The sequence below is a fragment of the Callithrix jacchus genome, chromosome 2, assembly GCF_049354715.1.
Source record: "Callithrix jacchus isolate 240 chromosome 2, calJac240_pri, whole genome shotgun sequence".
NCBI classification, from domain to species: domain Eukaryota; kingdom Metazoa; phylum Chordata; class Mammalia; order Primates; family Cebidae; genus Callithrix; species Callithrix jacchus.
The window spans coordinates 138584002-138726678 of NC_133503.1; the positions used below are offsets into that span (position 1 = coordinate 138584002).

The 142677-nt window shown below is 41.5% G+C and overlaps 1 protein-coding gene across 4 annotated transcripts; it reads left to right on the plus strand.

Moving 5' to 3' along the window:
• The first annotated feature begins 51602 nt into the window (after positions 1-51602).
• On the plus strand, positions 51603-121212 carry ZNF366 (zinc finger protein 366). Of its 4 annotated transcripts, XM_078365366.1 has the most exons (7): positions 51603-51728; positions 63660-63839; positions 99096-99276; positions 99464-100441; positions 104139-104330; positions 113099-113273; positions 116909-121212. In XM_078365366.1, the coding sequence occupies exons 4-7, from the start codon at positions 99491-99493 to the stop codon at positions 117439-117441; spliced, it is 1851 nt and encodes a 616-aa protein (XP_078221492.1). In that variant the 5' UTR covers positions 51603-51728; positions 63660-63839; positions 99096-99276; positions 99464-99490; the 3' UTR covers positions 117442-121212. The 4 variants fall into 4 exon arrangements, with proteins under 4 accessions (XP_078221492.1, XP_008990202.2, XP_078221491.1 ...); XM_008991954.5 differs by having other exon boundaries at positions 99096-100441; XM_078365365.1 differs by lacking the exon at positions 63660-63839.
• Positions 121213-142677: the final 21465 nt, after the last annotated feature.

Here is a 142677-nt window from a genome sequence, read left to right on the forward strand (position 1 = left end):
CAGAAAAATTTCCAAAACTTAAGAAAGATATACATATCCAGGTACAGAAAGGTCAAAGAACACTAAACCAATTTTACCCAAATAAGATTAACCCAGGGCATATAATAATCAAAATTTCAAAGGTCAAGGACAAATAGAAAATCCTAAAAGCAGCATCAGAAAACAGGTAAATAGCATATAAAACAAAGTGCCAATTCATCTGGCAGCAGACTTCTCAACAGAAGCTATACAGCCCAAGAGGAAATTCTGAAAGAAAAAAAAAAACCTGTCATTTAAGAATACTGTATTCAGCAAAGTTATCCTTAAAATGTAAAGGAGAGATAGTTTTTCTCAAACAAAAACAGAGAATTCATTACCAGACCCATCTTATGAGAAGTGCTAAGGAAGTTCTTTAATCTGAAAGAAAAAAAAACACTAATATTAAAAAGAAAACCTCAAACATTTGAAAATATAAAACCTACTGGTAAAATTAAGTACATGGACAAACCCAGAATAGTCTAATACTTTAATTTTGGTCTATAATACACTCATAACAGTAGTATGAAGTCCCCTGTCAATCTTTCAAAAACAATAATACCTACAGAAATACATTAAGAGACAGGTAACGTAAGAATATATAAATTGAGGATGGGTGCAGTGGTTTATAATTGTAATCCCAGCACTTTGGGAGGCTGAGATAGGAGGATTGTTTGAGGCCAGGTGCTTGAGACCAGCCTGGGCACCAAAATGAAAACACATCTCTATAAAAATTAAAAATTTGCCAGGCATTCTGGTGCACACCTGTGGTCCTAGCTACTCTGGAAACTGAGGCAGGAGGATCACTTGAGTTGTCTTGATTTACACATATATATCTGTTCTTTTCTTTGTGATCTAAGACCAGTTGTCCTCTCTTTAAAATAACTTATTTCTATATGATGTTTTTTGTAAGCCTCATAATAACTACAATGCAAAAACCTATAATAGATTCACTAAAATTAAAAAGCAATAAATAAAAACACACACACAGAGGCAATTACTTAACCATAAAGGACGACAGTAAGAAAGGAAGAAAGGAGTTACAAAACAACCAGAAAACAAGCAAAAAATGGGATAAGTCCTTACTTATTAATAACACTGAATGTAAGTGAGCTCAATTATCCCATTAAAAGGCATAGAATGGATGAGGAAGCAAGACCCAACCATATGCTGCCTACAAGAAACCCACTTCACCTGTAAAGAAATACATAAACTGAAAGGGGTGGAAAATGATATTCTATGCAACTGGAAACAAAAAAAAAGCAAGAGTACTTACATTGGGTAAAAAGAAAACCCTACAAATTAATGACTGTAAAAAGAGACAAAGGAGGTCATTATATGATGATAAAGAGGTCAGTTCACCAAGAGGATCTATCAATTATAACTATTTATGTGAGGGAATGTATTCTCTCCTTGGGTCCACAAGGGGGCGTGGTTTCAAAAGCAGGAACTTCCCAGCATCATACCTCCACTCACATCTACATCCAGGAGCTTAGAAGTCTTTGTTTAACTTTTGCACGTGCAGGAAGATAGATCAATCACTCCAGCAGAAGTTTAAAGGAACCCGTTTCATAGGACAGAAAACTTGAATAGGGCAGGAATATCTCCCAGGTTAAAAGTCCCCTTCTCCCACATCTGGGTGGACTCCATTTCTGGACCCCCTTCCATGACATCATGGGAGTTGCTCTCTATCTATTTCTTTCTCCTTTTTTCTCTCTCTCTCTCTGCCTAAATAAATCTCTTTCTGCAAAACTCTTTGGGGTCCGATATTTACTTACAAGCCCACCGTGCTTGGCAGGTTTCTCTCCCTCATTCTTGGGTGAGTGAGGGACCAAGAGTCTGAAAGAACACATCCTATCTGGGAGCTGAGGCTCCCTGGTGACCTAGAACCTGGTCTCATATGCACCCAACACTGGAGCTTCTAAGCATATAAAACAAATATAAATAGAACTAAAGATATTATTGTATTGGAGATAGACACCAATACTATTATTGTATTGGAGTATATGGAGTATACTTCATATGCTATTATTGTATTGGAGTCTATCTCCAATACTCTTGGTGGAAGACTTTTACACCTCACTCTCAGTAATGGACAGATCATCAAGACAGAAAGTCTATAAAGAAACATCAGAGTTGAACCATACACTAGACCAAATAGGCCTGACATTTACTGAACATTTCACCCAACTGTTGTGGAATACACACTCTTCTCATCAGCACTGAGAACATTCTCCAGAATAGAACATACATTAGGCTACAAAACAAATCTCAACAAATTCCAAAAGGTAGAAATCATATGAAGTATCTTTTCTGACCACAATGGAAATTACAAATCAATAACAAGAGGAACCTTGAAAAATTCAGAAACACATAGAAATTAAACAACATCCTCCTGGACAACGAATGAGTCAATACGGAAATTAAATAATTTCTCAAAGCAAATAAAAACAGAAATACAACATACCATAATCTATGATACAACAATAACAGTACTTTGAAGGAAGTTTATAGCAATAAATGCTTATATTGGTTAAGTAGAAAGACTTCAAATAAATCATCTAATTATGCACCTTAAGGAACTATAAAAGCAAAAACAAACCAAACCCCAAATTACTAGAAGAAAAAAAATAATAAAGATGTGAACAGAAATAAATGAAATTAAGACCCCAAAAAACAAATACAGAAGAAAAATGAAATGAAAGTTGTTGTTTGGACAATATATAGAAAGCTGACAAACCTTTGGTTAGACTTTGGTTTGCAAGAAAAAAAAGAGAAGACCCAAATGAATAACATCAGAAATGAAAAAGAGGACATAGTAATGGAGAACACAGAAATACAAGGAATCACTACAAACTATCATGAGCACTATATACTAATGAGACTGGGTTCTGGGTCACTGGAGAGGCTTATCTCCTCGATAGGATGTGTTCTTCCAGGCTCTTGGCCCCTCACTCACCCAAGAATGGGGAGAAGACCCTCCTGGGTGTGGTGGGCTTGTAAGTAAATATTGGACCCCAAAGAGTTTTGCAGAAAGTGATTTATTTAGGCAGAGAGAGAGAGAGAGAGAGAAAAAAAGGAGAAAGAAATAGAGCAGCTCCCATGATGTCATGGAAGGGGGTCCAGAAATGGAGTCCACCCATATGTGGGAGAAGGGGACTTTAACCTGGGAGATATTCCCACCCTATTCAAGTTTTCTGTCCTATAAAAGGAGTTCCTTCAAACTTCTGCTGGAGTGACTGATCTTTCTATCTTTCCACACGGTTGAAAGTTAAACAAAGACCTTCAAGCTCGCGGATGGAGATGTGGGTGGAGTTATGGTGCTGGGAAGTTCTTGCCTTTGAAACCATACCCCCTTGTGGACCTGAGGAGAGCATGCATTCCCTCAGTCCCTGCTCTGAACAGGTAAGTCCAACTGCTGTTGGGACACTGGCATTGATTGCTTTTTTTTTTAAAGAAAGAAAAGAAAAGAAAGAGGAAAAAAAGGAGTGAAGGAGAGGAAGAGGAAGAAAAAGAGGGAGAGAGAACAGGAATATTGCTTTATTCTCAAAATGGGTATTAATAATGGCCAATCAATATTTTGTGTATTTAAAGTGGAGAATGTATATTTTGTGTATTTAAAATGGAGAGCTCTATAAATATTTATTAAGTTTACTTGTTCCAGATCTGAGTTCAAGTCCTGGTTGTCCTCATCAATTTTCTGTCTCATTGAGTTTAAGTCTCTTTATAGGTCTTAGGTATCTGGGTGTTAGGATCATTAGATCTTATTGTTGCATTGATCCTTTAACCACTATATCTTTGTTGCTTTGAAATCTATTTTATCAGATGCAAGAATTGCAACTCCTGCTTTTTATTTATTTATTTATTTTTGCTCTCCATTTGGTTGGTAAGTCTTTCTCCATCCCTTTGTTTTGAGTCTTTGCGTATCTTTGGATGTGAAATAGGTGTGGATGCAGCATACCGTTAGGTTTTGGCTGTATCTTTTGATTGGGAGATTTAGTCGACTTAAATTTAGGGTTACTGCCATTTGATGTTACTGGCTATTTTATCCATTCATTTATATAAATTATTCTTTATGTTGATGCTCTTTACTTTTTGGTATATTTTTAGAAAGGCTAATACTGGTTGTTCCTTTCTATGTGTAATGCTTCTTTCAGAAGCTTTTGCAAAGCAGGCCTGGTGGTAATAAAATCTCTGAGTACTTGCTTGTTCATAAAAGATTTTATTTTTCCTTCAATTGTGAAACTTAGTTTGGCAGGATATGAAATTCTGAGCTGAAAGTTCTTTTCTTTAAGGATGTTGAATATTGGCCCCCACTCTCTTCTGGCTTGTAGAGTTTCTGCGGAGAGATCTGCTGTAAGTCTAATAGGCTTCCCTTTGTGGGTAACCTGACCTTTCTCTCTGGTTGCCCTTAGTATTTTCTCCTTCATTTCAACCCTGGTGAATCTGACGATTATGTGCCTTGGGGGTTGCTCTTCTTGAGGAATATCTTTGTGGTGTTCTCTGTATTACCAGGGGTTGAATATTGTCCTGCTTTGCTAGATTGGGAAAGTTTTCCTGAATAATATCCTGAAGAGTATTTTCCAGCTTGGAATCATTCTCTCCGTCACATTCAGGTACACCGATCAAACGTAAATTAGGTCTTTTCACATAGTCCCACATTTCTTGGAGAGTTTGCTCATTTCCTTTTATCCTTTTTTCTCTATTCTTGTCTTCTCGTTTTATTTCATTAAGTTGGTCTTCGACCTCTGATATCCTTTCTTCTGCTTGATCAATTCGGCTATTCAAACTTATGCCTATTTCGCTAAGTTTTTGTGTTGTGTTTTTCAACTCCGTTAGTTCATTTATATTTCTCTCTATATTGTCTATTCTTTTTAGCATTTTGTCAAACCTTTTTTCAAAGTTCTTAGTTTCTTTACATTGGGTTAGAACAAGTTCTTTTAACTCCCAGAAGGTTCTTATCATCCACCTTCTGAAGCCTACTTCTGTTAATGGCACACAGTCCTTCTCCATCAGGGCTTGTTCCGTTGCTGATGAGGAACTGTAATCCCCTGTAGAGGAAGAAGGGTTCTGATTTTGGGTATTCTGAGCCTTTTTAGGCTGGTTTCTTCCCTTTGTTATAAATTTATCCATCTGTCCTCTTTACAATTACCGCCTTTCTAGTTGGGTTTCTGAGTGGATGCCCAGTTTATTGATTCCCAGCACTGGAATCCGAGCAACCCACTGCGCCAGCCAAAGCAGCAGTGATAAGACTGATGGTGCTCTTCTGCCCGGGAATCTCCAGTCTGGCTTCCTTCTTGAGTCCGTAATAAGCAGCTCTGCCTTCCCGGAGCTCCAAACATCAGTCAGAAGGGGAACCAGTCCCGTTTACTCTGCACGAAGAGCTGCCGTGCCGAGGCACCAGCAAAACCACTGCACTGGCCACAGGAGTTGCACTGGCGACCCGTGGGGCTCCTCCACTGGGAATCTTCTGGTCCGTGAGTGATGAAAATTCGTCTGAAAGTGTGGCATCCTCTTGTTCTCTGCGCTTTCCCTGGGAGCTACAATCCCGAGCTGTTAGCAATCAGCCATCTTGGATCCTCTCGTCGATTGCTTTTTAACTACTTCCTGCTGAATTGGGGCATAGAAGGGGCCCTGCAGTTGAGGTTTCCCCAGAGGGGAGTCTTTCAGGGGTGCAGGTTGATCCTGAGGTGCATGATAGAGCTCATGAGCCAAGGACATCCGGGGTTCCCATGGCAGGTTATTTGTGGCCTTATGGTTCTAGAAGAAATGAAGGTGACAAAAAGGTTAAAGATGAAAAGCCCAGAGGCCAACAGACATAGAACAGTTATCAACAGGCCTAGGAGAGGATAGAGCCAGAACGGCCACTTGTTAAGCTCCACAGTACTATTTCGTGAAGGTTTTTAGCCCTGTGTTCCATTGATTCCTGAGTTCTTTAACTTTGTTTAAAACAACACTTAACTGGTTTACAAAGTAGCAGCATTTCTTTCTAGAGAGAGGCTCCTCTCTCTCTGTTGTTAGCAGATTTAGGGCCGTTTTACCTTGAAGAGCTACCGCAGCAAATGAGTTAAGCTGTTTTGCAGAGTGAGCTGCCTTTGCAGAGAGAATTACCAAACTTTTTGTGTTATTAATTAACTCCTGAGATAGCTTATAGTAACTGAATAGAGGTAGTAACTTTTCTAATGCCAGCACCAAGTGTTCCTATTTTTTGACACCCCCCCACACCTTATGAAAGGAATAATTGGAGTTTGAGAGTTAGCAAAGTTAAGAGTTATAGTCCTGTTAATGCCAGGATGTAAATTACACTCATGAGTAGTTACTTTCCTGGGGATCTTGTTGAAGAGCAGCTGTAGATCTTCTAAGGGCTCCCAGGTATATGAAGGGTCATCTTGAACTTCAGGCTGCGGAGTGGAGCATCTATGACTTTCCTCAGGAGGTGTCCAAGGCTTCGGCCGGGTGTGATTAATCCATGAGTCAGTCCCCACTACCTTAACTGCCACTGGGGTAGACAGAATAACTGAAAACAGTCCTTCCCAAGATAGGCCTAGAGAGGGAGAGTCTGAGGAGAGAGACTTAACAAGCACCAAGTCTCCAGGGCAGAGCAGCTCTTTCCCTGTTTCCCTAGGGTGTCCTTCAGGTAAAGTTTTAAGAGCCTGCTGTTACTTAGCCAAGGAGGTTATACCTTTTATTAGATCTGCTGTTTCCTTGTTTAATACAAGATCGTTAGTAAGGAAGGGCTGTCCATAAAGCATTTCCTAGGGGCTGAGAGAAATATCAGGAGGCTGCTTGTCCTAGGACTCCTCAGACTTAGAGGACAACTGTTCAGGACAGAAGAGTAATACTGAGAAGGCCATGCCAGTGTCCAGGAGGAGATTAACTTCCTGGCCCTCTATGGTCAGCTTTACCTGGGCTCTGTGAGGGTGATGACACGTGCTGCACTTGCCCGGCACTCTCAGTGCTGCAGTTGGGTCATCTGGTCAGACACCTCAGGCCCTGAGAACCTTCGTCCCCTGGGACAGTGTGCTTTCCAGTGGTCCCCTTGGCACAGTGGACAAGGACGAGCAGGTGGTTCATTCCTTTGGGGACAATTTCTCAGAAAATGTCCCTTCAAGAGATCAAGACCATTCTGGTCAACATGGTGAAACCCCATATCTACTAAAAATAGAAAAATTCCTGGGCATGGTGGCACGTGCCTGTAGTCCCAGCTACTCGGGAGGCTGAGGCAGGAGAATTGCTTGAACCCAGGAGATGGAGGTTGCGGTGAGCTGAGATTGTGCCATTGCACACCAGCCTGGGAAACAAGAGCGAAACTCCGTTGAGAAAGAAAGAAAGAAAGAAAGAAAGAAAGAAAGAAAGAAAGAAAGAAAGAAAGAAAGAAAGAAAGAAAGAAAGAGAAAGAAAGGAAGGAAGGAAGGAAGGAAGGAAGGAAGGAAGGAAGGAAGGAAGGAAGGAAGGAAGGGAGGGAAAGAGAGAGAGAAAGAAGGAAGGAAGGAAGATAGGAGCGAAAGGAAGAAAGAAAGAAAGAAAGAAAGAAAGAAAGAAAGAAAGAAAGAAAGAAAGAAAGAAAGAAAGAAAGGAAGGAAGGAAGGAAGGAAAGAAAAGGAGGGAAAGAAAGAAAGAAAATGTCCCTTCAGACCACACTGGTAACACGCTCTGCCAGACTGGCCTCTAACCTGAGCCTTTCCCTCATTTGAGCCCCTGGGGTCTGCTTGCCTGAGGGCCATGACTAGGACTGTGGCTTTTCTCTGTTATCTCCTGTTCCTTTCAGCCTGTTCCTCCTGCTCTCTATTATAAAACACTGAATCAGTAATGATTCTAGACTCGGTTCTGGCCCCAAGGCCAGCTTCTGGAGCTTCCTCCTAATATCTGCTGCTGACTGTGTAATAAACTTGTCCTTTAGTATTAACTGCCCCTTGATGGAGTCTGGTGACAGGGAAGTATAATTTCTTAGGGCCTCCTGCAATCACTCAAGGAAAGCTGTTGGGTTTTCTTCCTTTTTCTGAGTTATGGTGGATAACATTGCATAGTTCATGGGCTTCTTCCCAGTTCACCTTAATCCCTCAAGTATGCAGGTAGAGAAATGCCTGTGGCTCCAGTCTCCCTGTTCTGAATCAGGATCCCAGTGAGGGTCCATGCCAGGGACTGCTGGTCTACCTGCAGGAAATCTATCCTTTTCTTCTGGTGTCATTAAGTCATACACTTGACTAAAGTACCAGGTGTCCCCAGACTCTTGAGCCGCTGCTAGAGCATCCTCTCTCTCATTGCTGGTTAGGGTTTTATTAAGCAATAGCATGGTATCTTTCCATTCTAATTTGAAGGGATGACTCAGGCCCTGCAGAACATCTATGTACTTGTCTAGGTCATCTGAAAACTTTCCTGAGTCCACCTTAATTTGCTTTAAGTCAGAAAGTGAGGAGGGGGTGTGCACCTTGGTCAGACCAAATTCTCCTCCCACTGCCTGTAGGGGGCAGAGTTTGGGCATCCTAGTAGACTGAGATGCCCTGGCTTGGCCCTCCCTGGCTCCTGTTGGGATATAGGGGCTGAGGAGACCTGGTTGGCACTGGTGGAGGTAGAAGCCACAGAGTGTCCCAAATGTGGAGGCTGTCCTGAGGAGGGCTGAACAGGGTATGGGGAACAGGCTGACAGAGCTGAGGCTTACTCCTCCGAGAAAAGAAAAGTTGCACATAGGGGTCCTCAAACCATTTACCCTCACTTTTACAAGACAGGTCTAATTGTAGAATAGTGTCATAATTTATACTTCCCATAGGAGGCCACGTTTTTCCACTCAGCAGGGGTATTTCAGCCACGCTGTTTGGCAGAGAAAAGTGATCTGCTTTTTCTTCAAAGACACTGTGTCAAATTGGTCCCAATTCCCCAGGATACATTTTAATGGCAACTTTATTTTGGGAAGAGTAGCACCCATCTGAAATTGAACACAGGGGGTGCCCACATCCCCAGTTATTAACTGCAATCGCCAGTTCTGAGGCATCCCTCAGATAGGGCACTGGATCTGGGGCATCTCCAGTCAATTCCTCATAATTCCCATATGCCCAAGGTGTGTGATCATCTTTGGGCCTCCCATGTGCTGGGCTTAATGATGCTACCAGCGCCATGGGGACTCACGCTCACTGTCTTCATGCTTTCAGTGACCACCATAAAGATATATGGACAGCTAGGATGGGTGGTTCATACCAACATGTCCCTGAACCAGGCCAGTGAGGCTTGGGAGATGGGTATTAATATTCCCTGGCAAAAGTCCAATTTACACAGGCCTGATTATAAAACTGCCCTAGGAGGGTAAATTTCTAGGGAGCAGCCTCAGAGCACACAATTCAAAGAAGGTGGGACATGTGGCTGAGGCAGGAACAATGCCCTCAGGACTCAGGCCTCCTCCCCCACCTCATTTTTCATTATAGGAAAATGCTAGGACCCGGTTTGACTATGATCTTTTAGATGGAGAAGTTCTGCCTTAGGGAGAGCCAATCCCAAGCAAGACAGATCGTATATTATTAGATCCTGGCACAATTTAGTTGCATTGGGAAATGTACAGGAGACACAAAACCCAAGGTCCCATAGCCATCACCTTCTGGATTCCCCAAAATGTTCCAATTCAAACCTGACCCCATTAGAGATTTGAACTGGCAACCTCACAGCTGGTAGCCCTATGCCTTAACCACCATTCCAATAGGCCATTCCTTCTTAAAAGTAGGCCAGGGAGCTCCATTAAGCCTTCCCTGAATGAAAATGCTGTGCCCAGTGGCACCATGGGGAGGGGGAAGCCCAGCCACTCCTGGACACCAGGACCATGTGTGTGTTGGGACCCTTCCCTGCACTGCTGCCTCTGACCCGGGGAAGCCGGAGCGGCTTACCTGGCTGTGCCCCAGGCTGCTGCACTCCTTGGTGGACTTGGGGGTTCATGCACTTTTAAAATTCGGCCTTCGGGGCCGTGCTCCCACAGTCCCACGCAGGCCCCAGTTCTGGACTGAGCTGTGGTCCCAAGGTCTCAATTCCTGGCTATTGTACCCACAGAGCTGGGTCCACAAGCTGCAGAGCCTGTCTGCAGAGCCTGTCTGCATGCCGGCGACTGCGGCCGCAGTGTGCACCCAGTAACTTGGCCCAGATATACAGCAGAGGGATAGAGAGGGAGCAAAGAGCAGGCAGAGAGCAAGAGAGGGGGGAGAAAGCCGGGTGCAGTGCGCTCTTTAATCTGAGGATTCCTGCAGACACCTTCAAAACCCCCATGGTCCCACACATGTCCGGCTGGCTCTGTGCCCTGCACTTTCTCCTTAAATCGATAGGACAGACTAGCAAGTAAGAGGCATCTGATTTACTCACCATTCCAACGTTTTCACCTCCTGACTGGCTCTGCAAAGATGAGATGGGGAGGCTCATCTCCCTGATAGGATGTGTTCTTCCAGGCTCTTGATCCCTCACTCACCCAAGAATGGGGGAGAGGAACTTACCAGTCACGGTGGGCTTGTAAGTAAATATTGGACCCCAAAGAGTTTTGCAGAGAGTAATTTATTTAGGCAGAGAGAGAGAGGAAAAAAAGGAGAAAGAAATATAGAGAGAGCAGCTCCCACCATGTCGTGGAAGGGGATCCAGAAATGGAGTCCACCCAGATGTGGGAGAAGGGGACTTTTAACCTGGGAGATATTCCTGCCCTATTCAAGTTTTCTGTCCTATGAAAGGAGTTCCTTTAAATTTCCTATGAAGTAATTGATCTTTCTATCTTCCTGCAAGTGCAAGAGTTAAACAAAGACCTCTAAGATACCAGATGGAGATGTGGGTAGAGGTATGGCTCTGGGAAGTTCTTGCCTTTGAAACCACGCCCCCTTGTGGACCCCAGGAGAAAATACATTCCCTCACTAACAAATTGGAAAACCTAGAAAAAAAATGGAAAAATTCCTGAACATATACAGCCTACCAAGATTGAAACATGAACAAATGGAAAACCTCAAAAAATAAATAATAGGTAATGAGATCCAAGCCATAATTAAAAGTCTTCCATCAAAGAAAAGTCTAGGACCAGATAGCTTCACTGCTGAATTCTACCAAACATTTAAGAACCCATGTCAATCTACTCAAACTCTTCAAAAAAATTGATAAAGAAGAAATGCTTTCAAACTCACCCTACAAGGCCAGAATTACTCTGATGCCAAAACCTGACAGGGACACACACAGAAAAAGAAAACTACAGGCCAATATCATTGATGAACTTATATGCAAACATTCTCAACAAAATACTATCAAACTGAATTTAAGCACACATTAAAAATATCACTCACCATGACCAAGTGGGATTCATCCCAGGAATGCAAGGATAGTTCAATATAAGCAAATTAATAAACATGATACATCACGTTAACAGAACCAAGAACAAAAACCATATGAGTACTTCAATAGATGCCAGAAAATATTTGATAAAATGCAACATTCTTTTATTAAAAGCCCTCATCAAATTGAATATAGAACAAAATACTCAACAATAACATAACAAAATAATAAATAATAAAGGCCATATATGACAGACCCACAGCTAACATTGTACAGAAAGGGGAAAAATTGAAGGCCTTTCCTTCCTTTAAAATCTGGAACAAGACAAGGGTGCCCACTTTCACCTCTTTTATTCAATGTAATACTGTAAGTCCTGGCCAGAGGAATTAAGTGAGAGAAAGAAATAAAGGGCATCCAAATCAGAATGAAGAAGTCAAATTAGCCTTGTTTGCAGATTACATGATATTATACTTAGAAAAACCTACAGACTCCACAAAAACTGTTAGAATTGATAAATGAATTCAGTAAAGTTTCAGGGTACAAAATCAACATTCAAAAATTGGTAGCATTTAGTGACAGCAAGTAATCTGAAAAAGAAATCAAGAAAGCAACCCCATTTACAATAAGAGAATACAAAATACCTAGAAATCAATATAACAAAGAAGTGAAAGATCTATACAAGAAAATCTATAAAACAGCATTGAAAGAAACTAAAGAGGATACGAAATAATAGAAAGATACTCCATGCTCATAAATTAAAAGAATTTCAAATATTGTTAAAATGACAACAGTACCCAAGGCAGTTTACAGATTCAATGCAATCCCTATCAAAATACCAACGACATTCTTCAGAGAGATAGAAAAACATTTCTAAAATTTATGTAGAACCGCAAAAGACCCCAAATAGCCGAAATAGTTCTGAGCAAAAAGAACAAAGCTGGAGGCATCACACTCTCTGACTTAGTAACCAAATCAGAATGGTACTGGCATAAAAACAGACACATAGACCAAGGAACATAACAGAGAACCCAAATATAAATACATACATTTACAGCCAACTCATCTTCAACAAAGGCACCAAGAACATATAATGAGGAAAAGATAGTCTCTTCAATAAACAGTGCTGGGAAAACAGGATAACTATATGCAAAAGAATGAAACTAGGCCCCTACTCTCACTATATATAAAAATCAAATCAAAACGATTTAAAGACTTAAGCATAAGACCTGAAACTAGTCTGAAAGTACTAGAAGAAAACATTGGGAAAATGCTCCAGTACATTGGTCTGGACAAATATTTTCTTGTGCAAGACCTCAAAACCACAGACAGCCAAAGCAAAAATAGACAAATGGGATTATATCAAGCTATAAAGCTCCTGCACAATAAACGAAACAATCAAAAGAGTGACATGACAACCCACGGAGTATGAGAAAATATTGGCAAACTGTTCATCTGACAAGAGATTAAAAACCAGTGTATATAAGGGATACAAACAACTCAATAGCAAAAAATATATAATTCCATTTAAAAATGGGCAAAAGATCTGAATAGACATTTCTATTTCTCAAAAGAAGATATACAAATGGCCAAGAGGTATAGGAAAAAATGCTCAATATCACTAATCATTGGAAAAATGCAAAGTAAGATTACAATGAGATATCATCTCACTCCAGTTAAAAGGGCTATTATCAAAAAGACATGCAATAATGGATGCTGGTGAGGATGCACCCTGTGCACTGTTGGTGGGAAAGTAAATCAGTACAACCACTATGGAGAACAGTATGAAGGGTCCTCAAAAAACTAAAAATGGAATCACCATGTAATCCAGCAATTTCACTACTTGGTATATACGCAAAGGAAAGGAAATCAATGTATTAAAAAGACATCTACTTTCCCATGTATATTGTAGAATTATTCACAATAGCCAAAATATAGAATCAACCTAAGAATTCGTAAGTGGACTAATGGATAATGAAAATGTGGTGTATATATATATATATCATTATGAAATATCATTATGAAAAATAATATTCATATATATGAAAAATAATATTCATATATATATGAATATTATTCACCCATGAAAAAGAATGAAATCATATCATCTGCAGCAACATGGATAGAACTGGATGCCATTACGTTAAGTAAAAAATAAGCCAAGTGCAGAAAGACAAATATAATTCTTGCTCTTACATGGGAGCTAAAAAAGTGAATCTCATGAAGATAGAGAGTAGATTGGTGGTTACCAGAGGCTGGGAAGAGTAGGCACGGGGGAGAGATAAAGGGAAGTTGATTAACAGGTACAAATATATGTTTGATAGAATATATAAGATCTAGTTTTAGATAGATCAGTAGCATGAGCATACTTTACAATATTATTTTTAAAAGACACTTCTATAAAGCAATACAGTATCTATTGTGTATTTCAAAATAGCTAGAAGAGAAGAACTCAAATGATTCTAGCTTGAAGAAAAGGCAAATATTTAAGGTGATGGATATTCCAAGTACACTGATATCATCTTTGCAAACTATGTGAATGTATTAAATTATCACATGTACCCCAAAATAATGTATATTTATTATGCATCAATAAACATGTTTCAATTTAAAAAATTAATAGAGATGATTATGATTGGTATTTTTATGTATATATGTTACACTTCAATCACTTTTTTTTTACCCAGGCTGGAGTGCAATAGTGCAATCTCTGCCCACGGCAACCTCCGCCTCCTGGGTTCAGGCAATTCTCCTGCCTCAGCCTCCTGAGTAGCTGGGATTACAGGCACGCACCACCGTGCCCAGCTAATTTTTTGTATTTTTAGTAGAGACGGGGTTTCACCATGTTGACCAGGATGGTTTCGATCTCTTGACCTTGTGATCCACCCGCCTTGGCCTCCCAAAGTGCTGGAATTATAGGCTTGAGCCACCGCGCCCGGCCAATAACATTTTTTTTTAAATAACGAAATCTTACCGCATTCTGATGTTAAGTTAGTCCTGGGTTGAAAGGACCATCCTATTGGTCTGGATAACTGTACGTGAAGAAGGAATAAAGACACCTCAGAGGTAGAAAGCCATTTTGAATAGTTTAGGATTCTGCAGTGCCCATTCAGAGTTCTGCTAGTGCTGCTTCTACCTCATCAATCACAGGCTGTGGTCCTCCTCCATCTCCCCACCTCATCACTATTGCTGTCAGACTTCTGGCTCTTATTCAAGCTGTGAAATGGCACACAATTGGAAACTTACTTACTGGGTCTGAACCAAGGCCATATCCCATTCCTGCTCGTACATCTCAGTTGGCTTAGCACAAACTTCCATTCCCTTCACTTTCAGTTAGGATCCAGATAAGCCAAGGCAGAGCTGGAGCTCCAGTGGCCTGATTAGAAATCTTTCCTGCCAAGCTTAATGGGAGGGTTGGGAGTTTCAGCTCCTGACACCCAGTGGGTGGTTTCACAAGTTTTAGAGGGTGACTGTTCAGGTGATTGGCAGCATAGGGAAAACAAGAAAAGCCTTTTCTGTAAATTTCACAGGCAGGGATGCAAGGCCATGTGAGCATGGAGCAGCTTGGCACAAGGCAGCCTTCAGAGTCCCCTGGCTGGCTGCAGGGAAGATGTCAGATCCAGATTGGATACTGACCCATTCAGTCAAAGCCATGCAGCCTGAAATGGCACATGTCCCTGCGGGTCAGCTGGCCTGGAGAAAACAACACAGCCTCAATGTGACAGTCCCCACATTCTGCAGACTTAAAAGGGAAATCCTTTGGATTCTGCCTGGACTCCTGGGGCTCAGCCCGGGCCTTGCCCTGGGGCTGCAAAGAAGAATAAAAATATGGGAAGGACTGTGTTGCTGTGTTAGATTCTTCAAGTGATCAGAGGCAGTTTTGTGCCTGCGAGGAGTTGGTAGCCTGACCATCTTGCTCCTTGGATCCCGCCTTTCCTCTGCTGCTGATGCCCTTGACACCTCACCCCCTCCCTATTGCTCCTCCTCACCCCACCTCACTCCCACGGAAATCTGATTTTTTATTGTGAATTTCAGCTGCTTGCTTATTTCACCTCCCTTACTCAAAGCTTTGCACCAGTGCTGCTCCCCCTTTAAAAGACGCTGTTCCTAGGCCTTCCCGCTCCTTTCTCTCATGCCCCTTCCCTGGCTTTCTCAGATTTTCATTTTCATTTCTGTTCCCATCTCTACAAAGCCAGGATGCAGAAGAAGGCCAGCAGACAGCAAAGAGCCCAAGAGCCGGGATCAGGAGACAGAAACGTGTTGGCATGTGGCTCTGGGCAAACTGTAGAGACTGTCTCTGGTCATCCGTGTTCCCCACTGTTGGTGAGGCTGGGTCACTCAGGCCAGAACTCCAGTGCCGTGGGCTGTGCCAGTGTTGGTGCTGTGGAGAATGTGAAGAATGGGACTCTGCCCTGGCTTGGGCACACCTACTGAGTAACAAAATCTTTGCTCCTCCCTCGCTTTCTCTCTCTTTCTCTAACACACACACACACACACACACACACACACCCCTCGAGGCTGAATCAGACTGTTTCTTAGCCTTGACCCCCTTTAGCGGCTCCTTGCTGTCAGGTGTAACTCCACACCCCATTTTATTTTTTAAAATTTTATGAAATGAAGACATTAATTCAAAGCTGATTTTTCTTTTGCTGCTACAAATGTCCACGTAATTGCTGGATCCTCACAGTGGTGAAGGTGGTCTGCTGTCCTTACCTCAAGGCAGACAAAGGGAATGGCAGTTAGATCCGGAGAGACGCGATAAGACAAAATGAATCAGAGATGTAGAAAGTGGAGTCTGGCAGAACTAGAAATAGAACTGCACTAGGGAAGAGAATTGGGTTGCATTTGGATTTGTGCAGAATCCACTTGAACTGCTTCCTATTTCTATGCTCAATGGGATGGTATTTTTCTGATTAGCCAAACTCAGATTCTGCCTATATTTGCACCCAGAATGATGTGAATATGTCTCAATGACCCTCCAACATCAATTAATTAGGATAAATATTTCTCACTTTCAGAGCAATTTACACAGAGATGGGATTTTGTTTCAAAGTAGAAGGGCAAATGTAAATTGGGATATCTGTGTGAATACTCAAAATCCAAGGCAAAGAGAATCTCGAGTTTACTGTGGACTGAGGACTGCAATATGACCTAAGGATTAACTTTCTGTCAGAATATAAAACATTTTGCTTTCTATTAAGAAGAAGAAGAAAATAAATATATCTTAATGTCTGCTATGTGCTGGGCACTTTATATATTAATTCATTTGATTATGACCATAACTCTCCAAGGAGATATTTAATTCCCTTTTCACAAATGAGGAAACTTGAAAAGGATACAGAACAGCTCTAAAGCCAAGGCCAGAATTGTAACCCACATGCTGAAGCCACTATTCCACATGACCTCATCAAACTGCAGCTCTGCCGTCTCCTTGCACCACATTTAATTTCATTTTGTTACGGGTACTGTGCTAGTACTATGGCTATTATAAAAGAATAAGATGATCCCTCCCTGTGAAAGCTTACTCATTTGAGAGAAATTAGAACCACAAAAAAGCATTAGAGCATACTTGGTATATAACTGAGAGGGAGGAGGATCTTGAATTATGAGTGAATCAGATTCAACTAAGTACAAATAGATGGATGTCAGATGAGGTCCAATTAGGGAATCCACCCCAGAACACATGAAGAGGTTTTATGGAAGGAGTGGCAATTGTTCCTGAAAGATAAAGTTGGCAAAGTGAGAAAGGAAAGATGGGCTGGCTGTCTTGGAGTGAGAAATTCAACCCTTTGCAGTGGTTGACCCTAATACATTCATTTCCATGGTAGTTGGTAATAAAGAGATTTAAATTCTATCTGAATTTGATAAGAAACTATTGTTGTAATTTATCCTTTATTTTTCTGTTTCTTGTTTTCTTTTTCTACGTCCTTTTAAAATTCTGCCTTTCATATGGAGGGTCGGTCTCTCTTTCTTTATTGCTTTTTGTTTTGAGATGGAGTTTCACTCTTGTTACCCAGGCTGGAGTGCAATGGCGCAATCTCAGCTCACCGCAACCTCCACCTCCTGGGTTCAGGCAATTCTCCTGCCTCAGCCTCCTGAGTAGCTGGGATTATAGGCATGCGCCACCATGCCCAGCTAATTTTTTGTATTTTTAGTAGAGACGGGGTTTCACCATGTTGACCAGGATGGTCTCGATCTCTTGACCTCGTGATCCACCCACCTCGGCCTCCCAAAGTGCTGGGATTACAGGCTTGAGCCACCCCACCCGGCCTCTTTCTTGTTTTTTTTTTTTTTTTTTTTTTTTGCTTATGCAAAACTAAGCAAAGAGGGGCTATCCATAGAGAAAGCTTGTCTTCCATCTGTTTGGAATTGCCTATTTAATCCCTTGAAGCCTCAACTGCATTCTCCTAGAGCTGTGTTCCATGAAATTTGTGCCAATAATTGACAGGAGTGTAAATGTCCTGGTTACTTCACCTCTCAGGAAACATGACTCTGTGGCAGGTGTTTTATCCAGGATCCCAGAGCTTCCTCAGTGGAAATTCCCTTCAGTTGCCACAGTCATAGCTGTCTTGATCATGCACTTCTACTCATCTTCCCTGTCTCACTTTCTTGTCCCACTTGCCCACTTCTTACCAGTATTCCTTTTACCTCCCAAATAAACTACTATCATTCTAACTCTTGCCTCTGATTCTGCTTCTGGGAGTGCCCAACTAAGACACACATATAAATAGTTCTATAGTCAGAGGATGAAAAACTAAGAGAAGGCTGGGCGAGGTGGCTTATGCCTGTAATCTCAGCACTTTGGGAGGCCAAGGCAGGAGGACCAGGAGGTCAGGAGATCGAGACCATCCTGGCCAACATGGTGAAACCCCATCTCTAGTAAAAATATAAAAGTCAGCTGAGCATGGTGGCACCTGCCTGTAATCCCAGCTACTTGGGAACTCGGGAGGCTGAGGCAGGAGAATCACTTGAACCAGAAAGTCAGAGAATGTAGTGGGCAGAGATTGCACCACTGCATTCCAGCCTGGTTACAGGGAGAGACTCTATTTCCAAAAAAAAGAAAAAGAAAGGGAAATAGTATATATTTATTAGTAAATTATATTTTCCATATGTGGCATCAGCTGCAATATTTGTACTGAATATGGGCATTGGTATAATAAACTAAAAATCTCAAAGATTAAAAATAATTTTCCCAGTTGATTTTTTAAAATGCTTTGGTATTTTCATTTGCTTATGAAAATAGCTGGTGGCTTAGTAATTTTCAGGATTTCAAACAAAATAATGAAGCCACTAATTAAAAGATTCTTCTTCAACTGCCTACCTTGTTCCTATAAACTATTCTATGTTAGAGAGGTTTTATTTTGTCCATTGATGTTAAGCACCAGCTTAAAATGCATGTCTGCTCTAGTTTTTCTTCATATTATTCCTGGTTCTAGAAAAATTATTTCATTCCATCTCTTTTCTCCTTGGTGCTTGACTGGATATGAATAATGGATGTAAGCAATAATTCAAGATAGATAATTTTCCAGTCTACCTGCTTAATTACAAATATTTGCCCACAGAATTCCAAACAAGGCTTGCTGTGGAAAATGCATTTTATGTTTTTGAAAAAAAGTTGCATCTTTATCTGCTAAGGATATGGATGCTTTCATAGGAAGCTGAAATGTCCAAGTTTGCAGGAAGGCTGTGATGAAGCATTGGAGACCAGGAAGACACTGGTCTCAATTCACATCTCATGTTCCCAGACACGTGTAAGATTCTCATATGACCACAAATTTCTTCTGCTGACATACTTCAGTTTTAAGTAACTGAATTTCTATGTGGACCATGTCAAAGCCTTATTTCCTTCATATTAGTTTTTTTCTGTCTTGTCTCTCTAGTTTCTGAAACTTCATCTAGTTCTCTTTCTCTTTGTTATTTCCTTCAGACTTTTCTAAAAACAGTTGTACTCAAGAGAATTTCATTAACCCCAGAATATACTTCCCAAGGGAATCTTCTAGGCTATGCTCAGCTGTAAATTGCACTCCAATTGATTCTTGGGTAATCTAGTTTTTCCTTCAGCTAGGCTGTAAGCCTTTGAAGGCAGAATTGAAACATCTTTTTGTATTTACCATAAAACAGCACCGAACATATAGTAAGAATCAATAAATACTGACTAGTTGGTTCACTCTTGCACTCTATGACAGTAAATACAGTATCTGCAGGTCCTTCAAACTTAATTGAGAATTTAAACTAGAAAATCGCACATAGAATGGCACCTCCACCATGGCTATCTTGCTTATCCAAACAATTTTGCAGCAGTTTAAGGCTGTATAGCTTACAAAGAACTTTTAAATGTTATGTTTATTTCATCCTCACGATAGACATTTGAGGTAGAAAAGGCAGGGATTAGATCTCCATTTCACAGTTGAGAAACCAAGGGTGAGGGATTTACACATGGTTATGAGGCTGGGATGTTGTGGGACTGCAACTAGAGCCCTCAGCTTTTCAAATCAATTTATTCCATAAAGATCTTACTGCCTATAGTGCTGTGTATTAAACTGGCACTGGGCTCATAGGAAATTTACCATATATCCCTGAGCATTGTATTCACCCAATTTTATGACCAGCCTTAAAGATGTCCTGTAAAGTGCTTTTGCTTAATGCATAAGAGCTTAGGTACTGTGGTCAGCCTGTCCGAGCTTTGCCACTTAATCTCTGTAAGCTTCAATTTGCTCAGCTCTAAAGTGGAGATGATAAGTATACTTACCTCCTGAGCTATTTGTTAAGATTGGGCCAGACTAGATAGCAAGGATTTAGCATAGTGCCTCTGTAAATATTAGCAATGATCCCATTACTCCTTTGTAATCTTTGGACCTTTTTAATCCCTGCCTTGTAAATCATAGTCATTGTTTTGAAACTTCATTGTTTTAACTCTTATATTTTTAAGCTTACTTGCAGTCTAGTCTACATTTAATAAAAGGTTCCCACTAGCAACATCTCAGAGTTTTAGTTGCTTTATATCCTTACCAATACATGGTATTTGCAGTCCCTCATTTTTCCCATTTTAGTGGGCATATAGTCGTAGCTAATTGTGGTTTTAATTTGCATTTTCCTGATGATCAGTGATACTGAGCATCTTTTCATGTGCTTATTTGCCATTCATGTGTCTATTTTTGTGAAGTGACTGCTCAAATCTGCCTAATTTAAATTAATTATCGGACTTCTTATTGAGTTATCAAAGTTCTTTACTCTGATTCTTCCTCAAATATGTGTATTGTATCTGTCAGGGTTCTCTACAGGGACAGAACTAAGGGAATATATATATATACATATATATACACACACGTAAAGGAGTAATGGGATCATTGCTAATATTTATAGAGGCACTATGCTAAATTCTTGCTATATAGTCTGGCCCAGTCTTAACAAAGAGCCTAGGAAGTAAGTATACTTACCATCTCTGTTTTAGAGCTGAGCAAACTGGTGGGTATATTTTTATTATTACTATATATATAAAAGGGAGTTTATTAAATATTAACTCACACAATCACTAGGTCCCATGGTAGGCCATCTGCAGGCTGAGGGGCAAGGAGAGCCAGTCTGAGTTCCAAACCTGAAGAACTTGGAGTCCATGTTTGAGGGCAGGAAGCATCCAGCACGGGAGAAAGGTGTAGGCTGGGAGGCTAGACCAGTCTCTCTTTTCACATTTTTCTGCCTGCTTTATATCCTAGCTGTGCTGGCAACTGATTAGATTGTGCTCACCCAGATTAAGGATAGGTTTGCCTTTCCCAGCCTACTGACTCAAATGTTAATCTCCTTTTTTTTCTTTTTTTGCACATTCTTTTTTTTTTTGAGACGGAGTTTCGCTCTTCTTACCCAGGCTGCAGTGCAATGGCACGATCTCAGCTCACCGCAACCTCTGCCTCCTGGGTTCAGGCAATTCTCCTGCCTCAGCCTCCTGAGTAGCTGGGATTACAGGCACGCGCCACCATGCCCAGCTATTTTCAGTAGAGACAGGGTTTCACCGTTTTGACCAGGATGGTCTCGATCTCTTGACCTCGCGATCCACCTGCCTCGGCCTCCCAAATTGCTGGGATTACAGGCTTGAGCCACCGCGCCCGGCCTCTTTGCACATTCTAAGAAATCTTTGCCAACTGCAAGGTTGCAAGTACTTACTCTTGTGTTTTGTCCTAGTTTTATAGGGTAACTTATTACATTTAAATGTGTGATCTATTTCGAGTTAATTTTTTTCTGTTACTTGAGGTAAGGGTTGAGGTTCATTTTTTTGTCTAGCAATATCCAATTATTTCAACACCATTTGTTGGAAAGATTAGCCTTTCCTCATTGAATTGTCATGGCATCTTTTTAAAAAAACTCTGTTTACCATTGATGTGTGAGTCTATTTCTGGTCTCTCTGTTAATCTAAATGCCTGTTGTTCGGCTGATACCAGACTCTCGATTTCTTTAGCTTTATAGTAAGTCTTGAAGTAAGGCAGTGTAAATCCTTCAACTGTGTTCTTCTGTTTCAAAATTGTTTTGGTTCATCTAGGTACTTTGCATTCCCATAGAAATGTATAATTAGCTCATGAATTTCTTACTTCGCACACACTAAAAAGCCTGCTGGGAGTTTGATTGAAATTGCATTGAATCTATACATCAATTTGGGGAGAATTCACATCTTCACATATTGAATCTTCTAATTCGGGTATGGCGTATCATTCCATTTATTTAGGTCTTTTAAATTTTTTCTTAGCAGTATTTTGTAGACTTCTATATACAGGCATTGTACATATTCTGTTAAATTTATCTCAGTGTTTCATGATTTTAGAAGCTATTATAGTATTCCATGTTTTCAGAGGCCATTGTAAATTGAATATTAAAATTTTATTATTCAATTATTCATTGTGATATATGTAAATACAAATAATTTTGTACTTGTATCATGTAAACTTGTTAAATTCACTTAATTTGTAGATTTCTTAGGATTTTCTATGTATACAGCTATCTTTTCTGCAAATGCATTTTTATATATGTATTAGTTTATTTTTTATTGTTGAATATTATTCAATTTTATAAATATACCCCAATTTTTAAACCACTCACTTGTCAATTGACATTTGGGTCAATTTTGAGGCATTACAAATACAGCTACTATGAGCATTTTAAACAACTTTGTGTGTGGACATGGGCTTTAATTTCTCTTTGGTAAATATCAAGGAATAGAATGGCTGGATCAGATTACAGGTGTACATTTACCTTGGTAAATTTACCAAAATATTTTCTGCAATGGTCGTGCTATTTTACATTGCCACTAGCAGAAAACGCAGTGTATTTCTTCACACTGTAAGTGAGAAGTAAGGAAGAAATACTCTAAGTAGCCTCAGCTGTCATTTCGTTGCTCGCTGTAGTGGTCATTTTCTTCCTTTTAACCATCTTCTGGATGACGGTCTATGCTCCAGCCACCTGCTCCCTCTCAGAGGCTTAAGTACACAAAACAGCTTCTTGCTTTATGGCCTCCATGCAAGTTGTTTTCTCGGCCTGGGACACTCTTCCTGTGGCTCCTCACAGGCCACCTCTTTCTTGTAGATCAGATCTCAGGTTGTGTATCACTTCCTATGAGGCCCTTTTTAACCACTCTGCCTACGTAGCGCCCGCCCCCACCCCCTTATTCTCTATTGTTTCTTTCCTTTGTAGCACTCATTACTACTTGGAATTTTGTTATTATTTGTTCATTTACTTGCTTTTGTCTATTTCTCTAGATAAACAGTCAATTTAGAGAGAGCAGTTTTATCTACCACATATTTATAAGTGCCTAGATTAGAACAGCGTAGATGCTCAATTAATATTTTCTGATCCAATAAATGAGCATCCCCCTCTTAGGGAACCTCAGAGTCCTTGCCATACCCTGACCCCCTGCTCTTCATGTGATTGGCAGGCTTTGTGCCACCTGACCCTGCCACCCTGGGTGACTCACAATGCATATTCCCATGTTGAAGGCTCTGAAAGACCGTGCAGGAGAAAAGAATCTGTTTAACTCAGTCTTTGTCAAAAGTATTTGATAATCGAATCCTTTCTTTGTGGCTTCTTTATTTGCTTCCTACACAACATCATCCTGTAGAATCCTTATCTGGAAAATTCTAGTTAAAGCCAAAGCTAGATCCCAGCTCAGTTAAGCAGACTGAGTTGAATGTATGAATAATGATCAACACATTTGACTTAATGAGTTCTCCTTTAACCTGCCTATCCTACTTCCTCTTCCTCTGGCCCTGGCTGGGCTCCCTCTGTACCATAACTCTCTGCTTGTTCAGGTCTCAGGTCTTTCTTCAGCTCAAAAATTAATATAAGAAAAATGCCACTGAATCTACCATAATATCTCTGGGCCTTTTTAGTTTCACTTGGGAGATATTTTAAAGAAGTTGAAACTCTTGCCTTTCCCACACCCAGTCCCTGTTTTCTCTCATAATAATTAGTGGCATATAGTTGTGTTTGTTTTGTCGTTTTTTGTTTTTAGATGGAGTCTCACTCTGTCACCAGGCTGGAGTGCAGTGGCTTAACCTTGGCTCACTGCAATCACCACCTCTTGGGTTCAAGTAATTATCCTGCCTCAGCCTCCCGAGTAACTGACCACACCCAGCCAATTTTTGTATTTTTAGTAGAGACAGAGTTTCACCATGTTGGCTAGGATGGTCTCAATCTCTTGACGTCGTGACCTGCCTGCCTTGGCCTCCCAAAGTGCTGAGATTACAGGCATGAGTCACCATGCCCTGGCCAGGCATATAGTTTTATTAAGAAGAATCGGAACTGCACACATCATAAACAGGACTCAGTAAGAAGTAATATTAGGATACACACACATTTTAACATGGCCTAAAAGAAAATAAACTTTCAGCTTAAAAAAAATGAGGTAATGTGTTCAATAGACCTTCTTACTCCAACTCTATCTTTGAATTCATAGTTAAGTCTTGTATGCTAGTCCCCCCACCCACTATCCTTGGTTTTGATTTTTGTAGGTTCAGTTAACTGTGGTCAAACCATGGTCAAGAAAATAGTAAATGGAAAATTTCTGAAATAAACAATTCTTAAGTTTTAAAGCACTTGCCATTCTGAATAGCATGATGAAATCTTGCGCTGACCCTCTCCATCCTCCCAGTAACATGAATTATCCCTTTGTCCAATGTATCGATACACTGTAGCTACCTACCTGCTAGTCACTTAGTAGCTGTCTCAGTCATCAGACGGAAAAAAATATAGTATATATAGGGCCTGGTACTATCTTTGGTTTCAAACATTCACTAGGGATCCTGGAATGTGTATCCTCTGCAGTTAAGGAAGGACTACTGTACACTTTTATTATTGGCAATTATAATAACCAGGGGAATGGAGGTTAAACACTATCTTTGCTGTTGCTGATGCTCTTCTCCCCTTCTTCTCTATATTTTCCCTTCCTCCTCTTTAGGAGGGATGAGGTGAAGAATATGTTGAAGAACAATGCCATGTGTTACACATACTTAATCAATATGAGTACATTTTTATATTTGATGCAGTTTGGTTGTTTTATATTTTGATGTCTTCCTCAAAACAGATTTATCAAATCAGCTGATCAAAGTGTCTTGCCTTAATTTGAATGAGATTTTTCAGTACAAGTAAAAACAGGCTAAATAGGATTATAAAATAGGAATTGTGAGGTTTCCTATAAATCTTGTATACTTTGAACATCTGCAAACATTTTTCAGTGTATATATGTTTAGTACATATAGGACTTCTAAAGTTGGTTGCTTCTCCTTTTGGGAGCAGATTTTCCTTCAAGTCTTTGAGCACAGTCGTAGTAGCTGCTTTAAAGTACCTGCCTGTTTTAAATGAATTAACCATGGAAATAATTTATCTGTGTTATTTTAGGGTTAGCCTCCCCTAATTGCCTTTTTCTCTTGAATATGAGTCACATTTTCCATTTTTTTGTATGTCTAGTAATTTTTTATTGTATCCTTGACATTGTGAGCAATACATTAAGGAGACTCTTGATTCTGTTATTAGGTTGATGCAAAAGTAATTGCGGTTTTGCCATTAACTTAAATTACTTTTGCATCGACCTAATATGTTCCTTTAAAGAATATTGACTTTTTTAAGTCAAGCAGAACCAAAGTCTTAAATATAAGTTCAGTGCTTAGCCTTAATTGGGTTGCTTGGAGTCTGCCCCATACATGATGATTCAACAGTCAACCAGAAACATGAGCAGTTTATAAGCAGATTTGGGGACTCTTCCTCTCTGACTCTGTTCTTTCTGGAATTTCTACCCTTACTCCTCACTTTCTTTTCTTTCTTTCTGTTTTTGTTTTTGTTTTGTTTTTTAGAGACAGAGTCTCACTCTGTCCCCATACTACCAGGCTGAAGTGTAGTGGCACAATCTCAGCTCACTGCAAACTCTGACTCCCAGATGTAAGGAATTCTCCCACCTCAGCCTCCCAGGTAGCTGAGACTACAGCCATGCACCACCACACCTGGCTAATTCTTGTATTTTTAGTAGAGATGGGGTTTTACCATATTGCGCACGCTGGTCTCAAACTCCTGACCTCAAGTGATCTGCCCTCCCCAGCCTCCCAAAGTGCCAGGATTACAGGTATGAGCCACCGTGTCCACCCTCCCCCTCACTTTCTAGCTGGTATGATTGTCCTGATTTCTGTCCCCTAATTCTTTAAGCAGTAAGATTATGGGTTTGGATTTCTATGTCCTGCAGAGTGTGGACCAGGTCTGTCTCTAGGCTAAAAGCTGTAAAACAAAACAAAAGAAAAAGATAGGAAACTTATCTAATGTTCATTGGTCTCTTCTAGATTTCAATCCCTCTCTAGTACTTATCTGCTCTTACCGTTCAATGCTTTCATTGTGGTGGTTCTAAAATATTTTGTCCAGAGTTTCTCATTATTATTTGCAGTAGTACCTCCTCAGCCATTACCGGAAGTGGAAACTGCCCTTGTGGGAGATGTCCAGTTCCTACCACAATTCAAAGAAGATCTGAGTGAAGACATAATTTAAGGCTTTCTTGCAAATCATATGACAATTTATGAAAATGTATGTATAAATGTGACTCTAGAATGGTTTTTGTGTCATTTTTTAAAGAGTATGTTATATCTAAACAAGTTAGTTTCCTCTCAGAGAACATTTGCCAGGGCTCCTTACCTAGACTCAGGAGAATGCTGGCAGAACCTTCCCACAGACTAGGGCTGGGAAGTCCTTTAGAGCTGTTTCCCCGGAGGCAAAAGCAGACCCAGAAGCTGCCTCTTCTATGTGTTAGCTTGGACTCTCTAGTGGCTGCTCAGCTTCCCAGAAAACCTGCCTCTCTAGGCATAGAGAGTTTTACTGTCTGATCATTAGTTCACCCTGGTGGCAGAGGCATCCAAATCCACTTTTAAGTGACAGGAATTCAAAATAGTTCTCCTACTTAAAGACATCTTGGATATCAGAGAAGGAAAAAACAGAAAAATTAGAGAAAGCTAATAGAGCTAGTCTTTGGGAATGCATTTTCTTCTTGGAACCCTGCATGCAACTTTATGACTGGTTCTTGCATAAAGTGTCATTAGACTGGAAATAACCCACTTAGTGTCCCCTTTTGGCATCATTCCACTCACATTGAACAATGTAACACTTTCCTCTACCAACCCTCTCCATCTGTCTCTGCTGCCAGAATATTGCCTGGCCTCAGAAAGTACACTGAGGTAGGGGCCTCCCTTCCTAACGTGTTATCCCTAATCCTTCCACTCCCACCACAAAGGAAAGGCCAGTCTTAATTCACTCTGGGACTCTATTGAAAAAGAGGAAGAGAGAAGAATTGTTGAACAGATAGCCAACTATTATATCAACGTCACCTGAATATTTTTTGATAAACCTATTTGGATATTAATATTTTAAAAAATATTTGTTAATGATTGACACACGGATCATAATCCACTGGTTCTCAAGCCTGACTTCGTATCGCAGTCATTTAGGGAGTTTGAGAAAATGCTGATGCTTGGGTGCTTCCTCCAGAGATTCTGGTTTAGTTGGTCTGGGACAGCTTGGGCAATGGGATTTTGAAAAGCTCTCAGCCGAATCTAATATACAGAAAAATTTGAGAACCATTGTCATAGTCTGCCATGGTTTGAATACATCCCCCAAAAAGCATGTGCTGGGAACTTAATCCCCAGTGCAGTAGTGCTAGGAGGCAGGGCCTCATGGGAGGTGTTTAGGTCATGGGTGCTCCACCCTCATGAACCAATTAATGTTGATTATAAATGGGCTTGAGACAGTTAAGTTTGATTATTTGCACTGTCTTTTCCTCTCCTTACTCTTCTGCCATGGGATGACAGAGGAAGAAGGTCCTTGCTGGATGTCAGCCCCTTGATCTTGATTTCCCAGCCTCCAGAACTGTGACCCAATACATTTCTGTTTATTATAAAATACCCAGTCTGTGGTATTCTGCAATAGAAGCACAAAATGGGCTAAGACCTAGTCCATTGCTGTCTTACATATTCCATCTAGAAAAAAGTACCAGAAATGTAGTTGCAGTTAAAAGCTAATGTCGATAAAGCCAGACCATTCATAACTGGCTTTTTTTTTTTGAGACAGAGTTTTGCTCCTTACCCAGGCTGGAGTGCAATGGCGCAATTTCGGCTCACTGCAACCTCCGCCTCCTGGGTTCAGGCAATTCTGCCTCAGCCTCCTGAGTAACTGGGATTACAGGCACACACCACCATGCCAAGCTAATTATTGTACATTTAGTAGAGACGGGGTTTCACACTGGCATTTTTTAATGAACTGTAATTGGTGTGGCCTGCCATATGTACAAAGTTAAAACTCCATATTAGTGTTTGAAATAATCATTTGAGTCTCCTCCCTGTGCCCCTCACATGCTAATCAATAGAAAACCCTGCATCCCTCTCTAGGACTCCCCCTCATTCTGACCTTGAAATTATTTAAGAAAATCTTGGCACTTCCTGAGTAAAAGTGCCAGTCCTGACTCCAACCACGGAGGAAGAAATGTGAGATGTGGTCACTCCTCCAGCAGGCCCTTCATCTTTTCCTGCCATTGCTTCTGTGCCTGCCACGTGCTACTATTTCGTTAAGGCAGATGTACCCATGCTGTCTGCTGCTACCAAGATCCCTCTGCCAGAAGCAGCCAGCAATAGTTTTTTAGCTATTATAAAAATAATAAAGCTACACTTCACTAGGTACCTACTGTGTGTTTTTATTCACTCTTGCAAGTCCTTATTCAAAGGAAAAAAAAAAAGTTGTTTTGTTTTATTAGCTGGTTAGCTGAAACTTGAACTAGAAAAGTTTCCTTTTAAAACTTGCTACTGATTTGTTTACCTGCCTGTAATCTAAGAATCCTCTCTTAATTATACAAACACAAGGTGAGCAGGCACTTAATACTCTAGAATTAGTTTAAATGACATTTATGGCTTAAAAAATAAGTTTACTTTTTACTGCAGTACCTCTTTTTCCGCAGAATTGGCCTATAGGGATTAAAACATTTTATAGAGATGGAGGTAAAGAAGACTTCTGGAATGAGAGAGTTATGATCTCTCCTCTTTTGAGGTTCAGTATGGTTTTCACTGAAGTATACCAGCAGGAGAAGACCTTGAAGGTCCTGTCAGGATAACCCGAAGCAAGGGAAGGTGGGGAAGGGGCTCTGGCCCCTGACTAGGGCTCACTAGCAGACTTGGATATTCCTGTGTGGAGAGCTGGTTCAGCTCATCATGTGTCTAAGACTAGAATGCATCCTTAACTCCCCAGGAATAAGGGGACAAGGTGAGTGTGAGCCAAAATGCTTATCTTGGGAACCCCAGCAGGGGGCCTCACCCAGCCCATTAACAAACCTGAATGCAGCAGTGAGAGGGGGTCGCTGCAGTCCCAAACAACAGTGCTGGGACACGGGACACTGTCTAGATGGGCAGCCACTAGCCATGCATGGCTTTTGAGCCCTTAAAATGTGGCTATTCTTAATGGAGATATGTGCTCAAAGTGTAAAATGCGCATTAGATTTTGAGGACTTACTGCAAAAAAAGATTACAAAATTTCTCAATTCTTATGTTGATTACCTGTCAAAATAATATTTTGCATATATTGGGTTAAATATGGTATATTATTAGACTTAATTTCATCTTAATGAGGTTATTACAAAATAATTTAAAATCACATATATGACCCATATTGGTGGCTTGCATTGCATTCCTGTTGGACAGTGCTGGTCTAGATGATCCCATTGTCACTGATGGAGCCATTTGGAAGCAGTTAGTGTCATTAGAATGTTTTAGTTTCAAGGAATAACAACCCCCAATCAAAGTGGTATTATCAATAAAGAAATGCATCATCTCACAGCAGTTCGAAGCTGGGAAGCACCAGTGTTTCGAACAACATGGCTTGCTGGCATCATTGGAGCCAGTGCTTCTCGCTTTCCCACTTTGCTCTCATCTGGCTCACGCGAGGTCAATGTGTATCTCTAGAAGTCCCAAGTGTCCATCTAATGTCCAGAGGAAACTGGGGGCGGGGGGTGATTGCCTTTTCTTATCTCTCTTATTGGAAGTTGAGATATCTTTCAAACGTCTGGCCAAACCTGCTCTCATGTCTAATTAGCCCTAATTGGGTCACATCGTTTTGCTGAACCACTCACTGGCAAAGTTGTTGGATGCTGAATGGCTTAGAGTAATCTAGAGTGAGAAGTTTGCTGGGGAGAAAAGGACCAAGGCCATAAGAGAAGGAACGAACATTTTGGACCAGATAACCCCTGATGTTCTTGGGCAATTTATTGAAAGACCACAGGTCTCACAAGGTCTACTACATATTCTGCTATCTATTCTGTGTTTCTGATTTAGTTTGAAACACAAAAGAGATGTTATCATGTTTGTATTCACCTGTTGTACCTTAACAAACAAATAACTTTATATAAATAGACAAACAAAACAAACAAAATCCCACAGTTCAATGGGACAGAATGGAAAGAGCACTGTATCCAAATACAGCAACCTGGAGACTTGACTTTACTAAGTACCTTGTACCTTGACTAGCATCTTGACTACTAATTTGTTGTGGCACCTGTGAAGCTTAGCTAATCTTTCTGTGCTTCTACTGGCTAACCTCCAAAATGAATGTCCGAAGATTTTGAGTCCATATGGCAAAATAATCACATGAATTCTTCATTTATTCTCTAATACAAACACATAACACAAGGTGATAGAAACGGAATGTAACACATTTTTAAAATACATGTCTTAGAGAAAAAGGGAACATCTCTTTTAAAAATAAAAAATAGCAAGTGTTTGGAAAGTTGAAGTAACGGGGCACGTCGGGAGTAGGTGCTTTCAAAGTTCCTTTGGAAATGAGGGCCCAGAGAATTCTAATCATCATGGGAGATCAGGTTCTTTGAATTAAGCAGGGGGCTGGACAGCACCTCCATCCATGAAACTGGGACTGAAATTTCTCTGCTCGACCACCTAGCTATGGCTAGAAACATTCTACTTATGTAGAGAGGAACCCATGTAATAAAGAGAACCAGGCTAGCACCAAGCACAGGTGTTATGTGTTACCCACTTGAGCTGAATGGCTGTTACTTTAATGTAAGACTATCCTGGAACTGTGATGTCTGGAAGGCCAGGCTGAGGCAACCATTGGAAGGAGCAGGCATTCAGGAAAGTTTCATACAAGATGAAATCTCAAATAAAATCTACAAAGCACACAAAAAATTTTTTTGCAACACAAATCCATTATGAAATTCAACAAGTGAGAATTCATACCCAAAGAAATTGGAATGACATATAAATCTTAAAATAACTTTTTTTTTTTTTGAGACAGAGTCTTGCTCTGTCACCAGGCTGGAGTGCAGTGGCACGACCTCAGCTCACTGCAACCTCCATCTCCCTGGTTCAAGTGATTCCCCTGCCTCAGCCTCCTGAGTGTGCCACCACGCCCGGCTAATTTTTTGTATTTTATTAGAGACAGGATTTCACCATGACCAGGATGGTCTCGATCTCCTGACCTCATGATTCACTGGCCTCAGCCTCCCAAAGTGCTGGGATTATAGGTTTGAGCCACCGTGCCCGGCCCAAATCTTCAAATAATTTTAAATTTAACATGCTTAAAATTCTTAAAGAGATTAAGGACAAATAGCACTTTTTCAATATTAAATGGAAGGTTATATGACAAGAAGATATAAAAATAAGCTTATTGAAAATTAAATTTTATTCCTTGAATTAGGAAAAAGCAGTCAAAAAATAAACCTTAATACTTAGCATAAACAGGAGACTGGGCCGACTTGAAGGCAGAATTAAAGAATTAGAAGATTGAGCTGAGGGTCATATAGAACTTAGCCTAGACCGAGCTTAGAAAGAGGAAATAGAAGAATAAAAGAGTTCATGTAAAAGAAAAATAGACAGAGAAACACAGACCACACATCCAATGGGAGTTCCAGAAGGAATGAATAATAAAAATTGGGCAGAAAAACTACTTAAAAATAAAATAGCAGAAAAAAAATTAATTGAAAAAATATAAAAAATATAAAAATCCTCAGACTGAAAAATCATCCTGAATGCTTAGAAGGATAAAACTAAATAAAAGTAAAATTCAAAGCTGGGAGCGGTGGCTCACGCCTGTAATCCCAACACTTTGAGAAGGCAAGGTGGGAAGATCACAAGGTCAGGAGTTCAAGACCAGCCTGGACAACACAGTGAAACTCATTTCTACTAAAAATACAAAAAATTAGCCAGGCATGATGGCAGGTGCCTGTAATTCCAGCTACTTGGGAGGCAGAGGCAGGAAAATTGCTTGAACCCAGGAGGCAGAGGTTGCAGTGAGCCAAGATTGCACCACTGCACTCCAGCCTGGGGGACAGAGCAAGACTCCATCTCAAAAAAGAAAAAGAAAATCACATTTAGATAGAGTGGTCTGAAATTAAAAAATAGATGTTAAACAATTAAAATAGTTGTCTTTATTTTACAAGATTATTTTGAGGCTCAAACGAACAATGGGCGGGAAGGTGCCCTGCGGAGAAGAGAAGGTAATGCTACGATGTGCTGGGGGTTAGGGGTGATAATCAATCATATCTCTCCCCAGCTCTGAGTTTGGAACCAGCTGAGAAACAGCCACAAAAGGTAGAGAATGAAGATACAAATATCAGCTTTATTATGGATAAATCTAGAGTGGAGAATACTATACACCTTCAACCAAGATGATTCTGATACATAATAATATTTGGGGGCCGGGTGCAGCAGCTCATGTCTGTAATCTCAGCACTTTGGGAGGCCCAAGTGGGTGGATCACTTGAGATCAGGAGTTTGAGATCAGCCTGGCCAACATGGTGAAACCCTGTCTCTACTAAAAATATAAAAATTAGCTGGGCATGTTAGCACTCACCTGTAATCTCAGCTACTCAGGAGGCTGAGGCAGAATTGTTTGAACCTGGAAGGTGGAGGCCTGCAGTGAGCCAAGATCTCACCACCACACTCCAGCCCAGACAACAGAGTGAGACTCTGTCTCAAAAAAATATAGAGAGAGAATCACTTACCGTATTGCTTTTCTTTCTTTTTCTTTTCCTTTTTTTGAGACAGGGCCTTGCTCTGTCGCCCAGGCTGGAATGCAGTGGTGTGATCTCAGCTGACTGCAACCTCCACCTTCCAGGCTCAAACAGTTCTCCTGCCTCAGCCTCCCCAGTAGCTGTGGTTACAGGCACCCATCACCACACCTGGCTAATTTATGATTTTTTGTAGAGAAGGGGTGTCTCACTATTTTACCCAGGCTGGTCTCAAACTCCTGGTCTCAAGCAATCCTTCCGCATTGGCCTCCCAAAGTGCTGGGATTATAAGTATGAGTCACCACCGCTGTCCACTGTATTTATTTTCTACTGCTATGTAATAAATATTTTAAATTTACCAGCTCAAAACAACATACATTTATGTCACCATTCCCAAACGTCAGGAATCTAGACATTGCTTAACTGGATCCTCTGCTTGGGGCCTCACAAGATTGTATGCAAAGAATTGACCAGGTCTCCTTCCTTCCTGGAGCTCAGAGTCCTCTTCTAAGCCCAGGGGTATATTGAGTAGGAGTTAGTTTCTTGTGGTTACAGGACTGAAGCTGGAAGTATCTAGAGTTTCCACAATTCCCTGCTTTGTGACTCTCAACATATGTAGTTGATGTGATGGCAACTTGCTTCCTCAAGGCCAGGAGGAAAGTCTTACTTCTTCAGCCTGCTAAAACTTCTATCATGACCTAATCATGGGATGATAGCCTGACATCTTTGTTGTATAATATAACCTAATAAAGGGAGTGATAGCCCATTACTTTTGCCATATTCTGTTGGTTAGAAGCACGTCACAGATTCATCCACACGTACAGGGGGTGGAATATACAGGACTTGAACAGCAGGCAGCAGGAATTACCAGCAGGCATCCTAAGGTCTGTCCACCACACTCACTGTCCTAATCTGTAAGTGGGAATGTTTCCCAACATTGTCATGAGTATCATACAAAATAATAAAATGAGAAAGTGCTCGGTAATGTGAAGTACCCTTTTCTGGCCCAAGAAGAGAGTGAGTGATGATCAGACCACAAGGTAGGAATCTAAATTTTTAGCAAGTGCCTCAGTGCTGATGCAGATGGTCTAAGGACTGTATTTTTAAAAACACAGAAAGGATATGTCATCTGCCCAAGGTCCTACAAAGACAGAGCACAGACAACCTGGAGTCTTTGTCTGACTTCACAGTTAGCACATCACAGTGGCCACCAGCTCCTATGCAAGGACCTGAGGCCTCTCAGTTCCCCTGTAGCCCTACGATTCATGTCACTCTGGAGGTCCACCCCGGGGCTCTGCTTTTTAAAGTAGGCCTGGGGTCTCCAGATTTCTTTATGTAACCTTTCCCCAAATTTGAGCATACATATCCAAAATGTTTATCTGTATTTGATTGTTTACAAATTATACATATAAGTTGTCATACTAGTTTATTATAAAATGTACCCAAAAGAACTTTTCAAAGGATAGAAAACATTTAATAAACCATACATTAAGTTTTCTGCTAATTACAATGGCTCTCTTCTATCATGAGCTGATATTAGTTGAGGTTTTTGTTAATGACTGATGGTTTAAATCTGTACTTCAATCTTCTTGATGGGGTTCAATACCCTTTGGCTTCTGTGTAGACTTCTTTGCAGATCTGATTCAATTATCATTATTTTTACTTTGTAAGATGATTGAAGGAGTAGAAAAAATATCTGTTCTGCCATTTTCTTATTCTTTGCAAAATTATTAATCACATTATTATTAATTGCACTATTATCGGATTTAACTTGTTATTCTATTTAACTTGTAATTACATTTAGTTTGTAATTTAGGGGGCAGGAATCCTTAAAAAAATTGTTAGTTGGCAACATACAAACTGTGTTATGTCACAATACACTAAACGCCAGTGAAGGAGTGATTGTACAATGGTCAACATCTTCACAGTGTGGAATTCCCACTTCTCCTTTGGAATAACTCAAGTTCTGTTTGTGACCCATGACCAGCTTATATATGGATCAAGTGAGAGCACCAGTGCCATATGTGTACTAAATGTTGGTCAATCTGTATTGCCTATGGGGGAGGATAAATATAAATGACTTTGGAAGTTCTGCAAACCTGTCATTAGAGACCAGTGAATTGGATTTTTCACTTGTGAATCCAAGTTAATCAATATTGGAGATTCTGGCATCAATATGAATAGTCATTTTAAAAAGGTATCTATCACGTCTTTGTCATCTCTAATGTAGAACGTTTCCATATGTGACTTCAGATATCTTGCCAAGTGCAATATATGAAGCTTAAGAGAATTCAGTTTTATTTCAGCAGAGGGCGTCCCTTCCTTCAACAAGAGGCCTTCAACAAGAACATAAAAGAGGTCATAAGAATAATCTCTAAGTCTAAAAGGACTAAATGAAGCTCATTCATTATCCAACCCAATGTCCTTATTTCCTGTGTGAGCTCAAGTCCAGAGAACAGGTCAGATGTCCATGGATAGCTGATGACTAAAAAGCAGGACTGGAATTCAGGCCTCCTATCCTCAGCTCACGGCATTCTCCAATATTCCCCACAGCCCTTTAATGCATATTTATTAAGAAATATTTATTAGGAATAGTAAGGTTAGCTCATTTACATTTAATGGAATCACTGATAAATTTGGGTTTTAATCGAGCATCCTATTTTATGATTGATATGTTCTACTGCTTCTATGATTCTTTTTCTCATCTCTTGACTTCTTTTGGATCAACTAAGATTTTTTCATCATTGATCTTCCCCTTTACTATTTTGGAAGATTTACAATAATTATTCTTTTAGTGGCTGTCCTAAAAGTTATTACCATTTTCTATTTATTATTTCGGTTTTAACCTTTCATTGTTAACATATCCAGATATAATATAAGTATTAATCTCTATCATTGGCCTATACAACTCAGAAAGCTTAGGATACTTCAATCCCGTCTACTTACATCCCAATTAATTGGCACTTGACACAATTTAAAATGCTACATAATTTTAAATTCTGTAATCTGTTTTTATTGGTTTTTTTATTCCTCATTTCTTCCTGAGTCTCAGATTTTCCATCTGAATCATTTTACTCGTTTCTTTTTTTCTTTTCTTTTTTTTTTTTGAGATGGAGTCTCACCCTGTTGCCTAGGCTGGAGTGCAATGGTGCAATCTTGGCTTACTGTAACCTCTGCCTTTTTGGTTCAAGTGACTCTCCTGCCTCAGCCTCCTGGATAACTACATGCATGCACCACCACGCCTGGCTAATTTTTTGTAGTTTTAGTAGAGACAGGGTTTCACTGTGTTAGGCAGGATGGTCTCAATCTCCTGACCTCAAGACCTCAGCCTCCCAAAGTTCTGGGATTATAGGCGTGAACCATCATGTGCAGCCCTACTTGTTTCTTAAATACATCTTTTAAATTTTTCCAAACTCTCTCTTTTTTTCAAAAAGAAAAGTATTTGTCTTTACCAAATATAACATAATGATATATTAATAAATGGAATATTTCCTGGGAATAGAAATCTAAGTGTGCAATTGTTTTATCTCAACATGTTGACAATATTATTTTATTGTCTTCTGACTTCAATTATTAACTTTTAAAAGTCAGCTGTCAATTTGACTTTATTTCTTTAAAGGTAGTATGTCATTTTCTCTATGACTGCTTTTAATACATGGTGTGCTTACAGTTCAGTTTCTCTGGTTTTCCATGGTTTCACTATAATGTGTCTGGCAGTGCTGTTCTTTAAATTTATATTGTGTAAACTCTATTAGGCTTCTTGAATCTATACATTTATGTCATTTATTAGTCTTTAATATTCTTGGCTATCATATCTTAAAACACTGCCTTCTGTCTGTTTTCTCCTTCAGACACAGCAGAGTTATTTTATAGTTTGTGACTAGTAATTCCAACAGACATTATTTCCAGTGATTATGGGTCTATTTGTGTTGTCTGTTGTTTCTGCTGGTGTTGCTTAATAAGCTCTGTTTCCATGTATGACTGGCTATTTTTGACAATGTGTTGGACATTGTGTTTTAAAGATTATTTGTACGAATTTTCACAATAATTTGAGGCCTAGAACAACATCATCTTCTTCCAAAAAGGATTTTCCTTTGCCTGTGCCAGACAGTTGAGGTGCTACTGTCATGTTCTTCCAAAGAGGATTTTCCTTTGCCTGTGCCAGACAGTTGAGGTGCTACCAGTCTGGGTCTATCTCAAACCAAGATCAAGGCTTGCAATTTCCTGGACCACCCAGGTGACATAAAGTCAAATCAAAATTCTTTGCAGGGATTAGCTTACTCATGATTCACCTTACCTGGATCCTTTGGACCCCAACTTAAAGTGGTCATGGTTTATTAAAATTCACAATTCTGGTGGATTACAGGTCTTGCCTTTTGCCTCCTGGCCCCAGGAATTTGCCAAAAGTAAATTTCTTTAGGATTAACAAATGTTCTTAGGGCAAAATCAGATTTGAATGTTGGTCTTACTCTCTAGGTTCTCCTCTTCTAGATTTTGGTTTTGTAATTCCTCAATATCTTAATGCTTTGATTCTTTTAAGAAGATTTTTTTATATTTCATTTAGTTCTTTAGGTTTCTTTAGTGGAAGCATTGGTCCAAATTTTCTAATCATCAATTATTGTGAGTAGAAGTTTCAGTTTATGTGTTTAACAGAAGAAATAATATTTTTCACAGTTTTCTATTTCTACTTTATGCTTATAAAATTTTTAGTCACTATAAAGCACTTTATATATACCAAGAATGTAACATATCCTACAGAATCAAAATTGTTATGTAGCATCTATCAGGTTCCTTTAAAGGACCCAATCTGGTATGATATGAAATTGTTTATAAGATAATTTTAAGTTGTGACTGCTTCAGGTGTTGGATATTGAGTATGATAAATGTGTGCTTCATCAATTAATAAAGATATAATGGAAGATTCAGTGAACTATATATGACATACATGCATAATATCATACCCCACCAAGGGTGCTTACTCTTCCCACTGAATGAAAGTGTCTTCCCCTTCCCTGGCTTCTTTCAAATCTTTTGTCTGTCCTCGCCTTCTCAATAAAGCCTTTCCTATATATCCTATCTAAAGTTGCAAACTCCCCCATCCCATTCCTGCATTTCTTAATCTCATCTTGTTTTTTGCTTTTCTCCATCTTGCATACTTATATACCAAACATTATATATCCTGGCTCTATCACTGCCTCTCCAATCTTGATAAATCTACTTAACCTCTCAATTCCTCATTTTTCCTAGATATAAAACAACATGAAGAAAAGCATCCCTCTTCTTCATACGGATGTCTCACAGTGAGTATGGTGATCACAAAGGGGTTTACATTTTAATAAGGTTGTTGCCATTATTATTGCACAATAACCTTTTTATAATAATGTGCTGAATTGTAAGAAATGATCACAAATTCTTTCTATATATATATATGCACATATACATGCACTCTGTTTTCTTAAATCTGGATAGCCTTATGACCTTCTTTGTGGTGGAAATAACACTGTATATGTTAATTGCAGGCTTCAAGAGACTATGTAGCATCCACTTTTACCCTCCTGTAACCCTGAGACATTTACATGAAGAAGTCTGGGATAGCCTCCTTGAGAGTGAGAGACCACATAGAAAGAGAGGCCCAGCCAACTTCTTCATCAATTGCCAGTGACTGAGAATGTCTTCAATCATATAATCCCAGTCAAGCCACTAGAAGAATGCAACAATATATATAAGAATAAACAAGACCAGCAGAAGAGCTGCCCATCAATCCGAGCCTCAATTAGAAGAATAGAACCATGTGCAAATAAATATAAAACTGAGACAAAAACTATTTGCTAGAGTAAAATCTACTATGTCTTTAAAAATATTTGAATAGTTATTTGTTCAAGAAGCAAAAGAATAAGAGTTATACTCCCTTTTGTAGTAATAAATCTCTACCTAACCAACTTTTCTGCAGATTATAATTTAAAACTTTAGAAAAATAGAAAACTATCTGAGGGCGAATAAAAGCAGGCAGATGTTACAGAAGAGTTTATACTTGAAGAAGGGAATACCATGAGTTAAGCTTTATGTTTCTTTTTTGTTTTTTCATCCTGAGAGCAGTCTATAGCTGGTGCTACATGGGGGTCACTGAAACTCTGATAGAAACCCACAGTCTTCCTGGCTTGCAGAACCAAATGTCAGAGTTCAAGGCAACCACAGCTTCTTGAAAATGAGAGGGAAATTCCATGAAGGAGATAATCACAGAAAGAGAAAAAGAGACACAGAGCACACCCAAATGCTGCCTAGAAATTTCTGGTTGAACCCTATGTCTCACATTTGTGGGACAGAGCTCAAGCCTCTCAGCTGAGGAAAACAAAACAAAACAAAAACTTGGATTTGAGCTGCTGCCTACTTCAAGACATACAAGAGTCTGCAGTTTGAATTCAGCCCAGATAACTGCCTGCCTAAAAAATCTGCACAATATTCCTCAGAATAGCATAATAGAATACAGAGTCTCTTCAGTGTATCATTTATAACGGCTGGAATACACTCCAAAATTGCTCAATATTTGAAGAAAAAAATATGACTCATTTATTCTCAAGAGAAAAAAACCAATTTGGAGATAATACAGGTGATGGAATTGGCAGACTAAAGTGGTTATTGTAACGATACTCAAGGATATAAGGAAAAACATACTTCTAATAAATGAAAAGATAAGAAAGCTCAATAAAGAACTAAACACTATTTTTTTCTTAAAAGAACCAAATAAAAATTCTAGAATTAAAAAATCCAATGTCTAAAATAAAAAATATACTGGTTGGCCTTAGCAGTAAAATAGAAATAACAGAAAATATCAGTAATCTTTAAAATCATTCAATAGAAGTTATTCAATATGCAGAACAGAGAGAAGAGACATTGAAAAACAATGAGCAGATCCTCTGGGAACTGTGGATAATATCAAAAGGTCTAATATCTATGTAACTGGAGTCAGAGGAGAAGAGAAAAAATAGTTCAGAAAAAAATTTGAAAAGAAGTATAGGTGAAGATTATTCAAATTTAGAGAAAGTCATAAAGTTACAGATTTAGGAAGGAAAGCAGTCTCCAAGCAGAAGAGGATTAAACACACACACACACACATACACACGCACGACCCCCACCCCACCCCACACACACACAAGGTACATCAAACTGCTAAAAACCAGAGTTAAGAAGAATAATCTTGAAATAACACAAAGGAACTTATGATAGGCTCATTCTATACCAAATAAAATACTGCATGCGGAGTTTTATGAATTTTTTTATTCAGGAAATTTTCAGTGTAGGAGAAATTGCTACTTTTCACTGGAGAAAAACATCCTGGCTGTGAGGAGCTCATTCACACTGTCAGGGACCATGGAGGTGGGTGGTTGAGGAGCAGGCTAATAGCCCTTCATTTCCATTTCAGCTGGGGAAGAGCTTCTGGAGGAGAGAGGATGCTGTGAGCTCTCTGGAAGACAGAAAGATTTTGACATAAATAACTCTAAAATCAGGGAAAGAGAAGTGAGATCCTCATGGTAAACTTGAGAATGATCCAACCAGAGAATCTAGTGCCTTGGAGCCAAGGGAGTTTTTGAAATGGAATTAGTAGAAAGAAATTTGGGAGGAATGGGGAAGGCCCAGAAGATTTTGATCCTTTAACAGCATTTGTTTCCTCATATGCTTTACCTCCTTTCTCCCACAATTTAGCATAACCCTTTTCAGGGTGGGTCACTTTGAAAAACATAAGGAGGCAGATTCTTTCCCTTCCTTTTCACCAATACATCAGAGCTGTCGGGAGGTAGCTGCTCTGGGCAGTGTGTGGCCTTGTTTTGACAAATGTGTACTCCTTAGTTCATAGAGGATGATGTTAATAATTGAAAACAAATAAATAACAAAACCTCCAAATGTAAACCCAAAGTTTGCTGCTTGTTATGATTATGTTTTCCATACTAGACTGGAAATAAGGCTATTGTGTTTTTGTTTGTAGTGTAAGCCTCTTTTCTCTTTTTATTCTCCCTCCCTTACTTCCCCATTCCTCCATCTCACAGCATCTTATGTTTTAGGGGTAATATTCCCAAAGGAAGGTAGTAATGCAAGAAATAGCTGGAAGCTGGTTGCCAGGGGTTTAGGCAAGGGCCTGGTGTGATCTCAGGCTGAGCACCAGTTAGGAATAGTGCAGCCCAGCAGCATCATGGCCAGTCTTTCAGCCCGTCTGCAGCTCTTCCTGGAACACAGGCCTTTTCCTGTGTTTGAACTCACCGCCAATGGCTGTCGTACCAAAGGTAAACAGCATCCGTCTAAGCAAACTACTCTGTTTCCAAAAGAAAGCTTTTAACTTTTCTGCTGGAGGAGGCAGGGGGGGTTGTTTGAGGACTGGGTGGAGGAGAGGGAGGAGGTTAGACCAGAGGAAACACAAGTGACCCTGGAGCCTTGCCCTGCTGTGTTTCTTTCTTTTCTTTTCTTTTCACCTCTCTCATTATTTTTGGCTGGCTCCTTTGTGCGTGCTGCCTTCTATTCACTGACAGCTGCTTTGAACATCAGTCATATCAGGTCATCTGCCAAGCTGTGCGCCTCTGGTCACATTGCTCTGAGGCCTCCGGTTTTTCAGCTTCAAAGCACCTCACAAGCAGTGACTTGCCTCCTTTGGAGAGGGTGTTAAAAGAAGGGGAAGCCTGGGACGGACTCATGAAACCTCTGGTGTTAAGGCTGCAAGCTTCGATCTCATTTTGCAGATGAAGAAATTAGGACTGAAGAAGAGTTGCAGAGGCCTACTTCCTGGTCCTTGTGGTCAGTAAGTGGAAGGGCCAGGGGTAGAAACCAGATCTGTTTATGTCTAGTCTGAAGGTGTTCTTTCCACTCTTTGGATTTCAAACCATATTTCTCAAAAAGTCTTAGCCTACCTCAAATGTGCTTCATTGATGACAACATTTTAAGAATGAGATGGATGAAGGGGTGGGGCTAGGAGAATGCCCCGTGGATGGAACCATCTTCCTCCTCCAAGTGGTACCTCTTCTTTTTGGTCTCATTCACTCAGGTATTCATTCATTCATTCAAAGTTGCTTATTGAGCAACTTTCACGTGCTAAGTGGCTTCCAGACACTGGAATACAATGGTGATCCAGCAAAGTCTGATTCCCATGAAACTTACATTCTGTTGTTTGAATTTGTTCCAAAGGAGGATTATTTTTTGGTGAAAGGGTACTGTTGATTTTTTTCTCCTTTAAAGAAAATAACATCTTTCCAACATCTAGCCTTCAGATTATTAACTGAAGTCCAGTCTAGATTCATACTAGACTGGAAATAAGGCTATTGTGTTTTTGTATTCATTAAGCACTTGCAACACTAAGTATAGATTTTGCCACCACCTAAAGCAATTAGCTGCTGATCTTCTAACCCATGGTAATGTAAAATCTATAAAGAAAAGACAGCTAAAGAGAGAACTTGACTTGACAACATCACCCCCACTCACTAACAAATGTTGGAAAGAAATAAGCATGTCAGTGGCATAGATGGTGAGTTAAACTCCTATGGCTTGTAGTCTACCAGGGGCCACTAATACATTCACTGTTTTCTTATCCCACATATGATGTAGGGAGGTAAAAAAAATATGTGACTATTTTACTACAGACCTACTTGGTTGGTGGTATGGTGAAGGTGGGTACAGCAGTTAACAGACTTAGTTAATTTCAGAGTCAAATTCTGAGATCCACCCACCCTTGAATATTCCTACCTGGGATTTGTGGTTTGAAAAGTTAGAGCCAAAATTGTAAACTAGCAAAAGATAACTGTTACATAGCAAATAATAACAAAACTAATTGTTTTTTTTTTAATGCTTATTATCTCATATTTCTGTGGGGCAGGAATTCAGAAACAACGTATCTGAGTGGTTTGGTTAAGGATCTTTGATGAGTTTGCAGTCATTGTGACAGGGGCTGCCATTGTCTGAAAGTGTAACTGAGCCAGATGCTCCATTGCCAAGACAGTGAACTCACGAGGCTGTTAGTGGGAGCCCTCAGTTTCTCTCCATGTAGTCTTTTCCGCATGTTACTTGGGTCATGACATGGCTGGTAATTTCTCCCCAAAGCAAGCAATCCAAGAAAGGGTAAACAAGGAGGGGACTCCAATGCCTTCAATGACTATGTCTTCTAGGTCCCTTACTGTCACTTCTTCCTTATCCTGATTTTATGGAACAAATCACTAAATCCAACTCACACTAAAAAGATGAGGAATTAGATGTCATCTCTTAAAGAAAGGAATATTGAAGAATTTGGAGATGTATTTTAAAACCCTAATGCTAGGTCCCCTTCACATATACAATTAATTTTTTCTTAGATTATTTTATTTTGGGAGGGTCTTGCTGTTGCCAAAGCTATAGTGTAGTGGGATGATCACAGCTTACTGTTCATTGCAGCCTTGACCTCCCAGCCTCAAGCAATCCTACCACCTCAGCCTTTCAAGTAGCTGGGACCACAGGCGTGCGCCACTCTGCCCAGCTAATTTTCTTATTTTTCTTCTGTAGAGACAGGTCTTACTATGTTGACCAGGCTGGTTTCAAACTCCTGGCCTCAAGTAGTTCTATGGTCTTGGCCACCCAAAGTGTGGGGATTACAAGCATGAGCCACCATGCCTGGCCCAATTCTATACTATTGAAATTATAGATTCCACATAAATATTCAGTTTTTGTCTTATTCTTTAAAAATAAGATTTGTTCACACTAGGCCTATGTGCTCACAAAGCACTTTATATTGAACATAGACTCTTCAATTTGCCAGAATCACCACCAAACCCTCTGTATTACACATGGCACACTTATTTAACACATGTGTTACCTGCTTCACTCATCTAAATCATTGAGTTTAGAGCGAAATACCGATCTAGATCTAATGAGGCTGGGAGACATGGCAATGGAATTGAAGAAGGAAGACGCCTGACCCCTGGTGTGAGTTGGATCCCAGAAGATTGGGAAATGAGACAGGTTGTGGGTTTTCTTAGAGTGGCAGCAACCTTGCATCACACCTGCATTGGGCCGTATAGATGACAGGGGCAGGAGATCTGGGCATGAGGCAGGCAATAGGTCAAATAGATTTGGCAGATGTTCCTGTGATGGAACTTGACACTGAGTGTTTAGAAGGGCAGGAGAACCAGCCCCCTATGAGAGGACCATGAATGACCCAGCATGGATCAAGGCTCAGTGCTGTCTTCCTAAGATTGCCTGAGTCCTATGTCTGGGACAACCTAAGGAAGGGTGTGGGATCCACAAAAAAAAAATGACATCAAATCATTAGCCAACTTTGCCAAGGAGGGGAACTCTAATCATATTTAGTTTAATATATAAAAATAAAGTTATTTCCTGTCCCTGGTGTGCCACAGACACATCAATAAGCATTTAGAATGCTTGAAGAGAGCCTGCAAGCAGAAGAAAAGGCCTTTACAACCTCTCTGGAGGAGACTATGAAAAGATGAGCTTTACTAAGTTATGGAAATGAAGACTGGAGAATGATTAGCCTAATAATAACCCACAGTTGACAATGCACTCAAAGGATGTTAGTGGGAGCCCTCAGTTTCTCTCCATGTGGCCCTCTCCATAGGTTGCTTGGGTATCCTCATGACATGGCTGCTAATTTCCCCCCAAAGCAAGCAATCCAAGAAAGAGAAAACAAGGAGGGCTTCCTTTACTTTTAATATGACTATGAACATTCCCCAGCTTAAAAATGCTTGTTCGCTCCTACCAGATATTTGGAGCCCAGACTGCATATTCCTTGGTGGTTAAGTCCACAAGCCAGTTGTAATATGGTGAAATTTATATTTGGTATTAATCCCCTTCCTGGCATACAACTCCTAAAATTCTTGGAATCTTCAAAATGATGTGTCTTTTGATATGCTAATGAGTTGACTAGTGGCTGGGAGCCCAAGGTAGCTTCAGGATGAGGGCTGGTCACAGGAAAGACCAAGTTGTAATTACAGAGTTGGGACTCTCAGCCTCACCCTACAACCTGCAAGAAGGGGATAGGGGCTGAAGGTTAAATTGATCATCAATGGCCAGTGATTTAGCCAATCATCCCAATGTAATGAAGCTTTCATAGAAACCCAAAAGGACTGGGTTTGAGAGCTTCCGGATGGCATACCCAGAGAGGACACGGAAGTTCTGGCTCCTTCCTCCATATTTTGCTCTAGCCAACTCTTCGTCTTCTGTTCATTGGTATCCTTTGTAATATCCTTAATAATAAACCAGTAAAGGTAAGTAAGTCTTTACCTGAGTTCTGTGAGCCACTCTAGCAAATTAATTGAACCTGAGGAGGGGGTCATGGGCACCCTGAGGTGATTAGTCAGAAGTAAAGGTGAAACAACCTGGGGCTTTTGACTGGCACCTGAAGTGGAGGATAGTATCATGGGACTGAACCCTCAACCTGGCGGATCTGATGCTATCTCCAGGTAGACAGTGTTGACATTGAATTGAATTAGGACACCCTATTAGTGTCTGCTGCAGAACTGGTTGATTCCTAGGTATGTGGGGAAAACTCCCATATGTCTTGTGTCAGAAGTGTTCTGTGAGGTAAAAGCATAGCAGGAAAATCTTGACTGTTTTTTCCTATATCCTCAGATCAGTTGTTAAAACCATAATGTGTGGGAACTCTGTTACAACACCACCGATCTACCAAGTACAACAGTTTTCTTAGAAACTTCAGCCTGGGTTCTACATGGAATGCCTGGGGTACATTTTCCCCAATTCTAGTAGGTCAAATACTGAGTTCTACTCCATCTCTCAAACTTACCACTACCGGGCTAGCTTGGGGGATGTCAACAGCTTTTTGGTAACAGCATTGGGTATTACTCAAAGGGAGCTCTCTGTTAGGTGAGTGTTGAAAAAATTAGACATGGGACAATGACAGGAAGGCAGGCAGACAGGAGGCTGGGGTGGAATAAAGTGGGGGGTAGGCACTTAGCTTTGGGGGCTCTGGAAACTGGGGATGGTAGGGAAATGGTAGATGTTGCTGTTTGAAAGTAGGGAGCTTTCGTAATTCAGTTATTCTTAGGTCAGGCATTGCCTATATTTATTCTCCAACAGACTCTGGTCAAACTTGGTCATCCTATGACCTCTCTATGCACTAATATTCAAACTGCCTTTGCAAAACTTACAACTGAGGACATTATGACAATGAAAGAGATCAGACTTAATCGACTCTGTCTTGCTTCTAACTTTTAAACTGTCCTTGTTCATTCCTGAGCATAGGCTGAACTAACTTTGGGAAGGAATTCAGTTCATGGTTTTACCCTCTGAAACAAAATTGATAATAGCCCTTTCCAGAAAAGACCCTCTTCTTGCCTGGGGACCAGTCTGCCTTTCAGGACTAACAAATTAGCTACAAGATTAGAAATTACAGTTTAGGGATCATGCAGCCTCTGGCTCCAAGAGTCTGAACCTCCCCAAATTGCTCCTAGGGGTAACATCACTACTGTAAAACCTAAGATCAGTGCTTGAGATATTTTGCAGACCCTGCACTGGATAGATCAGCTGACACCACCCAGACTGGTAGTCTGGCTCCATCAGTTCTGCCATCCCACCCAGGAACAGAAGACAGCAAGAAAACCTCACTTCCACCCACAATTATTCCATCTCCAATCTGACCAACGAGCACTCCCCACTTCCCAAGCCCCTACCTGCCGAATTATCTTTAAAAACTCCAATCCCTGAATGCTGGGGGAGACTGATTTGAGTAATAATAAATCTCCAGTCTCCTGCGCAGCCGGCTCTGCATGAATTACTCTTTCTCCACTGCAATTCCCCTGTCTTGATTAATGGGTTCTTTCTAGGCAATGGGCAAGGTGAACTCCTTGGGCGATTACCACACATCCACCTATGTCTCTTGATAGGACTCACTGGCAGGATCAACTTTACAGCTGCTCATCTGCTTCCACTCTTGCTCCCCTTCATTCTTTGCACAGCAACCAAAATAGTCTTTCTGAAACGCAAACCTGACCATTCCATCCCCCACGTAAAATCTTTAACGATTTCCCACCCTTCTCAGGATCAAGGTCACAGTCAGAAGTCAGACCTGTCTGGCTGGCCCCTTTCATGAGCTGCCCCTCACCATCTTTCCTGACTCATGCTCATTCTTGAGGTCTCAGCTGATGTGCCATTTTCAGGAAGAGCCTCCTGACCTTCCTGCCCAGATTTGGTCCCTGCTACGTGGTCCTGTAACTCCCAGACTTCATCTTCAGAGCACTGACCACCATGGTAATTGTTTAGGTATTCAGGTATGATCTGTTTGATTTCCTTAATGTATCTCTCCTCTACGAGCCAATAAAATCCAGAAGCACATTAACCACACCTAGCATGGGGCTTCCTGGTCCATAAGACATGTTTATTAAAGGGTTGCCCTATAAACCTTGGTGCCTTTTATATTGTAATACATGTGGTTCTCCGATTTTAGGGAGCAGTCATTGGTTTTTACTATGTGGCAGACAGTGTTGGTTTGGAGAGAAGGGTATGTTAGCTTTGTGGCTAAAAATGAGGGCTCCGAGCCAGAATTCCCTGGGTTTGAAATCTTACTATTTGTTTGGTACCAAGAAAGTAGTATGATGTCTCCATTACTCAGTTTCTTCATCTATAAAAAGGACAGGGGAGATGGTGGATGATAATAGCACCTACTTCAGAGGACTGTTGTGATGACTGAGTTAGTTTGACGTATGAAGTGTTTAGAAGTGTCTGGCACAAGTATGTGAACGATGTTAACCTTTTCTTATTTACTCCAAATACTGTACAAAATAGATGTGTTCTTCTCCCCACTTGTCATATGAAAAAACTGGATGCATAAAATAGACTTTCTTCAATAACTTGTCTAAATGAATCCTTCATATCATCTTTTCATGCTAAAAAAAAAAAACTTAAAAGGAAAAAAGAAATGAACATTCTCACGTTTTTGAGAGTTGGGACTTGGAGGCTTTTGGGGTTTGGCAAGTTGAAGACAGTAAATCAAAGAAACAAAGGAAGTTTCAAAACAGTTTCAGGCTGGGGACTGTGCCATCCCTCCTGCACTTTCACGTAGCAAAACTTAGCATGTTCGTGAGAAGCCCAGAGCAGAAAGGAGAGACACATTTTCCATAGAATCTGCAGGGGAGACGGGAAGCTGCTGGAGCGTGACTCAGAGCAGCAGGAACTAGCATCTTCAGGTTGCTGCAGGAAGTGAGAACAGTGGCTCCTAACCAGTGCCCAAGGGCCTCAGGAACTCTGCCAGTGTCTCCAAAGGCATGGCCATGTCCTCAAATCAAAGTCATTTGATTCATATTTTTAAATCTATACTATGCATCCCCTGTGAGAGGAAGTGAGTGCCAGAGGATACCAAAGAGAAAGACTGTGAATCACTGGAGTGGCCAGTCTTCCTGGAGAGAGATGAGTCCTGCATCAGGCTTCTAAAAAGACATCTGGCAAGGAGAGGAATATTCCTGGCAGCCCATTTGTAATGGCTCCAAACGAGAAACAATCCAATGTCTGTCTTAAGAAGAAGAGACGTATAAATGGTGGTGTATTCACAGGCTGAAACCCTAGCCAGCAGTGAGAGTGAATGAGCCACAGCTACATCAACAACAGGGACAAATTCCACAAATATACTACAAACAAAGTGCAAGCCAATGCCATTTTCATGTAAATTCAAAACCAGGTAATGTGTATCCATGTCAGGTGCTGGAAGTCAGGGGACGTGAGTGGAGGTAGTGACAGAGGTTTCGGGGCCTATGTCCTGTTTCTTAATCTGGCTGCTGGCTATTCAGACTTCTTCCTTTTGTGAAGTTTCCTGACCTGTACACTTACTTTTCTGTGCATTTTTCTGAAGAACGTGTTCTATTCCAATCCTTTCTCCATTCTCTCCTACCCTGCTACCTCCATGACCTGAAATCGAGTTGGTCCAGGAGTCAACAGATGACCCCAGAGTTCTGTGTCATTGGAAGCTGGCACCATACAAATTAGGGCATTTCAGAGGCAGGATGCCATTCTGAGCAGAGCTCCTATTTCTGTGGTGCTGGTTCTGAGGGTTGGAGTCACGGCATTGCGCTCACCTTGGTTTCTCTCCTTGTCCTCCTCTCTATTCCCAGGGGTGGGCAGCCGCTCTCTCTACTCAAGTGTTCTTTATAATATGCTGTGCCACACGGGGCTTTCCTGAGGGGTGAGAGCCAGAGCCACGTGCCCTTCCCGCTCATATGTCTCAGTTGGATCGTTCACTTACAGTCAGGATGCAGGTAGGCCTGGACAGAACTAGAGCTCCAGTGGCCTGATTAGAAATCTCTTCTGCCAAGCCCAATGGGAGAGTTAGGAATTTCTGCTCCTGATACCCAGTGGGTGGTTTCACAAGTTTTAGAGGGCGACTGTTGAGGTGATTGGCAGCATAGGGGAAGAGGGAAAAGCCCTTTCTGTGAATCTCACAGGCAGGGTTGCAAGGCTGTGTGAGCATGGAGCAGCTTGGCACAAGGCAGCCTTCAGAGTCCCCTGGCTGGCTGCAGGGAAGATGTTAGATCCAGATTGGATACTGACCCATTCAGTCAAAGCCATGCAGCCTGAAATGGCACATGTCCCAATCCAGGCTGTCTGGGCGGGTCAGCTGGCCTGGAGAAAACAACACAGCCTCAACGTGACAGTCCCCACATTCTGCAGACTTAAAAGGGAAATCCTTTGGATTCTGCCTGGACTCCTGGGGCTCAGCCCTGGCCTTGCCCTGGGGCTGCAAAGAAGAATAAAAATATGGGAAGGACTGTGTTGCTGTGTTAGATTCTTCAAGTGATCAGAGGTGGTTTTGTGCCTGCGAGGAGTTGGTAGCCTGAGCATCTTGCTCCTTGGATCCCTCCTTTCCTCTGCTGCTGATGCCTCTGACACCTCACCCCCTCCCTATTGCTCCTCCTCACCCCACCTCACTCCCACAGAAATCTGCTTTTTTATTGTGAATTTCAGCTGCCTGCTTGTTTCACCTCCCTTACTCAAAGCTTTGCACCAGTGCTGCTCCCCTTTTAAAAGACGCCGTTCCTAGGCCTTCCCGCTCCTTTCTCTCATGCCCCTTCCCTGGCTTTCTCAGATTTTCATTTTCATTTCTGTTCCCATCTCTACAAAGCCAGGATGCAGAGGAAGGCCAGCAGACGGCAAAGAGCCCAAGAGCCGGGATCAGGAGACAGAAACGTGTTGGCATGTGGCTCTGGGCAAACTGTAGAGACTGTCTCTGGTCATCCGTGTTCCCCACTGTTGGTGAGGCTGGGTCACTCAGGCCAGAACTCCAGTGCCGTGGGCTGTGCCAGTGTTGGTGCTGTGGCGGATGTGAAGAATGGGACTCTGCCCTGGCTTGGGCATACCTGCTGAATATCAAAATCTTCATGTCTCCTCTGATACATGCACACATGTTCAGATAATTAGATAGAAAGAGAGACAGATAGATATGTAGATAGATTAGATAGATAGATGATAGGAAGGTAGGTAGGTAGATAGATAGATGATAGATAGATAGATAGATAGATAGATAGATAGATAGATAGATAGATAGATAGATAGGAAAAAAACCTGTCAGAATAAAAACATAATCCTATAGGCCAATAAGGACCTAATCAAAATCTTACAGGGTCACTGATTCACAATCGTTCTTTCCCTGAACTCACTTTTGTGACTCTTTGCAATCAGGTGTATCTGTTCACCTCATTTTTTTCACAATTAGGTGAAATGAGGAAGTAGTGTAAAGCTAGTTTTTCTTTTGCTGCCACAAAGGTCTACATAACTGCCAGTTCCTTTTCACAGTGAAAATGATCCTAACCAGATGAATGAGGGGTGCAAAAGACATAACACAAATCTGAGAAGTTAAAACTGAGCTTATACCTAAGTGCAGCTAAGCCTAAGCAGAGCTCAAGCCTGCCTGCTGAAGTCCCAAGTCTTCTACCTTGATAAAGGGTACTTCCTCCACGTTTTTCTGCTCCTGCCTCCCCCATATTTTTTCAAAAATTGTGGCTGATTTATCTAAGCCCTATGCTGCTTGGCAGTATTTTGAAATTAGAAATCTCCTTCCAGTTTTCCAGAGGTGACTAAATCCAAGAAGCCTTAGGAATGTAGAGGATAGGATAATATAAACAACAGATCTGAGACAGCCATGTCCTGCAGCAGTTGTGGTTAGTTGCTTCTTTTCCCTTTTTCGTCCATCAGTGATGGAAGCTGGATTGGGTCCACTGCATAAAGCTCGGGGACCAGAGCATAAGTTTGCTATTTGATTCTGGAAAAACTCTAAGGATCCAGAGTCAGCCGAGGAATTGCAGGAACGCTGGTGTTTCAAAGGGCCTAGGAAAAGCCAAGAGTCCTGGCTGACCAGCCCTGACACTGTCTTACAGGCTGCAGGTTTACCTTGGTTAGCACAACAGGCCAAGCTCTCCCTTGCTCTGAGTCGACATGACATGATTTGCTCCCTTTCGGCTGTGTCAGTTCTGCAAACCAGATACCAGAGGCTGCAAGCACGGGAGAGCCTGCCTTTCTGGAACACCATTTGTTTGGACAGGACAGGCCACTAAGGCGTTTTCATCTCTTTAAAGCTCCCAGGGCAGAGAGCATACTTGAGGAATTCCTTTTTTCAAAGATTTTTTTCTTTTTTGCCCCTTCCAACATTTTGTTTAAGAGAAAATGAGATGTCTATCTTCTGTTTCCTTATTTTTTTTCAGGAAAGCAAAGGGTTGTTGACTTCCTCCCTCTCCCCTCCCTTCCTTCCTTCTTCCCGAAGGTACTCATCTGAGAAAAAGAGAACGAAGTATTGTTCCTGTTCTCTTTCTTAAGTCATTCGAAACACTGTCCCTGCGAGTTCTTTAAGTTCCCTGCAATCTGTACACAAGTGAAAGAGGGAGAGAGAGAGGGAGAGAGACAGAGAGAGCAGGGATCAGGTAAAGGAGTGGGGCTGCTGCAGCCATTCAGACCTCAGGAGCTGGTAAGTTACCCATGCAATCATTTCTGCTTCCATTTCAAGGTTCCTGGGGTGGATACTGCTGTGGGCATCTTCAACAGAAAATACCTTACTGAGTATAGCCTTAACCAAAGGGTGTGAGTGATAGATGGCCCAGAATTTAAGCTAATACCGTTTTTTGTAAGGGACTACTGATGCTTTGCAGAGCTAAGGCTGGTAAAACTAGAAATAGAATTACATTGGGACTAAAGAGGACACTGTGTTAAATCTGAATTTTGGCGTAGATCATGTGGCTGGGTGAACCAGGAGCCACTGGAGTATGAGGTATGTCCCACTGTAGAATTTGCTCTTCCTCAGTACTATGTCCTGGAAACCTTATCAGGCTGTCTGTTAAGGACGGTGGTTTTTCTCTGGGGTTTTTGTTAACATGTTGCCTGGATTGAGGTGCCCTTCTCCTGTTCTTTTCTTTCCATTCCGCATCCCCCTAAAGGACAATTGTTAATTGTTATATGATGGTTATTCTGCATCACCAAAGTAGGAGGGAAAGAAAGAAGGGAATGTCACTTGGAAATAGTTCTGCATGTGGGGAGCTTATGTGTTCAGGTTCCATGTGCAATGTCATCTGCCACATGAAAGAAGGCAAAGGTTTTGGGGCATATAGCTTTAGTTTTGGAAAACAATATGCAGCTAGAATCGGAGGATTAAGATTGATCATTTATGTCAGTAGGAGGGGAAAACTAAGTTATAGCACAATTGAAAAACATTCACTCAGTGCCTGGTTTTCCAAGCACCAAATAGAGCACAGCCAGCTAGTCAGGCTTATATAGACAACTAGTTTTTAAAAGTCTAACTGGCTTCAGTTAAATTTTTCATAAAGGATAATGTTACCAGGAACCCATCCTCACAAGCCATGGGGGAGCCGAAATCATGTTGTCAAAAATAGGTCAGAAAGGTCACTCCGAGAGACTCAGTATGTTTTCCAATATTAATACTTCAATTCAGAGAGATGCCGAATGGGGGAAAGCCAATGGCCATGCACACTTTTAAAAAATATTCACTCCTATGAAATTTACTGACTGAAATCACCTGGGATGTGAAGAGTAAGATAAAAATAGCTAGACTCTCATTTTTTAAATTAATTTGGCCAGACTATGCTTTAACCACATGCAAGTAATTAATCTTTATTCAAAAATGAACCATCATCTTATGAAGGATGAGAAAACATGATAGAACTAGACTGTGATGTAGCTTTTGTTCCATTAGTCAGACCTCTTTGTTCGTCTCCTTTTTTCAATAGACTTTCCTTAGGAGCACCATAAAAGGAGCAATGTAAAGAGACGTGATTAGAGTTTGCCAGCTTGCTGATGCAAAATTATTCTAGTAACAATTGAAAATGGTTTCCAGCTACCCTACCTCCTCCGCTAACTACTCAATTTTTATAGATCTTCAGATCAAACGGTAGCCGGGATAGATTGTTCAGGGATTATTGCATCATTTATCAGCAGTTGTGGCCCCAGAAGAAAACGCAGGTCTGCGATCTTCACTTGCTCCTTTCAGTTTCATTTCTCTTGATAATGTGTTTAATTTTGTGTCCAATTAAAACAACATCACAGAACACATTCTAATTTTGTTTACTGAGTGAAAGCATCAGATGCAACACAATAGGAAACAAATGACAGCAGAGTCATCTGTTAAAGACAAGAAAGGCAATTAAATTAAAGACAAGGAAGGCACAAGGTGGGTAGGCCAGTGGCTCAGAAAACAGCCCCACTGCTAGCATGAGTCTTCGCTATGGCTTGAGATTAAGAAGCTGAGGATATGCAGTTTTCTTTAAAAGAAAAAATTGTACTCAATATTTCCATTTAAGTTGTTAAGTCATTGCCGTGAAATTATTTCTCGGATCCTGGGGAATAAGAACTTTAGCCACCTGAAGAACAAAAGCCATCGACTGGTTTAGTCTAAGTCACTACCACTCAATCTATCTTTACTCACTCAACTCCAAAGAGTGAGTTGGCATTTGTGGAAACTTCCAGTGTGTGATTCCTTGGGGGTCATGGTGTGATATCATTGGGGGAATTCCAGTTTGAAGTGATCCAGAATTTGAGACATACAATATTTTACTCACTCATTTCTGCCAAAACTATACACATAACTAAATTATAATTTCTTACATACATTTTAAATCATGTTAGGATGTGTGTCCTGTAGATCTGTGTGCTGAGATGTGAGTCAAATTAGAGTGAATAGGGCACAGGCTGTTGTCACACTAATTTGAGTTTGAATTTCAGCTTCCTTGCTTACTGATGATGGGCCTCAGGCCAGGTACTTAACTGCTCTAAGTCTCAGTGTCCCCAAATGTAAAATGGCATCAACATAATGGAATTGTGACAATTAAATACAACTATTGACATAAAACACTTAACATAATGTTTCGTAAGTAGTAGGAGTCAGTCAATGTCAGTTATATGTATTTTTAAGAGCCATATATTAACACTTAAGGGTACTGCATTTTGTTAATATAGAGACTAGAATGAGTCTCCTATAATTTGTGACATTATTCTTGCTTAGTACTATACCAAGGATCTATCAGAGCAGATATTATTCCTCGCAGCTTTAGCATTGGGCACACGTTGAATGAAGATATTCTGAACTCTAAATTCTTTTAAAATGAAAGAGGGTAGATTTTAATGTATTGGTACTCATCTTTGCTAATGGCAGAAATGGCAGATTTTGCTTCACTGAATGCAGCTGTATTCAACACAGCTCAATGCAGGGGAAAGTTTGTCTTGGAATAAACGTTTTCAACTTGGATGAACGTTCGAAGAGACTTCAGTTAAATTGTAGATATTTTATTCTCCCTTTCACCCACTTCCCCAAGCACCCGAGCTCTGTGTCATTGGTGACCTTTTCCCTAGTTGTGGAGGTCTGGAGACACTTTTTTTGGAGACCATGGTAGTTGTACCATGACTCAGCTAAAGAGAAAAGGACTTAAAGTGACACATTCTCCTCCTGCCCAGGGTTGAGCACAGTTGGGGTTCTCTCACCTCAAACATTCTAACACTGAGCCTCTCACCTTCACACAGAGAAACAGAACACTGTAACACCATGGGTGAGTGTGTGTGTGTGTCTGTGTATGTGGTGCCTGATTGATCCAACTGCTATTTTTCTTTCACTCTAAACTTCAAAACCTATATGACCATTAGTTTGTTAAGTAATAATGATATTTTTACTTAGGTCTTAGTTAAATTTCTCTCCACTTTCCAAAAGCAAAACATACAACTGCAAAAACAATCAAAAATCTACTGCTAATACACCATTATCTGAGACCATTCAGGTCCTTTTGTTAGACTGAGAGCTTGTGATACAACAGAGACTTGTTTGGACACTTAACCTTAGGGACAAATCGAAGCTGAGTTGTTCTGCACTTACGGGCCAAAGGTACCTTCTCGTGGCTTGGTGGAGTAGAAAAAAAACAGACTGGCGGTCGGAACACTGTTGTTCTGATCCAGTCTCTGCATTTCCTATATGCATGACTTGACAGGTTTCTTTACTTTGATCTCAGTTTTCTCATTTGTGAAATGACAAAATGGGCTAAATAAAGTAATTTTTGAGGTGGGGTGTGTGTGTGTGTGTGTGTGTGTGTGTGTGTGTGTATTAGAGTTCACTTGGGGCTTGTTTACACTCTCCTCCTGCCCTGCCATTGCACGGGATGATCTGTGAGACTCTTGCTGACATGCCATGATTCTCTAAAACAGATTGTTCAGGGTGGCATTAACATTAACTGTAAATGCTCATTGTTAGAGCCATGCTTTTAAATGGAATTCCTATTCAGCACTAGATGTTCTCCCTAGAAGATATTTCTGAGTATATCCATTGTTATTTTATAAGCTAGGAGTATTATAGAATAAGGAAAATCCTCGCCGGTTAAGCAATCTGATGATAATGATCAATGTTCTAGAACCATATGTAAATCACAAGATCAATTACTCAGATCTGTAAACATTATACATTAATATAAATAGCACTTTTTTTGAGACAGAGTCTGACTGTGTCACCCAGGCTGGAGTGCAGTAGCACAATCTTGGCTCACTGCAACCTCCATCTCCCAGGTTCAAGCAATTCTCCTGTCTCAGCCTCCTGAGTAGCTGGGATTACAGGTGCCCACCACCATGCCTGGCTAATTTTTGGCATTTTTAGTAGAGATGGGGATTTACCATATTGGTCAGGCTGGTCTCGAACTCCTGACCTCAAGTGATCCAGCCACCTTGGCCTCCCAAAATGCTGGGATTACAGGCGTGAACCACTGCGCCCCGCCAAATAGCCCTTTTTGATTTATGCATTTCTATATTATTTGCATCTTAGAGTGAGCATGTATTTATTAATCAAGAAAAACAGATACTAAACTTTTTCTCTTCCCTTTAAAAATATTAGTAGATTCTATTTCATAAGGTTTTGTTTCTTATTTTTTACAACGTGTGCTGTGATGAACCTATTTTAGAATTAGATCCATGTCCCTAATTTAATGGTGATGTAAAAAGGCGAAAAGATTGATAATGGTGTTTGAAAAATCAGCACCCACAGGTCATCTTGCCTGCTTTAATTATAAGGAAAATATAAACCTTCTAGAAAAAGTTGTTCTCATTTTCCTAATTTAGTTTCTACCTAAATCACTCACATTTTTTTTCTTATATGTTTATGTGGATAACGAAATAGAGCAGCAATGGGTACAGATCTGCCTCTGACAGGAACATAGAGACAACAAATAATGCTGATGGTGCTCTTTTTGACTATTCAGAAACCAAATACATTTACAAAAAGTAATGATATTTACATAAAAGAATCAGAACATGTCTTCATCCAGTGTTACGTGTGATACATATATTCACAAGGAAGTAGGCACCACAAGGACAAGACTTGGTTTTGTCCACTGCTGTCTGCCCAGGGCCTACAATAGCACAGAGCCTGTCATAGAGGCACAATAAATATTTGTGAAATAGATGAGTTAATGAATTAGTGGGCTGTAGAGTGAAAGATATGCTATCTTTATACAATGCCAAATGAAGCAGTTAATTACTTAAAAAAAAAAAAGTTAGTCAAACTTTTTTGGAGTCTAGACAATACCAACCTGCCAGCTTGATGTATTTGTCCCTCACCTGAATTGACTGGAATTATATGGGCTTGGTTCTGCTGTTGAGTGCATGGGGCTGCTACATGTGTAGTAAAATGTCATCTTGGCAAGCACCCCCACCCATTTGTTCATGGGAAATTAACATTTATCAGATAGATACACAGAAAAGACTGTTGTTGCATTTTCTTTTCCATTTATTTTCTGGGCAGATGATGGGTTTGCAAATTGTTTTTGGCGACAGAGAGAATGGTCATTTGTTTTTCCTTGACTAAAAGTACTGTGAGCCAGGATCCAGCCTTGTAGGAAATGTTCAGCTCTCTGGTTTGTTATAGGCAAAGGCTGTGAATCCAAGTTAAAGGAATGCCACTTGGGCTGAATTTACAAAACACCATGGGGAAAAGTCAGGGAAAGAAATGTGATACCCTTGTGGAGCACAATACCCTTTCCTTTATTTAATTAAAGGCAATTGAAGAAAGCCAAAAACACTGGCTTGAGGCAGTTTTATACTTATTTGGCAAATTTAAAGTGGTAAATCTAAATGCCTAATAACAAAAGTTGGAAAGTTGGGATTTTGGATGATGGTTTTTACATTTAACAACATTGCAGTTCAAGGTGTCTGTTAATTGTAGTAGAAACTGAAAAGGCTCCCTCTATTCATATCGATAAAACCTCTCTTTAGTGTCAAGTACCAGGGCACACAAAGACAATTCTGAAGAATTCTCCTTTATTCCTCTGATAGATTATGCCCACACTCTGACCTCATTCTGTGATGGCCACTGACACTAAATGGGAGAGTGACTTACCAACAACAGCACTGCCACCACCAGCACTATTTATGGAGGAGTCATTACTAGGTTTGGGGCCTCCTTAGAACTTTATATACTTCATGGCACTTACCCCATTCTCAAGTAGGAGCCTTATTCTCCTCATCTCAGAGCCAAAGAAAGGCTTATTTAACAGATAAACTAGAGAAAGTACATGATTTGCCAAAGGCAGTAAATTAATGTTGCTTGTTTTCAGGTTTCTTAGTAAGAAAGAAGTGTCAGCTGTAGCTAATAATTTTTAAAAAATGTATCTTTTAAGTCAGTACCTTCAAATGGGGTGCAAGGACCAACAGCATGGCACCACCTAGAAGCTTGTTAGAATTGCAGAATTAATCCCAGCTCCACCACAGATCGACTGAATCAGAACCAGCATTTTAACAAGATCTCTAAGTGAGCAGTTGCACATTCAAGTTTGAGCAGCACTACCTCATGGTTTTGAACTGTTGCACACAGGTCGATCTTGGAATGTAGGTCCCTATTCCAAGGAGTTACAAAGCCATTTGTTAATTTTGACCTTGTGCAAGAAAACATACCTTTCTATTAAATATTGGCATTACTGGACAAGTCTCCAGTCTATTCAGCTCTGAGCAACAGTAGGCATGATTTCTGTGATCTCCCCCATGAAGTTAATTCCGTGTCATGGGATCCTAGCACTCTCAGAGAGGAAAGGTCAGGGATATTATTTTTCAGGTGCTTTCTGAGCACCAATCATCAGAGTCACCTGGGGCAGATTTGTAAGCCCTCAGATCTAACAAATCTGAAGAGGGGACCAAGGCTCTGCCTATTATTCAAGCTACTGATCAGGGTAAGGAAGACCCCAGGGAGGGTATTGATGAGTATTTCAGGGAGATCATCCTAAAAAAATAGTTTTGCTTTTTTCAGTAGCTTGAAAAAAACATTTAAAACAATAGGGTACACATGAGGGCACCGCAGAGTTCTTCCAGGAAGAAAAGGTACTCTGCCGGTTTCTTTCTTTGAATGCTTGAGAATAGGGACTAGAAATCCTGAGGTTTGCCCTGTGTCTTCCTCAGGGAGAAAGGGAGGACCCCGTTCTCCAGCATCACAGCCAAGGAGGAGACGCCAGTCCACACGCCTCCCTCTTCCCAGTGAGAAAGCTCTGTGGAAAGAATCCTTAGAGTTTCCTTTGCACTGGGGACTCACCGTTCTCTCTTGGAACAGAAATCAAGAGGGGACTATTGTTGGAGGGGTGGGGGAAGGAAGTAGGACCGGAAGAGAGCGAAGGAGAGGACCGGAATCGCCTCTGGTTCGCTGAAGCCTGGACAAAATGGGGCCTCTGCCTGGATGGAGCCCATGGCATCTCTCCCGTGACCAAGGCCCCCTGGCCACCTTCCATGGAAAGTGCAGGGAAATGAGGAATTTCAGGTTTTCAGCACTATTTGTTGGAACACCCACCTCCATCATGCTCACCACTTGATTCTTGCTGCTTTTCTAGTTTAGGCATTTTTCTTTCCCACAGCACAGTGGAATTTCCTCCCCTCACCCCTCCCCCGAGAGAATTTTTTCAGTTGTTTTTCTCTTAAGCACAAATAAGGGTCTTCTAGCATTATCCTAAAAAAATGTATATATTGAACATGTTTAGGGTGCCAAAGAGCTCTATGCTTAATATAAAGGTGGGGTTTCGGAGTGCTAGAATTTGAATTCTTAGGGTGAGGAACATGTGAAAAGTCCTGAAAGGTTGCAGGCAGGCATATCCAGAATCTCACCTCCTACCTGACTTTTCAGAGATCTGGGCAAGAAGGGACTATTCCCTGCGTCGTCTTTCTTGACACTCAGGAAACATTCTGTGATGCAGCAGGCAAGCTAGAGGCTCCTCCAACATGGTCTGCAGCCCTCCTGGCACTCAGAGATTTCATGGCACAATCACCTGTCTCTGGCCAGGGAGAAGTCTCCAGAGGCAGAGAATTCTTCTGGTGCCAGCTTGGACTCCATATCTCAATGGGGTTGTTTGTGAAGGAAGAGAGAGCCCAGTTTTGAAGGCAACAAAGTGCTGCTCAAAACTGCATCATTTTGCAGAAGGCAATCCCATTCCATGTGTATTTACAGCCTCCATATGCTCAGACACATCCCACTATTTAAAATGACTGACATTGGCTCTTTTCCCCCTTGAGTTTCCTTGGAGCAGAATTTCAGCATCACATTTTTAATACATGCAGTTGGGAAGGACATTTAATGGCGAGAAAATCCTATTTCAGAAGGAGTCGGACATACAATGCCGAATGTATTTGCTCTTCAATCAGTACGGGTATTTTAGGCTGGGTAGTAGTTTGTTGAAGTGCTATCGCTATGTACATGGGACATGTACCTTACACTTGTGTATACATTCACACACTGCCTACCCAAATTCATTGGCTCTTATAAAAGATTATGAGACAATGGGTTAGCCCCAAATTGTTTGACTTGAGAATGTAGTATCTGATGTTCAATCTCTTAAACTTCCAAACAGATTTACTGTCCTAATTATATTTTTCTTAGGGATGTTAAAAAGAATTTGAATATTGTTAGCTAGTGGGGACAGGGAGAAAATGAGAGAAGATTTAAGTGTTACTGCAAGCAATTCATAAAGCACTTCATCCACTTACTGTGAGATATTGTGAGAACGTGAGTAACACAGGAAAGAATGCTACTTGGAGTCAGAGAATGGAGGATTGAGTATGCATGCTGACACACAAATGGATGGTAGATCAGTAAATTAAAATGCATATGGGAATTTAGTATATGATAAAAATAACATGCATATCAGATGAGAAAGTTGAATTATGTAATTAATGAGATTGGGACAACTGGGTAGCTATTTGGGAAAAAAATAAACATATTCTTACTTAATTTTGTACATTAAAATAAATACCAGATAGATCAAAGACTTAAAATGTTAAAAATAAAAATATACTCTGAACCTAAAATTTTGCTTTAAAAAATCTTTAATAAAACAAAGAAAACATAAAAACTGTAGAGATGTGTTTTTTTGAATCTCAGAGAAGGAAGGGCCTTTCTGGTTTTACGCAGAAGACTTAACATTTATCATGCATTTTACTGCATTACAATAAAAAGCTTTTTCAAGGCCAAAACTCAATAAACAAAGTCAAAAGGCAAACAAAAAACTGGAGGAAGCATTTGCAACATGTATCACAAAGATCTTAGTATAAACAGAAAAATGAGCAAATGACATGAAACACATACTTCACATAAAATGAAGTATAGTTGACTTTTAAACATGCACAAAATACAAGATATTTTAATTCACAATAAGAAGATGCAAATTAAAACTATGAGATACCAATTTTTATTTACTTGATCGGCAAAGATGAAACATTTGTTAACACACTTGTCTCTGGGGTTCTGGAGAGAGCTCTCAGATATTTTTGGTGTAACTGTGAAGTAGCAGAACATCTATAAAGAGCAATTTTTGAATGTCTATCAAAATGTAACATTGACTCCTCTTGAATTTATCCTACATAAATAAGATGCAAAAAGACATACTTACAATGCAGTGTATCTGCCACAGCATTATTTGGACAGAAAATAATTAGAAATAGCACACTCATCCATCAGTAACAGACTGGTTAAATTAGTACAGGGCATCTGTACAATGGAATGTTATGCAGACCTAACAAATGAAGGAACATAATAGAGTCCAGAAATGGACTCTGAGTATATGTTCAGTTGATTTGACAAAGATGCCAATGAGGGAAAAATAGCCTTTTTAACAAATGGTACTGAAAAGATTCTATATCTATAACAAAAGAAAAAAATGAAGTTTGGCCCTTATCTCACACTATACACATATATTAACTTGGAGTAGATCATAGGCCTGGATGTAAGCGTTAGAAGTATAACATTTCTATAAGGAAACACATGAGAAAATCTTTGTAACTTTGGCTTAGGCAAAGATTTCCTAGTTATGACACAAAACATGAAATAAATGAAAACATTATAAATTGAACTTTATAAAAAGTAAAGGCTTTTGCTCTTCAGGAAAAAGATACCATTAAAAAAATAAAAAGACAAGCAATCAAGTAGGGGAAAATATCAGAATATATATCTGATAAAGGACTTGTTTTAAGAATATCGGATAAAGGACTTGTTTTATGCATATTTAAAATCTCTTAAAATTTAGTAATGAGGCAAACAACCCAACTTAAAAATGAACACAAATTTTGAAAACTTAAACAAAAAAGACATAGAAGTGGGAGATCAGCACATCAAAGATACACAATAGTGTTAGATTATGAAAATGCAAACTAAAACCCTGTTGAGATACCACTATATACCCAGTAAAATGTCTAAAACCAAAAAGATGGAAAATATTAAGTGTGGATAAGGATGCAGAGAAACTGAAATTCCTATATGTTGCTGGTAGGAATGTAAAAGGATACTGCCTCTTTTGGAAAACAGTTTGGTAGTTTCTTAAATAGTTAAATATATGCTTACCATTCAACCCAGCCATTTTACTCCTGGGTAATCACCCTCAAAAACTGAAATCATATGTTCCCATGAAGACTTGCACACAATGTTCACTACAGCATTATTCTTAAAACCCTCAACTGGAAACAATCCAAAGGCTGATCAATTGGTGAGTGGATAAGCAAAAGCTGGTTTGTCTATGCAATGGAATACTACTCAACAATAAAAAGGAACTACTGATATACGCAACAATGGATGAATCTCAAAATCATCATGCTAAGAGAAAGAAGCCAAGGAACCAGACAAACAATAAATGTTGAATGCTTTTGTTTATAAAAATTTCTAAAAGCACAAAACTATAGAGACAGAAAGTAGATTAGTGGTTTCCTAGGGCCAGGGGTGGGAATGAGATCGGCTGCTAATGGGCATAATGGAACTTATCGGAGTGATGAAATTATTCCAAAATTGGATTTTGTTGATGGTTGTACAACTGTATAAATTTTCTAAAACTCATCACACTGCATATTTTAAAACACATAAATTGTATATCATGCAAATTATACCTCAATAAAGCTGTTTAACTTGAAAAAAAAGTGAGGCAGCTTTATAAGTTCTGATAAGGGAGCAGTCTCCAACCTGCATAGTTAAGTAAAAAGGCCAAGGTGCTTTCATTCTATAGAGTGCTACCACTTTTGTAATTTTTTTAAAGTGCATTTTTTTATATGTATAGAAGGTCTCCAGGAAGATACAATAGACTTGCTAATAGAATTTGCCTTTGGACAGGGAGTAGGATGGCTGGGAGACAGGGATATAAGGAAATATTTAACTGTATTTCCTTTTTGTACCAGGGAGAGGGTGGGGTGAGGTGGCTGAGACACAGGTCAGCCACACCAGCTCTTTTATAGTGGGCAAATGTCTGAGCCTTTGTTTTCTCATCTGTAAAATAAAGTTGATCTCTAAAGATACTTCTGATTGTAAGTTCCATGCTCTGAGAGTTTCCTTAAGGATGAGCATCTCACGCCTGTCTACATTCCTCTCATTCTTTTCCTGCCAGCATGTCACCAAATGCCACATATAAAACCACAACCAAAGGCTTTGTTCCTTCTCACCCAGTTGCCTCTTCGTTTATTGGGACCCTGTTCTCTTCACAAATATGAAAAATATGTCAACCACGGTGAAATGGCAGCCTGGAAAGCTAGGGGCAAACACTTGAGACAGTATATGGGAACAGTTACAACCATGTCCTAGGGGCAGCTGCTTGAGAAGAAATCCCAGCCACCTTGTTTGCTAGCAGCATGTCCATGGGGAGTTCACCTGTGCAATTTCTTCATCTGTATGACAGGTATAAAATAGCATCCCCTCTGTGGGTAGGAATTAAGACTGATAATTCATGTAATTAATAGTATTTAATAAACAGTTAACCCTTTTAATTATTAATCTGAACTCCCCTATTCATGGGACCAGGAGCTTTCATAGAAGTGGGGGAAAGAGAGGCATGTAAGTTAACAGGTTGGATATTCATTACCACTGTAAACTGAGAGTCCTGGCGGTGATGAAATGTCTTATTTTTTCAACCCAAAGGGAAAGGCTGGAGTAAATTCTGCTCCCTGCAAGCCAGTATCACTGAGGAAAACTTCTTCAAGAAATTTCTTCCAAGAGTCCATCCCCTGGAGTCAATTTCATCCTGAAAATGTGATGAATGCAAGCTGTGAAATGACAAGATTATGACATTATGCAGGGTGTTGAGCCAGTTAAGTTACAGTGAGTTTCAGTTTACATGATAAATGTGCCTTAATTGACATTTGGATTAAGATATTATTAAATATTAATACGGGGACAACTGCATAACCTCTTTGCCGTGATAGTCATTCGACAAAAATGAGTTGCTGCTTCAAATCAAACGAAATCAAACCAAACACCTCTAATTACCATGCTATGTGCATGTCTATTTTTCAACTTTAGTCTCAGTGCAGAAGCAACAGTTTTATCTAAATCCAGACAATTATCAGTGGATCCCTGTAACTTCAAGTGTCTCATAGATAGTAGCCCTCCTCACATACACACACATACACACACACACACACACACACACACACACACAAGCACGAATCCCTGACAACTTTTTTTTCTTTCGAGAGAAGGAAAGAAAAAAAAGGAGTGAAGGAGAGGAAGAAAGAGGAAGAAAAAGAGGGAGAGAGAATGGAAATGTTGCTTTATTCTAAAAAATGGGTATTAATAATGACCAATCAATATTTCATTTAAACCTATGAGTAGGTGTGATGTGGTATTGACAAGAATGCATATTTTGTGTATTTAAAGTGGAGAGCTCTATAAATATTTATTAAGTTTACTTGTTCCAGATCTGAGTTTGAGTTCTGGATATCCTTATTAATTTTCTGTCTCATTGAATCTAAGTCTCTATGTGTCTGGGTGTTAGGATCGTTAGCTCTTATTGTTGCATTGATCCTTTTACCACTATATCTTTGTTGCTTTAAAATCTATTTTATCAGATACGAGAATTGCAACTCCTGCTTTTTATTTATTTATTTAGTTTTGCTCTCCATTTGGTTGGTAAATCTTTCTCCATCCCTTTGTTTTGAGTCTTTGTGTAGCCTTGCATGTGAAATGGGTCTGGATGTAGCATACCGTTGGGTTTTGGCTGTATCTTTTGATTGGAGGATTTAGTCGATTTAAATTTAGGGTTACTGCCATTTGATGTTAACTGGCTGTTTTATTCATTCATTGATGTAAATTCTTCTTTATGTTAATGCTCTTTACTTTTTGGTATATTTTTAGAAAGGCTAATACTGGTTGTTTCTTTCTATGTGTAATGCTTCTCTCAGAAGCTTTTGCAAAGCAGGCCTGGTGGTAATAAAATCTCTGAGTACTTGCTTGTTCATAAAAGATTTTATTTTTCCTTCAGTTGTGAAGCTTAGTTTGGCTGGATATGAAATTCTGGGGTAAAAGTTCTGTTCTTTAAGGATGTTGAATGCTGGCCCCCACTCTCTTCTGGCTTGTAGGGTTTCTGCTGAGAGATCTGCTGTAAGTCTGATAGGCTTCCCTTTGTGGGTAACCTGACCTTTCTCTCTGGCTGCCCTTAGTATTTTCTCCTTCGTTTCAACCCTGGTGAATCTAACGATTATGTGCCTTGGGGTTGCTCTTCTTGAGGAATATCTTTGTGGTGTTCTCTGTATTACCTGGGGTTGAATATTGTCCTGCTAGGTTAGGAAAATTTTCCTGAATAATATCCTGAAGAATATTTTCCAGCTCGGATTCATTCTCTCTGTCACATTCAGGTACACCTATCAAACATAAATTAGGTCTTTTCACATAGTCCCACATTTCTTGGAGACTTTGCTCATTCCTTTTTATCCTTTTTTCTCTAATCTTGTCTTCTCATTTTATTTCATTAAGTTGGTCTTCGACCTCTGATATCCTTTCTTCTGCTTGAACAATTCGAGTGTTTAAACCTGTGCATACTTCTCACCGTTCCCATATTGTATTCTTCAGTTCCATTAATTCACTTATATTCCTCTCTAAATTGTCTATTCTCATTAGGATTTCGTCAAACCTTTTTTCAAAGTTATTAGTTTCTTTACATTTGGCTAGAACATGTTCTTTTAACTCACAGAAGTTTCTTATTATCCATCTTCTGAAGCCTGATTCTGTTAATGGGATGCACTCGTTCTCCATCAAGCCTTGTTCCCTTGTTGATGAGGAACTGTGATCCTCTTTAGAGCGGGAGGCATTCTGATTTTGAGTATTCTCAGCCTTTTTATGCTGGTTTGTTCCCATCATTGTAAATTTATCCACCTGTCGTCTTTGTAATTACCAACTTTCATATTAGGACAACTTTTAAAGGAGTTGAATATCCCCTATGGGTGTAAGGTGATAGCAGACCCCTTTCATACTCTGCTTGCCTTATACATGATCAGATCACATTCTAGAACTGGATTCTAGAAGGCACAGTTCAGTTTAATGGTTGCTCTGATTACTAATTCTTTCATGTCTGTCTGCCCTCAACTACATCAGAACTGTATTTGTCAGGAACTGTGTTTTAAACCATGTTTGTACTCTCTAGGACAAGAGACTTTCCAAATTCTTCCTGGTCTCACATTAATTCTCTCAGATCCTTTGAAGAAGTAACAGCTCTCATTATCCCTACTTTAGAGATGAGGAAACTACGGCTCTGAGAGAGCGAAGGATTCAGCTGAAGTCATATATTCAGCTCCGTGAATCTTCAGGAGAATGTAGACTTATCGCAAAGAGTCTGTACATAGATGTCAAGTGTTTAATGTTTTTGGACTGACTAAATAATGGTTTAGAAGTATATGTACCTCTATTTATGTTATAGTATATGTTATGTTATGGTTATTTATAGTAATTAACTCATTCATTGATTAAATATAAATTTTAAAATGTTATTGAATTCAAAATAGCTTTTATTTTGTATTTTTCTAACTTGGGTTCAAAATGGGTTTGTTTTTTTTTTAACTTACAAGAGGTCCTTGAAATGAGAAGTCTGGAATCCATTGAAGTAGATGGATTCCACTAGGGCTCACTAATAAATTACAGAAGGGTGTTTTGAAGCATCTAGTCTTCTAGTTGCAAAGAATATTTCCATTTTCAACTGCTATGTATAGTACGTTTGCATGTTTGATCAAAGCCTAGAAAATGCCTGGAAGTTCTGATCATCATTGTTTAATCTCTTCCTTCATCTAACAACTATCTCCCCCAAAACTTCTAATTCTTACTTTTATTATCTAAGTGACCTTGGACAATTTGCTTAACTTATTTGTGTCTTAGTTTCCTCACTGATAAAGAGAATTGTAGCACCTACCTTATAGAGTGCTGTGACGGTCACATGATTTAATGCATGTGATGTCTTTAGCACATTCTTGTCACATAGGAAATACTCAGCAAATATTATTGTTGCTGAGTACTTGAGACTGTTGTTGACACATAGTTGAGGCTCAATAGACATTTTTGGAATGAATTAGTGAATAAATGAAAACGTGACTAGAAATAAGGGCAGTTGTATTTATGTAATTTTTTTTTTTTTTTTTTTTTTTTTTTTTGAGACGGAGTTTCACTCTTATTACCCAGGCTGGAGTGCAATGGCACGATCTTGGCTCACCTCAACCTCCGCCTCCTGGGTTCAGACAATTCTCCTGCCTCAGCCTCCTGAGTAGCTGGGATTACAGGCATGTGCCACCATGCCCAGCTAATTTTTTGTATTTTTAGTAGAGACGGGGTTTCACCATGTTGACCAGGATGGTCTCGATCTTTTGACCTCATGATCTACATTTCTTTGGTCACAGGCAGGCAATTAGGACAGCTGCTTTTGTGCAGAGGCTACATTTGGGGAATATTCATTTTGGTGAGCTCAAGCTAGAGAGCTGATGATGTTTCTGTATTTTCTGGCCAAGCAGACTTTACAAGTTTATCAGCTTTATCTGCTAGCTGTATCACAACATGCATTGAAAAAATCAGGTGGGAAAAATTTGGGCTTGGAACTGATATGAAGTACAGTCTTTATTCTTCATTAAAAACCATAAGAGGAAACAAGGCCGTTAGACCCTCTAAATGGATGCTTTCTTGACACAAACCAAAATGCTGAGGACCACAGTTACAAGAAGGTCAAAGGAAGTTAGAATGACCTTTCATAGCAGGCTCAATGTTTAGCTAGCTTAAAATTTTACTTTCAGATTATCCCAGGGATAGCTAGTTAGTTTATTACATAAACAGCCTTGTAACCTTATAGGAACAGTTGTTTTTACTTTGGTTTTGTTTCGTTTTGGTGTTTGCATAGTGAGTTTTTGAAAGTAGGAAAAAAGAACCTATTGCTTGACTTTAAAAGATGAGCTGACTTGAGTTTCAGCACTAGCTGACATGGTTTTTGTTTTGTTCTTGTTTTAACAAAGGTATTGGCCAAATGGGCCAATAAAGAAATAATCCGTTTCTCAGATTCCACTGCCTTTTCTAATACTAGACAGTAATCAGATGACATGTCACAGCAATGATAGCAGCTAGTGCTCCTTGGAACTCCACACTGGGGAGGCTCTGTACTGATGCATGGACATGAAAGTAAGACCCATTTTCTGCCTTCCAGAACTTTCCAGGCATGGTTATAATAAGGGACATTAATATGCTTCCCTATTACCTACATTCACTGGCCCTGTGTCTACCTACTAGTATCAAATAAAACAAATCAAGTTCTTTTAAGTGTCAGCTCTTTGAAGCATTTAAACATAAGCTATCAAGAACCCAGGTCTCCAACACACTTCCTTATTAACATACTAGGGAACGCCAGCCATCTCAGTAAGTTACAGTTTTATGTCTCCTCACCAGTAGGTCACAGTGCTTTTGCACACTCTCTAATTTGTCTCTGTCCATAAGGTTTGACCCAGAACACTCCTCCACCACCACCATCCCAGTGGTTTTGGCCAGTACAGAGTAGAGCTGGGCTCTCTGGGGCCAATATTCAGGGTCACAGCAACTTCTGGAATTCTCCCTCAAAATGCCCAGGTGAAGGGGTCTGGAGTAACTAAATAAGAAACTTGAAATAAAATGATTGATTTTCTTTATTATTTTTTTTTTTAGATCCTCACCCCTAATCCTATCTCAGGCCTTCTTCCTTTCTCTGTAGAACCTTTAGACTATCTTCTTACCAGTGTTTTTAGGGAAACCAAATACTAGTATAAGTGCCATTTATTAAGTGTCCTTTCTCTGATACCACATGCTTTAAATTTCTCATTTTTATGAAATCTTATAATAACCAGGCAAGCTGGGTTATGAGCATTTTTTATCCCCATTCTCCATAGAAGGAAACTGTGGTTTAGAGGTTAAGCAACTTGCCACAGTTCTAGAATTCAGACCCAGGGCTGCCTGACTCCCAAGTTTCTGCTCTGTGATGTATGAATAACATACTTGGACATACTTAGTACTTTGGTTGGCCATGCTAGGTGCTCAATACATGTTAGTTTCCCTTTTTCTCATCATCCTTCCTTTTCTCCCAAATAATCACATGCAACCTAAAAATGAGGAAGAGGGCTTAGAGTAGGCAAAAGTCTGTGCCAGAGTCCCGAGGTGGTCAGATAACATGAATCCTGTAATGACATGCCTTTGGCCAGGTGCACCCTTTCCGTGGGGCTGTGGGCCAGCTCTACGTCTGTTAACATGTGCAGTGCCAACTTGTTTACTATCAATGAATGTCTGGGAGTTCTTTCTAACCAATCCCTACCCCATACAGTTTCTCCTTATTTCTTCAAATAATTCTATTCACTCCCTAAACCGTTCCGTTAAATCCAATGACTTTTGAGAGCTCCACAGCAGCTCAGAGCTGGCCCTGTCTTCTTTGGACTGAGCCCACAGGTCAGGGAAAGATGTAGACAGCACATGCCATCAGGGAGAAGAGAGTCTTTGGGCAGGCTTCTCTTGGGATCCTCATACTGTTGCTGGGGTTCTTTTTGCTCCTCTGAGAGCTGCGTACTATGTTACTTACAGCAACTATCATGCTCAAGTTCAGTAGTTGTCAACTGGGGGCAGTTCAGTGTTTACAGAGGTATTTGGAAATAGGGAGGGTGCTTTCTGGTTATCACAATGACTAAGGGGCATTTTTGGCATCTAGTGGCTGGGGGTGGGCAGGGATGTTAAAATTCTGCAATGCACACAACAGGCTGGCATGATGAAAAATGGACCCCAAATAGCAATGCCATTGCTCCTGTTGAGAAGGCAGGGCAACCACTATCTTCTTGCCATTGTCCCTCCATGCCCAGCACAGTGCCCATCCTTCCACAAAAGCTAAGTACAAATCTCATGAATGAATGCTCTCCTTGGTACCTTGCCATCTTTCCTCATGTCTCCTCTTCCTGGGGAGGGTCCTGCTTGCCTCTCATTTCTGGAACTGAAACTTCAAAAGTGGAGGCCTTATTCAGCTTCATCTCATCTGTTTTCCATTTCTCTTTCCTTCCATTATTCTGAAAATTTTCAAAGTTGACCTTCTAAATTGATGAATTATGATTTACCCTTTGAGTAAAATTAAAAGAGATGTCTTTCTAGACTAATTTTAGGTAGGAGCATTTATCTCAACAGTAGATGTAAACACTCTAAAAAGGTATTCTGTTGATGCTCTAATTGATTAGATTTTTAAATGATTAAGTGATTTGGCCAAAGCAGCAACAGTGGCCCTGCTGACTTCCCTTCTCTGACCCTTGAAGCTACCCCTGAAGCCTGGAACTGGTGGAGGAAGGGAGGGGTGTCTTAAGGAGCCAGCAAGGAAGAAGCTCAAGCTCAAGCTCTGACCTCTTCATCATTCCTGCTGGAGTGCCAGGAAAGCTGGTACTAAGCAGATCAAGGACTGTAGCTCCCTCCAGACAGATAAACTGCTAGAAGAGGGTCAGAAATGTGTCCCCATGAGATGCCTGTATCCTGATTCCAGTTAAGTGATAGCAACATGATGCTGCATTGTGGAGCATTATCTGTGGTTGGAAATTTTCAGAGGTTGTGGGTTTTACTTTCTGGCTCATTCCCTTGAGAAGACCCTTAACTCCTTTCTCTTTTGTAAATTTCACAGAGAAGGTTCTCTTCCCATCATGGGAATTCCCAACTCTACTCCATTCAGGGGTTCTCCCATTTTCTTAAAGGGTGTTAGGGAATACTTTAAATGTCCTAAAATAAAGTTCATTCTCATGCTTCTCAAATTGAAAACAACTTTCTGAAGGGTAGCAAAGCTCAGGGCTGGTAAGTGTGGGCTGGGAAAATCATGGAGCAGAGAAATTTGGTAAAGGGGGAAAGAAAATCATTTACTTGGTACTTGCCATGTGCCATGCACATTACCTATTAAGTACATTCTTTAATCTTCCTCCAACTCCATGAAGAAATATATTAGTCTGGATGGATGAGGTTATGCTCCAGTAATAACCCCTATATCTCCCAACTTTAAAAAAAAAAACAAGAATATATGCCTTACTTGTATTACATATCCAGTATATAGATCCAGGTCATCTTACCTTTAGGCCCTAGACTGACAGAATAATTGTTATCTGAAGTGTTTCAGGCTGCTATGACAGAGAGACAGAAAGTAACATGAAATTATGGACTATTTTTTTTTTCGCTCTTAATTTTTGAGATGGGGTCTGGCTGTGTTGCCCAGGCCAGCTCAAGTAATCCACCTACCTTGGCCTCCTGAATTACAGGCAGGAGCCACCACATCTGGCCAGAATCGTAGGCTATTTCTTAAAGATTCCACAAGGAAATGACACATGTCATTTGTGCTCATGTGTTTGCATTTTATTATCCAAAGAAAGTCATGTGCCATGCCTGCCTATAAAGGGTTAGGAAAATGCAATCCAACCATGTGCCCAGAAGACGAGCTAGAAACGTTTCATGAATAAAGTATTACTATCTCTGTTTTATAGCTGAGGAACTGAGGCTTAGGGAAGGTAGGAAGTGATATAGCTGGCTTTCAAAGCCAGGTTTTGTGATGTCAGCTTCTTAGCTCTTTGCTCTCCTATAGCGGGTGCATTTTGCAAGCATGTTCCATACATGGTACCCAACCTCTCTTCTCCAAATGCAGTTGCTTGGCTAGAGTGTTCTTGGGGCTTAAGAGGGTATGCCCATGCAACAGATGTGCACAGGTTAAAGTCAAACCAAAATCACTGTGACTCAGCCATTATTTTATTTAACCCACTTCAATTCTCCTTCAAGGGATTCAACACATTCAATGTGAAATCATATGTAAAAGAAGTGGTATCTTTAAATACATGCCAGATTTTTCTTCTTAATCCTAGTCTGAAATGTCATAGATTTCCTTTCTTATTGCTTTTATTTGTTAAATCATAAGAGAAGAGTTGCTCTGCTCTTTCTTTGGTAAGGCTGCTGCCTGGTGGATGTTCATAATCCAGGGAAAAGATTGTCCCCAAATTCCCTCTATTTCTTTCAGCCAAAACAATCTCCAGGAAAAAAATAATAATCTTTGTTCAAAGGAGCAATAAAATAATAAGACTGAAAGACTGATTCCACCAGCCCTTGGGAAATCAATTCCAGCATTTCTTCCTCCTGGAACCCAGAGGAAGCACCCTGATATGTCAGGTTTTTGTTTTGTTTTGTTTGGGGTGAGGTCTCACTCTGTCGTCACCCAGGCTGTAGTGCAGTGGCGCAATATCGTCTCTCTGCAACCTCTGCCTCCAGGGTTCAAGTGATTCTCCCCCTCTGCCTCTCCAGTAGCTGGGACTACAGGCATGCACCACCACACTTGGCCAACTTTTTTGTATTTTTAGTAGAGACAGGGTTTCACCATGCTGGCCAGGCTGGTCTCAAACTCCTGACCTCAAGTGATCTGCCCATCTCAGCCTCCCAAAGTGCTGAGATTCCAGGAGTAAGCCACCGCACCCAGCACCCTGTTATGTCAGATCTTTTCAGACTTTTCCATTTCTAACAGGAGAGAAAAATCTGAAGAAGAAATCCTAAGCAGTGGCTGCAGGTAGAATTTCAGACTTTAACCTGTTCTGGTTTTTGCACTCTGTTCTGTAACATACGCATATTTGTCTGCATTTAAAATGTTTTCAGGTACTCACTACTACATATGCCGAAAGATATACTAACTTATTCTGTGGTTTCTGCCACGCTTGGGAACTTGAGCTTAAGCTTTCTCCATCCTGTAACAGCAATGTGCTTATCATCTGAAAGTAGGTCCCTGAGGGAAAGGGACAAGAGTTGCTGTCAGGTGGGGGTATGGTAGTTGCCCCTTGGCAGTTAGAGTGTCCCAGAAGCCAAAGAGGATGAAGGAAAGGAGGAGGAGAGAGAGAGGAAAGACCGTGAAATGATATTAGAAGACTAGGAAGAACCCAAAATATGGCCTAAAAAAGCACATGGAAATAACTTGGAACCAAATTACTGATTAACACAGTAGTTAAGGGACTACGTTTTTTATTCATTATATTTTTCTGATTCATTAAAAAAGACAAAGTACTTTGTCCAGAGCAAAGCAGGTTTTAGCCCGAGGCAAATTGTTTAACCTTGCTGGGGTCCAATCCATAAAGCATGAGCTCAAGCGCTGCTCAGCCTAATGAGGTGTACATTTTCCAAAACTCTTTGAAGAAGGAGAGCACTATTTGAGTATTATGCACTACTGAATAAAATATCAGTTTAGGAAGGAAACTCTCCATCACATTATGTGCACCTTAACTAGTAGTCACATTATGTGCACCTTAACTAGTAGTCACATTATGTGCACCTTAACTAGTAGTCAATCAGTAGATCTGGTTGTCGAAGTTTCATGACAGAAGGAACCCAATTGTTGATCACTTAAAAGGGAAAACAACAAAGAAATAAGCCAGGCAGTCACAAATGGCATGCACCATTAAGGCATTGGCTTGGTTCAGAGAGAGATTCCTGAGCTAAAGAAGGCCTCATTTACTGGAATGGAAAATATAAGGCCAGGAAATTGCTCAGAAGTCTCTTGTCTTTTCCTGTACACATGGGATGCACTATGTGTTGGCTACTGTTTTGGATCAGAATCTCAGTTTTAGAAATAGCCCAGTGTGTCCTTGGGAAGGGAGAGAGTGTTGTGGTATATTTGTGTGCGGTGGTGTGGGGCAGGGGACCTGCAGCGGATATTAGGAGGAGCCAGTGAGACACTCCCTGAATCCAAATTGTTTCCTTGGGCCTCACAGTCATCAGAACTGAGCTGGGAGATTGGGCAGCCAATCTGAGTCCAGGGAGCTTCCAAGTCTCCTGACAGAGACAGAGCTGAGTTGGTCCCACTGACAGCACAGGCCAATTCTGCACGTTCAAGCCCAGTGACTGGTCTCAAGTCTGCTTATTTTTCTGGTGCGTAGGTTGAGCTTTAGTCTCACAGTCAACAGGTATTTACCAGGCAACAACCTCTCACCAAACATTGTTTTAGGCAGTAGGAATATATAAGGAAACAAAAGACAAAGATTCCCGTGCACATAGAGCTTGCATTCTAGTGGAGGAAAATGAACAATGAATAAAGTCAGCTATATGGTGCTTTAGAAGACATAAAGAAAAATAAAGTCAGGGAGGGGAGGGAATAGGGAGTGTTTGGCAGCCAGTGTTAGGGTGGCCTCACTTCAGAGGTGGTATTGAGCAAAAACTTGAGGGAAGCAAAAGAGGAATGTGGGTATCTGAGGGAAGAACTGTCCAGGCAGAAAGAACAGCAAGTGAAAGGCCCTGGGGTGGGAGAATGCCTAGTGTGTGCCAGGAACAACCAGTGGCTGCAGACTGGGAGTGGAAGAAGCAAGTAAGGGGTGGGGGTAGGGCATGAGGTCAGAGGAGGAATGGGAGAAACTTCATGTAGAGTCTTGCAGGCCACTGTGTGGACTATGGCTTTTACTCTGAAGTAGATGGAAAAATCACTAGAAAGTTTTGAGCAGGGGAATGACAAAATCTGATTTGCATTTTAATAGAACCTTCCTGAGTATTGTGTTGAATAGGCTGATGGGAGACCAAGGGAGAAGAGAAGAGTCTGGAGGCCGTTACCATGATCCTAGAAGGAACCTCTGGTGGCCTGACCAGGGTAGAGGCAGTGGAAGAGGTGAGAAGTGTTTGGATTCTGGACAGACATTGAAAATAGAGCCCATAGGATTTGCTAATTAATATACCAGGGTACTCAGCTGGCCTGTCTAGGAACACATGAGTGACCTGGGAAGAGGTAATAAAGAAGGAAGGGACACAGTTGGAGCAAGCAGGATTTCCGTTTTTCTTCCTTTGCTCCTTTCTTTAACTGAGGTACTGTTATGGGGCAGGCACATTAGTGACTATGAACTAACAAGATCCCTGACCTCATGGAGAAAACAGTCTATGGAGAGAGTCAGACATTAAGTGAATAATCACAAATCCATGTAAAATGACCACTCCGACATGCGCTGAGTGTCGGTGCTGAAAAATATTTTTTCAGCATTTAATCAAGAGAATACAATAATTACTAGATATTTTAAATTTTTTTACTAAATTTTTGAAATCCAGTGTGCATTTTACATATACAGCATGTCTCTATCCAGGTTAGCCACATTTGATGTGCTCAAAAGCCACACGTGGCTAATGAGTACTGAATTAGACAGCACAGCTCTAAACCATCAAGCCACACACATTTTAAAGTCATGAACAAAGCACTGGAGATATAGGTCCTTCTATGTAATTTAAAAAGTAGGTAATACCTTAAATAGAGGCTCTTGCATTTTAAAATTGAATACTTTGTGATTAATTACAGGTGTGAATTTGGGGACATCAGCTTACTACTCTGTGCCTCGGTCTACAATAAGAAAGTCTAATAGGGCTGGGTAATGTGTACCTACCCTTTCAGTCTTAATGATCACTGACTCTAGGATAAGAAAGTCCACATAGTTTTCCTTCTCTTTACCTTGTTGTCACTCCTAAAGAGACCTTTCCTTTTAACCTTAATGATATCTGAAGGGTGGAACTTCTCTAGTTCAATGGTGAACTGACAAAACTCCAAAATGGCTTTCATTCCAAAGCCAATGAGGACATTTTTTCTAGAGAAATTTGAATATTGACTATTTAAATGATTAATGACACTTTTGAGTTTTAGGTATAATATACTATTGTGGCTAAGTTTTAAGAAAAAAGTCCCTTGTTTAAGAGATACATCCTGAAATATTTATAGATGAAATAATATGATGTCATGGATCTACTTCAAAAGCATCCCAATCAGAAGGCAGGGAAATGAGTGGGGTATAGATGAAATGAGATTAGTGACGAACTGAAACTAAGTATAAGGACAGATATTATTCTATTTTCATAGTTTGAACTTTTCCATAATAAAAAGTTTTTTTAAGTAGATCTTCAGACTTTTTTAGATTTCAGACTTTCCCATTAAATGCTGTGTATGCCTCATAGAAAAATCCTGCTTGAGGGCCAGGAGCACATGACTCTTACTTAATACTCCAGTGGGACAAGGCCCCAGCCCATCACTCCCATCATAGTTTAAATATCTCTGGCAGTTTTAGTAGCAACACAACTTTGTCCTCTCATCCTTCCCCTTGGTTCAGTTTAGGATCAATACTTATAAGTGAGAGGCTATGTCTCCTGTGATTCAAGGAGAGCCCCAAACTCTGCCAGAGCCATACATGGGGACCAAAATGATATATCACTGGTTTATACAAAGCACACTGAAAACCAAGAAAGGTAAAGATACTTGGCTCACAGGCACAAAGAATGTTACTTCTTCCTCATATTGTGGAAACTAAATGCCACAGAGACAGGTAGGGGCTATCTGAGGAAGGATCTCAGAGAGAATGAATGTTACCTAAAAGGCCAGGAAGCCAGCTTCTGGGACCCACGACTGTATCCTTAATAGAGATAGGGTTTCATCATCTTGGCCAGGCTGGTCGTGAACTCCTGACCTTGTGATCCACTCACCTCGGCCTGCCAAAGTACTGGGATTACAGGCATTGAGCCATCACACACTGCCGTGGCTCTTGTTACCCTGGGTTGCCTGGGCATTATCTAAATATCTGGTATAATGCTCTAAGTTCACTGGGAGCTTTCTGGCCTTTACCTGTTCACTTTACTCTCTTGAACATCATGATAGAGGATGGAGAGGCTGGACCTCGCCTCTGAGTTACTACCCAAGACATTGTGAGGGGCTGGATGGTAAATGGAGAGCACAGGACAACCTAGCAGGATTGACACCTTCAGGTGCCTTTGCCTGACCAGCATGGATCTTCCAGCTTCGACACCACTGGATGCCTTATTTCTCATCAAGAATTACAGCAGGCACTTGTTTTTACTTCCAAAGGAAGACTGCTGCTAATTTCTTTAAAACAGTGTCTACAAAGAAAGAGAAGAGGACTCAGTCTGAGAATGTTTTCCTTTTGCATTTTCATCAGCCAAAAAAGTATTGAGTTTAGGGTACCAACATACGGTGCAAATGTTAATTTTAAGGGAAATTTGGCACACTCAGCATCCTAAACTGTGCTACTTTCTACACATGTTATACTTGGCTTCAGTGGTGACAATATAGTGCCAGATTCTCTTAAATGTCAGGCATTTTAAGAGATAGTTTCTCAGAATTTAAAATTACACACACACACACACACACACACACACACACACACACTAGAATTGCTACTGTGATGCTTCTAAATAAAATAAATCTGACCCCCAAAGGAAAAAAGGCAGCAGCTCTCTGGAGCCTGTGGTGGCTCAAACACCAGCACACTGCCATTTTAAGCTCTAAGAAATGTGTCATAATCTCATAGTACATTAACATGATGCTAATCTTCAACATAGAATATCCAATCTTTAGGGAGCATAGGTGGTTTCCCTTGAAGATGCCCACTGTCTGTTGAAAGAACTCACTTATGCTACCTAAAGCAGAGAAGCAGGTGAGAATTATCCAGAGGAGTCCCAGCAAATGTTAGCATTTGTTAGCCTTTTTTATTTTTTGAGATGGAGTTTCGCTCTTGTTACCCAGGCTAGAGTGCAATGGCGCAATCTCGGCTCACCGCAACCTCCACCTCCTGGGTTCAGGCAATTATCCTGCCTCAGCCTCCTGAGCAGCTGGGATTACAGGCACGCGCCACCATGCCCAGCTAATTTTTTGTATTTTTAGTAGAGACGGGGTTTCACCATGTTGACCAGGATGGTCTCGATCTCTTGACCTCGTGATCCACCCGCCTCGGCCTCCCAAAGTGCTGGAATTACATTTGTTAGTCTTTATTGTCAGAATAGTTTGGTGCTGAAATAACACTGAGCCTGGAACCCTGCACTTCTTCTTACTAAACTTCCCCTTGACTACTTTGGTTTTTCAAGTTTATCTTAAGTACAGATCTGACTCTCTCAACTTCATTGGCTCATTACACAATCTTGAGGGATCTTTTCTAGGTCATCACCCACATCATAGATAAAATGCTCATTTGAAGACTGTTCTGTTTCTACTTATGAGTCCGAATCCAGATTTCTAGTTATTTTCATACCCCGGAAGAGCAAGAAATCTAATGGTGTACTCCTGGACTGATGAAACAGTGCAGGAAGGAGGAAATTGAGAATGACACAAACCTGAACAGGGACCAGGATATAGTCAAAGTCATCCAGCAGGAAGGAATATATGAACTGAGATTCCTGGCACGGGCTCTAGAATTTTAAAACTCTCTTATCTTGCCCGTGCCTCTATCAGATGGAAACATGAATAAAATCTAAACTAGATGATATCAGAAACCCTTTTCCATGCTCTAAACATTCTATAACTAATTCTTTTCGTCTCAGGGGTTTTTGGGGAACTAAACGTACTAATGGGTATGAAAATATTTTAAAGAAGTGAGAGTTATCTCACTGTAAGTTAGCACAACATCATGAAATAATTATCTCAATTAACCTAGAATTGTTCTTGTTCCTAGTATAATGTTGAGTCAGATGTGGGCGCTTACTTAATGTCAGGTGGAAAATAAAAGAAGTCATAGGAGATTAAAAGATACAGTTATAGAAATGAGTAATGTAAGGATAAATTAAGTTGACCTTTCAGGAAAAAAATTTAGCAATATATATTAAGACCTGAAAATTAATATACTTTCACTCTGTAATTCTCTTTCTAGAGAATCTAATCTAAGGAAATGTTAGAGACATAACAAGGATTTATGAACAAAGTTGTCTACTGCACTGCTATTTGTTTAGTGCATGGAGATATATAGTAAGTAGTGCTGTAAAAGAAAATAGTAAAAGACTTGAAAGAAACAGACCAAAATATTAACACAGTAACTCTTGGTGGTAGTATTATTGATTATTTTAATTTTCTCTTTTAGCTGTTTCAGCATTTTATTTACAATGGTAATAAATTTATACTATTTAAAGGTTATTAAAATAAATTATATAGAACTGTTGACCTTAATCTAATTCTGGTACCAATACATTTTGTCTTTTAATATATCTGATCAGTAGCCAGCTTATATCAACTGCTTTCAGAACTTTCTTCTGTTCTTTGCTAACCATGAGGCTGCGTGGGGTTTATATTATTGCTATTATTTGCTAACAGCCCTCTAGCACCCAGAGAGCTGAGTCACCTGTCAGTTTTAGGGTGTCCACATATGGTGTTGATTCCTTCCTTCAATATCCCCCCACACTCTTTCTCCACATGAAGTTCACAAGTTGTGAATTGACCCAGGGCTCACTTCTTCAACAACAAGATATGCAGGGGCACTCTTAAAGTGTGGCTTGCTTAATCCTCTTTAAGAAGCAAGCTTCACTCATGCTGAATTTCCCATTAATTTCTACAGAATAGCTATTTATTCTGAGAACCCAAAGGTTTTAGAAACTATAAGTGATTCTGCAAACTCTGGATTGAATATTCCCATATTCTGTTATTATTTAAAAGACCCAAATTAATTACCTCTCTCCAAGTGAGACCTTCAGGTGTTTTGCTATTTATTCACTCTGTTATTTATTTATGAATTCAAATTAGTTCTGTCTTAGGTTCGCCTCACCAGTTCTTCGATCAGCATAAATAAAAATGAAAACTTGACAGGTTCATTTCCCAAATGCCCATTAAATGTTATCTAATGTACCCTTTTTATAATGAAGCTAGAGAAGGCTAATGATGAAACAGAATCAACCTGTTACTCTGCCAAGATAGCAGGGTTGTGGGGAGAGAGGGAGGGAGTACAGGAAGGGAGAGATACAGATTGAAATCCACCAGAACCAACTTATTCCCAAACACTGAAAGTCAAACACCTCCAAGGAACAGAAAATAAGTTATGGGAAAGCACTTGAAAGGATACTTTCTTTTGCCAAACCTTCCAAGAAAATATTCTTTATGCAGAATCTTCTTCTAGATTCAGCCTATGGCATCCAGTCTCTCAGAATAGGCCCCTCAGTGTCTTAATTGGCTTTCCCTCAGTACCTCATCAATTCGTCACACAATTCTTAGTCAATTTAGATCCAGCTATTTCTGCACACTTTCACATTGATTTGGAAAATGTCCTTCACACTTTGGTTTTAGTCTCTACTCCTGAAATGTCATTTGCATTAGGATGATTTAGTTTCATGAATGGATTTTTCTCATGTATGATTTTGCCTTAGATGATGATGAGCCCTGGACTGTGTATACCACATTCCAGCCACTGCTGCAAAACAAGACTTTGTGAGCCTGCTTGCATCTCCTCCTTAAATGTATCTATCTTTTTATCCTTTGTTCAAGTTCTCAGGATGAAGTCTTGTTTATATTTGTATATGTTGTTTACACAAGTTTTGAACCAGAAATTCAGTCCAATGCCTGTCTCCAGTCTTGTAGCCTACAGTCATCTAAACTGTCTCAGACAGGTGTGTGTTTATACAGAGAGACTACACATCCTTTTTTTTTTTTTTAAGAGGGTGGTGGGGGGATCAACATATCAAAACACACAGAGGGCAAAAACTTTATGTTTTTGCTATTATTAGTATTACTTAGACACTATATAGCACTGGTCAGGTTTGGGTGAATTTTTCAAATGCATATAGGAAAATTACAGAAACATTCAAAGAAGCAGAATAAAAAGTAAAGATATAACCATTTCTTATACAAGCCACTGTTACACATACAATATCATTTATTCATTCCAATTTTATAGATGAGGACACCAAGACGCAGAAAGATCAAATGGGTTGCCCCCAGTCACATGGCTGATAAAAGCAGATAAAGTACTTTATTCTACTTTTATATAAGATAGTTCTGCACTATTATGCATGAATGGAGGTCCTACCTATTTAAGTAAAGGGAATTGAAGGTTATGTATTCCTCACAGACTACACATCCTCGTGCACACACACACATGCAACTTAAATATGCCAGATATGATCCTGCACATTTTGTCTAAACATCTCTATTACTCATGATTCTGTGATAATTAGGTATCTGGTGTTACATGAAACTAGCCCCCAAAAAACTTTTTTAAAATGTGTCATTAGTAATGGTCTTCTGCATTGCATTTTGGTGGCTGTTGCCCAATTTTCCATTTTAAGTTGTCACTTTTGTGATTCATTTGTAGAAGCTTTTAGACATTGAATAATATTATTTGTCATATGTCAAAAATATTTTTAGTTTGTCATTTCCTTTTAAATTTTATGTGATTTTTGACATACAGAAATTTTTTATTTTTTAAAAAATTTTTAAATTTTTGATTTTTTTAATAAATAGAGACAGGGTCTCCCTATGTTGCTCAGGCTGGCCTCAAACTCCTAGGTTCAAGCCATCCTCCTGCCTCAGCCTCTCAAAGTTCTGGGATTACTGGTGTAAACCACTATGCCCAGTAAGGATTTGTTTTCTTGTATAATCAGGTTATTCAGTCTTTCTAGTTTATGACTTTTAGCCAGAGGTTTAAAAGATCACAAGGGTAAGGCCAACTCAGCACAGCCATCTCTACCAATGAGTTGGAGCTTTGGACTTGGAATGAAGCTGGTACAATGTTTCCTATTATAATGGTATTGTTGAAATAAATGGGCAAGGGCTAGGTCTGGGATAAAGGGTTGGATTTACACTCATCCTCAGGAGGAAGAGCCCATTTGAAATGAACAGAAGTAGGAGGAAAATCTCTTGGAGGAAAGCAGGGAGTGGGGGTGCGGATAGTGATGAAACAAGGGTTTATAAGAGTCATTTATGTGACTAGAAATTGATGACTGTTCTGTAACCTTTTCCAAGTTCCTGGGCTTTGGACTGATTTCAGGGGATTTTTAGAGGCCTATTTCTCCCCCAACTTGAGCCATCTGAATGATTCAGTAGACAAAGTCCCCTGGGGGTGGGCAAGCCCTTTCTATGGCCAGTTCCCTGGTACATGCCACCACTTTACATTTGCAGAATATTTTTCCCCTTTGCAAAAATCTTTCACCTACTCTACTTGCTTGATTATTATAGCAATCATGTAAAATGAGAGGATATACCAGGGTTTCCTTTTCTTTTCATAGGGCGAAAATAAATAGAATCTCAAATTTAACTGACTTTCCAAACTCAGTGATTTGAGTTAAGCAAGGTGAGATGTGCATTCACTCTAAAGGAGCAGTGTGGACTAATGAAAAGTGTACAGGCAAAAAATTGGGCACATTTTGGGTGAAGTGCCAGCTCAGCCACTTACTCACTCCCTGACCTCAGGCAAGCCAGTTCCCCTCTGCACTTTGATCTCTCATCTATAAAATAGAAAAACGGCACCTGTCTTGCAGGATTGATGTGAGGGTTAAATGATCCAATGATCCATTTCCTTCCATTCTTTTATCTTTGTGGTGGTGTGTGTTTTTGTGTGCCACCTTAAAACTTGCATAGAAGGGATGGTATATCAAGACACTGAAGAAATGGGAGAGTGTAAAGGATCTCCTCACAAAGCCTGGCAGAGAGCAGACGCTGCATAAACCTAACTTTTCTTTCACTGCCCAGCTCACAAACTCCTGGAGCCATGATGCCCTTGGAGGCTTTCCCCTTAAGGTTTCTTACATGGTCTTACAATCCTACTCATTCAAATCTCTTTTCCCACCAAAACATTTAGAGTGTGGCTGGAATTCAGAAGTATGATTCATTTAAAAAAGAAAAAAAAACCAACCTCAATTATTTACCCAGAAGTCCATTATACGAGTAGGCTCAACCACTGCTTGCAATAGTTCTTATGTTATGACTAAGGGAAGAAATTGGCAAACTGTAGACCCCAGGTCAAATCCAGCCCACCACTTTTTTTGTGTGTGTGTAAATAAAGCTTTATTAAAACACAGCCACTTCCATTTGTTTATGTGGTGACTCTGGCTGCTTCCATTACCACTGGCTGGATTGAGTAGTTGCAACAGAGACTGTGTGCCTCAGAGAGCTGAAAATATTTACTCTCTGATCCCTTATGTAAAATGTTGCCAACAGATGGCTAAGAGTTGCTACTTCCAGGGTATGTGACCTTAGATAAGTTATTTACAATTATTGTGCCTCAAATTCCTTATCTACAAATAGGGATAATTGTGGTGATTAAACCAGAGAATCCATGTAAAAGACTTGCATGTGGTTAAGTCCTCGGTTAATAATAGCTATCATTATTATTACTAGAATTGTTGATCTACAGCAAAGCTCTTTGGGTAAAACACTGACCCAGGAACAGAAACCTATTTGTTCAGTTTTAAAGGTCCCTCCTGCAGATACCAACAGCAGCTAGAATAGTCATCCTTCCTTGCCATAAATATGTTTTCTTAGGATCTGCCATTTCAATGCCATTAGCTCAACTTCCTGGACATTAAAACATACCCCACTATTCCTCCACACTTAATGTAGACGTTTGGATCGGTGCCACTGGATATTTTCCAATAGTCTGTGTACCCTCTCTGGGAGAGAAGGAATTGAATGAGGCATTTTGTTGAAATTAAATGTCAAGAGTACCAGCTGCTTCTTTCTAAAAATATGAGCTAGATATTCCAAAAGGTGTGAACCATCAATCAAAGTACAAGGGAAGATTTTGCATTCAGTTTTTTGTTGTTAGAATTTTTTTTTTAATGTTGTAAAGAAAACCAACCTTTTGACAAATGGCATTGGATGCCATTAATGGAGTTGAAAAACCAGCAGTTCCACTCTTATATGGTGGGAAATGTTTTCTCAATGTAAAGAAATCTAATCCTGTAGTCCAACCAGTATATAGGGTGATTTCCAAGACAGAAGTGAAAAAAAAAAAAAATCCCACAGCCCAACCTTTCAGAAGTATCATAGTCATGCAGAGAGAAAACATCCTGCCCTCTTCCTCATTGTTAAGCTTTGTGGGTTAGCAGAGCCATCCCTTTGGGGATAGTCATATCTCCCACCCAGCTTCTCACCAAGTAACTGGGCAGGATCTTGGTTTGGGATGGAGAGAAGTCTTCCGCTCAGGACTCATATGCATACAAATGATACACCTGGGAGCACTCTCCCCTGTCGACAGGGGAGAGCATAACCTGTTCAGGATCTGGATTACCTGGACCCCAAATGGCCATTGCCATGGACTATGCCTCATCAACTCAATCCTGACAGAAAAAAATTTTCTCCATGCCTCCAAAACCCCATTATTTGTATCCTAGGTGGGTGGTGGAAAGGGAGGGATGACTGCAAATCATAGGGCTTCTTCCATCAGAATGTCTCCTCTTCCATGCTCACCCACTCAATATGCTCATTCACACTTCCCTTATTGTAAAGACTTGCCATTTACATTAAACAGAGGTTCACTGAGCACTCAAAAAACATTGATGCCTGACCCCACTCAAGAGATCCTGAGGTGATTTTGATCTGGGGAGAAGCCTAGGCTTGTATTTCTTAGGGGAAGGGGGCATTGTTTATGTAAAACTTCCCAAGTGATTCTCATGTGCTGACCTATCATGTGCCAGCCATTCTTCTAGAGGCATACAACAGTGAACACAGGCCAGGTAACTGGTCTCATGAAACTTATGGTCTAGTGGGGCAAGTCAGATGGTAAGCAAATGAATGACCAACATATTTTTTTACGGTGCTACCAGGATAATAAAACTTGAGGCTGTGAACGAGAGAGCCAGGGATAGGGAGATTTGTAACTTTAGAGTGGTCAGGGCATTATTGTTATGGGATTATACTTTGCTTCTTTGCACATGGTAAGCTCAGTGCTACAACAGGGCTGCACTCAGACAGATTCTGTTCCTTGTTCCGGACAGCAAGTGTCACTGTGTTCCCCAAGCCCAGATTTTACAGGCTAATGGACAATGAGAGCCTCTGATTGGGCACATCAGCCTAAATCAACCACCGTTGCTAGAAACCACCTTAGAAGGCATGTTTTACCCTCAATGATTTGGTTTCAGAATGCTCCAGCCCTCTTTGTCCTTTACCTACTGTTAAATCCATAGCAGAACTTCTTTGACTATTTCACTCCAGAGTGATAGCCTATTATCAGTATCATCTATTTAATACAATTTTCTGACTTGTATATTGATAGTACTAAAAGCACATGGAAACTTGCTTGTTCTGTACAGGCCCTCAGCAAGATAATGATCTCATTGAATGAATCGCTAAGGTAGGCATTACTAGCTGAGTTTCATAAATGTGGAAACCAAGCCTCTGAAAGTTTAAGAGAACTGAGTGCAGCTTACCTCTGTAGTCCTTTTAGGTTCCCACCAGCTCAATCTGTGGTCCTATGATCTTTAGTGAGTTTCCTCCAATGAAGTAGCAAGCTTCTAATGGAAGGCATTTTATCTTACACATCTTTGCAGAAGACCCCCTTCTCTTTCACTCACCATGGGCCTTGCTTGTGGTGGGCAGTAAATACACCAGAGACCAGTCTGTGAATGCAGCCTGATGGTCACTCTTGAGCCCCTGAGCCCTGCAGGAAGGTCTTAAGGGCTGCAGGCTTCAGGATTGCTGCTCATAAATTCCTGTTATGTCAGAGAAAAGATGGTAACTCTGTCCTTTCTTCTCAAGACTCCAGGATGGAATTCTCAGTAAGCAACAATGAGCCTCCTCAAAGAAGCTCCCAAAGCACCTCACAGGCTTTTATAAATGGCTTCTGCGGGTATTTGCCCCAAGATCTGTCCCCTGGACAGAAAAGTTCAAGAGAAACAATTCTTTTATGGTACCCCTCCTTTCTTTCTAATTAAATTTTTTAAAATCAAGATTAAAACACCAAATAAAGAGTCATTATAATTCCTAGACTAGGAACTGTTATTCACTAAGGCAGACTTCGAATTCCAAATAATAAGTGGATTTTCTGGTTGAAGATGTGGAGAATTCCATACAGAGAAAGAAATTCCAGTAAGGTTACTAAGAGAACTCTCTCTTTGAAGGGAACCCCCAATTTTGTTAAGGTAATGCACACACAAAGAATTAGCAACTTGGATTACTTTACTTGGGGTGTGTGTGTGTGCACGCGTGCACATGTGTATGGCTGTATGTTTGAGACAAAGAGAAAGAAAGGTTATGAATGTGATGAAATCTCATTGAAAAAAATGTAACGTAGAAAATTGAGAAATTACAGTAACCTTCCTTTCTGAATTTGGACTCTCCCTCCCTTACTCTGATGTCCTTTTTGATTTTCACAGTTTAAATCCCTAAAGAGAGATACAAAACTGTCCAAGATATAAGTCCTGTGATTATTTCAATTTAGCTGAAGTATACTTAAACCCTCACAGGTTTAATCAACAGTGGCACACACCTCCAGCCCCATCCTTTCTCCTTTGTGTGGAGTGGAGAAGCAGAGCCCTCCAAGGAGACTTTCAGGATGGCTTGGCCGCCCCAGCTCAGTGCAAGAGCCTAAGAGCTCCAAGCCTTTTAGTTGGCCTTTGTGGTGCTTCTGAGACAGTGTCAGAAACTCCCGAACTCATCTTCTTGAGGCCAAAGACATAGATTTAAGGGGTTCAAAATTGATCTCTAGTACCAACAAATGCTCTTTAAACAATGTGCAAATTCAACATAATGATCACAGTAATAAATAAGCCACAATGATAATATTTGCTGCTGTACATTTCTCCACATGGCAAATTAATTCTGATTCTGAACTGGCAACCAAGAGCAATATTAATTCACCAGATGGAGACACAACCTGCACTCACATGTGCTCCTCAAGCCACAGACAAACCTCTTTCAAAAGCAGATATAGTAATTCACAGTAAGAGGATCACAACCAAGCAAGGGATATCTACTGAGTATCTTCATGGTGGTCAGTATGGTGCAAAGTGCAATGACAGAAGAGAGTATGAATCCCAGGCTGCAGGGAGTTTAAGCACTACTTAAGCACTAAACCTAACCACAAAATAATTGGAGTGCGATATAGGGGGAAAATATGCATTTAACCCAGGGATCAGTGGATTAATGCCATAGGATTTGAAACAAGAAACAGATAACTGAGTAGGAATCAAAGGCTTCTGGGAAGAGGCTGAAGTTAACTTCAGCCTGAAAGAATGGAATGGATCAATGAAAAGAACATTCCTGAATGGCCAAGCAGTCTAAACAAAGGCAAAGAGGAAGGGATTATTAAGCCCCTTACAGAGAATAGTGGAAGTCTGATCTGGCTGCAGTTCACAGAATTTTAGAGAGAAGGGGAATAGAGTTGGACTTGATTATGGAGAACTTTAAAAGTCAGGTGGAGGAGTTGACATTTGATTCGCTCTATATATCAGGTAAGGATTGTGTTTAGCTGCAAGCCAAGAACTTGGGATTTTAAAGGGTTCATTTTCTCAGATAAGAAGACCAGCACCAGTGGGTACAGGAACTTCACACTGACAATCTCCCTTTACCTCTTGACCCCACTTGGTAAGAAGCATTGTTACTTCATGGTTCCAATATGGCTGCTCCTCCTCCAGCCTCATATCCACATTCCAGGCAGTTTTATCTACTATTTATTGTACAAATAAATAGAATAAAACAAAATCCTCTTAAGACTAGAAAATTATAGCAATTTGAAAATTCAACATGTAAGTACCAGTTATTGTACGAGACAGTGACGATGCAGAAATATTTCAAGGAGATCCCAGTGTTGTGGGAGGTTAGATTATTGCAATACCCCATGAGGAAGCTCCCGTGAGGGTGTGGACACAGTCTGTGGGAGCTGAGAGGAAGGGGGACTGATTCTTTCTGATGGCTGGGGCATGCTTTGCACTTTGATATTGTGTGGTTCTACAGCGGTACAGATAGGATTGGACTTTTAATTTAACAACTGAGCTACATCAGGGCCCTGGGGAAGGACCTTACATTGCCAAAATCTAAAGGGCTCACCGTTGACATGCCAGAGTGCCCTGGCATGTCTTGCTACAGCACTGGGGAAGAAGCCAGGGAGAAACTCGGAGGGTTGGAATGGAGAAACTGGATTAGTCATTATTTGCAGTGTGTAATTCTGTAATTACTGTGAATCTTTACAACAGATTCATCTTTATTTCAAGGCTAAATGTAGTTCATTTTTGGACTTATGCATACTGGCTTTCTTAATGCAGTTAATTGAAGGTCAGCCCAACTTTTCAAGTCCCCAAATTCATCCTCTGTTCTGGAGAACTCACTGGTAGGGAAGGCTGCAGCACTGGATGGGAAACGGGAAGGTTTTTCTCTCATCCTTCACGTCCAGAGACAGTCCTTCATCCTCTTCTTGTTGTTTTAACTGACATTTTTAATGATTAAAAAAAGGAAAAAAGAACATTTTGAAATAGTTTCTGATGTTAGTCAAGGAAATGTAGTTCTGCTTTCTGTTCTCTCATGTTCAGTAAATCAATCAACCAATTAAATATTCTTCTAGCAGCCCCTAAAACGTTTGGCGCCACATCTGGTTGTCAGTTTCTTCCACTGCATGATGAGTTCCTTGAACCTAACGTTTGGTTTATAAACACTGTCCTCCTGGCACCCAGCATAGTGCAGACACAGATGAGACACTTGAAGCAGTTTGCTGAGTGAATACCTGTGGGGCGGTTCCTCACAGTCTTGAGTCTTTACTGTGGTTTATACTTTTTTGGGGGGATGATATGAGCCTAGGTCATAAAGCCGTATACCCAAAGTATAAGCCAGGGTGAAGTCTGACACAGCATCAAAAGACCTTAGGCAGAGGCTGAGGCTGGAGGATCACTTGAGGCTAAGAGTTCAAGATCAGCCTGGGCAACAAAGTGAGACCCTATCTCTTAAAAAAGAATTTTTTTTAAAGACCTTGGGCAAAAAAATCAAGGAGTCCATTGAAATGCCTCAAGGGAATTTTTCAGAGCTCAAAAGGAAGAAAATCCCAAGTCTAATTTTGTCTGAGTGTTTGCTGTTTGGAAGTCAATATGAATTTTTGCATTTTTAATGCAAGTGTTTGAATAGCTAATTCATCTATGGTGTGTAAAAGTATCAGTTCCAAAAGTATACCATAGAAAGTTTCCTCTCCAGCCAGGGCACTGAACAGCTGCAGAGACACCTACCTACAAACTATGATGGGAATGGCCCTCTACAATCCTCTTCCCCAGAGACAGCAGATAGTACCAGATTCTTCTATTTCCTTCTAGAGGTAGGCTATCTGTACATGTACACAAGGAGATAAGTGCATATATTTTATAAGTATGTATATTTTATAAGAATGATTTTAGTGAGCATAATTAATAGAAAACAATCAATATGAAGCAGATGAATGAGAAGACTTGGAATTATAAAAATGTAAAGCGAGGAGAAAAGGGATCCAGATGCAGAGTGATCATACATCAGAAGGCAGAAATACAGCAAGCAATCCATCTACATAAATACAAAGAAACAGTGGAGTCCTAAACACATCTGCCCGTGAGGATGGGCATTTCCACAAAGCGAATGAGCATTTGCATGGAGAGTCATGGGGAATCTGCAGCTATTGAGTCAGTGAGAGAAATCATGACGGCCTGCCCTCCTGGGACACACTGTGTTTGTGGGAATATGGACATGTTTTACTCTGTGGTGCCATACTCACTCAGAGGCTCATTGGCATTTTCCCACTGTTACCTTGGGCATTTCCAGAGCCCTCCCACATTGATTTACGTTATTTCAGTGAAACAGGACATTCTATCTTTCATATCAAAGGAACATGGCATTCATTGGCCAAAGAGCCTGAGCCAGGATGAAGCAGGGGCCATTCCTTCCAAGGAGTGCTACCCCAGTCCCTGCTATGCCGTGGCTAAAGCACCTTCCTCAGGGGAGATGTTCTTAGTAGTTAATTTATGTGAGGTTGGCTTGGGATAAACGGGGACAGAACAAGTGAACCAGTTAGTCCTGCCTTCAGGAAATGGCAAAATTTTGCTTAGGATCAGGGAGCAAGAGAAAGCTAGCACGTGGTTATTTATCAAGCAAATTTTCAAGTAATGATTGGATTTGAACCATATATGAGGCACCAGGCAAGTTTCTGACTTTCCGACCAGATTATGTTAGAAATATAGGACATCCACACACACAGAAAGGTGACTAGCAGCACAGGACCCTGCCAGTGAGTGGAACATCCAAGAACTGTGATAGGCTTCAGAGAAGTGAGGGGTTTGGTTCTGGCTCTTATGGAAAGGAAGGTTTCACCCTGAAGTCTCCATAAAGACTCCACTAGGGAAGTGTCTCTCCTCCTCCTGCCCTGCAGAGTCTTGCAGCAATATGGCTGATACAGCCAATGAAATGTCAAAGAAAGAAAGCAGCTGGTTGCTCAGGTGAGCAGCATCTGGTGGGGCCATGGCAACTTAGGATTTGGCCTGTGAATGTGGAGATTATTATAATAAGCAACTTCCATGATGCTGGAGAACTCAATTCATCAAGCTTAGGGGAAATGATGCCCAAGAGTGACCTATGGACCTAAGAATCAATGCCAATCAAGCTTTTGAATTACAAGAGGTAGGAGTATATTTTCTAATGGCTAGAATAATCTTGTCCATTGATAGCAGACTACTTTATTATTATTATTATTTTTAAGTTGGGGTCTTGCTCTGTTGCCCAGGTTAGAGTGCAGTGGCATGAAAATGACTCACTGCAGCACTGAAATCCTGGACTCAAGCAATCCTCCCACCTCAGCCTCCTGAGTAGCTGGGAATACAGGCCCATACCACTATATCTGGCTAAGTTTGTTGTTGCTGTTGTTGTTTGCAGAGACAGTGTCTCAAACTCCTGGCCTCAAGCAATCCTCTGGCCTCAGCCTCCTTAGTTGCTGGGCTTACAGCTGTGAGAGACAGTGCCAGGCTCCAGATGATACTGTATTTCAAAGAATGTTAGCGCAATTACGGAGATTGTTTGCTGAAAGTGCAATCAGAGCAAAAGATTACCTTGAAGGATAATGTAGTGCATCATCCCTGCCCCCACAATATCTTGCAGAATAGACTATACATACACAAAAGTGCTCATATCTGCCATAAAGTCTCCCCTTTGGAAAGAGCAGGAATTAAGATTATTAAATTCTCATAACCCTGTTCTCCTCTGTATACCATATGCATATTATTAGACACATTCCATAAAGATGAACTGATCACTGGGTGGCATCTGGTCACCTTGACTATTGCTGGATGTTTTCTAAATAGCTTCATATACACTTTTAATAATGGTGTGCAGAATAGCATTTTCTTGTATATTTCTTTTATATTTTTAAACTTTTTAAAATTTAAATTTAGTAAAATTCATTCCTTTATTTCTTTAAGTTTTGACAAATACTGAGTTGTGTAATTATCACCACAAGTAAAATACAAAATATTTCTATCAAATTCTCCCCTGCTAATATTTCCTTGAGTTATACTTTTAAAATAGTTTCATTCCGCAGATGACTAACCTCATCAATGATGCGTTGATTCTCAGCACTTTTGCCTGCAGATAGTCATATTTTCTGGTATTATCTACCAATTCTGGAGCCCAACAGACTGACTATACTGTCATTTCCAGAGTTGGACAAAATGAAGCTTTCTAACACGTATATGCATTTTTTGTGTAGCTAGGAGTAAGTTTATCAGATTTATTTGCTCTATAAACATAAACAAACAACATATATTCAAAGACATTCCCTCCAAAGAAAGTTGGAGAAAAATTCTAACATTCTAGTTAGAGCACCATCTATAAGAGATACACTAACTCTGAGGGCTGGAGAAGAGAATTGCTAAGTCATATCTCCAATTCATTTCCTTCCTTTAAATGGTTCACGAGGACAGAGATAACCCCAACACGCTAGCAGCTGTTCCAAGTTCACTCCTGCTTTCCAGAAACTGGCCTAGGTATTCAGCACTTAAAAAAAATTTTTCTCTTTCCTAAATAAAACCCACATCTATTTTAACCTATGCAAGTTAGTAGCTGAATCTATTGTTGATAATTGTTTTACTAAGAGCTTCTTAAACATATATGTTTAAGATATACAAATAGTAAATATGCATGTTCATTATGGACAATTTAAAAAATACACAGCTAAACTTGACTTTATGTTATGTCTTGGTGGTATTTAGGAAGAAAATTAATTCAAAAAATTAATTATGTGAGTTCAATTGGCTATTTCATGTGTGAACGAGTCTCATCACCAATTAATATTTTCTGGCCACCTAGAGGACTTTGCTCACACCATGGGCTGACAGATTATTTTTATCACCAAATTGGAGGAATTAGGGTCTATAAATTAAATGGGGGCCAGAAGGGCATCTGGAAGGGTCCTGGGGCCTGGCCCAGCATCTGGTTACCTCTTTTTCATTCTACCAGGACCCAGAGAGTGTGACAAGGGAGAACATTCGCTTCTTTGACCACATATTGCTCCATTTGCTGGCTATGTTTCGAACGCCTTCTATTCCTGCCAGTCCCAGGAATGCCAGACTGAATCAAATATCTACAAATGAAGAACACAGCAGTACAAGTTCATATATATTAAGACAATTGTGTTGAAACATTAGAACATTTCATTTTAAGATTTAAAAATCCCTCTTCGGAGGAGCCTCCCTAGGAGGTTCTTTGTATGAACAGAGGACAACTGCCAGTCCATGTCTCTCCTCTTCTGCCTTCCTGTGGTCCTCCCTGACCCCCCACCCTTTGCTTCTCTTCACACCCTTTTCCTTGACTCTCATCTTTTCCCTGCTTCCACCTGTGTTGAGAACAGAGTTCTGAGCTACATCACATAAGTAAACTGCCATGCTCATATTACAAGGGAAGTTAGGGCCTCCAAGAGTAAAATGTAACATTTTCTAATGAAAATGGGAAAGCTTCAAGGAATAAAGAGTTCATTTTCTCTCTTTCATGGAAGAGTGAATATTCTTTTGTGAATTTCAAGACCAAAGGAAGTCAGTGTAGTGGAGGAGAGATAAATAGACTTGCCTGTGGCATGCTGGCTCGCTGTGACTCTTCTAAGAACATTTACTGGAATGACCTTCAATTTGAATGAGAACAACAAAATACCAGTAATTTTATCTGGGGAATATTTATATTTTGGTGCATTAGGTGAATTCCTAATTAAAGAGCATTATTAACAGCATATTTCCCCTCAAACTAAATGTGGTTTCATCTTGGTTAGTTTGGTCCTTATGGGTCAAAGAGGAGGTCTTGGTTTTGGTTTTAAAATTCATTCATTCCCTGTTTCTTCATAACCAACTCTTATAGATAATACCAGTTAAGAAAGCTATCTAAGTCCCAGATTCTTTTAATACAGATCAACCGAATCTTTTCCTTTTCAAACTATTTGTTTCTTGATTTATAGCCTATTGGATTTGGATGATGCACTGTAGAAAGCCAGGGACCTTAGAATAATGCCTGACCACAACAACGAAAATGAATTATTATTCTAAAGTCTTCTGCTCCTCACTAGTACAAAGAGCAGGCTGCTACTAATTTCCCAAACATTATTTTAGGTGGAATAGTACAGGGTGACCATCCACTCTTGGTTTACATTTCCCTTTCTCAATCCAGGGGTCTTTCTTTCTACCTCTGACTGCCCTTTGGACTTTGCAGGAATCTGTTTGCTGACTGGGTTGCAGAACCTGACGGCACTTGAATAATGGCTCTCCAGCATTAGTGTAGCCAGGACTTAGGGCTTATCCTGAATCTGAGAGTTAGTTCAGAGAATAGTGCCCTTGGATGAGGAGGGTAAGCAACAGCTCACACAAAGCGTGTGTTTCAAGTTCTTTTCATAATAACTACCTAAGAACTTATACGTGTGATGATTTCATTAGGGACATACTAATGAATTAGGAATACTGCTTGGAAAACTCTGCCCCTACCGCGAAAGCTCTCTCTCTCTCTCTTTCCCTCCCCCACAAAGAGGCTCCCTTATCTCTCACTTTACATACCGGCCCTAGCCCTCCCGCCGCCCAGCTTCCCGCCGCCCAGCAGTTCAAACTGACCAACAGTTGCCCACCACCTCGGCTTTCGGCTTCCTCACCCCCCAGCCCTTCAGCCCCCTATAAAACAACCCTGCCCCTCTGAGCGGCGCGGCCATTCTCCTCTTCCTCCCGGCTGGTCCGCCCGGAGGCTCTTTCCTCTCAATAAAGCCTGAACTTAAGGAATTTTCCTCTAGCCTGCGGTCCGGTTTTTTCCGAACGAGCTCAGTATTCCAGCAGAGGGTAGGTCGGTCAAATACATAATATTCTTAGGAATAACTACCTAAGAACTTATAAGTGCTGATGATTTCATTAGGGACATACCAAAAGTCATCTGCAGTCTCAGTAATGCAAGACAAAATTAAACATTTTAAGGCTTCATGGGGAGACTTTAAAGAACCACTCATTTCTTCTTTCATCCCAAAGTAGTTGATGGGGCATCTATTTTGAGCCAGGCACCATTCCAAGAACTGAAGATGCAGCAGTGAATGAAACAGACCCAGTCCCTGTCTTCACAATCAAGCAGGAATTGTAAGAGCTGGTTTGCTAATGTTGATCCAGCACTATTTTAGCGTCTGAGACTTTGGGTTTGACAGACAGGTCCTCCTGTCCCTAGGAAGGTGACCTCTGATATTAGATTAGAGGCAGTGTTTCAGTTTCTCACACACTGGCTGAAATAGCTCATGAGACCAGCCTTTGCTTCAACTCCCCATTCATCAAAGCAGTCTGTTGTTAATATATGCTTGTAGATATCTCCGTTAAAGCAAAGAAAGCCATAAAGAAGGGATGGGGAGGTATTCTTTAACTACATGGTTTATTGCCATATGGAATGAGTAAACTCATCCTAGCCTTACCCATGGCCTTTTTGAGTGTGGTTCATCTTCATTGCTGTGACAAGACCAACTCAGGATAAATGGGTAAAGTCTTGGTTAACTTGCAAAGCAGAGGCCCAGATGCCATCGGTGGTGATCAAGAGCTTCAGCTTAGAAAACAGACAGGATGTCAGACAGCATCAAACCACTGATCACAACCCAGCCCCCCACTCCTGTCCACTCTTTCTCACTCCTTAAAGGCAGCATACTGTCTAGTGTTTAACATACTTTCTCATACACGCTATAAATTTCCAACAACCCTGTGGGGATATCCTAACTCCCATTTCATGGATGAGACAATCAAACCTCAAAAGTAAATTAGTCTCCCACAGCTGCTAGCACAAAGCCAACATTCAAACCTAGACTTTCAGGCTCCAAAGCAACGCTCCTTCCATTATCCCATACCCAGAGGCTTTTACATTTTCAGTTCTTCTTTCCTCTTGCTTGTTGTTTCAACTCTTCCTGGTGGGGAACTGTGTCTTACAACCTGCTGATTTTCTCCAGGGCCTCTGGAGGCAGCCATGGATCAATGACTCAGACAAGGGCTTGCCCCTCCTCCCCATGTTTTGGGTCTCCTAACCAGATTGCCACCCCCAAGCCTCTCCTGTCTCCTACAGAAGCATCCTGTCAGTTCTATGGGTGCCTGTGGATCTAGTTTTAAAAATAGGGGGAAGCATGTGGGTGGTACACATCGAGGTTTTCCAGGAATCAATTAATATTTTTTGCTGAGGACATCCAGAATTTTAACTTGACTGATTTCAAGATAAATTACCTCCTCAGGGAGATATCCTTCCCCTGCTTTTCCCTTCAATACCCCCCTTCCCCAGGATGGATTTGTTTTCTGGATTTTGTTGTTGTTGTTTTACTGCCTAGGGCTTCTCTGTATCACCTGGTGCTGGGGCTCAAAGGCAGAGATATTAATAGCTAGAAGCAGCCACAGCCGATTTCTCTCTCAAGAAGGACGAGGAGAAATCAGATCTAGTTCTCCTTGACCTCTGTAGGGACTGGTGATGCTCCTTAAGATATTTATGCAGAAAGGCGTCTGTATTCGGAAAGGGACTGCCGTTTTAAATGTAAAAATTTCCATGGATTGATCCTACTTTATCAGAACCTTCTGGGTTTCTAATTTTATTCTTGTGTGCACAGACTACTATTTTAAGAGTGGGAGAATCATCATATATACACACAGAAACTGAAGGAAATAAATATTATTATATTAAAACACGTAAAAAATTAAAATGTACATACCTAAAGTCTCTGTATTTGGGAACGTAATTGTGTCATTCATGTTTAAAAAGATAACCACATCATCTTTGTTTCAACATGTTTTTTTTTGCTTTACTAGGACAATGGTGATAAAAATTCAAATGCTAAAAATAAATATGCTTTTGAGATTAACATGATATTGGGAGTATATTACAACTATACTAGTTGTATTAAAAGGAAACAATTACTTGATTATGTCATAACTAAAAAGAAAAATATTAAACAAAAGCAATAATAATGTGCATAGACTGAAATACCTTCCATTTCAAAATTAGTGGTAACATTCTTTTCCAAATCGGTAGCTTTACCAGTATAAGCTACACCACGTTGTATAAAGATACAACACGTCATCAGCCATGCATGTTTAAGCACCTTCTTAATAATAAAATACACAGGAAACTCAGTACGTTTTGGCCCAGGTTCTGACATGTTTCTTTTTCACTAATTCTCAATCCAAGCTCTCTAGTATGTACTAGGAATTATTGCCTCTTTTAATCAGAGGAGAATTTTAAAAGGAGAACGAGTTTGCTTCCTGATGAGCTCTGCACTGGTTTGCCATAGGCACTTGTAGTCTGGAAGAATATTTTCCAATCTGAGTAGCCTTTCTACCAAAAGAAATTTCTCTCCCAACTGTGTTCCGAATGAAATCATAAGGAAAGGATCTGCCATTTTCCCCTCCAATTAAGCAGGACACATTTAGTCTTGTTGAAAGTCAATTATTTTTATAGATGCAACAAATTCTTGGGCCAGGGCCACACCCTCTATAACTCTATGTGAATCTAGAGATCAGGACCTGCTGGATTGCAAGCTAAGAGATGATTTAGTAAACAAGAAAAACCTCAAAGAACCTCTGCTTCCCCATCCTCCTGCTGGTCCTTTCTGATAGCAGCAGCAAGACTCTCATTTCACCCACCCACACCCCTCCGGGTCTCATAAAGCTAGACATTTCATTCTCCCACTGCCTTCATGACTTCCTACAATTGCCTGGCCCTTGAGGCAGCAGTGGAAGAAGATCTAGCATTGCAGTAATAATTGTAGGAGGCCCGAAACCCGGCGTAGACCCCGCTGGAGGAAAGTCCCGTGGCTCACTGGGCTCAGTTCAGCACCCCCACTCCTGGCTGCCTTGTGGGAATAAACAGACAAATTGGGGGGAAAAAAAGAATTTTAGGAGGAAGCAAAGCTGACACAGGCTGGGCCTCCCATTTGCTGGACACACAAGTTCTTGCTCATAATTACCAAGCCCAAAACCCATGGTAAGAAAGACAAGCCAGGGCTACCTTTCCACTCACATAAACACAAAGCAAATATTAAGCATTATTTTTTCGTTCTCTGTCCAGTTTCACATACAGCTTTAAATAATGCCCATATAGTCATATAATAAGAACACATATTTTTTCCTCATTGGATTGTCCGTGTATAGACTTGGTAATCAAATTTTAAGAGGCTCATTTTTGTTTTAATTGTACTGCAGCTCTTGAGCCTCTCAAAAAGACACACATGCAATTTAAGAATGTAGGAATATTTAGATAATTGTAAAAGCTGTATCTGACTCACCAAGGATCATAGAAAATCACTGAAAGCTGTTGGTCCTCTCACCCCTGGGACCCTCACCCCATATGGCCTTGTTTGTAGATAGTCCCAGGGGCCAAAGCCCTGAGTTAGTCTAAGACCCTATGTCAGCCCTGTCTCCAGTGGCCCTACATCAGACCTTACACTTGGCCAAGCCAACTGGCTCCATAGGAGCCTCTGACGAGCAAAAGGGATTGATCCCATTCAAACTCGGAGGCCTTGGGTAGAACTGACCTTCACTGGAAATGTAGAGTTGGCACTTGGTTCATTCTGTCAGTATCCATATGAGGAAGACAGAAAACTGACAAGGACAGACACAGTGGCTCACGCCTGTAATCTCAGCACTTTGGGAGGCTGAGGCAGGCAGTTCACTTGAGGTCAGAAGTTTAAGACAAGCCTGGCCAACATGGTGAAACCCCGTCCCTACTAAAAATACAAAAATTAGCTGGGCATGGTGGTGTGTGCCTATAATTCCAGCTACTCCTACTCAGGAGGCTGAGGCACAAGAATCGCTTAAACCCAGGAGGCGGAGATTGCAGTGAGCTGAGATTGTGCCACTGCACTCGAGCCTGGGTGACAGAGCAAGACTCCATCTTCAAAAAAGAAAAGAAAAGAAAAGAAAAGACAACTGATAAGGATAAATGTGAAAAACACAATGCTTGGTTCAGACTCTAGTCCTACCACTGGCTCTTTCAGACATGCCCATGTCCCATGTCACCAGGACACAGTAACTGGCTGTGTCCGCAAGGGAAATGTCAGGCACCACAGGAGTCACCAAGGCTGCCCTTTACTTTGACACCTACCTGAAAGGAGAGACCCATATGCAGCTTTATTTCACCTAATAAAGGAGTATTTCATCCCAGATTGCTTCAGGTTGAAGACTGGAATGTGTACATGGCCAAGGTAACATTATAACATTGAGATACTCAAAATGCTTTTTAAAATCATGTTGATGTCATTCAGTCCCTATGCCTTAGTAGCACACCTTACCCAAAGTGGATACTCAGAAATGATTAGGTCTGAGTTAAGCCTTAACATCCCTTTTTCTATGAGGCCTTGAACATCCTCATTTTCCAGCAGCAAAGGCCCAAGCAAGGGAGTAGCAGTGAAAATTGGTTGCCTTACAGAAAAAAAAAAAGACCCTAAAAATCGCTTTCCAATCACCATTAGTAGATGCAATTACATCTCAGATTGAACAGCTGCAGCAGAACGGGTCTGGTCCTCACTCTTTCATCGAGTACTTGTGTGAGTTGAGAATGTCATTTCATTTATCTGGACCTTGGTACCCTCATCTTAAATGGGGACAATGACCAGATGAGTTCTCAGGTTTCTTCCCAATCTAGTCCACTCCTCCTCCTACCATCACCCCTTGTGGTTTTGTGGTGGGATTTACACTGGAGCCTAATTCACTTCAGCCCTAGGGTCACCCCAACAGGCCAGTGCTAACCATAGTGATAACTGGAGATAGAAAGGTGGTATTTTGAACAGCCCTAAGATAAATGAGGGTCCATATTAAGCAAGTGTTACTCTTCATAAATTAGTACTGATAAATAGCCAAAACCCTTAAGGGAAAAGAGGATTTAAAACAAAACAAAACCAAGACACAAAAGTTTCTTTCTCTTTAAAGGAAAATTGCCAAGGATGCAGAAGGAAATGAAGATGATCAAAGATGAGGATGTGCATTTCAACTTGGCTGTGAAGAAGACCCCCTCCTTTCCCCACTGCCTGCAGCCAGTGGCTTCTCGGGGAAAGGCTCCCCAAAGACACCCCTTCCCAGAAGCTCTCCGAGGACCCTTTTCCCAGTTTCGGTATGAACCTCCTCCAGGAGACCTAGATGGGTTCCCCGGGGTCTTCGAAGGAGGGGGGTCTAGGAAACGGAAGAGCATGCCCACAAAGATGCCCTATAACCACCCTGCAGAAGAAGCCGCCCTTGCCCTTCACTCCGAGGAGAACAAAAACCGCGGCCTTCCCAACCTCCCTTTGCTGTTCCCGCAGCCCCCGCGCCCCAAGTATGACTCTCAGATGATCGACCTGTGCAACGCGGGCTTCCAATTCTACCGCAGCCTGGAACACCTGGGGGCCAAGCCAGTCAAGCAGGAGCCCATTAAGCCCAGCGCCATGTGGCCCCAGCCGACGCCCGCTCCATTTTTGCCTGCGCCCTACCCCTACTACCCCAAACTCCACCCAGGCCTCATGTTCCCCTTCTTCGTGCCCTCGTCCTCGCCCTTCCCCTTCAGCCGGCACGCCTTCCTGCCCAAGCAGCCCCCGGAACCTCTGCTGCCCCGGAAAGCCGAGTCCCAGGAGAGCGAGGAGACCAAGCAGAAAGTGGAAAGGGTGGATGTGAACGTGCAGATCGATGACAGCTACTACGTGGACGTGGGCGGCGCACAGAAGCGCTGGCAATGCCCCACCTGCGAGAAATCCTATACCTCCAAGTACAACCTGGTCACCCACATCCTGGGTCACAGCGGGATCAAGCCGCACGCATGCACGCACTGTGGGAAGCTCTTCAAGCAGCTCAGCCACCTGCACACCCACATGCTGACCCACCAGGGCACGCGGCCCCACAAGTGCCAGGTGTGCCACAAGGCCTTTACCCAGACCAGCCACCTGAAGCGCCACATGATGCAGCACAGCGAGGTGAAGCCACACAACTGCCGCGTGTGCGGCCGCGGCTTCGCCTACCCAAGCGAGCTCAAGGCCCACGAGGCCAAGCACGCCAGCGGGCGCGAGAACATCTGTGTGGAGTGCGGCCTCGACTTCCCCACCCTGGCCCAGCTGAAGAGACACCTCACCACGCACCGGGGCCCCATCCAGTACAACTGCTCCGAGTGCGACAAGACCTTCCAGTACCCAAGCCAGCTGCAGAACCACATGATGAAGCACAAGGACATCCGGCCCTACATCTGCTCGGAGTGTGGCATGGAGTTCGTGCAGCCGCACCACCTCAAGCAGCACTCGCTCACCCACAAGGTACCGCGGGCCCCGGGAGGGGCGGGGCGGGGCAGTGGGGGCCTGGGGAAGAGGAGCAGGGGCCCTGAGCAGACCCCTGGGGAGCCAGCGGGGGCCTGTCCTGCTCCGCACCTGACCCTGAGGAGCTGAGCAACCCCGGACAAGCGGTCCCTTGGCCAAGCCCTGAGGTCCTTCCTCACGTTTAAATAGGAGAGAAGGATTTTCAACCAAGCCCTTTCCCCCCCACCCCGCCAGCCTTCTAAACTCTAAGTTAGGCCTAGAAATAAGTAATGCAGACGACATTTGCAGAGAAGGCTGAGGAAGGATGCTCCCTACCCTAAAAGAATCTTGCAGATTCTATTTCTAGAAACTTCATCCAGGGCACTAGCATGAGTGTGTCATCAGACCCTAGATCAGCTCTGTGCCTGGGATGTGCCAGGGAGCACCTTCTTCTAGAGAATTATCTTGGTCTTTACTGTTGAAGCAGTGGGAAACAATCTTTTGGCTTGTTTTCTCCCTCAACAGTGAGACCTGCTTCACACACAAACTCTCCAAGGGAAGCAGAGCTTGGCGAGGCCGGCAGGGCCTTGCCTCCCTGTGTTGATCCTGTGCCTAGTTGGGTGAAGTGCCCTGAGCTTTATATTGCAGGAGGCATGAGAAAGTGTCCTTCTCTGTTTATTTTTGTTTTCGTTTTATCTTCCCTGTGCTCAGGTCTTCAAGGGGAAATACAGGCCCAAGAGTCTAAGCTCAGCCCAGTTGCAACCACAGCCCTAGAGTCACTCAGGCTGAACTAAAACAAGGCCCAGTGGTGTCCCTGAAATCTTACCCCAGCTAAGCTGTTGGAACCTGCTTTGAGCCTCTGAGAGGAAGTTTTGCCCCCACTAACTCCTGCTCTCACACCCTTAAACTCAAGTGATTTTCTTGGCAGGAAAGACTTCTAGCAAGCCAGAGTTTCTAAAGCATTCTTTAATTCTGAAAGGTCAGCAGAGGACTTTGCCCAGCCAAGATAATGTTTCTGCTGTGCTATAATAGGTTTCACTTGTTAGGTTGGGACAAAACACAGCATTTTCTGACTGCAGCAGAGATGAAATGTGTGGCTGCCTTGTGCGCTCTGCACAAACAGCTCCTGGCCTACAGGAGGCACCTGCAGATGCCATCCAGAGGGGAGTGCCTGCCAAGTGCAGGAACGGTCAACAAAGGACCCAAACTGAGACTCAGCCGTAGAGGGGACCATTCGCTAACTTCAGGTGCTCCTGTATTTGTGGAAAAGGAATCAAAAGTGCGTTTTAAAGCAGATAAAGATCCTGTAAGATGGTAGAAAACGAAGTCAAGGCCGGGGGTGGTGGCTCACACCTGTAATCCCAGCACTTCGCGAGACCATGGCAGGCGGATCATGAGGTCAGGAGTTCGAAAACAGGGTGGCTAACATGGTAAAAACCCCATCTCTACTACAAATACAAAAATCAGCCAGACGTGGTGGCGAGTGCCTGTAATCCCAGCTGCTTGGGAAGCTGAGGCAGGAGAATCGCTTGAATCTGGAAGGCAGAGGTTGTAGTGAGCCAAGACCACGCCATTGCACTCCAGCCTGAGCAACAGAGCAAGACTCTGTCTTGAAAAAAGAAAGAAGAAAAGAAAGAAAGAAAGAAGGGAAAAAGAAAAGAAAGAAAGGAAAGAGAAAGGAAGGAAGGAAGGAAGGAAGGAAGGAAGGAAGGAAGGAAGGAAGGAAGGAAGGGAAAAGGAAGGAAGGAAGGAAGGAAGGAAGGAAGGAAGGAAGGAAGGAAGGAAGGAAGGAAATGAAGTCAAAATGGGAGGAACAGCCTGGTGTCTGTAATAGGTTTCATTTGAATTGGAAAACAGCATGCATTTTAATTAGAGGTATCAGCAAACAGTGGGAGGTAGTATTTCTGAAATACTTGCTATATGACAGGTGTTTCGCTCTTCATTTAATCCTCATTTACTTGTCAACAACTGTAAGAGCAACTCCCGATCTGCAGATGAAGACACTGAGGCATGGGAGGTCACTCAGGAATCTCTGACACCAGTACTTGTGTCTTAGCCACTCCACAGTGAACACTTCCTCTTATCCACCTGCTTCCCTGTTCACACCCCTGAATACCTGACGGCCTCCATCTCTGTGATTTCACTGATCCTATCAGACAGACAACAGCTTCCTTTGCTGCCTCGAAGTTGTGTCCAGGCTCCTGTTCATTTGCACACTAGGCCAGCCCACAGGTGAATCTTACTTTGGACACAGAAAACAGTGACAAGTAGAAACTTCTCCTTGGTTTAAGGACAAATGGATCAGAGCCAAGCCCAGGGGAAATCTAAAATACGCTAAAATAAAATATAAAACCCATTAAGAAAATGTTTTTCATTAATTTTATAATTTTAAACTCAGTGTTGGAAATGCACTACATTTAAAACATTTATCTTCTTGGGCAGAATCAATCTTTAATTTCTAAAAGACGTTGACTTCTAGCTCTCCTTATTAGCATAAATGCATACTCATGTACCATCATTTGGATTAGACAGTGCTTGAGTTAGAAAGCACTTAGAGTTCTCATGCCCCACCATATCATCTTGAGATGAGAAACCTTCACTAAAAAAGGCCACAGGACTCATCTAAGGTTTTACAACCAGTAAATAGTTGGGCAGAGACCTGAATCCACACTTTAATACCATGGGCCTGTCAGAACTGCAGAGTGGTACTTTCTTACCATGCCTCAAAGTAAAGAAATGGAAATATAGGCAGAGAGTCAGAGATGAGCTTGGAATCCCTCCTTCCCTCCTTCCCTCCTTCAGCCACTATGAATATCAGGGAATATGGATTTTATTAGGTACAGTTGTTAACTAAGTAAGTTGTTCTAAACCTATGATACCTTCAGTATCATGCACTCGATCTCTAACCTTTTCTTTCCAAAAGTCATTCTGGGTCAAGACCTCTTGCAAAGGCCTTTGCTAAGAAGTGATGGATAGTCCGGATTAGCTGTGAGTCCCTGGAAATGCTGTCGACTGAGGGCCTTAGTTCAAACACACCTTCATGCACAGCAAGGAGACAAGAAAGCCTCCTGCCCTGTTTCCTATTCAGAAAGCTAACTCCTGCCAAATTTCCTTATAAGGAGGAGCTGGCTTAGGGGAGGCTCCATAAGCATGTCATGTGGAGGTCAGTGTGGCCTGTGGGAACCCAGGGGACCAACTTGAGAGGGTGATTATCAAGTTGTAATTTACTGAAGTGTGGATATAAGTTGTTCTGGGATTTTCAAGTCTATTAATGAGAACCCAGGAGAACACTGGTTTCCATAAGGGAAATGATAATATCAGTTTAAAAGATTTTATTTTTTCATTATCATGAAAGCTGGATTATAGATTCATGTTGCATATCAGCCCACAGTGCTCTTACCAAAAGCCTGTTAATCCTCAAGAACTACCACTGGAGACTTAACCCCAGCAGCAGCTGGAGCAACAAAAGCAAAAGCTTTCTTTTCCTCCAATAGTCTGGCTAGTTTTTGGTTTTCAGTAGGAAAAAAAAAAAGATTACATAATCAACACTTTTCAAGAAAATAGTAATTTAACAAGGCCAAAGCTACATTATTTGAAACTTAGCATCTATCACCAAGCTCTTTGTGGGTTTATGGCAGACTGGAAAATGAAGGCTGTGATCCTGATGAAAGCATGTTACCTGTCAATCACCACTTTTCTGAATCTTACCTTCCCACAGGGTGTGAAGGAGCACAAGTGTGGGATTTGCGGGCGGGAGTTCACCCTGCTGGCCAACATGAAGCGACACGTGTTGATCCACACCAACATCCGCGCCTACCAGTGTCACCTCTGCTACAAGAGCTTCGTCCAGAAGCAGACCCTAAAGGCACACATGATCGTCCACTCTGATGTGAAGCCTTTCAAATGCAAGGTGGGCAGTGGGACCAGGAAGGAACCAGAGAATTGTGCAAATGCCTGATGGGAAAGGGTCCCCATGGAGCCTTCTGCTCTGTTTCATCAGTGGAGCTACAGGGGTTCAGAATAGGTCCATGGCCAACGCCAGGTCCCATCTGCCACTCTGTGCCTCCACCCACCCCACTTATGTCATGCCAGGCTGGAGGTCCCTAAAGAGCCTGCCCTGTTTGTCTCACTGTGGCATCAGTGCCCAGGGGTGGAGCCAGGCACTATGGAAAGGTCTGAGAGTGGAAGGCCCTTTTGGAGAAGGAGGCTGTTAAAGGATGAAGGTGATATGGAGAGCCTTTGTTCTAGAAAGGAGAAAGCAGGTTTAACCTTCTTCCCCTTACAAGGCAATGAGCAGGACATAGGAAAGAGCCAGAGAAGCTTCTAAAACAGCCTCCCCACCTTCTCCTCCTCTCCCCGCCTTGCCTCTTGACACTAGGGCTGAGTCATACATGTACTTTGAGGCAGGCCTCCCACAGAGGATGAGAGGGATTCCAAAGCTAGCCCCTCCAAGGCCCTCAGAAATGTCTGCTCAGGCTGTGGAATAACTGTGAGCACCGTCACTTCAAGTGTCTTTTACCTATTGCTAAGTGCCATGTAGCCCAGGGATGGAGCATCCTTGTTAAAATGTCCGTGTTAGACTAATTTGGTTGGATTTGTATTTCATCAGCTGAGAAAATGTGTGAACTGGAGTTTGTAAAGCCTGAAGCTCTGACAGGCATTACTCAGAAACGCTTTGGCCCCCTGGGGCTGTCCCTACCCCACACCAATGTTTTCTTTCTCTACTTCTAAAATGACAAGAAAACATTGCTCATGACTGGGTTTAATTCAAGTGATGTACTGGCCAGGTGTCATCCAGCCATGAAGACGGCTGAGGGGCAAGAAGAGGGAAATCACCACATTCAGTATCATTAGAGCCTTTCTGTTTGAAATGAAGGTTTTCTCTCTCTGCTTCTGCATACCTGATGCAGTTTAAATGATACTTTCTGCTGATCCATATTCCTGAAGTGGGGTTCCCTGCTTCCAGGGGCTGTTCCTGCTTTAATCCCTCTGCAGTGTGGCCCCACTTGAAGGAATCCCCTGTGAAGCTGACTTCTTTCCTGTGTTGGCAACTCTTGGAAGGGGTGAGGGGTCAGACACCAGAGCTTCCCTAGACCTGTGTGGGCATTGTCCGAAGGTGAGAGAGGGAGGCTTCTCCTTCCAGCCCTTTTCCTGCCACCCACTTCTGTTTCCCCTCCTTTTCTTCACGTTTTCAGTGGTTCGAAAGTGAATTTATGTCTGTCTAAAGTGGGAGTAAGCTGCATGCAGGACAGGCTACATAATTTTCAGGACCCAAGGCAAATGGGAATGCAAGACTCCTTGTTCAAACATTACTGGGAGTTTCAAGATGGTGAAAGCAGAGCATTAAGCCAGACTCAGAACCTTTCTGATGATGGCACCCTGTGTTGTATGCCCATGAAGTGAGGCCTGGTTGCATGAGCCCATGGGCTCCATGGGCCTCCTCTTCTCTCTCTTTCATTTCCTTCCCACTTCATTGAGCCCCTAGAGCACTTCACATGTAACAGAGCTGTTTATTCTTGCAAAGAGTTTTACTGTCTTCTACAATGGAGGTACAAGTAGGTCTCTTTGCCATTCTTCATTCCTTGTGATGAGTTTTCTCTTGGACTTCAAGCATGAACTGAATTTTTTAGCTTATCAACTGATGGTGGTGGAGTACAGTTGCTAAAATATGAAGGGAACCAGTTACATAGTTTACAATACCCTGAAAATTCACATCTGTCCCATTCAGCCATCTCCTACCTCCACCTCATCAGTTCTGGTCCAGTAGTAGTGGTAAAACCAGGCAGAAAATACTCCTGAAATATAGGATTATGTCAGGCGGCAAAGCCAATGTAGGTTACGTGTAGTTTGAGGGCACAAAGGCAGTTCTGCTTCTCTACCTTCAGGGACTTGGAGGACTTCTGGGGAGAGGTAATACCTGAGGATCTAGAGGGTGTTCTCTAGTATCAGTGCACGAGAGGTGCTGTGTAACCTGGGCCCAGCTTGATGTTTAGGGGCTCCCTTTATGAACAAAGGCTCCTTCCTCCTCCACTCCAATGATGGTGCATGTACATGGTCCAAAGCATGTCTGATAGTCAGGTTTACAGTTCAGAAACTCTGTTATACCCATTTCTTGAGGTTAGATTAGGCTCTATGTCTGGTCCACACCATCAGAACCTATAAGAAAGTGGTTTATAAAATAGAATGCCAGCTTTGAAACAATGCACAGCTTAAATTTTACAATGGGAGAGATGTGCCTGGCACAGGAATTGGACTGGCCATTTGCAAAGGTTATTTCTTCCTGGTGGTAAGTGTAGTTTATCATCAGACAAAATGAATTGGATATGAAAGGACATTCTTGTCAAACAATGGAGAAAGTGAGCTTTCTCCATACTTAACCATTTGTGAAATAAGAATGAGTGTCAGCCACCTCCACTCAGAGCCCTCTGTCTCTGAGACAGTGCTAAAAGCATAAGTGTCCCCATCTCCCATCAGTGTCACCCTGCTGGGTGCCCTCTTTGTACCATCGCCCTTCTTCCTTCCAATAGACTTGCAGAGCACGCCTGGGTTTACAGATTATGTCACAAGGCTCTCTGTTTTTGTAAACTAGCTCAGGTCACACTGTGGAGTAAGCCATCTCAAGGTGCTGTCTGAGTTCTTACTTCCCAGCTGTGTTGTGCTAGATTCTTGGAAATTTGGCCTTGGGTGAAGGTTGTTAGGATTTTGGAGTTGAGAGAGGGATGGAGGGCCATTTGCCCATTGCCATACAGTTCCCAGCCATCTGCGAGAAATGGCTGGCTGGCTGCTCGGTGGTGTTGGACTACAAGCCCAGGCAACTGAACTTGTGCTTTGTTGCTGTAACAGTGAAGAGCCATCCACTTCATGCCTCGTGATTGACATGCTGGGCAGAAGAGGCAGCCTTTGCTCTCTCCCCTTTACCCAAAAACTCACAGCAAGGAAGAGGCTTTTAGTTTCTAATTTCTTGGGATTCTTACCATTAAAATTCCTTCTTAACATAAATCCTTCCTCCTGTCTCAATGTGAATTGATCTTGCCGGCCCTGTGCTAGGTGGAAACAGCTGTCCCTAGCAAGCAGAAATGTTCTCTCACTGTGGGATTAGGCATTAACGATGGGATGGAAAATTAGAGGAGAGGAGAGCTTTCCATTTCATGTTTCTTTTTTTTTTTTCTTATAAAAAAGTTATTGCCCTTCTGAGCTCTTTTGCTATTGGCTAGACTTCTGGACTCATGTTTCTTGGAGCCAGCTGGAGTTTTTCCAGAGACCTGCGCCTGTAGACTTAAGCCACTTTTCAGAAATATGCTTCCCAGATTCTGGGTAAGCACACAGAGGTTGATTTGGATCCTATCCTTGTAGTGGCCACACTCCATAACAGCAAAGAACCAGCTGCCGTCTTTGGGAAACCTGTCCAGGAAAAGCAGCCATCCAGAATTTCCGGGACAAATTCTCTTTTGAGATGGGTGAAGCCGGGAGCTGCCTAAGTTATGAATCACCAGGTCATCTGAAACCTTGTCTGCAGCAGAAGGCTGAAGGCCAGAGGGCAGAGCTGTCAAAAGAGGGATAAAATCTCCCTGCAGAGGGTCTCCACCACTGTTGTCAAACTGACTCCATTTTTCCCCTCACTTTATTTGACGCTCCAAGAAGTGAGAAACCAGATGGGGGGCTTTGAGGGGCCCAGTGCTTGGGGTAAGGGTTTTCAGGCTGGCGTGGAGGGGGTTAAGGCAGTGACCAGATAGCAGGCTTTTGGCAGCAAAGCCCTCCTCAGCAGAAGGAAGGATATAGCTGTATGAACTGCCTGCTTAACAATGCCTCACATGTCCCCAGGGGCCCGCCTGCAAATAGATTTCATCTTGCTTTCTCTTGTACTTTTCAAAGCTTCCTGTTTTCTCACGGTCCTTTTGGACAGTTTACAGTCTCTCTCTCCCTCCCTCCCTCTTTCTCCCTTTGAGAAAGGAACACCCTTCTTATTAAAAGAGAGAGAGGGAGAAGAATGTGCGGGTAGGGCAGTTTCACGGAGGCCATTCTCCTCAGCAGCAGCCTGCAGCTCTGACCTCTTCTCTTTGAATAGGAAAACACAGGCTTCCTGGCGCATCTCAGCTCTGAAGCTCACAGCAGGCTGGTTGGGGTGAGGTAGTATGCTGCTCTGGCTCCAGACAGTGGCTGCTGGCTGCCGTCACTCTGGGTCTCTGACCAAAGCCAGCTTCTCCATGGCTGTCAGCATGGCCACTGGAGTTCATGGCAAGTACTCGAGGTGCCTCCAGGCCCTAGACCAGAAGGAGAGTGCCAGAAGGCCAGGATGAGGAGGCCCGGAGCACACAGGCATCTGCCAGCTGTTCAAAGGGCAGACTAGGGATGGGGGAGCCAAATCACTGGGCCGTCTCCAATCCCTGAGCCTTGGATGAAGCCTTTCTTTCCATCCTTATATCTAAGACCTGGGGCAGGTACAACTATTTGCATTTCTACTACACTTCAAGCAGCCTGGCGGGTATTAACTCAGTGGATGCCTCATTTGGCTTTTCCTGTAATATTCCCCTCATCTTCAAAGAGCTTTCCATTTCTGTAATGTAAAAGAATCTACTATACACACAATAATGAGAGTAAAAAGAGCTAATATTGATTGAGCTCTTACTATTTGCCAAGCCCTTCTTGTGAGTTATCTCACTTGATCCTTAACCTTCATAGAAAACAATGATTATTATCAACGTTATACAGAAGAGAAAATGGAACAAGCTCTCTGTCCTTCTGTGTCTTCACCTCCTCTCCCTACTCTGACATCTCAAAGCCTAATAACTCATGCAACGCATTTTTAGAGGGCACTTTAAAATATTTGTTTCCATTTTTCATTAAATTTGAGGTCCACTTCCATCTTAAAAAGCGGGTAGATGGAGAAGCTGAGATTTCATTTTGAGACACACTGATGGTGCTCCTTAGAGCTACCGAGAGGTCAAGCGGGGGCACACTGGGGGAGATGCCCACTGCACAATGAGATCAGAGTCCTCACCACTCCAGCAGCTTCCTGAACCAACATCCACTCCTATTTTATTCTCCACAGACCTTGGCAGGAGATGATTTCAGCAAGTCCTGCTTGGGCACACTCTTAGCTACACATTGCATGATTTAAGAAGGCCTCGACTTAAACGGCTGCTTTTCCCTGAGGAAGAACCTAGAGATTCGGTGGTCCCTCCCATCCATCCTTCATCCCCCTGGTGTAACCCTCCTCCCCTACTGTGCCAGTTCTGTTCGGGGCTCACATCTCAGACTCCTCCACCCAAGAGCGCCATGATTCACTGGCCCGTCCTCTTTCTCCGGCTTCTCTTCACTAAGTGTCTGAGAGGTTTCTCTCTCGAGACAGACATAAAATATCTCCATAGACTTGGGTGCTTTCACATGAGGACAACCTTCTGAGAAAGATGAGGAGGCCAAGTGTTCTCGATAAGGACCAAAAGGCTTGGTGGCGGATCCAAGTCTGAGAGAAGAAACTAAGTACCTACCACCCAGACGTGAATGGAGCCCAGGTATCTCAAGTCCTGGGTTAACTGGCTCTATCCTTCTGCCACTGAGGAGTTTAGTTTGAAAATTAACAGGTTTAGTGGGAAAAGGATGAGAGCTGGTGATGGATGCTTTTTAGAATTTTGCGTGAAGTAATGATATTTCCCTGACTTGTTTATTTCCCCCACAAGTACTCATGAAGTGTAGTATGTGTGTAGCCCTGTAGCTTGATATTGATTTGGCTACAAAGAAAAGGAAGTCAGCTCACTGGAGGCTACCTGGGATGCTGTTTAGAGCCCAGACACCTTTATAATGGGCACACATCTCTGTGCATGGAGCTGGGGAAGGGGAATAGATGGGACCTTGGGGCAGGTGAATTGCAAGGTATACACTACCCCAAGGCCCCAGAAGGTGTGGCAGCAACAAGAAGTTGATCATTATCACAACGGTAATGGTTACCTTACTTGTGGTGTAAGGTTGACTGAAGTGTCTGAAAATAACTATGAAGACAAAGTGCACTCTGCACATTTTTCTCAGTTAGGCTAAAATTCCACCCCCTTTACAGAACCGTCTCAGACCAGTTCAGCTTCTAAGGCTTCAGCAACCACAGATAATAACTGAAAGAATTTCTCTCATCATGGGAGCCAAGTGCAGAAGTTGCTCATCACTTCTTTTCAATGACCTCTTTCTGGCCTATAGGACCACGAGACCCAGTTCATGCCTGGACTAAGGCAGTAACCTAATTGATCTTCTGGCCTTCAGCTTCTCTCCCCCTACATGCCTTGTGCTTAACCACTCATGGCTTTTCCTTTGATCAGTTCTTCTGTGGTGATATTCCCCACCCCTTTCCACACTCAGCAGATGCTTACTGAGGAACCATGATGTGTCACGCCAATACTAGGCTGGGAATAAATAAAAAACAGGCAAAGCTTTATGCCTGTCGCAGTCTCCTGAGTGAGAACATATCTGAAGCACATACTGGTTATACTCAGCAATTGTAACAGCAGCTTCACTCCGAATAACCAGGAACCATCCCACAAACCAAATGAGGTATGCTTTTTCTAAAAATGGCACAGGACTGGAAATCTCTAATCTAGAATCTCTAGGTTCAAAGCTTCTTTTTGACCTGGCGTGGTGGCTCATGCCTATAATCCCAGCACTCTGGGATGCTGAGGCAAGTGGATCACTTGAGGTCAGGAGTTTGTGACCAGCCTGGCCAACATGGTGAAACCCATCTCTACTAAAAATACAAAAATTACCAGCTCCAACAATCCCAGATACTTGGGAGGCTGAGGCACGACAATCATTTGAACCCAGGAGGTAGAGGCTGCAGTGAGCCAAGATGGCACCACTGCACTCCAGCCTGGGCAACAGAGAAAGACTATGTCTCCAGAAAAAAAGCTTTCAGCCATGATGGTGGAGAAGTGGGCAACTTAAGCTAATAAACATAACGCTAATAGAACTTTTACACATTTGCACAACTGAGCCACAGATTGATACATCTTAATAAGTTATCTCAATTGATAATAAAACAGTCATCTATCCTACATATTGCTTCTCTTGAGAAAGTTGAAATTAGACAAATTCTGTCATCCTTTTCTCCTCATAGATCACCATTTTCAAATGAATATGGTGTGCAGGTGCTCTGTCTGGATGCTGAGCTTGGAACCCCACACAGTAGGCCAAATTCATTCATGCTAGTAAGAGAGAGCAAAGGTGCGGAATTCTCAAACATGAATTAAGAGTACAGAGCCAGCCATTCATTATCCATACATGGATTGCCTGTGGCAAATGCATAATCCCAGGCTGGCTTCCTCTTACTATCCAGCATTCTTCTAGGCTAATCTCCCCAAATCATCATTTGAGAGGTCTACCCACTCTTTCAAGACGAGCTCAGCACTCATCTCTCACAGCCAACTAAAGAAAATGCTGCCTTCATTAATAAATTTTAATCCAGGATCCCCAACATTGGCCCTAAAAATATATCTCAGTGGGAAAGGAAAACTGGTATAAGCCTCAGAGGATGCCTCACCCTGACTATCTCTGTATCTCACCACATGTCACTGCCCCAGCTCCACTGGGCTCGGAGGTTGGGGAGGGAAAGGGAATGCTCCTCCTTTAACTTTCTGGTCCAAGCACAAACCCAAAATCACTCTTTGCATTCCTCCTGCCAAAGCTAAAGAAGGGCTGGAATTTCCCTGTTCTAGTAAGGTTTGGGGACAATAAAGGCACCCCCAGAGCAGTCTGCTTCTGGTCTGCACTTTCTGCATATACAAAATGACCTGTGAAAAGAAAGTTCTGCTCTTCTTCCAAAAGAAGTTGGCGAACCAGTGGTCCTTCACGTATTTGCACTTTGATGGAAATAGAAAGAATCGTGAGAAAGAAAGAGTAAAACATGTTTTTTTTTTTGTACACCTGAGATTGTATTCTCACTACTTCAAATTTCTACCCAGAGAAAAGACACACTCCTTCCTTGGAGGATTTTTCATTTCTCTTAACTTTGAAATTCAAACCAGTAATTAGAAAATAAAGCAATCAAAAAAGCATTGTCTGATACCATTTATGTAATAATACAGTGCATTATTTTATTCCCTTCTGCCTGATACAGAAGAGTTGTGTCAGGAGACACAGTATAGTCTGGTGGTTGGCCATGTGGCCTCTGGCATCCGATAGCCTGAGTTCATTAACCCAGCTTCAGCACCCACTAGTTGTGTGCCTTGGCTAAGTGACATAAGTCCTCAGATTGCCCATCTTTAAAATGGGATGGCAACAGCATCCATCTCATGACTGGTGTGAGAATTAAAGAAGATAATCCATGGTAGACTTAGAACAATGCCTTCCATATTGCATCATAATCATATTCTTATTATTAAAGGAAGAATACTTGGAACCACTGCTTTTCAGATCAGCTCTTCTCCTTTTCCAAAGCTTTTATTCAAAAGAAGCTTTACAAGCTTTGATATTTTTACTTTGAATTTAAAGATCTCTGAACACCAGGAACAAATCTTATGAATCCACCCCTACTTGCTCCACCTCTGAGGCTCCTTCCTGATTTCCTTGGGGACATTTTCCTTGCAAGCAGATTAAAATGCCAAGGTCCAAACAAAATAAAAGCAGTATCTGTGCTCCAGAGGCCTGGATGGGGCTTCATTCAGGCAGAGTAACCTGTGTTCTCATCCCCATCTTCAACAGCTATGTGGGAAGGAATTCAACCGGATGCACAACCTGATGGGCCACATGCACCTGCACTCGGACAGCAAACCCTTCAAGTGCCTCTATTGCCCGAGCAAATTCACCCTGAAGGGGAACCTGACGCGCCACATGAAAGTCAAGCACGGAGTCATGGAACGGGGCCTTCATTCCCAAGGTAATCACTCTCCTGAGAAGACCTGTGAGTCAATCCAGTGAAAAACAAATTGGAGCTGAATTCGTTTTATGGGGCATTACCTTGAGGGTTATTCTTGTCAAGACCACAGCAGAGGAGCAGGAGTAGCCTTATGATGTTACTAGAAAAAATCTGGTGCTAATATCTGAAGGTAGTAAGTACAAGTGAATTAGAGGACATTGGACCATCAGCATGATGCCGTTTGGTACCATTGCTGGTTCCTTTGTTCCAGACACTACATCAGGTGCCTTGTCGCTATATTCATGGCATCTCCAGACTGGAAGAACTTCTGTTATTTCTGTTTTACAGTGGGGGAATGAAGGCTTCAAGAGATCAATTTTCCCAAAGTTGCTCCACTGAAAAGCAGCAGAGTCAAGATTTGAACCTCGACCTGACTCTGCAGCCTTTATTGTACCCACTTCATGGCATTGCTGTTAATGGGCACACAATTTTTCTTTCCTTTTGAGAAAACAGATATGCAAGCCCTACTGTTGGCAGAAGTGTGTTGGTAGCAGGCTAGGTCTTTCCTACTTGTTCGTGACCAGAAACACCCAAGGACAATTTTCCTGCTTGGTAGGTAGGGCTGATTGGCCCATATGCAGAGCAGGGGGTTACAGCCTACTGATTTCTCACTAAACTAATGAAAAGTTCTTACCGCCTTTACCTGCGCAGTCCCAGGACCATTGGCAATGAAGAGTTTGTGTTCTAGATATACTAAATTCATCAGGGTTGCTCCTTAATCACCTAATCGACCAGTACTTCAATAAATAGGCAATAAATGCACCTGTGTCCAAAGCAGTGAACTACATGCAGTGGCAGATACTAGGAGAAGGAGATGGTCTGCCCTCTAGGATGTCTGTGCGTGGGGAGAGAAGGCAGGTTTACATGTAATTTACAAAATCATATTAACAGCTTTTCGGTCACTAGTATGATCAAAGCACAGGGTGAGACACCTTAGGGACATGATTGCTTGTCCCTACAATGCCATGAGAGAGACTTTGTTATTCTCATTTTATGTAAGAGGGGACCAAGGCCTAGAGGCGTTAGATAAATTGCTCAAGATCAAACAGCAAGTCTGAAGACAGAACTGGGATTCCCAGTTAATAATTTCTGAATTAAGCCAGTGCTCATTACCCTAGGCAGAAACATCGGGTAATTTGTTTGTGTGCTGTTTCACTCACCCACTTACAAAAGAGATGATTGAGTGGGCATGCGTGTTCATAAATAGATACACACATGCACACACAGTGTGAAACAAAATGATTGTAGCTTTCAGGTTTTTCACAGTACCCACTGAGTTTCTAGTGACTCCTGGATGACAGGGAGCTGTGGTCACAAAACAAGGGCTGGAGTTTGTGCAAAATCCCTGAAAAACATTCTGGTTAAAACAAAAACAACTTTATTTTTCCTGCAAATGTTTTTCTCCTGCACTATTCACTGAATTTCTAGTTGCCTGAGCCACCTCCCCAAACTAGGCTTTTCCAGAAGAGGTGAGGTTTGCTTGGTCATCAGGACGGTCAACATACAAGTCAATGAGGAGACCACACTCCATCTGAAAGCACAGCCTGGTTGCCATGACTTACCCCACACTGATGCTCAAATCCTAAAAGGCACCTAACAACTCTGTTGTTCTGGAAAAATAACTATCAGAGAGTTGCTTTGAAAAATTTTAACAGACTTTCAATAATCTTGGTGTTTTCATCTACAAAGGGTATTAGCTTTTATTTTTACTCTAGCTTTTGAAGTGGCTCAAAAATCATTAAAAAGATCTTTCCTGTCCCCTGACAAGATTAAAGATACAGAAGGCTTCATCGCCTGACAGCATCATAAAGTGAGCAAAGTTGAACATCATGGCCTCTACCCTTCTTTTTTGTACATCCCCTCCCAGAAGCCTGGTCTGGTTGCATCCTGGGTCCCCTCCCTTCCTGTTGCTCTTCCTCAGTGTCCAGCCAGTTCCTGGAGGCCTGACTATTGGCTCATCAAAGGCCAAGTCCTTAAAGATAGGATCAAATGAAACTGCCGTGCTGAAAAGCCCGTACCTACAGCCCTGCAAACCAAAGCCAAAAGTGTGGTCTTCTCAGCAGGCACGGTGGCTCACCGAGAATCACTGAAGTGGATGACTTCTGGGTGTTGTGGTCATCCGAGACCTTTGGGAGGCTAAGGCGGGTGGATCACCTGAGGATAGGAGTTGGGGATCAGCCTGACCAACATGGAGAAACCCCGTCTCTACAAAAAAATACAAAATTAGCCGGGCGTGGTGGCACATGCCTGTAATTCCAGCTACTCAGGAAGCTGAGGCAGGAGAATCGCTTGAACCCTGGAGGTGGAGGTTGCAGTGAGCCCAGTTTGCACCACTGTACTCCAACCTGGGCGACAGAGAGAGAGTCCATCTGAAAAAAAAATGAGGCCTTCTCGAATCACTGAGCCCAACAGCAGGGACACTCGTGGTCAGACACAGGGGCTCTGTAAACTCCTCAGAGGACCTCTGCATGACATCTCTACCCTGTCTATGAGTAGGCTGTTGGCATAGGGCCCACAGTCATGAGGTGGTGTCTGCTCCCCAAATGGGATCTCTTTGTTTTGTTCAAGGTGAAAATACCTTTATTATTGATTTACTTTTTTCAATGATAAAACATGTGCTCATGGTTAAAAAAAACAACAGTAATGTATTAAAAGTTAAAAGAAAATGTTCATTGATTTTAAGATTTTGACATACCTCCTTCCAGACATTTTTTAATAGAGATAGCTAGCTAGATAATATTAGGTTTGTACTATAAATAAATAAATATACCCACACATACATATGTATATATTTTGTTTACTTAAAATACATAACCAATATCTTTTTATGATCAATAGTAGATCTCTACATCACCTATACATGGTTCACTATATGGATATATCATTTATTTAACCAAACCCCTATTGTTAAATACAAACATTTTTCACAGTTTGACTGTGATGAAAAATATGGTGATAAGCATCCACACACATGTGTTTTGTGCACCTGCCTGCCTATTTTTTCAGTTTAAATTCACAGTAGCATAATTACTAAGTCAAAGCTTATTTTTAGAGATTTTGCTGCATGTTGCCAAATTCATCTTAAAGGGATTAAACCAATTTAACGCTGTCTGTGACAAGCCTCCCATCACCACATCCTTACTGGGAATGATCTATTTTTATTTTTTAATTATTTAATTATTTATTAATTTTGAGATGGAGTTTTTCGCTCTTGTTACCCAGGCTGGAGTGCAATGGCGCGATTTCGGCTCACCGCAACCTCCGCCTCCTGGGTTCAGGCAATTCTCCTGCTTCAGCATCCTGAGTAGCTGGGATTACAGGCACGCGCCACCATGCCCAACTAATTTTTTGTATTAGTAGAGATGGGGTTTCACCATGTTGACCAGGATGGTCTCGATCTCTTGACCTCGTGATCCACCCGCCTCGGCCTCCCAAAGTGCTGGGATTACAGGCTTGAGCCACCGCGCCTGGCCCTTGATCTATTTTTTCAATATGCAATCAGAATATATTAAACGGCCCCGGGCTGCTCCCTTTCCTCGATGTCCCATTTGTGCAGTATTTCGTCAGGTGCATGAATTCTCGCTCTGCTCTCCTAGGTCTGGGAAGGGGGAGAATCGCCCTGGCACAGACAGCCGGCGTCCTGAGGAGTCTGGAGCAAGAGGAGCCCTTTGACCTCTCTCAGAAGCGCCGGGTCAAGGGGCCGGTGTTCCAATCAGACGGGGAGAGTGCCCGGGGCAGCCCCTGCCACGAGGAGGAAGAGGAGGACAACTGCTACGAGGTGGAGCCCTACAGCCCCGGCCTGGCCCCGCAGAGCCAACAGCTCTGCACACCCGAGGATCTGTCCACCAAGCCCGAGCACGCCCCCAAGGTGCTGGAGGAAGCCTGCAAGGAGAAGGAGGAAGCGTCTAAGGAAGAATGGGAGGAGAGGAGCAAGGGCGACCTCGGGGCAGAGGGTGGCCAGGAGAGAGATTGTGCCGGCAGAGAGGAGTGCCTCAGCCTCAGGGCTTTTCCGAGCACCCGGCGGGGCCCCTCTTTTTCCGATTACTTATACTTCAAGCACAGAGATGAGAGTTTGAAAGAATTACTGGAGAGGAAAATGGAAAAACAAGCAATGCTTTTAGGTGTCTAAGTGGACAGTTTTAAAATTACATTTGGAAAATGAGAACGAGGCAGTTCAACTATAGCTTTCTACATGAACTGTCATTTTCTGGGGACTGGTGAATAGGACCAATCTCTACAAATGGCTTAGACTAAATGAGCAGGGATGTGGGTAATGTAAAGGCTTCTCAGGTCATTCACAGGGCCGTGATGCCTTTCACACATGTACAGGGTCTTCTTCAGTGCTATTTTATGCATCGCCAGTATAATAAACTGTGCATGTTCTTTTAGATATCTAATTATAAGTTGATGCTGAGGTGCTTTTAGAAATTCTATTTTCATTTGATTAATATGCAATAAATGGTAAATTTCTAATTGCAAAAATATGGTGCTTGAGGTGTCACCTTATGAATAACAATTTAGGTGAATTTGTGAAGGTTATATTTCCCAGATAGATGAAAATATTAGTAGTTGTGTATATTAAAATAGTCTTTATTCTATCACCAAAAATGTCAGAAATGGCGCAGGAGGATGAGCTATGGAGGAGAATGTGCTCAAGCAGTTGCTGCAGATATAACGTAAAATTTCAGGAGAAGAATAATTTTTACTAAGGGAAATGGGCGATACTTAGATTCCTGCTTAGAATACTTAGATTCTCTTATTCTGTGTCACCTGTCTTCGTAAGACTGGGCGTTTGGAGCATTTTTTCAAGATGATATGATGATGTTCAGAGTCCTGTCTCCTCAGATCAGCCCCCACTTCTCGAGCGGAGCTCCCTCCTGGAGACCACAGCTGTCTTGCTCTGAGGCCTCATGCCCCATAAGACAGATGTAGGGATCAGGCATGGTGATTCATGCCTGTAATCCCAGCACTTTCGTAGTTCGAGGCAGACGGATCACTTGAGGTCAGGCATTTGAGACCAACCTGGCCAACATGGTGAAACTCCATCTCCACTAAAAATACGAAAAGTAGCTGGGCATAGTGGCAGGTACCGGTAGTCCCAGCTACTCAGGAGGCTGAGGCAGGAGAATTGCTTGAACCCAGGAGGCAGAGGTTGCAGTGAGCTGAGCTCACACCACCTCACTATAACCTAAGTGACAGAGTGAGACTCTGCCTCAACAAAAAAAAAAAAAAAGAAAGAAAGAAAAGAAAAAGGACAAATGCAGAAAGAGGTTTCACCAGCTAGCCAGTGAGCAGGGGGCTTTCTCCTCAGAGCTAGGGGTGGAGCAGTGACCCCAGAGAATTCTCCTAGAAATCTAAGCTCTGACTTATTTGAGGTACTAGAATAGTTGTCAACTGATCATTAGTAAAGAAGACTCTGGACTGTGTTCTCAATGCTGGCTGAACATTAGAATCATCTGGGAGAGCCTTTAAAAACGAAAACACCAAACCAAGGCCTCACCTCTTATGATTCTGATTTAATTGGTCTGGAATGGAGCCCCAGAACTGGAATTTTCCAAATTGCTCCAGGCGATTCTTATGTGAAGCCATGATTGAGAAGATTGAGGGGACTAAAATAGAACTCACCGTTTCTGTGACTTCCAGGACACCTCCCAGGGACTTCATAAGTATTTCTGTTCCTAGCCTCAGACTCATTAAGGTTGAGAATAGGAGACTTCACAATCATACTGCTGACTTAGACCTTCCTCCCTGCCTGTAAGAGCACACACACTCTGTACATAGAACACACTTTTTACATTACACTAGAAGATGATGCCTCTAATGTTTATGGTCACTTACTATGTTGAAAAATGCATGACTGGCCTGTGGTGACTCATTATTTCTTCCCAGATGCTTGAACCATGATGCCAGTGAGTAGAAATGACTCTTTTGGGTGGGTTGGGCCCAGCAGTTTGGCCTTACTTAGGCACTAGCACTGAGAAAAGCAATACTGACTGGGTGTCATGTATGTGTGACTGCCCATAAGCAATAACCCTCTGGTACTGTGTCTGTTTATGGGAAAACCTCTTGCTTGGTAGTTTTGACTCTCATTTGTAGAGCTAGGTACTGGTTATTTTTGTGCTTCATCCTATCCCATGTCCATCTCCAGCTGCTGGGGGCTGGCCTTTTCTGTAGGCCAAGGTGCTACCCTATCAGCCCCACCTGGTCGTCATCACTCACCCGTGTGTTTTGTCCATCTCTGACCCATTTCCCCTGACACCTTGCCTAAAGCTTCTCCTGTCAGCCTCCCCACCACCATGAAGTGCTAAGCCTGCTATGTCCTGCAGTAAGGGAACCTGCAAAGGAGATGGTGAAGAGAAGACTGTGGGTTTCTGTGGTTACAAGCACAACTCTGGGTCAAAAACCCGTTCTCAGAAGGGCAAGTCCCTTCCACTCTCTATTAATACAGCTCATCAGTCCCTCAGATAAAATTGCCCAGGAGGTTGGCCTGGGAGGCCTCCAACACTTAGGGTTCAGTTACACACTTATTCACACTGTGGCCATGTGTTGAGGACCTACACATGTGCTGTGTTTGACCACAGGTGCTGCAGACTGCCATTTGGTTGTGTGTATCCCTGGCTGGAATGGGAACCAGGAAATTCTAGAGTAACAGGCTCTAGTCCTTTCCACCCAAAACAAACCATGTGGGAATGTTTGAGGGATCAGTCAATGTTGAGATGGAGAGAGTATGGTCTAGAATGGTGGTTTTCAGATTGTGTTTAGAGGAGCCAGAGGTGATCTGTAGGCCTCCGAAGAGTGGTTAGTAGAGGAGAAACTCTCTACTCCCACACCCACCTCACTCGAAGCAGCTCAGGTTCCATCTGATTTATACATTAACATTTTAAGAAAAATTTTATTTGGAGGGAGATAAAAGGTCTAGGAGAAGTAAAAACAATTTGTTATGGAGTGTATTCCAGGGCCTGTTTTTAGTTGTTGACTCTGGGCATAAGACGCTTGATTAGAGCTAACCTGATGGTTAACACAGCATTAACCTTCTGAGCACCAAGGCTAAAACCTTGGTTTTGTATACTGTTGAGTGATCAACATCCTGGTTTGCCTGGGATGATCCTGGTTTAGACCTATTGTTCCAGGATAATTATTCAAGTGTCACTTTAATTCTCAAACATATTCCATTTTGGGTGAGAAATTACATGGACACCCTATGCATAAGCACAGAGTTAAGGTAAGGGTTGGCCAACCTTGACTAATGAGCTGATGAACCAGAAGGCAAGCCTTCCAAGATTACCAGCACTCCAAAACCAGAATGCCATGTTGTGAGACTCTGAAAATAGGTCAGTACCAAATGCTTTCCAGCCTTCTGACCACTGTCACTTCGAACCAATCAATGGACCAGCCAAGTGGCGTATTTCTCTTTTATTCTTTTTATTCATTCCTATGATTACTCCTCATGTTGCCTTTCAATTCCTCTTTCATTTTTAAAAATTTGACTCCCCACTGGCCATGAGACTAAGGCAGACCTTTCATAAACCCACAAGAGTAACTGGTATATTTGTATATGAGTAGTTGCATGAGAAAGCGCAATGTGCATACTGTATTTATTAAGCCCGGAAGGCATTTAATAAAATATTAACATTGTGTTTTGAATTATGATCTTTGTCTGCTTTGCTGGAACAAAATATAACAGAGCTAACATTTGAAATCGTTCACATATTTGGACAACATTACACCAAATGTTGATTTTGTACAGAACTCTGGCTTGCTATTTAAAAACTAAAACTCTTAAGTATATAGCAGCCCAAGTTGTGAATATTGCTTCTGTTTCACTGAAAAACCAGTTTACCTGAAAAGAGCATGTAACCTATATTTTGTTAATTTAAGCAAATAAAGATATATTGAAAAAGCTGAATTAATTATTTGCAGATACCTGAAATTTTGCAGGGAAGCTGCCATTGTCAACATCTCACTCCTGCCATTATGCCCTCTGCCAGAGTGGTTCCCAGTGCTTCACTCCTCAGCCCCAGGGATACAAGTGTGTTGGATTCTCCCTCCCTCAGGGCTTCAGAAAGAGATGAATGAATCCCAATCCATCTGCAGGAAGGTGACATCTTCCTCATCCTGTTGCTCTTTCCTATTCAGAAAAAAAATTATTCTGGAAGGGTGTTACAGGCAAGTGAGAGGTGAAGGCAGGATTGTCTCATTCTGACTCACATTCTTTGTAAAATAAAGTTCAACAAAGAGACAGTAGATGCTGTAAGCAAAAGCTCCAATCTGCTCCCAGGTGGCCTGTGTTCATAGCCCAGCTCTCCCACTCCCAATCTTTGGGACCTGTGACCCGTTCATGAACTACTTTGTGCCTCATTTCCTTATCTGTAGGATGGGACTAGAAACTCTACCTTTTTCACTGAGTTGTTGAAATGACTTAAAACATGCAAGACACTTGGAATGTGCTGATTCACAGTGATGCTGTGTTAAGAATTAGGCACTGTGAGGCCAGGTGCCGTGGCTCACACCTGTATTCCCAGCACTTTGGGAGGCCTAGGTGGGCAGATCACGAGGTCAGAGATTGAGACCATCCGGGCCAACATGATGAAACCCTGTCTCTACTAAAAACACAAAAAATTAACTGGACATGGTGCCATGTGCCTGTAGACCCAGCTACTCAGGAGGCTGAGGCAAGAGAATCACTTGAACCTGGGAGGCGGAGGTTGCAGTGAGCCAAGATCACACCACTGAACTCCAGCCTGGCAACCAAGTGAGAATCCATCTCAAAAAAAAAAAAAACCCAAAAAAATAAACAAAAAAAAAAAACTAATTAGACACTGTGATTGTCAATAGTGTGGCCAGAAAACTGAGTAATCAGCTTTTTGTCCTCAATAGAAACCTCACAAAGTTGTGTCAGCATGGGGGACTATCCATTCTTGGGGAGCTTCCGTTTAAAACGGCAAAACGGGGCAGCACATATTGAACACAGTGATATGCCAAGCACTGTGCCAGGTGGTTTACATACTCTCACACATTATCCCCATTTTACCAATGAGGAAATGGAAGTTCAGGAGAGTGAAATAACTCACCCCAAATTACCTAGTTAGCAAGTTTCTCCTTTGCCTGTAGCAGGCAAAGCATATAATAGCCTATAGCATGCTGGGTTCTCTGGAAGCAGTGCTGAGACATATTTGAATGGAAGCTACTTATTAAGGATGAAAACCAGTAAAAAGAAGGAAGAGGAAAGAAAGATTGAGCAGAGGGAGAAAGCAACTTGCAGTGCAGCCCTAACAAAGCCTCAGCCAGTGTGGTGGGCAGCTCTGGGTCAGATGTTGCCCATCAGAGTTGTGCCAGTGTGAACAGAAATGTCCATTTCTCTACACCACTGCCTGGCTCAGTCGCCAGATGTGGGCTTCCCTGGAAGGACATGACTCTGCAGCTGGGGCAGGCTTTGAAGGAGCTGGCAGCTGGAGGCTGTCTGCCAACTGCACTCTCATAGCTCCATAGCTCAGGTGCAAGTGTTTCCTTGAAGAGAGACTGGGTGACTCATCTCTGCCTCACCCCAGTCCCCTTATGCATGCATATTCATGAAGCATCTCCTGCAGATTCCAGTGGGCTTCTCCTCCTGAATGAAAACTTAGAAGAGAAGGTGAGCACAAATTTCAGCCCCCACAGCTGCAACGAGTCGAGGGACCAAAACTGACACTCTTTTTCTTTCCATTCATCTACACACTGGTAGTCTCGGTGGCTTTCCTAGTGATTTCATCAAGGTCCTCATCTGCAAGAGATCTGAGCCCTTGTCACCATGCTGCTATGGACTAAATGTTTGTGTCCCTCCAAAATTCATATCTTGAAACCACAATCCCCAATGTGATAGTGTTTGGAGGTAGGGTCTTTGGGAGGCAATTAGGTTTGGATTGAGTTATGTGTGGGGACCTCATGATGTGATCAGTGCCCTTAGAAGAAGAGGAGGAGACTAAGCCTTCTCTGTCTCCCATCTGAAGATGTAGCAAGGCAGCTGTCTGCAAACCAGGAAGGGAGCCCTCGCCAGACACTGAATCTGCCTGCACCTTGATCTGCACTTCCCAGGCTCCAGAACTGTGAGAGCTAGATGTTTGTTGTTTTAACCAACCAGTCTATAGTGTTTTGTTATAGCAGCTCAGATGCTATTTGACATATACCCTTCGCAGAATGAGGTTGCTATGCCTGTTTATTTAACATCACGGGCCAGGAAGTATCAAAATGAGCCTAAGTAGGTCCCTGGGTTCCACAGTTTACTTCCTGACCCACTCTGTAACAGCCCTACTTCCTCCTGATGATAAGGTAAATTACCTCTGCCAAGATGGTAACTCCTCTCCTTGTCTGCTGGGCCCTGGAGGCAAGGAACTAAAGTGTCCTGGTGGCAGCTGTGGTTTAGGACTTAATGATACTCTTGCTATGTTCTACGGCGAAAGTGTACCATCTTTGAGGATGGGAGTTTGTAACCCTGAAGATCACAGAGTTACATGATAAGAAGTACAACTCCCCTCCCCCACCCCATCACCCCAGAGTGTTACTGGGAGTGATGGCAAGTGGGACCACGCCCACTCCTGGTCCCTGGACCTATGCAGTCTTTCTATTAGGACCTAGCACCATATAAAAGTATTTGATTCGATGCATATACTAGAGAGTGGTAATCCATCCTTCCAGAGTATTTCCTCCAAGAAGCACTTTAGGAAGCTAGCCACTTCTGGGTAGTGCATATTTGATACGATCAGGAGATCCTGTGGCCAGGGCTCATTTCTAAACCTCAGTTACTATAAACTGAAGGCCATGGCTTGATGGGATTTATATAGAATTCTGTGCCAACATAGCAAGCATTCCATAACCCCATCCCTTGCACAGTAGTGCTAGCTAAGTTCCCGTGGGCCGGAAAGCAAACGTATACCCAGAGTGTGTGTCTATGCCTGTTATGAGGAACCACTGGACCCTCCGGATGAAAGGAGCTCATTAGAGCCAACATCTTACCAAGTGACTGATTGGTCTTCTTGAGCAATGGTGTCATATTGGAAGCCCATCCCTGTTGTGAACTGAACGCGAGCCCAGGAATCTCATCCAGCGAGGGTCCCAAACCTGGAAGAGAGTGTGCGCTGGAAAAAAGGAGAAAGAAAAGAGTGAGGTCTGGAGGGCCACATGAGCTATGCCCATGCAGCAATTTTATTTTTGCAATAGGTTCCATTATATAGTTTTCTGCTTAATGTTGTTTACGTCAGATCAAAATGCTTAAGTTAAGTCACAAGGTAAGCAAGTTAAGCCCAGTAAGTACGTTACGCCCAGTAAGTAAGTTATGCCCAGTAAGTAGGTTACACCCAGTAAGTAGGTTACGCCCAGTAAGTAAGTTATGCCCAGTAAATAGGTTACGCCCAGTAAATAAGTTATGCCCAGTAAGTAGGTTACACCCAGTAAGTAAGTTACGCCCAGTAAGTCAAGGTAAGTAAGTTACATCCAGCAAGTAAGTTAACAAGTGTAAATACTTAAGTTAATATTTTACAGCAAATGTAACAAGGGTCCAAAATGAAAACAATGAAACAATAAACCATAAGGAACCGAAAGTGGACACAATGCCTCCCAAGTCCTCATATCCATAAAGTAATGTCTGTTAATTATTTTGAATAACATAGTTCCTCTCTCGGTTCCTGCTTTCCCTCAGCTCAACTCCCTCAACCAGGGATCTGTGTCCTGGCTCAAGCTCACCGTATGGCGAGGCCCCTTTCCTAGGGGCCTCACACAGGAGCGATCCTCACAGATCCTTCACATCCCCAGTCCTCACAGTTGGCATGTTGGCTAGTCAGCGGTGATAGTGGCTAGATCAGCCTCTGTAAATGCAGTTCCTGCTGTTGGGCCCGTGTGTAATCTCTGTGGCTACTTTGTTCATGTGTTCTTTGCTCCAGTTCTGGGGTGGCTGAAGTCAACTGGTGAGGTCGTTTTTGTCTGCCAGGTTATTTAATGTTTATTTGATGGTAGATGCTACCTGATGATGTGTATTAACATGTGATATAAAGATTTTCATACTTCATGTTCACTCTCATGTCTATCCACTACTCTACCCTAGACAGAGAATAATAGCGAATGCCTACTTTAATTAACACGGTGAAGAATTCCCTTTCTGAGGAAGTGAAATTTAATTTGAGAACTTAAGGATAGAAGAAATTGACCAGGGAAAGAGGAAAGAGCATTCCAGACAGAGCAGACAGCAGTTGCAAATATTCTGTGATATATATATATATAAATGGCCAGTTTAACAATTCATCATAGTAAACATTCTGGCAAATAATTTTGTTTCTTTTTCTAGGAAACTGGTCTCAACCTTGTGTCAAATGAGGGGATAGATCAGGTAAAATCTATTCATCATCTTGGACTTGGACAGACAATTGCTATGTCATTTATCATTGCTGAAGGACAGCTTCCCTTCCAACCTGTGGCAAGTCTAGCTAAGAAAACAGTTTCACTTGGAGTGGCAGGTTATCCCAGTCGGGACAATATTTGAAATCCTCATCAGTGGTTTTGCAAGAGTGTGTACATACAGGATCAAGTCAATCACCCCCTTTCACTCCTTAAGACAGTGTGGTAGAGCCGAGCAGGAGAGGGCGAGTGATGCAAGGTGAGGCTAACAGGGAAAGCCGTAGAGCAAGGAGGCAAAATAATGAGATTCACTTTTTGAAAGCTCATTCTGACTGTGGTGTATAGGGTTGGAAGAAAGCCAGGATGATGTCGGAAGACCATCAAGAGGCAGTTTCCATAATCTCTGAGAGATAATACTGGCCTGGATTAAGGAGGTAACAAATAATTCAGAAATGAATGGTTCGAAATCTGATGTGAGGGTAAATTGTAATAAGATGCATATTTTTCTAAGTTCAAAATAAAAATGCCACTTGATATAAAGTCCATATCCTCACATAATGAGTGAAGGGATCAATTAGATTTTTATAGCTGTCATAAAAACCATGCTCTTCACTTGGTTAGCAGGAGGCCGTATTTACTAAGTAATGTATGTAAAACTAAGTATTTTGGTTTCTCTCAGTTTTGCTGTACGTTACAACCAGCGAAGGAGTAAACAGTCAAGACTGAAGAAGGCTTCTCAGACACAGACTCTGGGAAGAAATGACAGAATAACAATGCCAAATGAACACTGAGTTAGAAAATCAGAAAACAAATGGAAAGGTTAGAATTTCAAGACCATGATGCAAGGTTGCAAAGAGACCTTTTCATCTCTGTAGACTCTGAGGATATCTTTGATCCAGCCAATAAAATAATGTACCCATGAAAATGAAATTGCACAATCGAAGAGTTAGCCATCTCTATTGTTTTTATTCACCAAATGGAGTCCAAATACATTTCCATTTTTTGAAAATTCAATTCTCAAAGGATGATAGTTATCTGGAAAATTTTATCTAGTGATCATATTACTTAGCAATGGTGTAGAATAAATGATATATTGTCACATTTTAAGTCCCAAAGTCAATTGGCCTATGGCACCACTAAGAGCACCTTAAGAAGAAACAAAAAAACAAAAACATGTGGAAGGAATTTGTCCCTGCCCTTAAGGAACACACTGTTCTTAGCTGGCCTGCTGAGGCTGGCAGGAACACGGCTAATGATTTTTCAAAACTCCTTTCTCCAAATCTCCAAAGCCTTAAAGCTAAAAATCTCTGTCCTGTGAAAACCCAGGTGTGAACACAGCCTGGTTCCCTAAAGCACTGTGGCATTTCTTTTTCTTTTTCTTTTCCTTTTTTTTTTTTTTGCACATCAGAGCTGAGCCAAGAGTAACTTCCATTCCCGTTACAAACTCACTCTGCAAGTGGAGGAAGACATGCTCATTTGATAGCTGGGGAGTGACCCTTAGGGGTCCCTGGGGACCCAGTATCAGTGGCGCTCACTGTTTCCTCTTCCCTGGATGCAACAATATATTAGGGGAGAAAACAAAAAAGAGGAGGTTGGCTCTTTTCATGATTTTCCTTTTTAATTTTTGTTGAAAATGGAACAGTGTTCTCTTGATCCTTCAAACAAATGGAGGGGAAGTGGAAACCCAGAAGTTTCTCTTACGCTCCCCGGAGAGGGTGGCTGTGTTTGTAGTGTGATGTGGGAAAAGTCCTTGTGTATCTACTGCATTGTCATGGTGTACCAATGTGATTTGCAGTAGGAAGTGTGGGATGAATAGAATTTTTATGTCAGAGAAAGTGATGGAGTCACATTCTTTAAATCAAAGATCTCCATTTGCCCTTCATCTCTAAGACGTGCTTCCCCTGACTCCACCCCTTATCTTTATTAGCCGATGAGAAAAAACACAAAGGCTGTCTCTCTGAGCCTGATCCAAACAATGAGTCCAAGCAGAAGTCCTTGATACTCAGAATGCACTTGGGCAAGGAAAGTGAGAGAGTGAGGATCCTTGGCAGGACATGCCAGAGATTACACCGGCAATATGAAGGGGAAGCGGAGGGCTATTAAAATTTCTGGCATCGTACCTGCAAAATCATTTTAAACTGACTTTGAAATATATCGTGTGACTCTTTTCACAGAGTGGATCTTAATAAACAAATGGTCTTTGGAAGGAAAATGGATAGATACATTAAGAGACGTCAAAAAGGATTACGAGGATAGTGTTCTCAGTTTAGCAATTCATCACATTAAGCATGCTGGCAAATAGTTTTGTTTCTTCTTCTAGAAAGTAGCAGTAATGAAACTGGTCTCAACCTTGTGTCAAATGAGGGGATGGATGAGGCAAGATCTATTCATCATTCTGGACCTTCAGAAACAATTGCTGTGTCATTTATTATTGTTGAAGGACAGCTTGCCTTCCAAACTGTGGCAAGTCTAGCGAAGAAAACAGCTTCACTTGGAGTGGCAAGTTATTCAAGTCAGAATAATATTTAAAATCTTTAGCAGTGGTTTTACAAGACTGTATACATACAGCATTGAGTCAATTGCCTCTTCTCACTCCTTAAAAACCAATTTAAAATAAAAGAAACATGAAATTCCCAGTAATGGCAAAGTCCTTATAGGAAGAAAAAGCAAAAATCAAAGCATAGTTATGCAGAGCCTCAGAAACAGATAATTACAACGTCAGCCGCCCCAGGGATATTCAATAAATATTCGTCAGGCATACTGATGCACCTCTTTGAAGCAAACACTGTTGACAGGGTCTAATTCCCTTGAAAGTCCCTCTGAGCTCCTCTCCGAAGACACAGGTGATTTTGTGGATTTCAAATGGCTTGTATTTCCGAACGCTCCATATGTCTCCATGCTATGAATCTTCTTACCTTCCTGCAGGGATACTTTACTTTTGATCTCAGGTTTATCTACTCAAATGCTATGCCTTATTCAGACTGTTAGCTCTCTGAGCAAAGGGCTTGGTTACTACTATACCATCTTCAGCAAGGTTTTAAACATACTTGTGATTGGATATAGCCACTATCTCTTCTTCTTCTTAGAATTCCGTTAGACCAAGATTGATAGACAAACTTATCAGGAGAAGCCTTCAAGAGCACCTCTACAAAATGCTGCTGTCTTAAAAGATGCATTTTCTACTATGGTTAATTAAAATACTATGAGAAAGAAAGGAGTTTCCAGAATGATAACTGAATGATGCCGGTGAAACTTCTCCCGCAGGGAGACATCTATTAAACAGGTAAAAGACAATCATTCAAAAATCTCTAGTGATTGGCCAAAGGGTTTACAACAATTTAAGGAATATTTATTCAACAAATCTACAGAAACTCAGTAGGAGCAGTGAGAGGCCATGGCAATCAAGCTAGGGTCTGCACCCTTCCCCCTCCCCAGCTCCAGGTGGCTGGTCCAGTGGGCTTGGCAGCTGGCAACTCCCACCTCCCCAACCTGTGCAGACAGAAGATCTCTCCTGGGTGGGTGTCCAGGAAACGGTTTCCCCTACCCCCAGCCACTGCTCAGTGGGGAGGAGCTGAGTGGAGCAGCTGGTGAGGAGTGAAGCCCTTCATTCCCCATAGCTCCGTGTCATGGTGGAGCTGTCCCAGTTGGTTCGGCAACCAACTGGCATTCCCGTCTTCCCCAGTTTCCTGATGCAGGAAAGCTATTCTAGGCCAACTGAGAAGCCAGTGAACACCGGCAGGCTCCATTTCCCTGGCCATGCACTGCGCTGTGGAAGACCTATACTGAGGGAGGTAGCAGAGGGTGGCGGTGATGGCTGTACAACATTGTGAATATAATTAACATATTGATGGTTTTACATTACCATCTTTATCATTGTAGAAATACATACATAACATAAAATTTACCATTTTAAGTGTTTAATTCAGTGGCAGTAAGTATATTCACAGTGTTGTATAATCGTCCCCACTATCTAGTACTTGAAAATTTTCATTATCCCAAACTGAAACTCTGCACCCATTAAACAATAATTCCCTCTCTCTCTTTTCCCCAGCCCCTGGTATACTCTGTTCTATTTTCTGACTGAATTTGACTACTCAGGTACCCGTATAAGTGCAATTATATAATATCTGTCCTTTATGTTAGGCTTATTTTATTAGCATAATGTTTTCAAAGTTCATGCATATTCTGTGTTGTAGCACGTTAGAATTTCCTTCATTTTTAATTTTAATTCATTGTATATACTTACACTACATTTTGTTTATCCATTTATCCATCAGTGAACACTTGGGCTCTTTTCCACCTTTTGGCTGTTGTGAATAATGCCCCTATGAACACTGGGGTCCAAATATTTGTTTCGGTCTCAGTTTTCAGTTGTTTCCACTTTGATTTTGAGTATATATTGTCTTGATTCATTTTCTGCTGCTATAAAAGAATATCACAGACTGAGTAATTTCTAAACAATAGAATTTTGTTTGACTCATGGATCTGGAGACTAGAAAGTCCAAGATTGAGGGACTAGCCTCTGGTGAGGGCTTTGCTGCTGCATCAGACCATGGCAGAAGGCTTCACACGGATAAGAGAGAGAAAGGAAGCAAACTCATCCTTTTATCAGGAGCCTACTCCCAAGATAATGGCATTAACCCATCTATGAGGGCAGAGTCTTCAGGACATGACCACCTCTTAAAGATTCCACCTCTGAACAATGTTGCAGCAGGATTAAGTCTCCAACGCATGAACTTTGAGGGACACATTCAAATCACAGCATATACCTACATGTGGTAATATTCTTTTTTTGTTGTTTTTGAACCAGAGTTTCAATGGTGCCATCTCAGCTCTCCACAACCTCCGCCTCCTGGGTTCAAGTGGTTCTCCTGCCTCAGCCTGCCGAGTAGCTGGTATTACAGGCATGTACCACCATGCCCAGTTAATTTTTGTATTTTTTGTAGAGAAGGGGTTTCTCCATGTTGTTCAGGCTGGTCTCAAACTCCCAACCTCAGGTGATCCACCCACCTCAGCCTCCCAAAGTGCTGGGATTACAGGCATGAGCCACTGCACCCAGCCATCATGTGGTAATATTCTATGTTTAACTTTTGTGGTACTGACAAATTGTTTTCCACAGAAATTACACCATTTTGAATTCCTACCAGCAGTGCATGAGAGTTCCATTATCCCCACATCCACATCAACACTTGTTATTTTCCATGTTTTAATAATGGCCATCCCAATGGGTGTGAAGTGTATCTCACTGTGTTCACAATTTTTTAGTTAAAGCATTTGAATTCCTTTATCTACTCAGCTGTTAATGCTGGGTTCCATATTTACTTTCATAATCACCCTTCTTTTCTCATGAATATAAAAATAGAAAATAAAAGATAAATTGTACCTGTTCCTTGTAAATATGATGCCCAGTGATTTATATGGGGTGTATTTCTATATCCGTGCTGTTGTTCTGTACTTCTTATTCTTCAAACAACAAGGACCCTATATTGGGTTTTGAATAGAAGCTTTGTCTTAGTCCATTTTGTGTTGCTATAAAGTAATATCTGAGGCTAGGTAATTTATAAAGAAAAGAGGTTTATTTGGCTCATGGTTCTGCAGACTGTTCAGGGAGCATGGTTCCAGCATCTGCTTCTAGTGAAGGTCACAGGCTACTTCTACTCATGGTGGAAGGGGAAGGGGAGCCAGCATGTGCAGAGATCCCATAGCAAGAGACAAAGGAGGTGTAGAGTCTGTTCAATAACCAGATCTTTCAGGAACTAACAGAGGGAGAATTCACACCCCTCTGCCCACAGTGGGTGGGCACTATTCGTGAGGGATCCCCATGACCCTCTGCCATGACCCAAACACCTCCCATTAGGCCCTACCTCCAACACTGGCAATCAATTTCAACATAAAAATTCAAGGGGATGAACATCCAAACTATATCAAGTCTTTATTCCAGTTAAGACATTTTCTTCTGTTTTACCATTTCATTTTCTTTTTCCACTCTGGATTGTATTTTCCCTTTATCCTGCATTGTAAGGTGACCTAATAGCTAACTGTGTCCTTCGTTGACCTCTATAAAACTTGTATCACCAATAAAAATTGATAAAGGGGAGATCACCACTGATTCCTCGGACATACAAACTACCATCAGAGATTGCTACAAACAGCTCTATGCACATAAACCAGTAAACCTGAAAGAAATGGATAGATTCCTGGACACTTGCACACTCCCAAGAGTAAGCCAGGAAGAAGTTGAAACCCTGAATAGACCAATAACAAGGTCTGAAGTTGAGGCAGCAATTAATAGCCTACCAACCAAAAAAGTCCAGGTCCAGACGGGTTCACAACTGAATTCTACCAGATGTACAAAGAGGAACTGGTACGATTCCTTTTGAAACTATTCCAAACAATACTAAAAGAGGGAACCCTCCCTAACTCTTTCTATGAGACCAACATCATCCTAATACCAAAACCTGGCAGAGACACAACTAAAAAACAAAAATACAGGCCAATATCCATAATGAACATTGATGCAAAAATCTTCAATAAAATACTGGCAAACCAAATCCAACAGCACATCAAAAAGCTTACCCACCACGATCAAGTAGGCTTCATCCTAGGGATGCAAGGCTGGTTCAACATATGCAAATCTATAAACATAATCCACCATATAAACAGAACCAAAGACAAAAACCACATGATTATCTCAATAATGCAGAGAAGGGCTTCGACAAAATTCAACAGCCCTTTATGCTAAAAACTCTCAATAAACTAGGTATCAATGAAATGTATCTCAAAATAATAAAAGCTATTTATGACAGACCTACAGCCGATATCATACTGAATGGGCAAAAACTAGAAGCATTGCCTTTAAAAACTGACACTAGACAAGGGTGCCCTCTCTCACTACTCCTGTTCAATATAGTATTGGAAGTTGTAGCCAGAGCCATTAGGCAAGAAAAAAGAAATAAAGGACATTCAATTAGGAAAAGAAGTCAAATAGTTACTATTTGCAGACAATATGATCATATATTTAGAAGACCCCATCGTCTCAGCCCAAAACCTCCTTAAGCTGATAAGCAACTTCAGCAAAGTCTCAGGATACAAAATCAATGTGCAGAAATTACAAGCATTCCTATACACCAACAACAGACAAACAGAGAACGAAATCATGAGCAAACTCCTATTTACAATTGCTACAAAGAGAATAAAATATCTAGGAATACAACTAACAAAGGATGTAAAGGACCTCTTCAAGGAGAACTACAAACCACTGATCAAGGAAATAAGAAAGGACACAAACACATGGAAAAACATTCCATTCTCATGATTAGGAAGAATCAATATTGTAAAAATGGCCATATTGCCCAAAGTAATTTATAGATTCAATGCTATCCCCATCAAGCTACCATTGACTTTCTTCACAGAACTGGAAAAAACCACCTTAAACTTCATATGGAACCAAAAGAGAGCCTGCATAGCCAAGACAATCCTAAGCAAAAAGAACAAAGCTAGAGGCATCATGCTACTTGACTTTGAACTATGCTACAAAGCTACAATAATCAAAACAGCATGGTACTGGCACCAAAACAGAGATATAGACCAATGGAACAGAACAGAGACCTCAGAGGCAATGCCACACATCTACAACCATCTGATTTTTGACAAACCAGACAAAAACAAGCAATGGGGAAAGGATTCCCTGTTTAATAAATGGTGTTGGGAAAACTGGCTAGCCATCTGCAGGAAGCAGAAACTGGACCCCTTCTTTATATTTCATACAAAAATTAACTCTAGATGAATTAAAGATTTAAACATAAGAACTAACACCATAAAAATCCTGGAGGAAAACCTAGGCAACACCATTCAGGACATAGGCACAGGCAAGGACTTCATAACTAAAACACTAAAAACAATGGCAACAAAAGCCAAAATAGACAAATGGGATCTAATTAAACTTAAGAGCTTCTGCACAGCAAAAGAAACACTCATTAGACTGAGCTGGCAACCAACAGAATGGGAAAAAATTTTTGCAATCTACCCATCTGACAACACCCTAATATCCAGAATCTACAAAGAACTAAAACAGACTTACAAGAAAAAAACAAACAAAAAAAAACATTCAAAAGTGGGCAAAGGATATGAGCAGACACTTTTCAAAAGAAGTGTGGCCAACAAACATACAAAAAATGTTCATCATAATTGGTCATTAGAGAAATGCAAATCAAAACCACATTGAGATACCATCTCATGCCAATTAGAATGGCGATCATTAAAAAAATCTGGAGACAACAGATGCTGGAGAGGATGTGGAGAAATAGAAACACTTTTACCCTGTTGGTGGGAATGTAAATTAGTTCAACCATTATGGAAGACAGTGTGGCAATTCCTTGAGGATCTAGAAATACAAATTCCATTTGACCCAGCAATCCCATTACCTGGTATATATCCAAAGGATTATAAATCATTCTATTGTAAGGACACACGCACACTAATGTTCATTGCGGCACTGTTTATGATACAAAGACCTGGAAGAAACCCAAATGCCCATCAACGATAGACTGGACAAAGAAAATGTGGCACGTATACACCATGGAATACTATGCAGCCATAAAAAAACAATGAGTTCATGTCCTTTGTAGAGACATGGATAAATCTAGAAACCATCATTCTCAGTAAACTGACACAAGAACAGAAAACCAAACATCACATGTTTTCACTCACAGGTAGGTGATGAACAATGAGAACACTTGTCCACAGGGAAGAGAACAACACTCACTGGGCTAGTTGGGGTGTGGAGGGGAGGGGTGGGGAGCGACAGCGGGGAGGATGGGGAGGGATAACATCAGGAGATGTAGGTGATGTAGGTGATGGGGGGGGCGGGGGATGGAGACAGCAAACCACCATGGCATGTATGTACCTATGCAACAATCCTGCAGGATGCAGGATGTGCACATGTACCCTAGATCCCAAAGTACAATTAAAAAAAAAACTTGTATCACAAATCTTGTGGGTAAATCTTTCCTAGGACTTGTCCATGAATAGTAGACAAGCACTGCATCTTCCCTTTGAGTGGGTGGAGGTGGTGGTGTGCGTGCACAGGGAAGCAGCGGAGCGTGTATCCAACCAGGATTCAAGTTGTGGGTCTACCCCCTTGTCAAAGTTTGCACATTTTAAACTAAAAACTTCAAAAAGCCAGCAAGCAAAAATCCCAGAAACCCTCTCTTGGGCTTTCATTTGTTTAGAGAGAAAGAATCAATGTGGCTAAGTATTCACATGAGGCATTTAGTGATGAAAGCCTACACTTAGCCACTGAAAATACGCTGCCGTCATCATATGTGAAGCCTTGATACTTTGTCTCAAAGTTAAAAATTTGTCCGTAGTATTTGTAAACCAAGACTTTTCCCTTTGAAATCAAAACAAGAAGACCCACAGCTTTATTTACTCATTCTATGAACGTTTATTGAGCACCTGCTACATGACAGGCACTGTGCTGAAGAGGCTCTGGAGACCCCAGAATAAACATGACAGTCACAGTCACTGTCCTGAATGAATTGAACAGCTCTGTGAGGCCTTTATCAGTAGGCCATTCTATAAAAAGTCCATCAGTCTGACTACCCTAATAAGCAACAATACAGAAGCTATATAGAAAGCTTCCAAATTATGACCAGGATGATTAAACTCCTTTCAAGGCAACGATCCAGAATTCTACTTATATAAATTAGCTAGGTATTATATTAACAACTATGACAATTATTACCTAAATGCGTACAGTAGGTTGAGGTTGTCCATCTAGACACCTCTCCCCTACCCCAAATTTCAGATGTCTTCCCTGGCAGTAGAAATTCCTTTTCTGGTGCTCCAAGGTAACAGTGGAGAAGGACTTGAGTGCTAAGTATTCTAAGAACCATGAAACATGGTTCCTGACCACAAGCAGTTTATTTCTAACCATCTAAGCATAAAGTATCACATTTCTCTTGGCATAAGGTACATGGTTTAAGAAGGAATTTAAAAGTCAAGTCTTACATTTGTATTCAATTTTAAAATGTCCAAATCCCTCACACCTTTAGCTTTAATCCTTAGGGAGCTCATAAAAGCCCATTGGCTTGCACGGTTATTTGTCTGAAGACACGGAATGATTTATTTGAGACTTCATCCCCTGACCCTTCACCCCACGCCCCACGCTCCACGGCAAGCTTGTGGAGAGTCAACATTAGAATACATGTTTCTCAATAGCAGCCCCAGATCCTTCCAACCTACCATGTTCAAACTTGCATTCCTGAAAGAATCACATTTCCCCCTAAATTACTCCTGGTCACCATGGGCCCAGGAAGCAGCAGAGCTGAGGGGTTCTAGTGAAAGAATCTGGCTTCGATGTCAGGACAGACTTTTTGTGAATCCTGGCTCTGCCACTGGTTAGCTGTGGAACTGGGATTACGTACCCTTTACTTATTCTTTCTGAGTCAGTTCCCTCCCCTACAATAATTCAGGGTGGTGGTGACGAGCACAGGCTGTGGACTGGGGAATATCTGGGCTCTGGTCCTGGCTCTGTCTTATACTAGCTTTGTAGCCCTGAGGAAATTATTCCTTCCATCTAAGCTTCAGTTTCCTCAACTGAAAAATTGGGAGTCATATAGTACCAACCTCATAGATTTGGTACTATAATCACTTGGTGAGATTTAAATGGTGATAAATCACTTGGTGAGATTTAAATCACTTGGTGAGATTTAAATGGGATAATGCTTGTAAATACCTCAAGAAAAACAAGCACCCAATACACGTTAGCTCATATTACACCTACTCCAGTGACTACACAGGCATGTGCCTAGAGTGAGTCCTGACACACAGCTGACCCACAAACCATCATGTCAGTTTCACTCCTCTATGTCCCTAGGCTGACCAAACACAAATGTGAGATCATTAATATTGCTCCGGGCATGATGGCATAACCTTAAGGAGAATTCTTTCACATCTGCCTTCTCATTTTACTCTATTCCCCAGGATTCGCCATACAGCAGATCACTCTTCCTAGTGATAGGCACACATGCTTCTCCCCACCACGTAACCCAATCAGCTTCAAGGAGACAGATTCTTGGCCTGAGCAGACTAACATTTGCATTCTCTTCCTGTGAGTTGCATCAAAGGGCATCTGGAGGGAAAGTACCTCTCCAGCTGTGACAGACTGTCAAGAAGAATGACAGAACCAGGTGCACTTACTGATATTCCCAACACCAGCCCCAAATGACAGCACATTAATGCCAACTTCTGAGAAAGTCTCAGATTTATGTTGCTTCCAGCACATTTAGAAGGGATAACTTCTAACTTTTAAAGGAAGAGCAAATCTAACAAGCCAGGCTCAAAGGCTTTTAAGGTTTTTATTACACAAGGCAAACACTTGAATTTTACTCCAGGCTTGTAGTGTGGCATAGAGAGTGGTGTTTTTTAAAACTGCAGGTCGTGACCCATTAGTAGATCATGAAATCAAGTGGGTTGAGACCAACATTTTTACAAAATGGAATAGACTAGAAGAGAAAAGATCACAAAATATTATGCATAATAAGGCTAAGCGCCTTTGGTGATGCTTTTTAAAAAGATATACATAGACGGGTGGATGGCTGGATGGATTGTGTTGCCAATGCATTTCATACTATTAGCCACGGTCAAAATAAACTGGAAGTCACTGAAACACTAGATGTACATGAAAACATATGTGCATTTTATCAAAACAAACAAAACCACTGTGGATTAAAGAGGTACATGAAGATAATGGGAAACCCACATCATTCAGCCAATGCCCTCTGTTCATAATGGTATAATTTTACTTCATCACAAAAAAATTGTGCGTGTATGTGTGAGAGAAAAACAAAAAGAGAGAGTCCACCCAAGAGTGAGGGAGAAGAACCACCTGATTGGATTTAGCTCTTCGGAGTCCCAGCTGGTGGGGAGAATTGATTTTCAACTTGTGAAGAGTGAAGACCAAGTCTTTCATTTCTTTTTGCCTCTCACACTATGTCTTATTGCATTAGGTGTTTGAGAACTTTTTATTGACCTGAGAGTCTCTGCAGGATGCAGTAACGGACTTGTTGAAATTGTCCCATTCTAAGGTTTTCAATAACTCACCCATAAACTTTTCATCTATTTTCTCTGAGTTTACATAAAGTGCTCCTTGTCTGATGACTATGGAGGGGTCTCCAGGCAGCTTATAGTAGGTAGAGGTTCCAGTATTTGAGTGAGAACTAGGGGCAGGTAGATGATGCATAAAGGATCAGGCAACTCCTGTGGATACTGGGTGAGAAGCCTGCATATCAGCAATTCCAATTCTAGGGATTTGTTCTGTGCTTTTATACGTATGTGTACAAAAAGGTGACTGTACACCTAGGCACCTTGAGGCATGCTTTGCAATACTGAAATAATCTAAATGCTCATCCATAAGGGATTGTCTAAATAAATTGTCATACCTACCTTCATACAGTGGAATACTACATAGTTGTGGAAAAGAACAAGAAAGCTCTTTATGTACTGGTATGGGACAGTTTCTAATAGGGTTAAAAATAAAACGGCTCTAGTTTTAAAAAAAATAATAACTGTGAGTATCATCTCAGCTTCAGAAGCTGTCATACAGCCAGCTGAGGGCCTCCTTGAAACTGTATCCAAGCTCAACTTCTGCCTTTGCCCAAACCTATTTCTTTCTCTTCTGTTCCACAGGTGGAGAGGCGTAAGGAATCACTCCAAAACTTAGTTACTTAAGGAATCACCCCAAAACTTAGTTGCTTACACAACAATACACATTAAAAATCCCACAGATCAGGAATTGGGGAGTGGCTTATCTGGGTTGATCCAGCATATGGTCTCTCATGAGGATGTGGTCAAGATGTCAGCTGGGTCTGTTTCCCCCACCCAGGCAGAACTGTTGGGAAGCATCCTTAGTTAAGCTGACTGTGCTTATCATGTCTGAGGGATGGATAGGTAGTGAGGACACCAGTGAAGCTGCAACTAAGCCGTATTAGAAAAAAAGAGCATGTCTTCAGTTCTAGCAGCCTGCAGAGGAGGAACTTCTATCACCCAGATCAACCTCCCTTCTGGCCATGGCTTTAATCTACTCTGTTTTATTATGTCTACCCTGGGCACAGAGAATATGCGCTCATCATTATTTCCTTTCCCCATTATCCTTTTTAGACTTAGACTCTTCTCTCTTGTCTCTAATAAGGTGAAATCATCTCATTCCTATTATGTCTCTTTACCTCACCATTCTTTTCATTATTTTTTCTACTTGCATGGGTAAAAATGGAAATGTAGCCTGGAAATCGGAATTGCACTCCCTTCAATAATTTTTGTATATTGTATTATTTGGGTCAGAGTGTGTGTCCTGTCCTCCTCACAAACACCTTTTTCACAATTCTCTGCGTCTTTTGCAGCACAACTTAATCATCAGTGGAGTAAACTTATCTGATTGTGAGGAAGCGGGTTGAGGACTCTTGACTCTCCATAGCCATCAGACAACATCTCCTTCAACCTTGAAGCTATCCCAAAATAAATACAAAATCTAACTGAATCTACCTTAATTACGCCCACTTCTCCCTTCTCCCAACACAATTGTCATCCCTAAGACTGTCTAGACGTTCAGGAGTGGCTGCTGGTCTAGGTATACAGCGTGACAAGCCAGACCTTTGACTTACCAGCTTCCAGTCATTAAGGGCAACAGCTCCCTATGATAAGATTCTAGAGCTCTTGATTTTTACTTTGCTTCAAGTTAAGAGAATGAAAGATGCTTCCTTTTTTGGGAACAGTTGTTCTTATTGAGTCTGCCCAGGGCTTTTAACACAGGTGTCATACCACAGAGAGTCACTTATAGAAAAGAGAAAGCTGTCATCTCCCAGCCCCACTTATGGCAAAAATAGTCTTTTTTTAGTCCTGCCTTTTCTGCTACTTTTCTTATGCTGTTCTTGAATCCCTGGGCCTTGGATCTGGTGGCCTTCCTCTTTTTTTTTTTTTTTTTTTTTTTAGACAGAGTTTTGCTCTTTTTGTTGCCCAGGCTGGAGTGCAATGGCGTGATCTCAGCTCACCACAACCTCTGCCTCCCAGGTTCAAGTGATTCTCTTGCCTCAGCCTCCCAAATAGCTGGGATTATAGGCACGAGCCACCACACCCAGGTAATTTTGTATTTTTAGTAGAGACGCAGTGTCTCCATGCTGGGCAGGCTGGTCTTGAACTCCTGACCTCAGGTGATCCACCTGCCTCAGCCTCCCAAAGTGCTGGGATTACCGGTGTGAGCCACTGTGCCCAGCCTGGCTTCCCTCATTTTGACTCTTAGACACACTCTCTTAGATGTTGTTTCACCTTCAGCTTCCTTTATGTCTAAGCACCCCAGAAAGTGGTCCTGCCTAGTCAGTGCCGGAACCTGGATGCACTCTATGGCTGCCTGCTTAGCCACTGTCAGATCTTATGACTTCATTAAAGGCAGTTGAAAGGAAAGGAAAACTGGGTCATGAGCAAGTTTCACATTTCCAGATTAGCTGTCTCTAAAACTAAAAGGGCATCCTGATGACAGATTCCAGAATAATCTCTTCGTGGAAATCACCATTCGTCTTGGCAGCTGTGGTTTCTCAAGAGTCACCAAAGTCCAAGTCTTTCTGGGGATGATGACGCCTGTGTATGACATTTAGGACTTCTTTTGCTCCCTGCCTTAATTTCAAATATGGTACCTGAAGGTCAGAAGGCTTTACAAAATAATCTCCCAGTTCAACTGTAATTCTAATTTGCTGAGCAGGGGAGAGCTCCAGGATGTTATGAGAAAATGCACTAACAGGAAAATTTATCAAGGAATCTTGCTTTTCCTATTACCATGTTACTCCCTTAATCTCATTCTTCCAACCTCTATTATCACCTCTTAAGATTTTGTCTTTGAATCAACTATTCTAAGAATTACTTTTACTCTTCCAATGTCTATAAGCCCACTAATCTTGCACGTGAAAGATGTGTTTTGTGGAGCTTATCCATAGTGAGAATAGGGAGATGACTGTAGTTTTCCTGATCCAGTAAATTCAGAACTGTGTCACCTGTTTGAAGATGTCTGAAAAGGAGAGCCCAGCCTAAGCCTGCTACCAACTGCCTATGTGCTCAAGGAAATGAATGATAAAGTCAGGAGAAATTTATGTATGTCTCTATTCTAGATAGGAAATTTAAGAACCAAGCACCACTTGGTTATTTTTATCCTTCTAGTTGAAGATTCCATCTTTAAGAGAAGGCAGTCATGAGATGTGAGTGATAGCTACATGGCTGGCTTACCATGTCTTAGGATAAGTACCTGGTAAAGATTGAGGGCCACTTGTGAAGGCTTGAAGGAATTCATTTAAAAAGAAAAATAAATGGCAACCCTGAAATGATGAGGAAGAAGAAAAAGTCTAAGAAAAACTATAAAGATATGAAAGAAAGATGAAACAGAGTATTAAGTGCTAGATGATCAGCATCCATATGGGTGCCGATGTTATTGAGGGCACAATTAACAATTTTCAAGAAGAAATAGTAGGAAAGTTTCAGGAATAATTATTTGTGAATCCCTAGTGGCTATACAATAAGTCCCAAATATGATTGATTGCTAAAGTAATTTAATAGGTTAATATCATGCAAATGCTTTTGTTGATACTCCTTTCTAAAAGATTTGGGGCCACAAGGTAATAGAATTTCAGTGGTAATGTTCAAACTGGCACAGGTATTACCAGTACTCCTGAGACTTCCACTACTTGGATACCTGTGGGAAGTCTCGCCCTGCTGAAAGTAGAACATCTCATAAATTTCTAACATCCTTTGCTAATAACGTCTTTTCTCAGAAGCAGATGGATGAATAAAGGAAATATGGCCAACTCTTAACTCTGAGCAAAAAGGTAAAACCTGTTAGTAAGGTGGAAGTGAGGTGAACCTTGGGAGACAGTAGCTATGGTGGACATCAGTTCTTTGGCATTCTATCACGTATTCACCCCACTACAGGTAATTGCACCCCAATTCCCTCTGGGAGCATTACCTCCTCCCCATTGCAAGTAGCCTTACTGAAAATGTAAATCAGAGTTTCCTAGCCTCCACTAGCCAAGGGATAGGCATCTAACCTCTTCTGGGCCAATCAGACTCACTATCTCTCTTAAGATTTTCTATCTGAAATGTATGATGGGTCTTCAGAATGTTCATGAAAATGCATATTATGAAAAAACTGAGTGAATTTCAATTTTGTACACCAAAATAAACTTGTGCTAACTTGTTATAACATATCTAAATAGGATCTTGTTTGAGGCATGTCAAGAGGGATAAGACTTCAGTTTGAAAGCAGTCCATATCAGAGCAACATGAAATCTGCTAAAAATGAAGTAAAAACAAAACGTCAAATTTATGATGAAGCTTGGGTGGAAGAATGGTGATATCATTAATGCTTTACAAAAAGTTTATGAGGACAATGCCTCAAAGAAATCAGCAGTTTACAAATGGATAACTCATTCTAAGACAAGATGAGACAGTGTTGAAGATGAAACCAGCAGTGGCAGACCATCCACACCAATTTGCAAGGAAAAATTCATCTTGTTCTTGCCATAATTGAAAAGGGATAACAATTAAGTGCCCTGATTAAGGGAGGCTGACAATTAACAGCTGAAAAAATAGCCACCACAAACATCTCAGTTGGCTCAGCTTATATATGTGACTGAAAAATTTAAATTGAGCCAACTTTCCATTCAATGAGTGCCAAAACTGTTGTGCCCAGATCAGCTGAAACAAGAGCAGAGCTTTCAATGGAAATTTTAGACACGTGGGATCAAGATCCTAAAGCATTTCTTTGAAGAACTGCAACCAAAAATGAAAACAGTACAATCCCACAGACAAAGGACAATGAGAGCAATGGCTACCAAGAGTGGACCAGTCAAGAGCAAAGGTCATGGCAACAGTGTTTTGGGATGCTCAACTCACTTTGCTTGTTGACTTTCTGGAGAGCCAAAGAACAACAGCATCTGCTTATTATGAGAGTGTTTGAGGAAGT

Bases quoted from the DNA above. Each gene is read 5' to 3' on its own strand.
- ZNF366 (XM_008991954.5), top strand. From the start codon at position 63,803: ATGACATTATGCAGGGTGTTGAGCCAGTTAAGTTACA. The intron at 63,840-99,095 runs GTGAGTTTCAGT...TTCTCTTTAAAG, and splicing joins GTTGAGCCAGTTAAGTTACA to GAAAATTGCCAAGGATGCAG. The intron at 113,274-116,908 runs GTAATCACTCTC...CTGCTCTCCTAG, and splicing joins ACGGGGCCTTCATTCCCAAG to GTCTGGGAAGGGGGAGAATC.